Source organism: Typha angustifolia, chromosome 1 (assembly GCF_048772165.1).
Source record: "Typha angustifolia cultivar Huaian chromosome 1, ASM4877216v1, whole genome shotgun sequence".
Taxonomy (NCBI): domain Eukaryota; kingdom Viridiplantae; phylum Streptophyta; class Magnoliopsida; order Poales; family Typhaceae; genus Typha; species Typha angustifolia.
Window position 1 is genome coordinate 11,113,876 of NC_133239.1, and position 108,627 is coordinate 11,222,502.

The 108,627-nt window shown below is 37.6% G+C and overlaps 16 protein-coding genes and 2 pseudogenes across 27 annotated transcripts; 4 read left to right on the forward strand and 14 right to left on the reverse strand.

Moving 5' to 3' along the window:
• Positions 1-1,480: 1,480 nt before the first annotated feature.
• On the forward strand, positions 1,481-9,929 carry LOC140769670 (glycine--tRNA ligase, mitochondrial 1-like). Its single transcript, XM_073110517.1, has 9 exons — positions 1,481-2,018; positions 2,813-3,195; positions 3,269-3,386; positions 7,058-7,252; positions 7,381-7,605; positions 8,240-8,299; positions 8,443-8,523; positions 8,605-9,010; positions 9,453-9,929. The coding sequence occupies exons 1-9, from the start codon at positions 1,494-1,496 to the stop codon at positions 9,686-9,688; spliced, it is 2,229 nt and encodes a 742-aa protein (XP_072966618.1). The 5' UTR covers positions 1,481-1,493; the 3' UTR covers positions 9,689-9,929.
• Positions 9,930-10,004: 75 nt separating this feature from the next.
• On the forward strand, positions 10,005-13,137 carry LOC140769742 (cytochrome b-c1 complex subunit Rieske, mitochondrial-like). 2 transcript variants are annotated; one of them, XM_073110711.1, is made up of 2 exons: positions 10,005-10,128; positions 12,241-13,137. In XM_073110711.1, exons 1-2 carry the CDS (start codon positions 10,071-10,073, stop codon positions 12,882-12,884), a joined length of 702 nt encoding a protein of 233 aa, XP_072966812.1. In that variant the 5' UTR covers positions 10,005-10,070; the 3' UTR covers positions 12,885-13,137. The 2 variants fall into 2 exon arrangements, with proteins under 2 accessions (XP_072966812.1, XP_072966737.1); XM_073110636.1 differs by lacking the exon at positions 10,005-10,128 and adding an exon at positions 11,272-11,509.
• Positions 13,138-13,279: 142 nt separating this feature from the next.
• On the reverse strand, positions 13,280-15,318 carry LOC140769895 (uncharacterized). Its single transcript, XM_073110812.1, has 6 exons — positions 15,117-15,318; positions 14,492-14,750; positions 14,351-14,387; positions 14,116-14,221; positions 13,708-13,818; positions 13,280-13,560 (listed from the first exon to the last, which is right to left on the reverse strand). Exons 1-6 carry the CDS (start codon positions 15,228-15,230, stop codon positions 13,432-13,434), a joined length of 756 nt encoding a protein of 251 aa, XP_072966913.1. The 5' UTR covers positions 15,231-15,318; the 3' UTR covers positions 13,280-13,431.
• Positions 15,319-17,014: 1,696 nt separating this feature from the next.
• LOC140763231 (uncharacterized) lies at positions 17,015-20,051 on the reverse strand. Of its 3 annotated transcripts, none has more exons than XM_073101332.1 (6): positions 19,688-20,048; positions 18,980-19,190; positions 18,851-18,887; positions 18,505-18,610; positions 17,594-17,704; positions 17,015-17,404 (listed from the first exon to the last, which is right to left on the reverse strand). In XM_073101332.1, exons 1-6 carry the CDS (start codon positions 19,799-19,801, stop codon positions 17,252-17,254), a joined length of 732 nt encoding a protein of 243 aa, XP_072957433.1. In that variant the 5' UTR covers positions 19,802-20,048; the 3' UTR covers positions 17,015-17,251. The 3 variants fall into 3 exon arrangements, with proteins under 3 accessions (XP_072957433.1, XP_072957426.1, XP_072957443.1); XM_073101325.1 differs by having other exon boundaries at positions 18,980-19,238; positions 19,688-20,046; XM_073101342.1 differs by lacking the exon at positions 17,594-17,704 and having other exon boundaries at positions 18,980-19,238; positions 19,688-20,051.
• Positions 20,052-24,151: 4,100 nt separating this feature from the next.
• Positions 24,152-27,502, forward strand: LOC140766904 (probable beta-1,4-xylosyltransferase IRX10). Its single transcript, XM_073106585.1, has 4 exons — positions 24,152-24,696; positions 25,924-26,312; positions 26,401-26,642; positions 26,739-27,502. The coding sequence occupies exons 1-4, from the start codon at positions 24,591-24,593 to the stop codon at positions 27,250-27,252; spliced, it is 1,251 nt and encodes a 416-aa protein (XP_072962686.1). The 5' UTR covers positions 24,152-24,590; the 3' UTR covers positions 27,253-27,502.
• Positions 27,503-27,779: 277 nt separating this feature from the next.
• Positions 27,780-28,535, reverse strand: LOC140766940 (pollen-specific protein C13-like). Its single transcript, XM_073106649.1, has 2 exons — positions 28,280-28,535; positions 27,780-28,158 (listed from the first exon to the last, which is right to left on the reverse strand). The coding sequence occupies exons 1-2, from the start codon at positions 28,482-28,484 to the stop codon at positions 27,830-27,832; spliced, it is 534 nt and encodes a 177-aa protein (XP_072962750.1). The 5' UTR covers positions 28,485-28,535; the 3' UTR covers positions 27,780-27,829.
• A 214-nt stretch (positions 28,536-28,749) lies between these two features.
• LOC140766932 (protein COFACTOR ASSEMBLY OF COMPLEX C SUBUNIT B CCB1, chloroplastic) lies at positions 28,750-31,107 on the reverse strand. The gene is made up of 4 exons (XM_073106637.1): positions 30,562-31,107; positions 30,314-30,438; positions 29,325-29,477; positions 28,750-29,094 (listed from the first exon to the last, which is right to left on the reverse strand). Exons 1-4 carry the CDS (start codon positions 30,880-30,882, stop codon positions 28,908-28,910), a joined length of 786 nt encoding a protein of 261 aa, XP_072962738.1. The 5' UTR covers positions 30,883-31,107; the 3' UTR covers positions 28,750-28,907.
• Positions 31,108-31,305: 198 nt separating this feature from the next.
• LOC140766948 (uncharacterized) lies at positions 31,306-32,589 on the forward strand. Its single transcript, XM_073106661.1, has 4 exons — positions 31,306-31,705; positions 31,821-31,879; positions 32,135-32,252; positions 32,344-32,589. Exons 1-4 carry the CDS (start codon positions 31,458-31,460, stop codon positions 32,420-32,422), a joined length of 504 nt encoding a protein of 167 aa, XP_072962762.1. The 5' UTR covers positions 31,306-31,457; the 3' UTR covers positions 32,423-32,589.
• LOC140766911 (mediator-associated protein 2-like) lies at positions 32,534-35,577 on the reverse strand. Of its 5 annotated transcripts, none has more exons than XM_073106598.1 (6): positions 35,361-35,576; positions 34,988-35,093; positions 34,808-34,892; positions 34,464-34,547; positions 33,464-33,568; positions 32,534-32,982 (listed from the first exon to the last, which is right to left on the reverse strand). In XM_073106598.1, the coding sequence occupies exons 1-6, from the start codon at positions 35,462-35,464 to the stop codon at positions 32,663-32,665; spliced, it is 804 nt and encodes a 267-aa protein (XP_072962699.1). In that variant the 5' UTR covers positions 35,465-35,576; the 3' UTR covers positions 32,534-32,662. The 5 variants fall into 5 exon arrangements, 3 of the variants coding, with proteins under 3 accessions (XP_072962699.1, XP_072962708.1, XP_072962720.1); XM_073106607.1 differs by having other exon boundaries at positions 32,813-32,972; positions 35,361-35,577; XR_012105506.1 differs by having other exon boundaries at positions 32,939-32,982; positions 33,464-34,249; positions 35,361-35,577.
• A 5,599-nt stretch (positions 35,578-41,176) lies between these two features.
• On the reverse strand, positions 41,177-69,194 carry LOC140780247 (uncharacterized). Of its 2 annotated transcripts, XM_073125667.1 has the most exons (29): positions 68,872-69,191; positions 68,024-68,198; positions 66,926-67,594; positions 66,511-66,654; positions 66,221-66,319; positions 65,992-66,117; positions 64,556-64,618; positions 62,509-62,601; positions 59,782-59,892; positions 58,639-58,802; positions 56,869-56,947; positions 56,636-56,734; positions 55,873-55,929; positions 53,751-53,795; positions 53,203-53,293; positions 51,505-51,587; positions 47,938-48,012; positions 47,735-47,822; positions 47,455-47,527; positions 46,909-46,968; positions 46,483-46,576; positions 44,919-45,017; positions 44,428-44,538; positions 43,318-43,395; positions 43,075-43,239; positions 42,492-42,572; positions 42,264-42,326; positions 42,050-42,139; positions 41,177-41,697 (listed from the first exon to the last, which is right to left on the reverse strand). In XM_073125667.1, exons 1-29 carry the CDS (start codon positions 69,051-69,053, stop codon positions 41,587-41,589), a joined length of 3,468 nt encoding a protein of 1,155 aa, XP_072981768.1. In that variant the 5' UTR covers positions 69,054-69,191; the 3' UTR covers positions 41,177-41,586. The 2 variants fall into 2 exon arrangements, 1 of the variants encoding a protein (XP_072981768.1); XR_012107474.1 differs by lacking the exons at positions 41,177-41,697; positions 42,050-42,139; positions 42,264-42,326; positions 42,492-42,572 and having other exon boundaries at positions 43,099-43,239; positions 43,318-43,406; positions 68,872-69,194.
• Positions 69,195-70,144: 950 nt separating this feature from the next.
• Positions 70,145-75,215, reverse strand: LOC140762400 (LRR receptor-like serine/threonine-protein kinase RPK2). Of its 3 annotated transcripts, none has more exons than XM_073100197.1 (3): positions 71,693-75,215; positions 70,609-70,954; positions 70,145-70,491 (listed from the first exon to the last, which is right to left on the reverse strand). In XM_073100197.1, exon 1 carries the CDS (start codon positions 74,965-74,967, stop codon positions 71,803-71,805), a length of 3,165 nt encoding a protein of 1,054 aa, XP_072956298.1. In that variant the 5' UTR covers positions 74,968-75,215; the 3' UTR covers positions 70,145-70,491; positions 70,609-70,954; positions 71,693-71,802. The 3 variants fall into 3 exon arrangements, with proteins under 3 accessions (XP_072956298.1, XP_072956289.1, XP_072956280.1); XM_073100188.1 differs by having other exon boundaries at positions 70,145-70,346; positions 70,466-70,954; XM_073100179.1 differs by having other exon boundaries at positions 70,146-70,954.
• A 4,793-nt stretch (positions 75,216-80,008) lies between these two features.
• LOC140762663 (chalcone synthase 3-like) lies at positions 80,009-81,373 on the reverse strand (annotated as a pseudogene).
• Positions 81,374-84,007: 2,634 nt separating this feature from the next.
• Positions 84,008-85,606, reverse strand: LOC140759962 (chalcone synthase-like). 2 transcript variants are annotated; one of them, XM_073096805.1, is made up of 3 exons: positions 85,417-85,606; positions 84,719-85,320; positions 84,008-84,560 (listed from the first exon to the last, which is right to left on the reverse strand). In XM_073096805.1, exons 1-3 carry the CDS (start codon positions 85,568-85,570, stop codon positions 84,192-84,194), a joined length of 1,125 nt encoding a protein of 374 aa, XP_072952906.1. In that variant the 5' UTR covers positions 85,571-85,606; the 3' UTR covers positions 84,008-84,191. The 2 variants fall into 2 exon arrangements, with proteins under 2 accessions (XP_072952906.1, XP_072952836.1); XM_073096735.1 differs by having other exon boundaries at positions 84,008-84,587.
• A 2,813-nt stretch (positions 85,607-88,419) lies between these two features.
• LOC140759889 (chalcone synthase 1-like) lies at positions 88,420-90,018 on the reverse strand (annotated as a pseudogene).
• Positions 90,019-91,747: 1,729 nt separating this feature from the next.
• Positions 91,748-93,282, reverse strand: LOC140761882 (chalcone synthase 1-like). The gene is made up of 3 exons (XM_073099405.1): positions 93,014-93,282; positions 92,302-92,903; positions 91,748-92,161 (listed from the first exon to the last, which is right to left on the reverse strand). The coding sequence occupies exons 1-3, from the start codon at positions 93,201-93,203 to the stop codon at positions 91,763-91,765; spliced, it is 1,191 nt and encodes a 396-aa protein (XP_072955506.1). The 5' UTR covers positions 93,204-93,282; the 3' UTR covers positions 91,748-91,762.
• Positions 93,283-98,029: 4,747 nt separating this feature from the next.
• Positions 98,030-99,715, reverse strand: LOC140766637 (chalcone synthase 1-like). Its single transcript, XM_073106136.1, has 3 exons — positions 99,478-99,715; positions 98,750-99,351; positions 98,030-98,610 (listed from the first exon to the last, which is right to left on the reverse strand). The coding sequence occupies exons 1-3, from the start codon at positions 99,653-99,655 to the stop codon at positions 98,215-98,217; spliced, it is 1,176 nt and encodes a 391-aa protein (XP_072962237.1). The 5' UTR covers positions 99,656-99,715; the 3' UTR covers positions 98,030-98,214.
• An 840-nt stretch (positions 99,716-100,555) lies between these two features.
• On the reverse strand, positions 100,556-102,434 carry LOC140766629 (chalcone synthase 1-like). The gene is made up of 3 exons (XM_073106123.1): positions 102,152-102,434; positions 101,401-102,002; positions 100,556-101,283 (listed from the first exon to the last, which is right to left on the reverse strand). The coding sequence occupies exons 1-3, from the start codon at positions 102,327-102,329 to the stop codon at positions 100,888-100,890; spliced, it is 1,176 nt and encodes a 391-aa protein (XP_072962224.1). The 5' UTR covers positions 102,330-102,434; the 3' UTR covers positions 100,556-100,887.
• Positions 102,435-104,043: 1,609 nt separating this feature from the next.
• LOC140761617 (chalcone synthase 1-like) lies at positions 104,044-105,690 on the reverse strand. The gene is made up of 3 exons (XM_073099038.1): positions 105,440-105,690; positions 104,724-105,325; positions 104,044-104,584 (listed from the first exon to the last, which is right to left on the reverse strand). Exons 1-3 carry the CDS (start codon positions 105,627-105,629, stop codon positions 104,189-104,191), a joined length of 1,188 nt encoding a protein of 395 aa, XP_072955139.1. The 5' UTR covers positions 105,630-105,690; the 3' UTR covers positions 104,044-104,188.
• Positions 105,691-108,627: the final 2,937 nt, after the last annotated feature.

A 108,627-nucleotide genomic window follows, 5' to 3' on the forward strand; every position in this document is an offset into this window, starting at 1 on the left:
GCACTTGAATTAACCTTTGAGTACTTAAGCTAGAAAGTAATAATAGAAAACTATTTTATATTCATGTCACCAACTAATCTAGCTTCCTTTACGAGAGGAAGAATGTTAAATTATGAAACATATTAATGGCTCACTACCTAACAATTATTATTATTATTATTATTATTTTATTATTTATCACAAGCCCATGATGTCTACTTAAAAAATTGTATTCACAATGGCGAGGAATAAATAAAAAAAACGATTCAATAAAAATTATTAACTTTTTCTTTTCTAATTCAACGGTCGAAATTGAATAAAATTAACTACCGATCACTTTCTCAAATTATAAAGTTAAATTAGTTGCGGTAGAAGTCGACGCTCCCATTATTAAGTAAATATGGTCGCATATGTAAAATGTCTTATATACCCCCTTAATTTATAAACAGGTAAAAATTATTTTTAATAATTAATTAGTTAGTATTGAATCATTTCTCTGGTTACATAGGCCAGCCCATCCCAGTATATTATCTTTATTAGGCCTTTCTATTTGATACTTTAGCCCATCCAATCTATAATCCATTTGAGCCCAATTATTGCTAGATATATAGATAAGCCCAAACACCATGTTGGATATGATTTCTTTTTTATCATTCAAGAGCAGGCTAGATATCTGGCAAATGACTAATCTTTCACTTAGGCCTTTAAGCTCTATCAAACTATCAAACTATTAAATCATTAAATATTTTTTATATAATAATTATTTAGGATTGGAGTCAATTCTACGCTCTGCATAGTTATAGGATAAGGAAGGAAGAGTACCAACTTAAAGGTTTTTAAAAAGAAAAATAAAGACCTGTATTAGTTGTTGGTATTTATCGTATAGGAAGTGTTAAAGAAAGAAAATGTAACACAAAATAGGGGATAGAATCCTCACGCCCTAACACAACACAAGATGATGCATTTTATCCTAGTTAACCCTCCTTGGATATAAAGGCACTAAGACCTTAGCCTAGTTAACCCTCCCTAAGTCGGGCCAAACTATTATCCTGAACTAAATGCTGTTGAGACATTATTTAAAGTCATTGCGCTGTCGAGCTAAATTTTGAAATTAATCTCACCGCCAAGCCAAATCATTAAACTAAGCCACTATCAACCACCAAATAATTTTCTACCAAGGCACCTATATCCTATCATGCTTTTAACTAATATAGTAAGTTGTCTAGTTTAGACTTCAAGCCATGTGTATCACTGAATAATTACTCTTTCAAGCTAATAGCATTGTCGAGTCATTGAGCAAAACCATCAAATAATTTTCTTCGTAATATTATTTAGAGTTGGAGTCGAACTAATAATATCTTTTGCCATGGGAAAGGTTGTATTATTTTTATTTATTTAATAGTCATTGGCCGTAGGAAGCTTGGATTTTATTGGGATCCGGAATGAGAAGCTTCAAATAAAATACACGACCTATACATCACGCAAGCACGCCACGTACCCTCTACCCCCCTCTCATGCGACTCGTCAAGCTCCTATGCTCCATTTCCAATCCCCGATCGAAATCTAAAACCCTGTTCTCTCTCCCCTCCCTTCGCGGCGGCGCCATCTCCTTCTTCTCCTCCTTCTCATCCTCCACAGCCATGGACGCCTCCGGCGAATCCCTCCGCCGTGATCTTGCCGGGAAGCAGGCGGCCGTCGACGCGCAGGCCGACGCCGTCCGCTCCCTCAAGGCTCGCCCCGGGGTCTCGCCGTCGGAGATCGAGGCCGCTGTCGAGGCACTCAAGAAGCTCAAGATGGAGTCCGCTGACATCGCGCGCCAGATCCAGTCCTCCACCGTTGCCGCCGATGAGAGTTCGTCGTCCTCCGGCGCCGCCGCTGCCGTTGGGAGAGAGGCATTTCGCCAGGCTGTGGTGAACACGCTCGAGAGGAGGCTGTTCTACATTCCATCGTTTAAGATCTACCGTGGAGTGGCTGGACTCTATGACTACGGGCCTCCTGGATGTGCTGTTAAGGCCAATGTCCTTGCATTCTGGCGCCAGGTATAGAATCGTGGGTTCTAACGAATGGAAATCGACTTAATTGCTCTTCTAAGTTGTATTGGTTTTTTATTTTCGTAATTTAGTTACAATTAGATAGTGTTTTGTCGGGTTTTGAATAGAGTAGTGATAGATTCGGAATTGTTCGTAAAAACGTGAACTTTCTGTTTTTTCTTCATTCTGCCAACATACTCTATTTCTATATTTTATTTAAATACAATGATTAAATATTTATTTTGCACCCTTCTTATTATTCCTAAATCAAGTCCCTAGAAATGCTCAAGCAGCATGCTGCCATTACTCATTAGTCGTGTCGTTGGTTAATTTAACTATGCCTATCAAATTACTAAAATGTAACTTGTTTAATACGACGGGAACTAACTAGCATAAGCCTGATTTAAATTCAGTGATGATTAAATGCATCTATTCTAACCTACCCAGAGGTGAGGGCAATTTGGGATTACAGACATTTATATCTTCTTTTTCAATTTTCATTACCTTTCCTTTGGGAGTTATTCTTAATTAGTTTATTTGTATATTTTCAGGGAAATGCAGGATTTGGTGTAGAAATAATGAAAGCTAGGTTTACAATCAGGATAAATCCATAATGTGGTGTTCAAGCTGAAATTTTCTGTTCTTCGTATGTTCCCATTTCCTAGTTTGGGATATTTAGCAAGAGGAAATATAATTAACCTTTAACTGTAGTTAAAAGCAGCCAATGAGCTTAATTGAGCTATATAATGTCTTCTTAATCAGATAGTGTCTCAATCTCAATGGTGTTTTCTTTTGGTCCTTAGCATTTTGTCTTGGAGGAGGGAATGCTGGAGGTTGACTGCCCTTGTGTGACCCCGGAGATTGTGTTGAAGGCCTCTGGCCATGTCGATAAGTTCACTGATCTTATGGTTAAAGATGAGAAGACCGGCACATGCTATAGGGCTGATCACTTGCTCAAGGACTTTTGCAAGGAGAAGCTTGAGAAGGATGCCACTTTGTTGCCAGAGAAAGTGGCGGAACTCAAGCATGTTATTGCGGTGTTGGATGATCTCTCCCCTGAGCAACTTGGTGCGAAGATTAAGGAATATGGGATTACTGCTCCTGATACCAAGAACCATCTATCTGATCCATACCCATTTAACCTTATGTTCCAGACTTCAATCGGACCATCAGGTTTAAGTTCAGGGTGAGTGATTAATTGTCTGACATGTTGATGCCTTATTAACTAGATTGGCTGATCATCTTTTGTTGATTTATAGCTACATGAGGCCAGAGACAGCACAGGGTATCTTTGTAAACTTTAAGGATTTGTATTACTACAACGGGAACAAACTCCCATTTGCAGCAGCCCAGATTGGCCAGGCATTTAGAAATGAGGTTTTAATCTTGCAACCTTGTTATCTTTTCTCCTGCATACTTAAGTGTTACTACATTTGCATAGTAAAACATTCTGTTGCGTGTACATTGCTATTCACTGTATCTGCATTTTCTTGGTTTGAATTTCCAAGAGGTTTATTCTAGAATGTTAGTGCAATTAATCACTTAATTGTTCATAATGGCTGAAATATGTTTGAAAAAATCAACTCATTTGAGTTACATTAAACATTCTCATTGTACAAAAGTTGTTCCATATTGTGAACTTGTGAGATTGAGACTAGGATGTTACCTTTTCTCTTGAAAGTTTTCATGTAAGTGCAAAAGGGTAATCTCCGGTCAAATCTTCATATTAAAGAGTTCTTTGTGAAGTCTGGTTGACCAAATTTTATTGTAGGAACATGTGTCAACTATCAAAGTGTGGAAGTTGAGGTTTATTAACATTTAGAAGGGAAAGTTGTTGAAACCATCATTTCTGTAATTTTCAAGTATTATTTAAGTACAACAATTGGTTTCTACATATTCTTATGCTCACTACAAGGGTTGCCTCCTGAAGATCGTTTGTTCATCCACGGCAAGGATTGCCTTATCTAGATCCTTATACTCACAATGGTCTTCTGTGAAATTGTTCATTGCTTTCAAGTTTCAACATCATAGTTTTGAACCATATTCTCTCTAGACCTTTTATGTAGATTCGTACATAGTATTACGCACTAGATTTGAACATAAAAAAATTATGAAAATTTAGGTAATAGTAGCCTCACGAGATAGGGTTCTAAGAGCTCTCTCTGATTTTACCTAAATCGGAGATTTAGATGAAAAGACATAAATAAAATAGTGAAGCAAAGTTAGAACGGCAAATGTCCGATGTTGTGGCAGTTGTCGGAGGGTGGCGAACAATTAAGAGTGGTGGACTGTCGTAAAGTAGGGTGGCTGCTGGTGGAGGAAGGTGGTTAGAGTTTGGAAGATTAGAATGCTCTTATAGCTTTGATCTACTATTAGAAAGATAAATGCGATTTAACGATTATGGTAAAAAATAAAGACGAAAAGAATAATTTGGCTAAATTCAGATTCATTCCATAATAATTATCAACACATGTCCCCTCCTATTTATAGGAATAAAAATGATCGAATTCACATGTGGATTATCCAATTTATTTGAAATTTAAAACAATAAGATAAAACTAACTAACTAATTAACTTAAGTTGACTGTACTTGATTCAATCGACTTGATTAACCTAACCCATGTGGTTGGATTGTAACACGCAACTGTATTTTTGGTCCTTGTGTAATTTATTTAATAGCTTATATTCTTAGATATTTTGGAGTATGGCATTGAGATAGAATTATAGTTGTGCAACCTTACTAGTTACTACCCGATGTTTGGCGCCTCTTCTTTGTGAAAGCAAGTTTTGGTCAACTATACTTTTCTAGATAGCTTTGAAATGGTTGTCTTATGCCACCATATATTCTTTGGATGATTTCCTTCAACAATCGCCTTTTCTTGATATTGGAGGAGTGCTACCTATGCTATTAAATGGTTATATTTTAGGTGCTTTCAATTTACACTATTGGGCACAAAAAGTTTTGAGAACATAAATATGAGGTTCATGGACAATCACGAGGGAAAAAAAGCGTAATCTTTTATAGATTAACTTGTATTGCTAACTTGGAACTCGTCTTTCTTACCAGAAATATTCTACATATCAGTTTGGTCTTCTCTCCTTAAACCTTCTATCCGAATAAAACCATTTCTATGCACTGATGGGCTATGTGATCTTTGTATCCATGTTTAGACCATACTAAACAATCCTCGTTCAACTTATCCTTTGTAGGTACTACCAATAACTTGTATTTTATACAATAATTTCTTATTGTACCTTTTGTAGACGGCCATTCATCCACCTTGCAATCCTTGTATTCATGTAACTTGTTTAACAAAACATACTACTTTTAGTTGCCTGATATTTTAATAAATAAAGTGTCGTAGCTTTTATGGCTATTATGTAATTAATTTTCTTTCAGCTTAAAAGGGGCCTCTTATGATCACATAGTACACATATGCGACAATTCTCCATCTAAGGCACCTTGTTCTAGTTATATGTCCTTGTTAATCTCCTATGCTTGGGGAAATATGCATCTGGGAGTTAAATATACTCTCTTAGTCAAGGATGCTTGTGGCAAAGGCAAATGCCACTTCGATATCTAGCTAGCACTCCCCTACGTGTCAGGGATATGTCTCCGATATATTTTTAGGGTCTTTATACAATTTTATTTTGAATATATGTAGTAAAGGCTACATTAGAGTATTTTATCCTTAGATAATATTGTAGATGATCTATTTTACTAAAGATATAGTAATAGTCGAATAAAAACATAATTCAACACATAATATGATTTTATACATTCATTAATTGAATAGTTCAATAATTAAACTCAAAACCTAGTTGAATGTAGTTAATCTAATATGTTCCTATATCAATTTTGACCTAATTTAAATGAATTTGATATATATTAATTTTGAATTTTTTAAAATTTAAGGAAATTTGAGGGGAAATCTAATTTTCCCTTTGATTCCTACATTTTAAAGAGTATTTTTTATACATCTAGGTAGTTAGCACCTAAAAATGCTAGATCTATGTAAAAAACTCTTATAAATAATGGATTTAATAAAATTGAGCTAGATCTATCATTTTTACACCTCAAAATAGCTTTTAAAGTGAAATAAAACAAGAAAACAAACGAAAAAATTTCTTGCTAATTGGCATGGGGGTCAACATAAGTTCATGCTTGCTCACGCACCTGTGCTAATCGACGCACCTCCACACACATTGGTATGGCATGTGTCGACCGACACACCTCCGCACACACTGGTACATGTATGGACTGACACACCTTCGCACACACTGGTATGGCATGTGTCGATCGACACAACCATCCTTTCTCTCAAATACTTTGTGTCCATCAAGAATGATTCATTCTCTATTTTGATGCCCTAATTTACTAAAATTGCATTTCATAAATAATTGGCCTTAATATAGTTACTATAAAATCTTTGGTTGTGTAATCAGTGGACTAGTCATTAAACTTATGTTGAAGGATCCTAAATGTGAGCAGGGCACCAATTTGGATGGATAAGACTAACTATCACTGAAAAGCATGTGATGACCATTTTGCTAATGAGGACCATTATCCTAAATCATGTTACGTGGGGAAAAGCTTTCGTGTAGTTAGTGCCCATTGATTGAAATTTAAGACTTTGACATAGGATATTGTTAAATTGTTGACAACAACATCTTGTGAGAGGAATTGTAGTCTTTGTGTGCGTAACCAATGCAATTTTTCCCCAATTTGTTGTTGTTTGATTAAGAAATATGAGGTCTGAAACTATTTTGTGTGGGCTGAAGGTGTTGACTAGTAAAGCTATGTGCTTGCAAGAGAGTTGGATATACTTCATGGAGGATTGAGGAACTTTGTATTGTGAACTTTGGCCTTGGTTTAAAAGTTACCCAATTTTCTGTCACATTTCCCACTTTTTGCAAATTCTATCTGTTAAACTGATTAATTGTGTTAAACATGTTTATCACATGTGAGTTATTCAAAGATCTACGATTTTCATGCCCTTGGTAGGAGTGTATCCGCTCTGAATGGACTCTTTCTGTTGTATTATCAGATTTCACCTCGTCAAGGTCTTTTAAGAGTCCGTGAGTTTACTTTAGCAGAAATTGAGCATTTTGTGGATCCCGAGGACAAATCTCACCCAAAGTTTGGTGATGTTACTAACTTGGAGTTTTTGATGTTCCCAAGAGAGGAGCAACTGTCAGCAAAATCGGCAAAGAAAATCAATCTTGGAGAAGCGGTAGCAAAGGTATGCTTGTAAGATCTTTTGTTTTCGTCCTAGTTACTGCATATGATATCAAACTCTTCCTTCTGTGTGTTTGTATCTTGCACTTCTATGTTGTTATTGACTTCCTAACTTTTAATTGGTATTAACAGGGAACTATCAACAATGAGACCCTTGGTTACTTTATTGGGAGGGTTTACCTTTTCTTGACACAACTTGGAATTGACAAAGATCGTTTACGCTTCCGGCAACATCTGCCAAATGAGATGGCTCATTATGCTGCAGATTGCTGGGATGCTGAAATTGAATGCTCTTATGGCTGGATTGAGTGTGTTGGAATTGCTGATAGGTCTGCTTATGATTTACGTGCTCACTCGGTATGAGTTGCTATGAAATTGCTTAAAACAATGATGCAATTTTAAATATAAAGCAATATTATTTATTGCAACAGTTCTGTTGCTTGTTACTTATTTGTTGCTCCAAACGAACCTTTTGCATGATAATAAAGAAAAGATAGTAATAGAGGCCTCAAATACTTATCTTGGTACTACTGCTAGATATAATTTCTTTTTCTCACACCTATTAATTCTAATACCATAGAGTGACTTTCTTTATCACTTGTGTCTTTGTTACATGTCCATTATAAGCATCCATATATGCATGTATGAAATGCAGCATTCTTAATCTGGGTTTGTCACAGTGTCTAAATTTTATTGAAAGACTTTATAGAAGAATTGTATGTATTTTACAGCTGCTTGTCAACGTGAATATCCATCCTTTAGTCTAGCAATTAATGTGTAATCCTGTTTGTGGGCAAAGCAAAATCACTTGAGAGAATTGGGTATATTCTACTTCATCTCCATGTATTTTCTTGTTGCAAGCCTTGTATAGTTATCCTGTCATCCCTGTTTGTATTTGCAAAATTATTTGTTATTAAATAATACTTTTGCCGAGTTTGAAGGAGAGGACGAAAGCCGTATGCTCACATAATTCTATTATGCTCTGCAACAGGAGAAAAGTGGTGTCCCTCTTGTTGCACATGAGAAGTTTTCAGAACCTAGAGAGGTGGAGGTGAGGTTCTTTCTATGTATTTGTTTTGAATTTTCTATCATTATCACTTCCTTTTACTTTGAGAAATTCTATTAAAAAAGAATTATATATCCTACTTGAAAATGCTGCAATATGCTGAATCACATTTGCATGTATGATTTTAGAAACTGATCATAACCCCGTCAAAGAAGGAACTGGGTCTTGCTTTCAAAGGTAGCCAGAAGATGGTGGTTGAAGCATTGGAGGTAATGAGAATTTTCTGCATTGGCTGCATTGATCTTTAGCTGACTGTTTTTATCTCATTTGATTTCTTATATTGTTCACAGGCCATGAGTGAAAGTGAAGCATTGGAAATGAAAGCAGCCTTGGAGTCCAAAGGGGAGGTAGAATTCCATGTCTGCACTCTCAATAAAGTTGTCATCATAAAGAAAAACATGGTTTCAATTAGTATGGAGAAGAAAAAGGAACATCAAAGGGTATTTACACCTTCTGTAATTGAACCATCTTTTGGTATTGGGCGAATAATCTATTGCCTATTTGAGCACTGCTACTATCAAAGGCCAAGCAAAACCGAGGATGAACAGTTGAATGTGTTTGGCTTCCCCCCTCTTGTTGCTCCTATCAAGTGCACAGTCTTCCCACTGGTGAAAATTGAGAAGTTTGACATTGTTGCAAAAAGAATCTCAAAAGCACTGACAACAGCTGGAATTTCACATATAATTGATATTACAGGTACGTGTGAGAAAACAATATATGCTTCTTTACATTATCCATTAATAAAAGTTGATACATAGGGCATTTTATGTGATCCATATGCCCTCTGTCAACTTTACTCCATTTTACAAGAATTGGCATTTTATTTTTGCTCATGTCCATATTGCATCTCTTGTCTTCTGGAAGAAGAATATAGGGTGCTTTTTGGAGACTAATTAAGACTAGATTTGTTCTGTCAATCATTCTTTGAGGATTATATCTGATCAGTGATTTAAAATAACTCTGGAGTTGTGTCCTCTAAGGATTCTATGTAGGAAGATTTGAAGAAAGTAACTCTTCTTTTAAATATTTGAAAGAGGGAAGAAGTACTGGTTGAGACTATCAAAATTAGATACTTTTTTTTAACCTAATACTACACACAGGGGATAACTCACTTTTTTCACATATTCTTTTGTTGCAGGTACTTCGATAGGTAAGCGTTACGCAAGAACAGATGAAATTGGTGTTCCCCTGGCTATTACTGTTGACTCCACTACTTCTGTGACAATCCGTGATCGAGACAGCAAGCAACAGATTCGTGTAGATGTCGATGAAGTGGCTTCAGTGGTGAAAGAAGTCACAGATGGGCAGAGCACATGGGCTGATGTTATGTGGAAGTACCCAACCCATGCTGTTACACCTGCTGATGAGGCATGAAAATGCGATTTATTATCAGGTGAGTAATTTCGCACGGAGGCGACATTCAAGTAGCAGGTGTAACCAGTAATTATATTTCGGTTCTCACACAGGAGGAATGAACAATAGACGATAGGAAGTATTGAAGCAGTATTGTGAGTGGTTATCTTCTGTAGTGTACGAGATTTATCATTTTGTTGTCGGTTCTTGTACAATTTTGTATTTCTATATGGATTTCATCTAGACGTGTTCTTTTCCTGTGTATTTCTGCAGTGGCACTTATAAGAACCTTCAGCATTTCTTGTGATTTAAATCGATTTGTAGAACGAGTCTAGAACCGTTTCATGCTTGTTTGATTCCCCTTACAAGTTACAAGTTTATTTTTTGCAGTGTTATCACTGTTATGAGTTATGACATGATGGCTACTACTGGTTGCAGCTCGATGGTTCTCAACCTCTCAGGTCAGTGTAGTGCCTCTGGCAATATAATTTGAGATGCTATTGAAGTAGTGAAATAAGAGTAGAACATGCCGAGTCCTGTTCAACAGGCAAGAAAGTGCTTCAGACTATCCAGATTCTCAAATCTGAAATATTTATTATGGTTTCTTTTTTATGAATCTTTTTTTATTATCGTTAAAATACCTTAGACTTGGATTTTATTTTGAAATTTTGACATAATTATCACTGCATTCTTCAAACTATTATAGTTGGCCATCGAAATTATTGAGCATGTTTGCAAATGCCATTGCATCACTCAAATGTAAGTAATTACAGTTAAAACTAACATTAGATTAGAAAATAATTAATTTTCTGTTATGTAAATTATTTAAAATGGTTCGAAAGTTATCTATGTGTTTTGTTAGCATTAACAATCATCAATTAGAAATATTTTATGCATATTGAGTTACAAATCTAATCACAATGGCAATTCTAAAATAGTCAAAAGTTTCAATGGCAATTATACTATTTAAGATATTTTTAGTGGCAATTGTGTAAAAACTTCTTAATCTTAATGTCTCAAAAACACTATTTAACAATAAAAATAAAATAAAAATACTAAAAATATCTCTCATTTGATCTTATAAATTTGATCCTTTTTTTTTTATTTTTGATCTAAAGCTTAAAAAAAAGTACTCCAAGGTATTTTATATATATAAGAGAATGAATGTCAAGAGTAATTATAGAGTTTTTGACCAAATTAGCTCTAAGTAAAGATCTTTCTATGCAGAGTGATATGAAGTATTATATAAAACATTTTAATAAAAACACTGATAAAATTAGCATTTTAAGTACAATACTTTAACACTTAAGTGTTTTACTTAGTGCTATAGTAAAATAGACCTAATTTAATATGTAAGTATATATATTATCTATTTGGTAAGTAAATTAAAAAATAGATATATTTTTGCCAACGACTCTACTTTTGGGGCATTAAAAGTGCAAAATATAAGGGTCTAATGATAAAATAGCCATCGTGATAGATAGGGTGTGAGTTATAATAAAGACACCTTATAGGGTGTTATGAATAAATATTCCTAAAACTTTGTGTGAGAGACTAACTTATTGGGCTTGGCCTAAATGGGCCTATATATTCTTTCATTAAAGCGGCGACATCTAAGGAAGAGACGCCGACGCTCGAGGGAAGAGACGTCGACGACGACGACGACGATGCTAAGAGTCGCAGGAAGAAGGCTCGCGTCCCTCCCATGGCGGACGAGCCCGTGCTCCTCCGCCCTCCTCGCCAATAACCCCATCCGCGCCGATCCCTCCTTCTCCAGAGACGATCCCGGATCGCATGATTTCTCGATCCTCTCTCGATCGAGCCTTTTTGGTGCCACCAGGGGTTAGGATTCGCGTCTCCGTCGTCGTTTTGATCCTTGAAAGATTTCTCTTTGTGTTTGCATGTGAAGTTCTATTGATCGGTGAATAGAGTTAAGAGATAAACCAAGTGGGATCTCGTTCTCTATATCATAATCACAAGTATCCTTTTTAATCCTTACTTCACAATATTAGAACTTAGAGATCCGCCCTGTAAACAAGTTCAAAATTAGACCTTTGAAATTATAGGCTCAATATCCTACTAGTTTTCATACTTGTCTGTGATCTTGGGTTGGTTCTTTGTTGATTTCTTTGTCTTTCAGAACTTTATGCATCCATAGCGCCAGAATTAGAAATTCAGGTAAATCACGGGAAGTATCTGAATTTCGTGAATCAAATTTCAGCGCATGGACTCGAGCGAGTGACGAATTTTTTAGGCTCTCATTAGTCATGTTGCTTGTCATATGTTAGAATGTGCTTCTAGCTCTCTTGCTTTTCTCTGTATGACTGTTCATTAAAGGAATTCTTTCTGAGACTTGATCACTTCACATTTCTTGCTGTTGACTGATCAATATGTAAAAAAAAAAATTCAATTTGTAATTACGTCCATCTGCATTTATTCATACATATGTTATTTCATCATGCTTACTTCCCCAATTAGTAGCAATTGTACCTCTCAATGCTCTAAGGATAATAATTCATTCTTTCACCTGCAATTACTAGAGTTGTTCATGTCAAACTTGCTACCTCGTGCAGGCTTTGCCACGGAATCTCTTGTTCCAGGACACCATGATGTTGGGTTGGCTGATCTTCCGGCCACTGTAGCTGCCATGAAGAACCCGACCTCAAAAATCGTCTATGATGAGCATAACCATGAGCGTTATCCACCAGGAGATCCCAGTAAACGAGCTTTTGCCTACTTTGTTTTGACTGGAGGAAGATTCGTTTATGCCTCCTTGCTCCGTCTCTTAATACTGAAGTTTGTGTTGAGTATGTCTGCCACTAAGGATGTCCTTGCTCTAGCTTCCCTGGAGGTTGATCTCTCTGGCATTGAGCCTGGAACCACGGTGACGGTGAAGTGGCGTGGGAAGCCGGTTTTTATCAGGCGCCGGACAGAGGATGATATTAAGCTGGCAAACAGTGTGGATGTGTCGTCTCTTCGTGATCCCCAGGAGGACGCAGAAAGGGTAAAGAACCCGGAGTGGCTTGTGGTCGTTGGTGTCTGCACTCACCTTGGCTGTATTCCTTTGCCCAATGCCGGTGACTTTGGAGGTTGGTTTTGTCCTTGCCATGGCTCTCACTACGACATCTCTGGCAGGATTCGCAAAGGCCCTGCACCTTTCAATTTGGAGGTTCCAACTTACTCCTTCTTGGAGGAGAACAAACTACTCGTTGGATGAGTTCTGTTTGTGCCATGAGTTAGGTGATATGGTTCTATAAGATCAATGTAAATCCTCGTTGTTTTGTACGCACTAGTGCGACTCTGTCTATGAACACCATGTTGGACCTATGGTCATTAGTTGTAAGGTTCTCAAATTTTCATTTTGGATAGTATATAGTGGTATTTTGAACCTCTTTATAGATCTCCTCTCATGTAGTTAGCCTGATGTAATGCACTGTCTATGTTTCTGAAAGTTCATGAACTTCCATCTATCTGGAAAGATAGGAGTTGTATGAAGTAGACCTGTTAAATTTCACTTCTTTTCAGTTCATGAATGGCATTTTAAGATTGTAAACTAGATGATTGATGCTTGGATTTTTAGAAGAGATCAGCAGAGATCACATTATCCGAACTGATTGAACAAGAGGTGTTACAAGATTACTTCCAAATCCCTAAGTATGGCATGAACCATACAAACTCAAAGTATGTACCTTAAGTTCTGCATTACAAGAGAAATTCTTTATTTAGTGTTATCACTACTATCTTATAATAATTTCCTTTGTATCTTAGATCATGCCAGAGGACTCCTCTATGGGAACCAGTGGTAGCTTTCCTCCAAATATTTCTGGGAGCTGGCTTTCGTCGATGTACTCCAGAAGATTTTCTGTCATATCCTCATCCTTAAGAAAGACAAACTGCATCAAAATTTAGCAAAAGAATTCAATTAAATCGACAAGAAATCCTATGTTTCTGAGTTATTTATATGCAATGTACCTTCACTCACACACACACACACAGACACCCAATTGTTATACTTAGAGATCAAAGCTTCCAAAAGGTACCTTCTCCCTGGTGTTTTTATCAATAAGAGGGTATATTATCTTCCACGTCTTCAAGAACAAATACGGCACATGGACGATAATCGCCTTCCCTAGCCTTTCAGGGTAGTTGTTCTGCAATTGTTTACTCAAGTCAGCAAAAGTTTGTGGAACTAAGTAAACCGCAAGAAACAAGATTAGTAACTCTAACTACATTGTATTCAAGCAAAGAAGGAAGACAACGAAAAACGATTAACGAGTAAAATGTGCATGCGAAAATGCTCTTCTTTTTGCTAGCTTTCGGTGTATCTTGTTGTTCAGATCAGAATTAGTAATTCCAGGCATCATAATAGTTCGAAAACGTATATGCTTAGGCTTTAGCTATACAGCATCATAATCTCTTCCTCCTTTTTGTATTTTGATAAGTAATACCTGGAAGATATCCAGAGCTGCAAGATAAGAACGTATGTCCAAGTTTGAGAATCCCCAGTCTTTAAAATCTCCTATGACAGTGAACTTATCCTGACCTTCTCCTGCTCTGCAATGTTAAGTGAATCAAATGAACATATTAACACTGAGTACAGCTATTTAAAGATGCTATCTATATTAGTTTCTGGAGTGAATCTTTAGTTAGAATTCAAGTCATAAGCTTCATTTTTTTTTCTACCTTGCACATAGTGTGTCAATGATGTACACAACAAAACCTGTAAAAAAGCAAGATGAATACATCAACAAGGACTTATTTTGATGCTATGTAGTTCAGTTAATTTCGCCATAAAAATAGCGAAGGCGACATCGAACAACTCACGCTTAAACTCAGCTAAATTTCTTCTGGATGGATCATGCCTTGCATTTAGAACAACTCCAATCGGGCGCCCGATTTTGTCGAATCCCTGAACAAATACCTTCCTCTGAGAGAGCTCATTCTTGATTTCAGCTTCAGAGATGAATCCATTTGGGACCGCCGAACGCCTCCATTCGAGATGCTTTGAAAGAAATTGAGACGCCTTCTTGACGTCTTGATCACGAGCACGCAGGAATCTCCTCAATGTCGCATTATCTACCTCCTGCATGTAGTTTTGGGCAGTGCAGACTGATTTAAACTCAAAAAGTTCACTGAGACAAAACCTTTTTGCAAGAAATAAGAACATAAAGCCTTGGCAGTACTAAAGTGGTTTCCATGAACAATACTGACCATAATTCTAATATCTAAACTTTGTTAAGATTCTTGCTTCAAAAGCCAAGTTTGTGTGAAGTTAACAGAAGGAATACTTCAACCCAAAACAATAAAATTACTCTACAAACACATCTATAATCCATCAAAAAAGAAAAAGAAAAAGAAACTAAACAGAACTAGGCAACCTTTAAAGATCTGTAACCAATCTACTACAAAGAGAACAAAAGAAATCTACTACAAAGAGAGCAAAGTGGACCTTTGCAGCAGGATTATGTCTCTCTACTAACTCCCTCAGCTCAACCACCTTCCTCCTCTCATTCTCATCACTTCCAAGCAAGTCATCTGCTAATGATCGGTCATCTTGCTCCATGATTTTGGTGCCCAGAAAATTTGGAGGATGGAGAAGACGTTGGGTGTGCTAGATCTCTCTAACTTTTATATAGCGGACAATACAACGATATTACTGTAGCATAATGATTGAGTCCTATTAAATACAACGAGCATAACTTTAATTCCCATTAATATTGGATATTTTCTTTTTATAATTTGAAGGCGAAAACTAACTCATTGGATATAATTAGCCTACGAACTTATCATCTCTATAGAAAAAAAAGAGTAGACAATTGAAACAATTGAAACAAAAAAAGTGTGTACAAGGACAGCTGGATTAGACGACCGGTTTAAATGCAGTGGTTGGAGGATTTATGATGGAGTCTTCTACTTTTGTTTGAGCCGTCACAAGGAATAGTAGAACTGCACTTTTTCTCTTCTGCAAGATGGACATACTTTTCAAGGCAACAACCGAATGAAAAGAAAACGTTAATCAACTTTGATAGCAATTTCCTTTTGCCAAAATGACTTTGACTTAGTCTTGGAAAAAGTTTTGAAATTCACAAAGTTTGTAGAAATTTTTTGATGAGGATTTCAGAATACTACATTGCTATTGGAAAATTCTCAAATGTAAAAATTATTGGGCTCCTTCCAAAACTTTTATTATAATTAGTTTTGTTAGAATATAAAATATAAATACATTGTTTTCTATGCGTTCTCTTATAGATAGCTATTATTATTTGTTATACTCGCATAAGAGAGGCTATACCGGTATAAGATAGTTTGATATTTAGTTATAACATTAAATTTAAAGTAAATGAGAATAGTGACTAAAATACATCCTAGTTTTTCTTATTAATTTGATGATATAAAGTGAGAGTTGAGGGAAAAATAAATGCTAGTAAACTAGTATTGAGATAAGAGGCTTGTACTAGAATAAGTTTATTCATATTCTACGAGTGAACAAAGCTAACAACTTAACATTTTTAGAGTAACTACTGAGTTAGTATGAAATCAAAATAGATGACATGAGTTTGAATTCCACCAAACATTCACCCATTCAAGTCCAATAACATTTGGTTTTAAATGCAGTAGTTTGGAATTCAACAATATGGGTGAAAAGTGTAGAGATTTCATAAAGCAGTCACAGGAAAAATAACACTAATATTTCCTGCAAAATAGACTTATTTCCCGAGATTACTGGACGAATGCTTGAGTTTTCGAATTCATTTAGTGATGCGGACATCACTGATAGGACGCGATGGCATGTGTACTAGCACAGGAGGCACCGACAGTTGATGATCCCTCCTATAGGGATCTGGTTCTGATTTTTATTTATTTAGAGTGTCTTTTGTTTATTTCCTATGTAGGGTGTTTTTTGCTTAATTCTATTGTAGGTTTATATATAGACCCGTTATATTTTATTTGGAATTGAATAAAAGTTTATGTGATTTATTCTCTAGAGGATTTTTGTGTGAAACCATTTTTTAGGGTGGAGGTGTGAAACCCCATTCCTTCCCTTCTTATTTCCCTATTTCATCTTTCTTCACCACGTTTTGTATCATTTAGAGGATTAAGTTGAACTGCTTTTAATGAAAGCAAGTAGTTGTCAAGATTAATGGTTTCTTTGCACATATTGTACAACAAGATAGCGATTTGTACAACAGAACATGTCTGTATACATATTGTAATATGTTAATATTCTAGGAATTTTTTTTTTCCACCTGGTGGTTGTTAAGGTTAATAAAGATGTCTAATACTCAAATATACACTTCTTTTGGATTAGTTTGGGGAAGAAAGAAGGCGAAGATTTTAATGTAACAATATGCCACTAGTAATTTGATTGTGAAATAGAAATGACATTGATAACAAATTTCACCATGACTGAACTGCTTAATTTCAATCTAACAAGCCTATGGACTTTCTAAATCTCATATGTGGAGATCTCCTTCATATCATTACCTTGGCATATCCATACAAAATAAATTTTCAACTCAATTCCTATGTCACAAAAAGATAATTTTCATTTACTGGTAAAAATCCATTAACCAGAAAGGAAGATTAAGCAGAAAATTCATTTGTTGCTTCTGATTTGGAGATGGATTCCTCTATAGGAACTAGTGGCAGCTTTCCACCGTATATTTCCGGGAGCTGGCTTTCGTCGATGTCTTCCAGAAGTTTGTCTGTCATATTCTCATTCTCCAGAAATACAAACTGCATCAAAATGGCCAAAAAGGATTCAAAGATTTGATGATTGATTTTAATTGAGAAAAATACAATGTCAAGGAATCTAAGTTTCAGGTTTTCTATATGCACACAATCTGTATATTACTGTTTTTGATCAAAAGTAACATTGCATCAGTTGACCTTTCCAAAGATCAAGGTTTCAGTTTCAGAGAGCACCTTTTTCTTGGTGTTTTGATCAATAAGAGGGTATATAATCTTCCATGCCTTCATGAAGAAATATGGCACATTGACAAAGAAGGCCTTCCCTAGTCTTTCAGGGTAGTTGTTCTGCCATTATTGATTCAGAGGGTTAACAAATGTTTGATGCTACTAAGTAACTTTTATCAAGCAATCAAAAATACAATCACAACTGCATGTACTTTGGCAAAGAAGATAATTAAACAAGGCCATCACAATGACATCAAACTTACTTTAAAAACTGCAAGATGTTAATAGCCAGGCATATCGCAAAATAAAAAATCAAGTAAATTTTATCTCATCAATCATAGAAATATGAGACATGGATACAGCGAAAATGTGCAATTTTTTTATATTATCTGTTCTTTTCCAATCACAATTTCTAGTTGTTATTAAATTTCTCATTTGACTTTTTTCAGTAAGTTCTCTAATGTTTTCAGGCAACAGCTTTCCTGGCACAAGAAATTTATGTTAACTAGTCAGGAATTCAAGATCCTGAAAGAAAAATGTATTCATTCTAGTTTTCGTTATTTTTATTGTTCCTCCTGTACAACAGACTTTCGAAGTTAGTCAGTATGACAACTTACTAGATAGATGCATATTCCTAGTAAGACTTAAGGCTTTTGTGCCTCGATGATTTTGGGATGTCAATCTTAGTTCTCTTAAAATAGTGGTGATCTTATTTAATGGTTTCCTTAGTTTCAGATTTCTGAATTTTTCTGAAGAAGTAGCCCAATTTCATCTCAACTACACTGTTTCTGCTACAGCAGTGTGGTCTAATGCAGATAAATTTTTTTTTTCGGCAATTCATGTTTGCAATAATAATCATAAACCGTGACATTATAATAGCTGAAGGACTAAAAATTAAATTTTATTTTGGTAAGTAGTACCTGTAAAATATCCAGGGCTGCAAGGTAAGCACGAAGATCGCAGTTCGAGAATCCCCAGTCTTTAAAATCACCAATAATAGTGAACTTCTCCTGATCTCCTCCTGTTCTGTAATGTGAAATCAATCAAATGAACATGCAAACATGCCACTACTTTTCACCTTTTTTCTCTTGTATACTTCATTAAATTCTTGATGCAATCTAGATTTGTAGTTTCTGGAGTTAATGTTTGACTAGATTTTCAGATCATAAACTTCTCTCAGTTCAACAGCCAAGTTCATTAAATATAATTGCATCAAGAAAAATCATCAAAATGTAATGTCAAGTAATCCTTATGAGAATTAGATACCTGGCACATAGCTTGTCAATTAAGTAAACAACAGAACCTGTAGAAATGCAAGATGGATGTATCAATAAAAAGGGATTGCAGACTCCCCTTAATAGGAAATAATACTCCAATGTGTGTGGAAGAACTCACGCTTAAACTCCGCTAAATCTCTTTTGGCTGGATCATGCTTAGCATTAAGCACAATCGCAATCGGGCGCCCCACTTTGTCGAATCCCTGAGCAAATACCTTCCTCTGCAAAAGCTCATTCTTGATTTCAGCTTCAGATATAAAGCCATTTGGGACAGCTGAACGCCTCCAATTGAGGTGTTTCAGGAGATATCGAGATGCCTTCTTGACGTCCTGATCACGAGATCGCAAGAATCTCCTCAGTGTCACATTGTCTACTTCCTGAATGATAAAGTTTGGAGATCTATTTATAGTTCAGTGTAGACTCTTTTAGAGCAGTAAAATGCATTTCATCTCACAAGAATAGTGAATCAAACCAAACTTTCACAAGAAATAAGAACCTGAATCTTGCTAGTAAAGGGCCACAATTAATGCTAATAACTGATCACCTTTTTAATTTTTTTTACAACGACATGTCTGTATACATCTTTGCTGTAAAGTTTAATAGAAAAATAATTTCTAACAGCAGTCAAATTTAGAATAGAAACAATGGGAAGCAACATAGTTAGAACCAACAATTCAACAGAAGACTATAAATTTACTGAAAAAGAACAAAGCAAAACAAAAAGAGTCATCAAAAACCATAAAGATCTCCAGTTTACAATCTATAACCTATCAGAGGAGTATAAAGAGAAAAACAAAATCAAAAACTACTAAGAGATCATACAAACCTTTGCAGCTGGATCTTTCTCCTCCACTAACTCCCTCAGCTCAGCCACCTTCCTCCTTTCATTCTCATCACTTCCAGGCAAGCCATCTGCTAATGGTTGCTCATGTTTCTCCATGATTAGTTCCCCACAAAACTCAATTCATAGAAGAAGAAGAAGAAGAAGAAGAAGAAGAAGACTAATTGGTATTTGGTCTTCTTCTATATATTTATATGTATTAGATTAAACAACACAAAGAGTATGACTTCGAGTATGTATGTGGGCAGCTGGATGATAAATCTGCTTTAAATGCAACGGTTTTATTCCGGAATTAGTATAAAACATCATGTAAGGCTAACTTTATGATTCAATCTTTTTTATAAGGGATATGAAAAGGATATCAATAGGAAACAATATAATAAACATTTGCATGGATAATTTATCTTATCAAACCAATGGTGCATGTAGAAGTCTGCGTGCTTCAGTTAATGGTTAGAAAAAGAGAATATTTATGAAAAGCACCTTCCAGCTAAAAAAAGGGGAAAAAATGCTTTGTCTTAATTAATATCCACACCTACTACCTAAATATTTATTATTAGCCTCTTTTCTTAAAGGACAGTTACAGCATAGATGCAAACTGATTTTAATGCCATTAGGTAGTTTTTTGGTAGTTTCAATAAAAGTAAAAGGTGTAAGTTTTTAGTGTTGACAAATATGTACAAAATATTCTAAATGCTTTTATACAAATAAATGAGTATATCTATAAATTTTGATAGGATTTTGTTTGAAATTTTTAAGATTTAAAGTATTTAAGTTTGGTAGCGCATTCTCAGTGTGTTCAAACGGATTTCAGAAAGTTCGCACCGTATTCACATATACAGAAATGCAACTTTGGTGTTCGAATACGATCGCGAAACTTTAAAAAATTTAAAATTTTATGAGACATAATTTGAGATAAGTTTTTATAGGCTCTTGGAGATCACTCAGTTTTAGATCAGATGTATGGAATCATTCTAATATCAACACATCTACATCAGATCTACAAGAACTTTGTCTTGAGGGTTACCATAGATGCAAACTGATTTTATAGGCTATTGGACATTTTAATATCCACACCTACTACCTAAATATTTATTATTAGCCTTTTTTCTTAAAGGACAGTTACAGCATAGATGCAACCTGATTTTAATGTCTTTAGGTAAATTTTTTGGTAGTTTCGATAAAAGTAAAAAGTGTAAGATTTTTAGTGTTGGCAAATGTGTACAAAATATTCTAAGTGTTTTTATACATATAAATGAGTATATTTATAAATTTTGATAGGATTTTGTTTGAAATTTTTTAAGATTTAAAGCATTTAAGTTTGGTAGCACATTCTCAGCGCGTTCAAATGGACTCTAGGAAGTTTTAAGATTTAAAGCATTTTAGTTTGGCACCGCATTCACATATACAGAAATGTAGCTTTGGTGTAAGAACGCGATCACGAAACTTTACAAAATTTGAAATTTTATGAGACATAATTTCACTTGGATTTGACCTTATCTTTATAAGGTATATAAGGATTGGAATGCCCTACCTAGAGGAGGTTAAAATTGATTAATAAAAATATTTACTTTATCTCTAAGAATAGAGATTATATTTTGAGATAAGTTTTTGTAGGCTATTGGAGATTACTCCTTAGCTTTAGATGAAATATATGGAATCGTTCTAATATCAACACATCTACATCAGATTTAGAAGAATTTTATTTTAAGGGTCACTAAAATAGAAGGATCAATATGTAGGATCATTGAGGTTTTAAAACTTATCATGGGAAACAGTGTGTCGCGAGGGTTTAACGAGCAAGGCTGGTACATATTGAGTTATGGGATTGACGAGTGATCTGTAAATTTTCTTATTAACTACTACAAATTATAGTGATTAATTTTGATCCAACTTTGAATCTATCGTTTTTTTATCTGGTTTGGAGTTTTTCCACGTAAATTTTGGTATAAATCTTTCCTTTATTCGTTAATTATTATTTTGTATATTTTACTTAAGCAAATAATTAGAAGCTGTGCCTAGGGTTTTCGTAGATATATTCGTGTATCTATAAATTCTTCAAAAGGAAACCAAATTAAGGAATTTTTTAGGTATTTTAATTTTTTAAAATAACTAAATAATCTCTGTCTTGTTCACTGCTATCAGACAGAATCTAACAAAACGTATTTTTGAGACATTAAAAGTGAGAGTCGAAGAATAATAGATACATACATAGTAGATTATGAACTTGAAGTTTTGACCAAGTTTTTCTGAAGAGAAGTTTTGACCAAGTTTTTTTATTTTATTTTATTTTATTTTATTTTTTAATATGTAAGACAACGTCACAAAGAAGAAGACGTGATGTGAAGCTGTGAACCAACTTAGAGAAATGGAAGTCAAACTGAAGATAAAGCAAGGCATGCAGAATCTTCTTGTTGAAATTTGATCAGAGAGCAGTCTAGGAATCACCAAAGATTTCAGTACAAAAAGCTGCACATCCAACATCAATCAATTAAGACTATGTTTTCTAGTCCTTAATGAGACAAAGACTTCCACCTATATCTACATAAATCTCTTAAAATTTTCTCAGTTAAAAATACTTTATGTGATAAAGATAGTTAAAGAGGGTTAAGTATAATTAACCCTATTTTAATAATTAAGTTAGAGACTTAGTCTAGTCAATGGGAAAGTCTTTTATTTTTCTTTTGTTGTGAAAATAATGGGACGGATTTTTTTATTAGTACTGACAAGATCTTGAGACTTTTAAATCTGTTCAGATTTTTGTTAATCGAGAGGATATTGCAATGAAAGACATATAACTCACAAAGAGCTCAATATCTAAACATGTTACAGGTACTAAGATGAAGATGCAGCGGAGTCTAGGGCTGAAAACGGATTGAATAATGTTCAATCTATATTCGAATCCATATTTTTAGTCCGGATACGGATATTGGACAGATAGCAAAATTTAAAACTATATCTTAATTAAATGGATACGGATAATTTTTGGACAGAGGATCGAATCTTAAACGGATATTGATTGAATTTAAACAAAATATAATATTTTATTTAGATATAATTAATACAAAAATAGTAAGAGCTTTACAACAAATAAATTTTTTGTATGTCAAATATATAAAATTAGAGAAATTAATCTTTATAAATAATATATAACATATTATTAGTAACAATATTAATATTTATTATTTAAATAAGTAAACTAAAATTGTAAATCATTCAAAAAAAATATGCGGGTAAACAGATATCCGATATCCGTATCCAAATCTGAAAACAAAAATTCTATCCGTATCTGAATCCGTATCCGGATTAGCTAAAATTTTTTTTTCCGAATCCGATCCGAATCAGATTGGATCGGAGTTAATCCAACCTGTTTTCACCCTCATCACCGTGGACATAACTTAGAAGATAGAGTGGCAAGCTAGAAAATGAAAAATAACCATTATTTCTGGATGGGCTTCAAAAGCCTCCATTGGTGAAGGGGTTGAGACGAGATCCCTAGGAAAGACAACATCACATCGAGCATCAGCGTTGAGGTGCAGCCGAGGTGTGGGAAAGAGAGAGAAGAGAGAGTGAAAAGATAGAAGGAAGAGACCATGCCATGACCGAGGACTAGAAAAGGGAAGAGAAGAGAGTAAAGAGAGGAGGATGGAGAGAAGTTGGGCTCAGCTGGAGTTTCTTTGTATCAAAATGATAGAAAGTGAAAGCAAATGTTATATTGTTATTGCACGTACTCTTCAAAGTTTTTTTTATTTATTTTTTTCTTTTAAGAGATAGTCAATGGGCCCACATGCCTAAGAACTCACTTAATTTTAATCCGACTAAGTTTGACCCGAGCTCGAGAAGAGATTGGTTGGCATGGGTTATGCTAGGCCTTTGTCCGCTCAGCCTCGATCCGAAAGCTTGATTTGCTTTGCTCGCCCATGGCCTGACCTATTATTTATGTCTATTCTTAAGATCTTTTAGTTCCACGTCGAATATTTAATAAATCAGATATCAATATATAAATGTCATCGGGCCCGTTATTTCTAGCCCATTATCTTAGGCTTGTTATGTCTAGACCAAACTTGATATCCCATGGGCCGGTGGTGGTAACACGTTAAATATTCTAGCTAAGTCTGAATTCAGCTTGGCCTAAATAACTAGTAAGTTGAGTCGTGAATAAATATTCGAATAGAATTTCTTAAGACAGATGGAAGCCATAATGCTTCTCTCGGACTGCTCTTAGATTCTGAGAATGGATAGAAAATCTCTAGCAAAATTTGTCCTTTTTCCTCTAGATTTTTTTCCCTCCCTCTAGATTTTGAAGTAGACATGTGAGAAGGGAGGAATATTTCCACCAAATATAGGCAATAATTAAAGTGTGTCATAAAAATGTAAAACCTATAAAAGAAATATTGAAATAAAAATAATAAAAAAATTGCACCCATTATTCTGGCACTGTACTTGGAGGAAGGTGGGAGGAGGGAATGGAGGAAGAAGACGATAACGAAATAAAACCAAGAAAGATAAAAAAAAAAAAGAACCTTTTGCTTGTGAAGTAGACTTGCCATCTATTCGTACGTTGCTTTTTTACCCCAAAAGCTTGAGCTTTCCACTCCCTTCCTCCTCCTCTTGAAGCAACTCCAATGGCAGACCAACCCTTCCCTTGTTGTCCCTTTCCCATGAGCTTCTAATCTCTCTTCTTCGATCCCTTGTCTTCCAAGGCTCCAATTCGAAGAAAACCCTCTCCCAACCACTCTTCTCCTGCTTACATACTGACTCCCCACCTATCTTGGCCATCTTATCGAGGAGTCCTTCCATTCCTCTCATTACCCAATTCCATTTTCTGGAAAGAAGGATCGATTTTTTTTTTCTGGGTGGGGTGTTAGGAGGAAGAGAGGAAGGAGAGATGGGAAATGGGATGTGGGTTCTTGGTCTTTTGGTCCTTTATGCACTTGTTGTAGGGATTTGCGCCGGAGATCTGGAAACGAACCACCGCACGGAGAGGATTGAAGGTGGAATTTTATTTGCTTCTCTCAATTCTTTTTCTGTTACTGTTATGTGCTTTTCTTCTATCTTGGCGTTGATCTGGATTTGAATTTGGTTAGTGCAATTAATTAAAGTGTTTAATAGTCTTTATTGGTTTTGTCTATCTTCAGAGTTACAGAAAAAGATTTGAGTTTTGGGTGCAGTAGATAGCTTTGCTTTTCTCAAGTATGATGGAATTAGACTAAGGACATGGGATTAATTACTTGTAAAGAGTTTGACCATAAAAGAAGATTCAGTCAGGATGTTGTGTTTTTTAATTTGGTTGAGTTCTTCGATTTTATACCTTACTGTAGAGAGACTGATTGTAATCTAATATTGCTTACATAGTCTTTGGAGTCCTTTAACGTTGACATTGTCACATTCTTATATATTGCATTTAGTAGCCTGTGGCATATGAAATATGAGCATAGAGTTATAGATTTTTGTGGCTTTGTTGCACGGAACCATGCTCAGGGGAGGATTTCTGAAGGGTACATGGGGATCTCCAAGATCTTTAAGTGATTTCACTTATTTATCTTTTCTTCTCTTCCTTCATCCTCATAATTATCCCATTATGCTGATCTAAAGTAAATTGGAAAGTGATAGAGTGGCAAATTTCAAAACAGAAAACCACAGAGCAACAAAGAAGAAGAATACGATGAGTTGATGACTGTAATCTACAATTTATCCAATCCAACCATGATTGCAATCTTTTCTTTTCCTTTTCTTCTGTTAGATCCCTTTCTTCTTAATCCTATCCCACTTTTTGATGAAATCTTGATGCTCCTTCTTTCCTTTATTCTCTGCTTCAGACTTCTTCTCTTTTCCTCTTTTAACGTTTGCCTTACTGTCTTATTGTCCTTATTTTATTTGTCCATTTGCTTCCTATTTACATCTGCTGCTTCATTCCTTGCACACCATTAGTCAAATTTTGGTCTTTCAAATAATTCAATCCAACTGCATTCCAGTATGAATATTCTCTCCTTTTTGTGAACACCCCATGTCTACCAGCAAAGGTGGCCGATTTGAACCGTTTCTTGTTTTTAAGCCTTATAAATTAGAATTATTCATTTAATGCTGTGGAAAACGAAGCTCTATCTGAATGAGCCATGACTTGTTTCTCGTGTTCATTTGTCATTGATCATGTGGTTCTTTTTTGAAGTCATCAGAGTGTTTATGTGATTATTTTAATGTTGTGAACTTACTAATTGCAGGGAGCGCTGGTGATGTCCTGGAAGACGATCCTGTTGGAAGATTGAAAGTTTTTGTCTATGAACTTCCTAGCAAGTACAATAGAAAGATCCTTCAAAAGGATTCTAGATGCCTCACACACATGTTTGCTGCTGAAATCTTCATGCATCGGTTCTTGCTGTCTAGTCCAGTGCGGACTCTTAATCCTGAAGAGGCCGATTGGTTTTATACACCTGTTTACACCACTTGTGACCTAACTCCCAACGGACTTCCCTTGCCATTCAAGTCGCCGCGGATGATGAGAAGTGCAATACAGCTTATCTCAACAAACTGGCCTTACTGGAATAGAACTGACGGAGCGGACCACTTTTTCGTTGTGCCACATGATTTTGCCGCATGTTTTCACTATCAGGTGACAGAATCTTGGTTTGCATGTCCCTATTTTCTTTTTTTCTCTCTGCTGTTCGTTGCCTACATAATTATTTCTTCTGGTTTGACAGGAAGAGAAAGCTATTGAACGAGGAATTCTTCCCTTACTTCAGCGTGCCACTCTAGTTCAAACATTTGGGCAAATAAATCACGTTTGCTTGAAGGAGGGCTCTATCACTATACCTCCTTATGCTCCTCCACAAAAGATGCAGGCTCACCTGATTCCTCCTGACACTCCCCGTTCCATCTTTGTTTACTTTCGGGGTTTATTTTATGATGTTGGCAACGATCCCGAGGGTGGGTACTACGCAAGGTAAAGCTTCTAAATATTGTGGACATCTTAATCACTGTCTTTCCTATATCCAAACATCCTGATACTCAATTTCGGTGCACAATTTTGCTATTTCAGAGGTGCGCGAGCATCAGTATGGGAGAACTTTAAGAATAACCCTCTCTTTGACATTTCGACTGAGCACCCAACTACTTACTACGAAGATATGCAGCGTGCAGTTTTCTGCTTATGTCCCTTGGGTTGGGCTCCATGGAGTCCTAGACTAGTGGAAGGAGTGATTTTTGGTTGCATTCCGGTCATCATCGCTGATGACATTGTGCTACCATTTGCAGATGCAATTCCCTGGGAGGAAATTGGGGTATTTGTAGCTGAGAAGGATGTCCCGAATTTGGACACAATCCTGACATCAATACCGACAGAGGTCATACTAAGGAAGCAAAGATTACTTGCCAACCCATCAATGAAGCAGGCCATGTTGTTCCCACAGCCTGCCCAACCAGGAGATGCTTTCCATCAGATACTGAATGGTCTTGCTCGCAAGCTGCCACATGACAAGAGTGTATACCTGCAACCAGGTGAAAAGATACTCAACTGGACTGCAGGTCCAGTTGGTGATTTGAAACCTTGGTAGGGGAAAAGCTTCAACATACTTCCTCCTTCCACTTGCCTAAGCTGAACCATTTGGAATACAGTAATTTTTCGCTTTGTTGACAAATCTTTTGTAGCATTAAATACTTCAGCAGAGATTATCTCCCCTCTCTTGATTTTGTAAGTTGAAACAAAAATGTAAAGGTCGGTGCCATTTTTTCACCTGATCCCTCCATGATCATGAATATTGTACTTCTACTTGTTAGCAGTCATGGTGATACTGGCTTCTGTTATACTTTATATGTTGCTTGTTTGAAAAACCTAATGGCATATGTCTCTGGTGAGGAGAAAAATGAGCATAGCCTTGTGGAATCTTTTGGCAAATTGTATCAAAGTTTACTGTAGGCTCCTGTTGATCTTATATGGCAATACATGGCGCTATGAACACAAGGATCAAAAGAAAAATATATGACAGGTAATTCACCAAGCTTTCATGGATGCAATTACATTGGATTCATGGTGCATATCTCTCATCTCAGTTTTGAAATTGTTGGCATACTTATATGAAAGCTTGGTGACAGAGCAATGGTGGTGCGGGTTCTCTGCTGCAGTCGCTGCGGTTACTCGTCATCGCCCAAGGCGTACTGCCGGAGCAGGAATCCACAGAGGGGCAGCGGCTCGTCCTTGAGGAAGCCGAGAGCATTTGCATACCGGACATTGGAGGACAAGCCGCTGTTTCCGGCGACAAGAACGCGTGCACGCTCCCTGCCGCCAGTGATCTCAGAGCAGCCAGCGACTGGGCTCTCCACCAGCACCACCTCGCAGGTCTGCTCCTCATGATCATCCGCTAGCTCAATCCTGTAAGTGCCGGATGCGTCGGTGAGCCCCTCGGCCGTGTGCTCGACTGCATCGGAGAGGAAGTGCTTGCATTCTACCCTGACCTTGGCCCCTGCAATCAAACAGTAAAATTCTCCATGTTGGTCACAAAGTTCTTCCGATCCGGGAACTGATACAGGTGTGCTGATCTTTTGAGAACTTTAGCATAACTTATAACCTGTTTGAGATTTTACCTGCAATGTACACCGTTGCGGGGGTCTCGAAGCCGGCGCGGCATGTGTCACAGTAGACACGGCCTTCGACAAAGAAAGTTGGAGGCGGTGCGGCGAGGGTGACCACACCGGTGGCAAGAGAAAAGCAAAGAGCAGCAAGGACATGGAGAAGTTGAATTCCGGCCATATTTTTTTGACCTCCCTCAATGAGCAGTAGGGGTTGCATTATTTTGTGGCTTGGATTCTTAACGAGTTGGTGCTTACTAATTTTAGAAGAGGGTTTGTATCATTGTATGTGGTGGAGCATAGATATAGAGAGGGATTGGTCGAGCATAGTTAACGGAGCATAGATATAGAGAGAACCAAATGCTATCCTTATTTCTCACTATTTTCTTTCTTCTACATTAGTTTTGTTGAAAGAATGGAAAGAAATCATAAGAAACTTTTATATTACAAAGCTTCAAAAAGTCAAACCGACTTCATTCGGAGCAGTCTCTTCAAAATATAGTTTCACGCTCTGTAATTAATTCAACAGCTTTATAGGTCTACAGCAGATCATTGCTCTCCAGGTCTTTAGTAAGAATCATGTAACAAAATTGTAAAGGAAACTAAACTTCTGCGGCTCTTCACAGGTGGAAGTTGGCGTTGGTTATCTCTCAAAGATACCTTTAACGTAGATCATTCCCTTTTCACTAAGCTTGAGCTCCTTCCTCATCTGCTCCACTTGTTGATCATCTCCACGTACAAGGATCTCTGACAGGCTCCCATTGTCGCCCAGCATCATCTTGACCTTGATCTCTTCCTTTCTCGACGCCCGTTTCCAATAGTATACTCCCCTGAACCGTCACAAAGTAAAGATTACTTCGTCATTCACATTCATTAGAGTAGCAAAGATCAGTAAATTTTTTTCCTAGTAAATTTCTTCACCAACTAATGTATTGATCTACTATATAGTGAAATAGTTATGCAGAAGAAGAATTGGGCGGTCTGTCACTGGTTATGAAGCCCGTAGACAAGACGAGCGATGCTTTGATTGAAGACAAGAGAGTGAAAAGGCTATACTTACGCCAATGGACTTAACGTCATCAGCCAAAACCAGTTGTTCCCCCCTTCAGGAACTGCGATTGAGAGGACGAGGGCTACGCTGCCAAGGCTTATACAAGTGCAGAAAGTTAGCAGTGCTGCTTGGCCTCTGCTTGGAATCATCATGCCTTCAAACCTTCACAAATGCCAGCAAGCATAATACATCAAATAAAAGGCTGCTTCAAATGGAAAGTTATGCACACAAATATTTCATTCAATGAAAGATGCAAATCCATAGCTAAGAGAAATAATGCGAATAAGTAGATAGACTAATAGAGGAAAAGAATGTAAAGTTAGGATTGATGACTGAAATTCTTCGAGATCGACTTATATATTCTTATGAAGATCCCCAACAAACTTTTCCCCAATAATTCTTCATGCAGATAACTTTCTTATTATCAGCAAATGGAACAACCATAATTCATGACTTTCCTATGTAATTCATCAGATTCACCCATAGAAGTAAGTGAAATGGAACTCACAGCTAATTTAACTGTGTTATTAGCACACTCAGTAAGGCCCTTATTTATGTATATTGAAGCATATTCCATAGAAAATCTAAGCTGGTTTATCCATAATTTTTTTCCCAAGTTAGGCTTATAGTTTTCACGTCAGATGAAAAATATAGCAAACTTTTCAATCGAATAAAAGATCGTCAAAAAATTAAATTAAAGAATCACAAGGCTTCCTTAAATCATCTTATGGTCCATAAGCATGCAATTTAAAATTCCAAGTTACAACATAAAGCGTTAAGATCCTCTCCAATATAAGCATGCAGTCGTTAATAATTTATCAATTACAACATTACTATCCTCCAACTTTATTAAGGAATATACATATATTACCAAATTATTTACAAATTTAAATGGTTAATATGTCATGTGATAATTATCCATGAAACCAAAGGAATAAAGACAAACATTTGGGGAAAAAACATATCCATGAATAAATGGATTTAGAAGGGCGCATTACGTGACGGTCTCACCGCGGTCGGAGACGGAGAAGTTATTCCGGGTGAAGAAGGATAGAATCTCCCCGGCCACTTGGTTCGGCGCCATCGCGGTCCCATCTTCTTTGACAAACGTCTTCTGCACTACCTATGGAAGCCAAAAGATCCTAACTTTATCTCAAACCCCACCAAATAGATCGAAAACAGAAAAATCTCACCGAAATGCAATAATTTACCGAAGAAATAGGGAGCATTAGGAAAAAGGTGCGACCTTGGACTTCACGGAGCGCTTGATAAGAGACCAGAGGCCAGGAACCGAGATAACGAAGAGCCCCAGTGAAGTGTAGTAGCTCGCCGGCGAGTATCCGACATCCACCGCCGGATTTGAGACATCGAGGAGGAAGAATGGGTCGGGGAGGGGAGAGAGGCGAACCAAAGGCGAGGTTCTCTTCCTCCTCGTCGAGTCGGCTCGACTCGGGTGGCCGAGCCACGGGCATACCCCGCCGAGTTGGACCCGACTCGTTTCAACTCGATGGGAGAAGGCATTGAGCTGAAGCGGCGGAGAGAGAGGCGTCGGTGCCGCAAACGCCATTAGTGACGAGAGAAGAAGATAAGAAGATTACAGAGAAGAGGGAAAGAGCTCTTTGAGGGAATTATTATAAAACCCCTCGGCTAAAATTTTATTTTTCGAGGAGACCCTTTTGGCTACGTTTCCCTGCAAAAGGGGAGGCCTTACAAGCGTAGGGAGGAGAAAATAACACGTGGAAAACCCATGTCCTTGAGGAGAGATCCCCAAGGCAGGGTGTGAAATGAAAAAAAAAATCTAAAGAAAATATGTAAAATTGTGAAGCAATTAAGGGCCATTATGATAAAAAGGAAAAGAAGAAGAAGAAATTATTATGTAAAAATTAGAGCACTATGGAGGGGCCAAATGTAAAAAAGCCAAGAGGAGAAGAATGGATAAAGAGTGGAAGGTAGCATGGGGATCCACCATTCCACAATTTGCTACTCACTCATCTATCTATACACAAAGGAATCCATAGGCTTATCATCCCCCATCTCTTCTACTCTCTTCTCTTATCCCTTCTTTCTCTCTTATATGAGATACTAAAAGAAAGGAGAGGAAGAGAGAAAAGAGAGAGAGAGAGAAAGAGAGAGAAGAGAGCAATGGCCCTTCAGACACCAGCAGGGCTCATGACAACCAAGAGAACAATTCCATCCACCCTATCGCCGCCGCCCGGTGGCCATGCCGGGCTTCGGAGACCCTCCGATCGCCATGCGCTACGTTCAGCCTTCTACTCTCCGTCAATCCAGCTACTGCTGCCGCCCCCTCGCCGTGCTCCGGCCACCGCCACCGCCGCGAGATTCTCCATGCGTGTCACCTCGAAGCAGGCTTACATCTGCAGAGATTGCGGGTCATATAACTTCTCCTTGATATATTTATCACTTCGATACTCGCGCAGTGTTCTACTTTGTAACCACTTAATTCATCAGTGGATTCTCTGTTTGTCTCTCTCTATATATATGCAGGTATATTTACAATGACAGGACGCCATTTGAGAAGCTCCCTGATAAGTACTTCTGTCCTGGTGAGCAACAACTTCTCTTCTCTGAAATCCTTTCTCATATGTTGCAACTCAAAGATTCAATCCGAGTTCAAAATTATTCTCCATTAGATGTAGTAGTAGCAGCTCAGTAGATCAGAAGCCTTGCTATTTCGGTTCAGCTTTTCATATCTTAATTCCCTCTTAAAAAAATAAAAAAAATCCAGTAATCTGGATAGTGCCAAGACTAATTTCAAACTCACCTGGCAATGAAGAACTCCTCCATTTTCATGCATGCAGTCTGTGGCGCCCCAAAGCGGAGATTCAGACAATATGAACCTAAAGTATCCAAGAACGACAATGATACAGAACTCCGTAAGGCGAGAAAAGCAGAGCTTAAAAGAGATGAGGCCATTGGGTAACAATCTCACATGTTCTAACCTTTGCATTCTATCAATTCTTCTCAATATTTAAGAATCAATCTTCCTGGCATTGGTAACTGCATGCAGGCGAGCATTGCCGATCGCAGTGGTGCTTGGAATTGCTGGTCTGGCAGGTCTCTATTTCTATCTGAACAATGCCTACTAGTCCAAGAATGGACACTACTTTAAGAGATTTTTGCAAACTTTTCTTCATTCTGAAGATGGATCCAGCTTGCCCCTGGAGAATTCTTATGTTTTGTTACTTTAAGCAGGAGACTCAACAAAATTATGTAGTTCTACTTTGATTTCAGAAATGCAAGTTCATTACACAAAGTGAAGCATGTACATGTTAAAAGATGTCTACTAATATATACAACCTATGCAGAAGAGAACCTACACCTACTCCTCAACCCTGATCCTCTTTCTTCTTCTTCTTCTTCTTCTTCATCTTCTTTTTCTTCTTCTTCTTCAGTTTCTCTGAGTGAGATGGTTCAGTTTCTGATTGGGTATATATGATCTGTGTATCCATATCAGAGGCGTGATAAAATTGATCAGAAGACTTCCCAGATAGCTCAGAACGGCTTGTGTTGGCCTCACATTTCTTTTGCCTGCTAGAAGATCCTTGGCTTCTTTGTCCAATACTATCATGAAATATTCCATCTGTTTCCAGCAAGCTTCTATTCTTCGATGGGGTTAGTGAACGATACATGCTCTTTCTAGAAGAACCTTAGAACATGATTAAAAAAAATAGTTACATTACCGCCGCCACGCAAAACTGACAAAGCAAACATGCACGACTGTGCGTGTGTGTGCGTGTGAACTTTATGTTAAAAAGCGTCAAACTTTTGAGAAAAATTTAGCACTTCTCGCAATTTTGTTGCGCCTCGAAATGTAAGAGACTTATTCATAGGTGAGATAAAGCACTTCCACTTGGGATGACTTCTTTTAAGTCCTGAGGCATGTTAAATAGCAGCAAAAGTACTGAATATTTTCTAAAAGATGTAACATTAAATTTTGTAGGCTACCCCATATATATTATTGGAAAATTAGAGGTTCTAGGAGAATAACTATGTTTGTACACTTGGCAACAAAATGCACCAATGCTGATGATTGCTGATCCAAGACCTTTAAGAATTGATATATATATATATATATATTTACAACATGAACGAGAATCTTAAAAATTATTGACCAAGAAAAGAATTACCTTCAGATCTCTGAGTGCTCAAATTAAGACTGGCAAAACCAGCTTTCTCCAATTCTTTAGGTTCTGGATAATGGACTAAACAGATACGTCGGGAAATCTTACCTACTGGAATATATTAAAAAAAAACAAGGCTTATCAGTATTGAGTTGCATCAGCATACAAGTGACTTGCAGATTAACAGTGTAGAATATACACAATGAGAACATTAAGAAAAAATAAACTAAGCACAATATAGCAAGAAAGCAGGTATGATACATGAAATTTGAAATGAAAACATGATATAAACTCCCTCTCTTTCTTGTCAATAAGGTCCTCTAGATATTTATCAATGTCGATCGGCATTAAATACTAAAATGAAAGAATATTCTCAGAAGCCAAAAGGTCTAAAACTAACTTGTAATATGAGGAATGGATAATTGCAAAGGAGAATAAATCAAGAAAGGAACTAAAGAACGAAAAACCTGTAAACAAGGCGTTCTGCAAGTTGAGTCAGTTTGGTTACTATGAAATGTTCTTATGTGGTAAACCATGAATTTCTTTAAACAACAGTACAACTTGGTGGCCTGTGACAAAGTCAAATATGATGCAATACTAAAGGAGTATAACACAAATTAAAAGAAGAAGAGAAGATGGAATATGAGCTGTCTAAAGTGATGAGAATATTCTTTGCTTCATTCCTCATCGTCTTTTTCTAATATGAGTTACTGATAATGGTTCTAATATGAGTCTCGAAAGCATCCTCATAAGAAGTTCAAACCGCAGACTCGGTCGAAATACGCCATAGACCTGTGCACATAAGTAAATGAATATAATATACGTCCAAGCATGCTACGCCTACATTCATATGCATGACCAAGCAGAGTAGTAAAACTCATACAGATATGCTCATGCACACACACATATTACAAATATATAATCAATTGCATTCTGAAAGAATATGACAAATTATTGATCACAATGAATATGAAAAAAGATGCCAAAAATATCCATCTGCTCATACCAACTTTTGATTCTGACTCCGAGGACACGAAGACCGTCGCATTTGGTTCCTGAGCTGCAAAGCTAACAACTTCGTATGATTTCCCTGTTATCATCAGAGGGATTAATAACAGCAGAACCATATAATATTTACTACTCTAACAGTAGTAACTACAGATTTGGCATTGCATATCTGCCCATGAAACAATGCAAGTAATAGTACTTCTATCAATTCTATCAGTGAAGTGGAGGATTTGCCAGTAAAAAACAAAAAGTATATATATCCATGAGAAATAAAAATAATATACGTTTCAGAATTCATCCTCACTTTAGAATCCAAACTATAGAGCATGCCTTACATCTCACCAGTTGAACTATCGAAGCTGCCCAACTGCCCATCACCATGTAGCTTGAGAGAAAGTTCTTTTCCATGGAAATCAGCAGCTTGTAGCTGCAGTACCATAAATAAACATCAAAATACTGTCAATTTACGTCTCAAATTTGGAAGCCATCAGAAGACAAACACATCCAGAACAAAAGTACTACTTGGTTGAATGGCCACTGGATGAGCCAAAGCTCCTTCAACTCCGTCAAGGAGATATCGAGGAGCGGTGCCTTTGCATCCTCTTCAAAATATGGCCCAGGCTTGTAACTGCAAATCCAGAAAAATAATAAAATCTCATGAGCGTGATCCATTTATTTGAAACATCAAAATATTTAGCATAAAAAGATTTAAATTTTGTTCTTATAAAAAATAAGCTTCTTGATATCAAAATCTATAATGATTCCGCCCAAAACTTGATATCAGCGTTTTACAACATCAAGGATCCCAAATTCTGTTTCAAAATTTTAATTTCTTCTCAATCATGATTTGAACTTTTTCCTAGCAAAGAGTTAGAGAAGGCTTCGAAATCCATACCGCTTTTCAGAAATATCCATCGAAGTGTAGCTGGAAAAGCGATACCAAATCTTCTGCAATATAATGATATCGAAAAAGGCTATACAACAGAGAAATTGGGGCATAAAAGATCCAGACAGGAGAAAAGAAATCCTAGGGATTATAGAGAAAAGGGTTTAAGCCTCCCATTGAGTTGAGCAATCCAGCCGGACAAATGTCACAATTGAGCCGGTTCAAGATTTTCTTTTTGGGCGTGTTTAGGTATAAATATAAAGCCAAAGTTTTTTTTTTTTTTAGTCCGACTAAATATGAGCTAGACAAATAGCTAACTTTCTAAGCTATGACTACAAACTAAACACTGCTATGATATATTGCTCTAAGCTATCACACTGCCAAATTGCTCGGTTTAGCCAACTGTTCCATCGAGCCATTAACCGAGCTAAGTCATTGAGCCAAACCATCATCGACCACTAAACAATTTTTTATAATAATTATTTAGAGTTAAAGTTGACTGCATAATCTCTTTGGTTACGAGAAAGATATCTACCAACTTTAATAACATTGGCTATAAAATTAGTTACCGACTTTTTTTAACAATATTAATTCTTAAATAGAAATTTATTTTTATTATTTTTAAAATAAGATTTTATTTCAGAAATAATAAGAAAATCTATTTATAAATCCTTCTATCATATAAAAGTTTATTTATCTGGAGCGCGTTTTTATTAATTGCTTTCTAGGAAAGCTATTTACACATAACACCATATTCAATTTCAAAGTCGGAAGCAATCAAAATATAAGAGCCATACTGTCACGACCCTGATAGTACCTTAGCAATGAGTGTCTTACACATCATCTCTTGAAAGTGTCAGGCATTAGAAAGAAAAATCATATCCTTAATGGTTGGCTGCAATTAGACATGATCATCGGATGGGTCAGACCGGGTTCGGACCCATCCCGGGTTTGGATTGTAACACCCATAAAAGAAAGACAAAAAAAACACAAAATAGCACACGCACGCTGAATTGTTCTTCTTCTTTCCCCCACCTCTTGCAGTTAGTTGCGAGAGGTGGGAGAGAAATACGCCGGAGTAGAGTTGAACTCCAATCCACTCCTCTCTTCGCCTCGTCCCTATTTAAACCCCTTCCCCTCTAGCTTTTCTACGTTTCACAATCTCTCTCTCACTCTTCCACCTCTTTCTCTCTTTTCTCCTCCGAGCTGCCGAAGACTTCGTCGCGGACAGCGGGTCACTGGAGCGCCAACGGCCAACCAAAACCCCCTCACCTCAATCCTCGGGTTAGCCTCCATCTTCCCTTTAATTTAATTTGAATATTGCTTAGTAAATCATGATTAATTATAGTTTATCCATTTCTATCCTCATCGGAGAAATTCGCCGGTTGGTGACTTGGGGTCGACTACTCACCAGTCCGGGAAGTTTCCCCGCATCAGCCCTTTGCCGTGGGTACCCAATTTGGGTACCCGCGGGGTGTGTGGGAGGCGATGCCATGTCACCTCCCACTGCCTGGTTACTTGGACACTAGCGGCGATCACCGACGATGGTGGCCTCGCTTGTCAACCTCGATTGACTCACCTCTTCACATGGAAGAGGTGGATACTCGAGATGAGGGCTTCGAGCCCATTCTTCACTGAATTAGGAAGCTCCATGGTCGCCGGCCATGGAGTTCCTCATTCCTCACCATCAGCCACGCTGGCTGACGGTTCAAACTGAAGTCGACCTCGTCGACTTTGGGGAGCCGGTGGAGCTTGGCTGCCGATGACGGGATCGCCGGCAGCAGCAACTCCATCTCTCTTTATCCCTTAGAGAAGAAGAAGACTGAGCTTGGTAGGGGTTGATCAAACCCCCACCAGCTTGTGTTGGCTACGGGAGTGGGTTGCAGCCCACACCCGTAGCCATCGGTGGACTAGGCTCGTGAGCCCAGTCCACCCGACCCCTATGGACTATGAGGTGGGCTGCAGCCCACGCCCGTAGCCCTTAGTGGACTGGGCTCGTGAACCCAGTCTACCCGACCCCTGTGGATTACGGGGTGGGCTGCAGCCCACGCCCATAGCCAGCAGTGGATTGGGAGCCCAGTCCACCCGACCTTTGTGGGCTACGGTGCGGGCTACAGCTCACACTTGTAGCTAGAGGTGGATTGGGCCCATTTGTCTAGTGGTTGTTGTGGTGGACTGGGCTCTTAAGCCCAGCCCACCCAATATCTAGGCAGCTACAGTGTGGGTCGAGGCCCACACTTGTAGCTAGCCCATCTTTCGCCCTAGTGGGCTGTGGGCCTTGAGCCCAGCCTAGCCTGTGAATCCTTGAGCCCAGCCCAACATGTGGACCATATGCTAGTCACTATTAATCTATTATTTTTGTTTAACTTTTGTTAGCTACATTTTTTTTTTTGATTTTTCTCAACCATGTTATTAATATAATTAAGAATAATACATAATTAAAATAGGCATTTAAATTTATTAGTCTTTTTAATTATCTTTGACACTTGCAAATGTGGATGACTCTATTTTTACCATAAATGACTATTTTTAATTAATATAAAATAATATATTAATAGGAAAGGATAAATGTAAAACCAAGTCACCTACCTGGATCTAGAAAATCAAATTTAATTTATACAACAAGGTAGTTAGTTCATCATTCTTATGTTTATTTTATCTTATAATTATTAGACCCATTATTGTGCTGGGAGGATCTCGAAATTCAGGAGGAGCCGACTAATTAGGAGAGCGAGACAAATTTTAGAGATATTTCAAGTGAGTTAGATCCTATATTAGTCTACAAATAATGTTTACATATGTCATTTCTTACTTGCATTAATTACTACTTATTGCATATATATGATAGGCTCCATGCATTATTTATAATACATGTTACTTTGATGATTATGATATAATAAATAATAGAAGTCATGGCACCACATGCACGTATTATTGTTAGTCGAGTCCCAACTAGGCAGTGCCCCTCTCACCCACTCAACCCGGGGTTAAGGGTATAGTGTATTATATAGTATTATATTAGCGATATATACCTGAGGTCGTTAGCTGGTGGAGCATTTAGGTGATTACACTACCCTAGTTGGAGACTAGTCTAGTATAATATTAGTAAAGATGATTGAGCGGTAGGGTTATAGTTCTAGCGGTACCCGAGGACGCAAGGTTAGAGCGTCTATCAAGTCGTGAGCTCTTACCCGCCGTATGCGATAATTCTGCTCTATGTGATGATTCAGCTATAAGTAATGATTCTGCTCTGTGCGATGATTTACTAGAGCGGTGTTAATGAGCCTACGATTGGGGTCCTTAGTTTGATGGCCATAGACAACCGGTCATATGCAGCGTCGCTAAGCATGTATGGGTGATAGCACCACTAGATGACTAGTTCCCCCTCGATACTATGTTGCTTTATGAGATATGATATTAGTGACCTGGTTTCTGTGTGGATTTTTAAGTATATTGAGCTATGATGATGAAAGTTATTAAAAAAATTATACTGTATACATTTCCTTGATATGTTCATAATTATGAATTTGCATTTCTATTTATCATGTAATATAATATTCATAGATTACTATTGAATTATATTTGCTGCGCCCTATGCTCACCGCCATTTTGGTGAAAGTATTTCAGGCTAATTATGGAGGATGCAGATATCGAGGAGTAGTAGATTCGTTTCCCTATTAGTATTGTTTATTCTATTATTCCTAGTTGGATTTAGCCTCTGTGAGGGTTTTTATGCTGAAAATTTGTGTATGGACTTGTATTCCTAGAGGCTTGTTGAGGCCTGTGATAATTATAACTTTGGATTATTTGTTTGGATTATTATGGTATTTCTAGACTTATCCAAATGTTTTGTGAGATTATTTCACTGATAGGTCACGTGGAACTCTCTATATGAGGAACACGTGATTTTTGAAAGTGGGTGTTTCACAGGCCGGGCTAGAATAGTCTAGCCTATTACCGCTCGTCGGCCTGTGAAAGATCGGACCGGTCCGACCCACCAATCATTCGGCCCAACACACATTTTAGCTATTTTTAGATTTTTTTACTATTAACTTATTTTAAAAAAATATATTTATGTTCCACCATTTAAAAATAATAATAATAAATTAAAAAATTTAAATGTGTGCTTAAAAAAATTATAAAACGATACAGTATCACAATTTTAGTTGGTTTTTATTGTAACAGAACAGGTAAATACTGTAGCAGAATGGGCAGGCCTAGTTACGGGCTAAACGGGTGGGCTTCCGGGCCGGGCTGGGTAGGCAAAGGGCTAGCTTGTGTCGCCCATGGGTAGTTCAGGCTTGGGTCGGGCCGGGCTAAGCCTGGTCCAAATCAGGCGAGGCACGGGCGGGCTAGGCCATTTGATCAAGTCTAGCTGCAATCCTCTCTCCAAAAAAACTCCCTCTTTTCATCAATTGCTACATGTGGGACAAAGAGTAGCAACTTGGTAGAAAAAAATTTAATGCATAAAACTTGTCATGGTTCTTCTTCTTGAGAGTGGGTAGATAATAGCTCTCCTAGAATAATTTTAGGAAGTTGTTCCAAGTCAATTCTTCCTCTTTTCCTTTGTACTAGCACTTAATCATGTGCCATCAATGCTCTGCTCAATTGTCGAACACATAAATAGTTAGAGCAACCTTCAAGAATTTCTCGACTACACTATGCCTCTATATAAACTAAGTGGCTTAACTTGTGATGTAGTCTGGGGATGCGATGTCTGCTCACTAATAGAGACTAATAAAATTGAATTACTATGAAAACTAGATCTGTAACAAGGGCAATAGTGGTCATTGGCTTAGATGTATGAACTAGAGTAGGTGTAGGAGTCCTCTTGTCTCCTACTCGTATCAGGAGTCATTCTCTACACAGTGGCATCTCATCTATGTAAATACATATTGTCCTTCGCAATTTTAATTTAAGGCTAAGTAGGAAACTACTTAATATAAGAATGACCACTAATAATCTTTTCTCTAGCATCGACCTTAGTACTTTTTTAGGGCTTGGTAGCCATTTTTCTCCCCCATGTGTGAGGAGTGTCCTTGACGGCATTCCCTCCTCTCTCATCCTCTAGCCGGTGCTAGGGGAGAGGAGAGGCTCTTCTCCTGTAAAGGTTTCCTCTCCCTCTCTTTCTTTTCGAGCTCATGGTTGGGGGTGAGTGGGTGGTGAAACCAAGCCGCCTAGGCCAAACCCGCCACCTTTTCCTATCCAACCTCCTTGCTCATTCTACAACCCAACTCTATCGGTTTCTTACTGCTCTGCCCTCTTCTCGCTCTTTTCTTCATCAATATTCACTCTACCCGCTTTTCGCCTCGCCCCCTCCCGATGGAATCCCTTTTCTTCCTAGTGGTGCAACCTCCATCCCACTCTCCTCCTCTCTGACCACCATTTTTGGCACAGTTTTGGCCCATATTGTTTGCCTTCTCAATTGTTGCTTTTTCAGCCTCTCGCCCTATCGCCACCTCCTCCCCCTGCCACGGCGGCCGTGTTGGCTTCTCCAATCTATCAGAGTCCAAGTAGTGACCATTCTCAATATCCATCTATCGCTTTTATCCTCCCCTCCTACACTAACCTTTCCCTTTCGTCAAGCCTCCTTTGCTGCGATTGCTGACCAGTGGTGAATCTGCCAGAGCTGGTGGTGGTTAGCTGTCTTGCTGTGCTGTTATGGACTAGCCCCAGTTGTGTTGGTGTTGTCTAAGGATTGCTCATGATGGCTAGCCTGATTCGGTTATGGTGATTATTTGGTTGTCTCGTTGGGTTGGCAGGTTTCTATGCATGTTAGGTCTATGTAACGGCTCTTTCTTTATAGAATTGTCTAGGTAGGCTAAGAATGAGGCTTGTTCTAGAGCCGATGCCCTATCTCCTCCGATTATAATAATTTGACAAGAAAAACAAAAAAAATACTGCAGAATAGCAGATGTAGTAGGATTGTGACACATTGTTTATAGTATAGCAGCAGGTTCACTTTCATCCATATCAGCCTTGAACCTACAAGAAACTCTTTGCTGCTTGCTTTTGGGCTGTTTTCAATCAAGTTGCATTTGCTAGACCACCCTCAGTGGTACCTTCATGCAAACCCATAAGCAATACCATGCATTTTTCGTAGGCCAGAGTTCTCACAGTGGTACCTTCAGGTGGTCTCCTCAAATCATGACCCCATAAGAATGCAGACTAGCTGATTGATCAACAACATGCCCCTTCTTTGGGCTAATCCACTTAACAACTGGAATTTACAAATTCATGTTTGAAGAATAGCAACAAGAGAAGATGGTAAGCACGATTCTGATAAATCCTGTGGGACCTTCATGTATTTGCAGAAAAACATTGTCCAAAATGCTGCCTTCAATACCTGAGGAAAAGGCCAACAGAAGTTAGTTTACTTACAGTTGTATGAAGCAAATGAATTGCGTGACAACTATATATGCAAACCCTGATGCTCTCAATTCTCCATGTTGAGAATTTCAATCTTTCCTAGATTAATAATTTGACAAGAAAAACAAAAAAAAATGCTGCGGAATAGAGTTGTCAGTCCATGAATTTGAAGGGTTCAAAGGAATGAATAGAAGAAAAACAAACAGATGAAATTGCATGAAGGTCATTTCATATCCAATGAACACACGATCCAAAAGCAATCATGATTATTCAGGATTTTGATTGATAGACTACAAAGAAATGGTCAACCAAAAAGAGGAGGTAAAAACCTCGGATGTATAGTCAAGGAATCCTTTCTGAGGTTCGGAGATGGCCCCAAAAGCTGTTTCTGCTGCTGTACGTGTATACTGGCCCATGAACTGCATGGTATATAGATGCTCACGATCAAATGCAACGTTACATACATACATACATACATACATACATACATACATACATACATACATACAGAGAAGTAAATTTCTGGCATAATAATCAATGCACCTGGATGTATTGGGTCATGCAAAAAGGATGAAACTGCCTAAGGAAAGTCCCCAATCCCAGGACCTGGAAAAAAGAGCAGAACACAGAACTAAAAATAAGTTTTCAAGAGAATCTGTATTAGATGATGTTATTTGGATGCTTTGCACAAATTTGTAGTAGTAAAATTGGCTATAATTTCCGATGAAACTAAATGTACACAGCTAATAGAGCATACCAAGGGTTACTTACCATGGGAAAGAAATCAATTATTGACTTCTTTGATCGACTGGTCAAAGTGCCCAAGTGAACATCAAATACATATCGAGGTAGCTGCATGTAAAATCACAAATATAATTACCAAGCATAATTGATGCCAGACGAATTTCTCGATAAAAGATTAGTAGGAAAATTAATTAAATATGAGGAATCCACTAACCGGGGCGTCAGAATCCATCAACAAACACTTAATATGTGAAAATTCTCAAAATATTAATTAACCCATAAAAAGAAGATTATAAGCCTTTATATAGGCAAAGTAAAACAAAAGACAAAAATAGTTTAAGAAACAAAAAAGATGAAAATAGTCCTATAAGACTAGTCAAAACTCTCGTTAAGCTAGAAAGCTACGGGTGCAGTAGCCCTCTTGTCCCTACGAGTAAACATGATGAATAGTGATGTCCACACCAATAATGAATTGCTTTTTTCTTTCAATTTAAGAATCAAGATGTAACTATGCTAGGCCAAAGATAATATCAGCAAATATAATTAATAAAGCTGCATCCTATAAATTAGAGTTTAAATATTATAATTTCCAAGGAAATAAGAGAAAAACCTGAGATATGGAAAAAACACATGCAAATCTGCCCAAAAGAATAGGGGTTTTTTCTGAGATATAGACTGTTTGAAGAGGAGAAAGTAAACCACACAGTTTCCGTTGCTCATCCAATTCGTGAAGAAAATGTCCCAGTGAAAAATCCTCCTCTTTTGCTTGTATGCACTGCCAAATAGCAACTAGATAATATTGAACGAAAAGTAGAATCAGCTAAAATAAACAGAAGGTACAATTATTACAAACCGCAAGTATTTTTTCTCTCTGAGAATAAATGGAAGTGATCATGCCCTCAGCAGCAAAAGTTACAGCACCAGCTTTAATCTGTCAAACATCTAATGTCTTTTATATAGCTTAATGAACATGATTCTATGAAAAATGACTAGAGGTAACACAATAGCATCAGAAATTAAAGACAGTTAACATGAAACATCTATTAAACTAGTGGTTGAGTTTCCTTCAGACCCTAAAAATGATCCCTCCTATTATAGTTAGTAGTTAATTCATTAAGACTGCCTAAACTATCTTCTCCGCCATTCCAGCTGATAAGTCCTTGCATGAATTGATATGGCACTTTAATGTACTTTATCCACAGTTTATCAATCATTATATGCCTAGATATTCCTTTTCTTTCACTATTGTATTTCCACACAGTTACCATACTAAGCACCATCACATCAAACTAAAGTATTTTCCATAATCTGGACAAGAAAATAATTATCAGGAGATCTGTAACTAAGAATAAGCTCTTTGTAACTGAATCTGCAACTACAACTGCTAAATCAAGGCTATCCCAAATGGATGAACTGAAAAAGACACAAAATAAATCAACTATTATGTTTTCCAAGATCATTATATTGCCAAGTGTCTCAGCCTTCTAACCAATAAGCTTCCAATCAACTTGAGAGCCCTTCTCTTCCAATGTGATTTCAGTACTTCAAAGGCTAATTCAGATCTGTAATCCTTTCTAGAAATTCCTTCCTTTTCTCTTGAAGCAGGAGGTATTGAATGTAAAAGATAATGTTTGTATAGAGGGTACTGTATAATATAATCATATATTTGGCTATGGAACAGTTGAATGATTTATGATGGTATATTGAATCAGATGCTCTAGAACTCCCTCTTTTAGATACAGAAGCGAGTTCCAGTATAAGGTTGGAAAAGTAGAGTATTCATGTCACTCTGATAGGAAAAATTTTAGGACAGTCGAAGTATGATTGAATTCTGACCCAGTATCCAAGCTGTCTGATAACAAAGGTTTCTACAAAGAGACTAATTTGTTGAGATAAAACCTTGAATTTTGTTTATCAAAAACAGTTCCTGGATTACTGGACAAAGGATTACAAACATCATTACCTTGCATGTTGACTTTAATTTGAAGGAAATCAGGCAGCGCACTAACTGTAACTGTCCCACAGTTGCCAAGTACTCGACTAATGGCTCCCATGATTTATTGACCATCTTGACCTACGCGATTAACAAAGATAAAATTACATTTACATCAATTATCTACAAAAATGGTCATAGAAAAACTATTACAAAACATCAAATTTATGGATATATTCTATCTTAGATGGTAGTGAGTGATAACTGAAGAACTACATAGTAATACATGAATACTTTCCTAAAGACGGCAGAATCAATGATGTTATGCTACCATAATGCAACATTCAAGGACGATATTACTTGGGTAGCGGCACTCTCAGAGGTCAGAACAGGTTATGTAGCAGAAAAGAAAATATTTGGTTTTATATTACACTATGCAAGAAATAAAGAAATTTGTTCATCTGTTGAACAGAGAAAAATCATCAAAACAGGGACTGTAACCACAAAAATTTAACTATTACCAAATGATTATAGGATGACCAGCCCAGCAAAGGAATGGATGTAGAAGGCCCCAAAAGTTTGTCCAGTTTATGCAACTCCTCCAACCATTTAGCATCCAACTGAGACAAAAGCCATTTAATTTATTACAAGGTCATCTTGAAACAATCTTAGAAAGATTGCACATGAAAATTAAATTGGTATCCCAATATAAAATCATATGGTGTCTATGGATGGCTGTGCCATTAATGGCGTGGCACTTGGCATGAGGTGTGCCAATAGCACGCCCCTATGCCGAGCCATGCCGGTCGTGCCATATGTAGCCTTTTTTCTAATTTCTTATCAATCATTCTTAGATAAAATTGATGATGATACGACTAGAGATGATAATGATGATGATGATAGTAATAATGACGAGACTCAGTCTAGTGACGGTGATGATGGAGATAAAACATGCATCACTATTACACAATCTTTTCAGAGAAACATTGTTTTATAGAGGATTTGAGTTTATAAGTAGCATGCCATTATAAGAGGTGCACCCATAGGATGATATGAGTTTATTATCATTACTATCATATTAATCACATTCACAGAGCTACAACACTTTTATTATACTCTATATCAATAATTTGCATATGCTTATGGTGTATTTATGCCTATGCCAGTGCTGGTCGTTCCAGTGCATATTCAATATCCAAATTATATCATAAAAGAATTATAAAATTCTTTTTTATATGAAGACTATGTGAGACGTTACAACGAGCAATACTATCAGTGAATAATTTGTGAAGAATATCGACAGTATTTAATGCAACATTTTCGTATTATTTTTATGCTGACAAATAAAGTCTTTCATCCTATTAATCATTCTACGTTTAACTAGATATTAGTTTTAGTTATTAAACTATTATCAATTAATATTATGTGTTCAATTTTATTATAAAGTATATTAGTTTTAATGAATGTATTCAATCATATTATGTATTGAATAATATTTATATTTAACTATTACTTTATCTTTAATAAGATATATCATTAACAAAAATAATCTAAAAATAAAACACTATAATATAGGTTCTAATACATATATTTAGACAAAAAAAAAGTAAAGATTGATATACCAAAGATCTAAAACATATCTAAAAATATTTTAAAAAATTTATTAAAAATACTATAAATGCGTGCCAGTGACACGTAAAGGCGTGCAATTGGCATGTAGGGGCATGCCGCTCGGCATGCCCCGTGTCGATGGTGGCACAGCACATGCCACTGGCTTGACCATTATTGATGGTATCTACTATCTATCATCAGCTTTCAACAGTATTAGATTTGAACCTATGATCATAGTCTAGTATGACTTGTGTCATACAGTAGGTCAATAGATATTACACCAGAAGAGAACCCAAAATTTTCCCTTAATTATTCCCTTGTAATGCACTTCTTACAGTTACAGACCTTATATCTATGTATAGCATGTTATTACTGCTAACTGCTAAGTACTATCAAATATCAATCAACAAGAAACTACTAGAAGAATGGGCGAAAACACATTGTGCCATATGCTTGCTTCATTCACAAACTCACCAGGACATTAAGATACTTCCACATATGCTCTAAATTCTCCTTTATCAGCATCGCTAACAGAGAATCCAAACTGGCCAGTCCAACCTGTCCAATACTGCACATCATATCTGTTAACTTATTTCATTTATAAAAAAAATCACATCAAAATGGAAATATGAAAACTACTGATTTTTGGAAGGGTCTAATACATATGAGAATAACACTGCTCGAGAAGTTAAAATTGTAATGGCTTCATAAATTGCTAGACAAACCAAGTTATTACAAAATCATACATCCTTCTCCTTAAAATATGAATCATGACAAGACACTACGAGCGAATTTCCAGATCTATCTCAACAATATATCAACAGAAAAACGTAAAAAGAAGATAATTCTAGGCATTTAAATAATTAAATTGACTATGAATTTATGAAAGTATAGAAATACCATGACTCAAGTACACTAAAGAAGTGCAATCCAAGCAATTCATGCCCATCTGCATCAAACCTGAGATAAAACTAATATTGGTCACAAAACAGTAGAAAACTGCCTCATCAATATCTCACTTAGGCAACTAATGACAGTAAACACTTAGAAATTAGATCCTACTGAAAGAACTGAGCTTATGGACACTAAATTGACTTCAAGAAAAGGAACATAATAGGATTTCTTCACATATAAATTTCACAAAGTGCTTATTTGACATGGATATATATCAATAAAATGACTTCAAGAAAAGGAACATAATAGGATTTCTTCACATATAAATTTCACAAAGTGCTTATTTGACATGGATATATATCAATAAAAATCCAGTGCTTGCATGTTTTCCTCTACGCTCTATATGAAAGAGAATATTGCAAATCTATTTTTTCAGGGGTAGATTGCAAACAAGAACCTTTGAGAATGTTATATGCAATGCCGGTCCAATACAAAAATGACATGATAAAGATGAAGTGATCAATGAACCAGTCAAACATGAAGAAGCCTTACCAACCAATCATAGGCTCGATAAACATTGACCGTGATGGATCAGTCAGACGAATCATTTGATGCATTAGATGTCCTGGAAATTGTTAATAATAAGAGAGTACATGATAAATCCATAAAAAATAGCTAAAAAGCCTTTATGAATCCTCTCTGTAGATTAATAGTCCTCTGTCGAACCATCCAAGTCTCAGCTTTGATTTTACTTATTGCAATTCTCCAGCTTAATATATGCTCATTTTCACAAATATATTAATCCCTAATATAATTGATAAGTGGGAGTTACCAAAAAAAGTTTGTGACTTGGAGAGGTCGTTCAATTGTGCAACTAAGATTGTTGATTCTTGCTTTTTCCTTGTAAAGTTGGTTTGCTCCTGTCACAAAAATACACAAGTGGAAAGAGAAGAGTATGTGGCCACATATTATACTGGAATATGAACAAAGATGTAGATAGAAGATAGAGAACAAGAAAACCAGACTATGATATACTTTTAGAGCAGATCGCTGCAAAACATCAGTTAAAGTCTCTTCCCAGATACGAATCCCATTTATGTGGAGTACATCCTGAAATAATTAATTATCATTATTTCATCAAGAAGAAACATTCAGCTTTGAAAGCATAAGGTTCTGTATATCTCATGTTAAATGAATTTCGAATTCCTACACAAAGTAGTACATAAATATTAAATTTGGTCGTATCTGAATATGCTGATAAAGATGCATGGTGGCAGATATTTTGTAAAATGTAGTCATGTAGGAACTTAAATGATTTTGTCATCATTTCAAGGTTTTTACAGGTCGAGACACCAGTGGTTTAGCTGTGAGCTAATACAAATATGAGTTTCTATCTCAAATTAGTTCAAGGACCTGAGGCCAAGTAGGGGTGCTTATGAACTGGGTCAGGCTTGGCCTGGTCCAAAAAATTTTGGGCTCGAGTCTGGACAAGACCTGGCTCAGTTTAGTCTCAGACTAGTTTCGGACTTGATCCGAGCTTGAGCCGGGTTCAAGTTTTTTGGCCAGATTCAGTTGATGCGCATGCTGTTCGGTGAGCCACTTGCAGGCAGACAGACAAGCGGGCCTAATGGACAGGTTAAGCCACAACTAATTTAAAAATATTATTATAAATAAATAAAAAATTCTAGGGGGGCAAATTGTATAATTTGCCCCCAATAAAATTATTTTTTAGAAAAAAATTAATGGGCCACTTTCCAATGTTACCTATAACTGTAACAAATAGTCAAATTTTGATTTTTTTTTTCTTTTTGTGTGCTTTCTGTATTGAGTGCTTTCATTAAGGAAGGTGGTAAGGAATTTAAGGAACTGAAATGGGAATTAATTAATTAAATCTAATAGATATGGGCAAGCTAATTGCCAACAAATGAGCTAGGCCAGAATGGGCGGGTTATTATCTATGGACTCTAATAGATGGGTCAAATGATACAGACTTGGGCCAGATCGTGCTTAGACAAGGCTTGACCTAGTCCAATAGACTTCTGAGTCGTGCTTGTTCCCAGTTTCATGGATTGGAAATGAACGGGCTCCAAGCTCACAGGTTTCTAATTAGCACTCCTAGGACCAAGTTATTCTAATTTCCAACATCTTGGACAAGATAAAAAATCAAGATCTTAAAATATTAGACCTATAAAGCACGTATACTAATATGGATATAGAGGTACAAGGGTACAACGATACAGATATGGAGATACATCGAATTCTTAAAAGAAAGATACGGATATGGCATGATACGACGATAAATAAATAAATATATATTTTCAATCTATTGCCAACCAATATAACATACAGTAAAAAAGAATAACATCCTAGAAGTGATAACATGAAAAGAAAGAAAGCTATAATTTAATATCTACATACTTAAAACTAAGGTTTGTTGGATCGGTCGGTTTTGATTAAACCGAGCCAGATCCATTATGGATCTAACCCGGATCCAACCCGGGGTAATTGATGTCCCCAAGCTCTGTACTCTTTTCTTCTCTCTCTCTCTCCTTTCTCATTTTCTTCTCACTCTTACTTTCTAACGGAGATATCTAGCTCCAACGAACTATGACGATAGAGATTTCACTCCAACAAACTATAGTTCTTTAAGTATTCATTGTTTGGAACCATTACATGATCCATATACTAGTTATTATCATCCTTAATAGTATCAGTATCTTCAATATCCTCAAACACAAGATTTACATACTGAATATTATCATTCTTAGAGACAACAAGATCCATTTGATATGAATGATATGATGCAATCACTCTTTGGAGTACCAAACCCTAAACATTATTATTTTCAAACTTATGATAATTATGATGACGACAGCCATAAAATTTACGAGAGCTAGCTCGATATTCATCAAAATTTTGACTTTTGAGTAAGTTAATACTTTGGTTTAATCTTTAGAGCTCAATGTGAATAATTATTATTTTCTTATTTTTTGGTCATACTTTTTAAATTTTAAAAAAAAATTCTGTATTTTAAAATAATATTTAGAATTTTACATAATTAAAAAATGTCTGATCCAATTCAGGCAACTGATACGGCTGATCCAGCCGATCCAACCGATACATATCGTTTTTTTCGAAAAGCCAATCCCGATCCTGATTTTCTGAACCTTGCTTAAACTTCAAAATAGTATTGTAATAGAAACTAATAGGAAACTCAAAATATTAGTGAAATGTGTCGGAAACCCATTTTGTTAGGTTAAGACCTATTTTTGTTGGAGCCGTATTATGCCGTAACGAGGCTATACAGAGGGATAAATAAAGTATCATACTTCATAGTAATAAATTCAAAGTAACTTCGATCATTATTTTACCCATTTATTCTCATATTTATTACTTGAAAGATGAATATTATATTAAAAACAACTGTAGTTATTTGACATGTTGGCAATATCACGTTGGCCCATATGATCTCAAGTGTAGATTGTCAAAACAAATGAACAGCTCAAGTTTAGCTCAGGATCGACTCAGCTATTGCTCGACTTAGGCTCAGCTCCAATATAAATGAGCTGAACCTAAACAAACAGCCGGCTCAAAAAGCTCAAAATTATTAATTAATATTATATATAATTTATAGTCATTAGATTTTAATCTAATAGCTATCATTTCCCTTGGCTTTATTTAATACTTTGTCCTTATTTTTTTATTTTTGTTCCATCGCTCCTCTCTCTCCTCTATCATTTTTCCACCCACTCAAATTTTGATACTTATTTTATTAGTACTTCTTTTTCCTATGACCTATCCTATTTTCTCTCTTCCTATCTCATATAATCAATTCTAATTTGACTCACATTTTTTTCATTATTTTATTTATCCTTTTTCTTTCTTATGATAAACCTATTCCATCCTCTCTCTCTCCCTATCTTGTTTCCGCTCCTTCGTGCCAAAATCCAAAATACAGACCTACCATGGCAACATCGGTATCGGCCTTCTTCCTGGTGCTAGCAACCATCGCCACCCTCCTCTAGTCCCTCTCTCTCTCTTCCCCGGACAACTCTCTCCCCTTCTCTCAATTTCTTACCCTCTCTTCTCCCTTGCTCTCAAATAGGGTGATGACAACGCCTCGCTCTTGAATATGCCAGCGCTAACTTCTCTCCTCTCCTTCCTCTTTCCTCTATTCCTTCTCTTTTCTTGGCTCGTTTTCAGCTCAAACTTGGCTCGAGCTCAAATTGATTCGGCTCGAAATCAAGTGAGTTGAGCCTAAACATATGGTCTCAGCTTGAAATTAATTTTGAGCCGAGCCTAAGCAACTCCAAGCTCGCTCAGGTTCGGCTCATTTACACCCCAATGTCAAGTGCATCTACTGTTATGCTGTCTACAGAGATGAAAGTCTTAACCACAACATAAAGCTTCTCTACATTCAAATGAAACAACCTCATTTTCCTCATGACTCCACGCAGGCCCCTAACCCCATCTTTCTGTTCTCTCCTCTTCCATAGACAAGCATGCATTAATAAAAATAGACCTATTGCCATCGTTAAAATCCCTGTAGCTTCTGTCATTATTAAATATATGCATTGAGCAAGACATATAATTGACAACCACCTGAAAGGATTCCATCATTTGCAACTGCGCATGCAAAAATGTTGATAATGAACTTAGTTTGTCTTCTAATTCCCTGCATCCAGCTGTAGAAAGCCAAACAATCCTATTATTGCGACATAAGAACCGTTATTTGATTTGTGGAAAAACATGATGCAGATAAACAAGTAGCTAGGTATGTCTAAAGAAGTTATTAATAGATAATGTCATAAAGTGTCCTTTCCCATGAAGCTTTTCCAGCCAAGACATCAGTCAGACCAATTCCAGACAGTCTCAGCATGTGTTCTTTCTAATGCTAATTTCTTAGCATACTTTGACCTGTGGAGTGTGGACAGACCATATATCGGTTGAACACATGACTCCAAATCTCAGGATTTTAAATAAGTACTTGTTCCTTAACTTTACAAAAGTACCTTACTCTAAGTCTATTATTGCAAAGACAAAAAGATACAAAGAATTGATTTCATTTACAAGGGAAAGCTTAGAAACGCCCTGGGTAGAAAATTTCAATACAAAGTTAACTCTGTTTAATCTTGCCTGACTATTATTATCCTCAGCCTGCTCTAGATGATTCTTAGGACCAGATTCTCTGTAACCTCAAATGTGGACCGTGGAGCACATCATGCAGGGTGGTAGTTCTGCCAGATGATGCAGGATTGCAACACAACTAATACTTTACCAACAATTGCTTCCTTTTGAAGATTACATATTGTGACCTCCATATGTTCAAGTTTTTTATAGAAAAAAGGGATAATGACATGAACAGGCATGGTAGGTGGACCCATCAATGTTGTTAGTATGGTGAGAAACATCGATAACCATAATGCACATTTTGATATCGAAGTAGACTCGAAGAACAAAAAACGTCAGAATCTGAAAGTGGAGCAGAAAGTTTCCCTCAGATGGGACGATTGAGCTAACTTGAAAATGTAGAATGAAATCTAAAATAAACTTAAGGGAAGATAACCAGAGTGAAATTCTTGGACAGAAAATTGGTTAATGTTAATTTAAGTTAAGTGTAAAGCTATCTATCTAATCCACAAGCCACCTAGTTTTGTTGACCTTGAATGTTCATAAGGACCAAAGCGACTTATAAGCATTGCTTTATAAGCCCAGGGCATGATGAATTGGGTTAGTGAAAGTCACATAACCTGACAAAGTCAAACCGATGTCTGACAAGAAATTACATTTGGCATGATTCAACACCAACAAAAACAGACACTCAACCTAAAAAATAATTGACTTTGACATCATCAAATGTAAATCCATCGCAGTCACTTGACAAGTTGAACTAATTTGAACACATGCAAACCCAGCTAGACATAGCTCAAGTTGCAGAATTGTTTTCATATCTTGGAACCAAGAGGATAGGGCCTGTCAGAGCTCATAGCTACATTCAATTTTCCATCAACTATCATCTAAAGTCTAAGCAATATCTAAGGAACCATATGTTCCTTCAGCAATATGATCATATATCTGATTTGTCAATCCTTTCAACAAGTAGCATAAAGATGACATGAACTCTGACAAACTTGGGAAGAAAAATTGCCTTCAGAAAGGTTATGTAACTAAACAGTAACATCTACATGGTGAACAGTAATATAAATCAATATAATAAGGGTTTCAGGATGTAGAGAAAAGAAACTGTACATCGATAGCAATTGAAGAATCAGAATGTTGCTTCAAGCTATAATTTCATACCATGAGTTGATAAATGAAAAGATTCCAACTTGCTTTCTAGCCGCCTTGATAGTTCCTTTTGTACATTCCCCTCCAACCATTTCCTTGTGTCCTTTATTACATAAAATATGGTACTTAACTACTGAAGTTGCAAATAAAATTTTCAAAAGTGCTATAGAAGTGGATTAGAAGCTCATATAAATAGCGCAAAGGTCATAGAGTCGGTATTCACTTTTAAACATACATAAATTGGTATATCTAAATACTATTAAAATGTATTTGATGAAAACAAAAGATGGAAGTATACGAGGAATATTTGCATCATTTCATGGTACATTGAGACTCAAGGCCTAGCAGTTCAATAGGTCTAGGTGAGAGATTTACTGACAGACTACATTCGGAGAAACTTTCAGCAATGACACTATTAGTATGTTTGGTACTACCACAATAAAAGAGTTTACATAGTAACAAATTTATTACTTTCATTTCCTGTATACCATTGGAATTTTTGCTTAACCTAGATACAACAAAGACATTCTCCAGATATTTTGGTCCACAGAAGTACATACCAAGTTGATAAGGCAATTGAGGTTTGTCGCCATGATTTCTATTCCCTGCATTAACATTTATCACTATTTAATCCATGCCAACAGCAGCTAACCTAATAAAATCTTGATATGTAGTAGAAATTTAAATCAAGTCAAAAGAAGCACCACGAGTATTTCAGAACAGTCTAATGCATTGAGAACAACTTGTAGAACAATGATCAACTATGAGAAGAAATGGATGAACAAGTACTTAAAGTCTTAACTCTTAAGTAGTATTTCTCACTGAATGGATGAGCACAATTTACAACTTGAAAAGCATTCAATAATAAAGTGTACTGTGAGGCATGAGCATCATGTCAAATGGGTTCATCAAATAACATAGCAAGGGAAAAAAAGGATGCACTTTGCAAAGGTATCAAGAAAAAGAAAACAAATAATACTATGTATCTAGCTAACTTCTGAGAAGCCTTTAAGATGAGAAGTCAGTTAAAGCAAGAACCATGCTACTCACTAGTGCTCTCCCTCCCACAAACATACAGGCAAACCATGCTTATTTAACATCAAAGAGTATCATTAGGAAGAGAGGGTGCTTTGTATAACAACAGCTATGAAAACTACAACTCAAACAATACTTGCTTCTTAAACCATATATGGGTGTTTCACCAACTGGATTGACTGAATTCTATGCCATGTGGTAGGTTCAAATCATATTTCCTGCTTTTGTAAATTTACTGTTTCGTGTTTGTTTGAAATGACCAGGTAATCAAAAGTAAGAACCCCATCTGTCTATCAGGTAGTCCTTTCAAGTTTCAATAGCTCAGGATAAAGTTACTAGTAGTGAAAAGCAACTTCAAATATATGCAATAATCCCGGTATCTGGCTAAATATTGTAGTTTTTGAACTCACCAAAATAGTCATATTATGTTCTCATGCAACATGCTTCTTGAAACAGAATAAAGTTATTAATAGTAAACCATTTAAAGTTTGTGTTAGAGACAGTCAATTATCACATCATAATTTGAAGAAAACAACTTAACATGCTTGTAAAAGAGGACACATGGTTATCTTATAATGCATGGCAAGAAGAACCTGAGATTGATTTGACTCACCTGTTTTATAGAGCCTATCATACAGTCTCATAACCAACTATTGTTCAGTATAGCTGAGAAGTTGCCAGGTTATAGAACAACACTATCTTATTTGGCTTGATTATAACAAGTACCATTTTGAAAATAGCAATGTATGGAAAGAACTGGAGATGATTTCCCAGGTTATAGAATAGCACTATCTTATTTGACTTGACTATAACAAGTATCATTTTGAAAATAGCAATGTCTGGCAAGAATTGGAGATAATTTCCAATGAGACTGGAGATAATTTCCAATGAGTAGGGGTGTAATCGAGCAAAGCTTGATCAGAGCTAGAAAGCTTGATCGAGCCTAGCTCTGATCAAGCTTGAATTGAAAATAATTTTGAATCTAGATTTGTGATTAAGCTTAAACTGAAATCATTTCAATTTAAACGAATTTTAAGCTTGAGCTTAAATAAGCCGATCAATAAGCAATTTCAAGTCTTAATCAATTCAAGCCTAATTTTGAGCCCTATCAAACTTGACTTGAATCAAGCTTAAAATAAGACATAATTCAACTATAAAAATATAACATTACAAAATATAAACTAACAGAAATCTGTATGTATCTGAAAAAGATATGATATAGACATATAGTACATAGTAATTCACTTAAGCAAATTTTAAAACATAATAGAAATATAGTATAGTATAGAAAATATTACTCATATTATATATATAATTATTCTGAGCCTTATCGAGCCGACTCGTGATCAAGCTTGGCTTAAAATTATATTCAAGCCTATTTTGAAGATCAAGCTTGACTCAGCTCATTTTCTAGCCGAGCTTGATTGAGCCTTATTGAGCCAGCTCGATTATTGCCCCTAAGTGTCTGATAGGTAGTTGTTTCTTACTCTCACAATCTTCTTTTTTTTTGTTTTTGTTTTTTGTTTTTTTGTTTAGATCCACATGATGAGTTGATGGCATAGTGATGATAACAAAAAACTAGTTTCCTACATTCTTGAATGTTGTAAACTGATACAGAAAAGGAACTTAAGTATTACATGAAATTACCTCTGAAACAATGGCCAATCTTTTAGTTTGCCTTGCCAGATTGAGTTGCCGATCCAACTATAGCAACCAGAGTACAAATGAGCCATCATACAATAATACAGACCAAAGAACTTAAAAACATAAATCAGATATGAGGTTATTAATTATTAAATATCATTAATCAATACTAATGATGAAAAATACTATGTTTAATCCAAGATAATAAAGAAGCAACAATAACAACAACGACAATGATGATGACGACAAAAATGACGATGAACAACAACGACAACTAGAAGTTGCTAGTCCTAGCTATTTGAGATTAGCTATATAGACCTTCAGTTAAAGAAGCAGAAGAGTAATTCCATGTAATTTCAATAGTTCACTAAATATCTGAAGAATCCAAACTTTTGAAATTGTGTGCAGTCTGTTGTCAGCTGCAAGTTAGCATTGCAGCACTAATCTGGTTCAATTATATAGAATAGTTTTGCAATTATATTTTCTACTGGAGAATATTGACTTACTTGTTACTGCTGACATATCATTCAATAAGTTAGTCAGAGGCTTCCAAAGAACAACCCATAGGTATTACGAATGGTACTTTGCTTTGGACTTACTTTCTTAAAGAACATCACTACGAGTAAATAAAATCAGCAAAGGATAAAGGCTCCAGGGATCACATATGAACTCACTAACGGAAGTGTGTGAACAAATAGGGGTTCTGGAAATGACACAGTACCCAGTCAATAAGAGCGAGGAGGAAAGTATATATACCATGAAATACCTGAAAAAAATCTCCAAATTTTTCCTTATCAACACGATTCAAATGAAATGGCACATCAGCTCGTAAGTCATAATCATCAAATATATCCAGCAATATGACCTGCAGTGAGAAAAAAGAAATGGCAGAATGAAGTCTAAACTAATCCCAAGAAGTAGAGAATATCTGTAAGATGATTGTACAAGGAAATAAACATATATAAAGAAATGTTAGGTTTTGCAATGCAGAAAGCTCACAGGAATGATCTCCAAAACTGCAAATATCTTAGCAGCATATTTTGAGGAATAATAAGTTGAGATGCACAGGAGATCTGGGCTGCACAGCAAAAGTTCCAGTAGGATTTACATATGCCAACACCAAAAGTTACAAAAATAATTAACAGCTGATGGACAGAAGTAGAATCAGAGGAAAAGATTGAATAACAATTACGAGATTATAGAAGAAATGAAGAATAAAATAAATAACATGGGATATAGTGGAATACTAAGAATTTTAAAAGCCAAAAAAATGGAAAGACTTTCTTGTGCTATTACTATTCGTGATAAACTAAACTGGATTCTTTCATTTGTATGCAGTTGACCTTTAGAATCTCCATAGAACCATTAAGTAATCTGCTTCTAGATGTTGCTTCTTTGCATCTGTACCCACTCCGCAGATCAGAAGTTATTAGTATTTGCTCCTACCAAGCGCACCCTCAAAGGGAAAAACAAAGGAATAGGTTTCCCATTGCACAAGGCTCCCGCCAACAAGGGTCTAGGGAGCGAAAGATGTACCCAGCATTATCAATGTTACTATAAGACTATTCTCATGACTCAAACACATGACCACTTGGATGCAATGGGCAAGCCTTATAGTCAGACTAAGTGGCATCCTCTACTTCTATGAAATCAATCTTCCCTAAGAGTTCACTATGTTGTCTTTATTGGACATATCTAAATCAATTCATCCATCAACATTATTCTTCTCACTAACCGTCAGCTTTCACAAACATAGTTCCGTATTTGCTTAATATCTAATACAAAACTGTAAGGTTGATGTTATAGTCATCCTACAAACCTTCTTTTTAAGATAAAGGAGCATACTGTAATCATGTGACAAAAGAGGTAATACAAGAATTCCTCTTAGGTACTTCTTATACTTGTCCTCTATTTTGATGGTCATGATTTACTAAACCTACACTTCATATACTCAACTTTCTCCTCCTTACTCTGAAACCATTAAATTCCAAGTTTCATCTCCATACCTCCAACTAGGTCTTTGATCCAACTTAAATGAATCAACTGAAACAATATCATCAACAAATAAAAAAAACTGCCAAAATCAAATCTTGAATATTTCTAGTCAATTCATTTATCTAGCCAATATAAACAAGTAAGGATTTAGTGTTGAACGGTTGAACCTCATTGCAACCTATTGTTATAGGAAAATCATACATCTTTCTGCCGCTTATCCTCACACTGGCCAATGATTACATATCCTTGATGTATCATAAATTATACTTGGCAATCCTTTCTTTTCCATCAATTATTTTAGCAAATATATAGCTTTTGCAGTCAATCTACTAGGCATGATATCAACTTGATTTTCATGAAACCAATTTGTTTTGTCCACCTTTGATACTGAATTTGAATGGAGATTATCAAATGCCCTAAATTGAGGTTCACTTAAGTGCTTAACCTTCTTAGCTTCCTTTTTTTTTCACTTTACTTTTCTATCACTTTAATTTTTTTATCAAGGTTTTTACATTGTCCTCTTTATATGTTAATGCTCTTTTGGCACCTTGCTACATAATGAATAATCCATCTTATACGAGCTGGAGATATTTAATGGTATAAGAGGTTCTTTCAATTATCAAAAGATAAGTAATGAAAAAAATAAATAAACAGGAAAGGAAAAGCAGCTTCTTTCTCCGCAGCTAAATTCATTACCTCCAGCAGCATATTATGGCAACTAAAACTAGCTAAGAAACTTCAAATTGCCAAATTGGCAAATGGTTGGTGACACACCTTCTGCATTGCTTGATCCGTACTAATGGTACGTTCAGCAACAAATGAAATTTAAGAAATAAGGCATGCAAGATCAGCACTATCGACGAATCATGCCTAATCTTCTTCTTTATGAGCTCATCAAATCTCGAAATGTATCCCCAAGCATATACAGCATCAGTAATCTGAGAATAATAGAAAAGAATTTCATCAAAGCAAAATCTGGTCGAGTATTTCATTAAAGAAGACTCTAAAAGAAACAGAAATATATGCTCATAGTTATGGAAATAATTTAATTACAATTTACATTAATCAGTAAATTTGGAGTAGTTTTAACTAATCATGTGAAAAGCAAATTGCCAAGCATGTTGGGCAACACCAAGCTTACAGATGAGTATAATATCTCCAAAACATGGATCGCCAAATATAAGAACTCCGAAGATTCTGAAGATCGTAAAGTCATTACTTGATAATTCTCCTTTATAAACTAGCTATACTCAGCAAAATAGCACATAAAAAGTAGAACACTTGAGACGAAATAACTGAATAATGAGCAGACAAAAGAATTAGTATGGAAAATGGGCAGCTTCCATTGAAAGCTGCCTATATATTTACAATCACGTAATGTTATCATGCAATAAAGTTTTGCTGCTGGTCAATCATCTAGGATGAACTGTAGCAGATCCGCAGAGTACAGAAGAAAAAAAATAACAACTATTAGAATCACAACATATAGGTCTGGTAAATGTTGCTCTCTTTACATATAAATAGCCTAATCGGAGAGCTTATTGATGTGCCAAAATATTGGTTTAGTGTAGCATTTTTTTTCTTTCGGTCATGAAGTTTTATGCTACTTGATCTTGTCTTTTTGAGTTTTTGCCCTTATATCTGGTCTCTCATCTTTAAATCCCTGCATTTAGTAGGCTTTTAGAAGCAAAGCAGAACCTCCTGATTCCTTACCTCTTATACACAACTAAGCATATATTAGTAATGCAGTTTGTTAGTCATCAAAGAAAAATAAAAAGAACACTGTATATGTCAAGAAATGCTTAGCATTTGGTACTTGTCACTATCCTTATAACCATCATTCAGGTCTTATAAAAGTAAGTGTACCAAAGTATCAATTACTGAGATGAAAACCAAGAAAGAAGTTTCCACACTTACCACAGAGAGTACTGATGTAGCTTCAGTATCTAAATTGATAATTTTAATCATATCATGAAGGTGCTTCTGGACATTGGATAGGCCATGCTTAATTTGCAAACTTTCTTCAATCTAAAATATTTGACAAAAGAAATTTATAAGTGTATAGAAAAGAAAGAAAATTAAAAGAGTAAAGAATATTCTACTTGATATGGAAGAGCAAAGATATGTTAATAAATAATAACTAATGAATTACAAAACAATATGTTTAACTATGGCACTCCTAATACCTTCATCAGTAGTCACATGTCAGAAGCAGGAATATAGAAAACATAGGAAGAAGTAAAAAAAAGTTGCTGTCTTACACAAGGCTCCTGCTAAAACAAGGTAAATGAATGAATGGATATATAGCATTACCTTCATTGATGTGATATTGTTCTTGGCTCAAATCTACTTACACAATTTGCACGATGACAGGCCTGATTATCTAAGTAAGCAATGCTCTCTTGAACATAAAAATACTTACCAACTCTTGACATGAAATATCACAAAAAGGTCGCCTTGGATGCATAGACACTAGGGGTGTAATCAAGCAAAGCTCTATTCAAGCTTTGCTTAAATTAGTTTCAAGCCAAACCCAAAGCATCAACTTGAATTGATTAGATTCAATTCGAGCATATTTTGAGCTGCTTGATAAGTAGATTCAAGCCTATTGTAAATCAAGCCTAATTCAAGCTTGAATCAAGCTGGAATTAAGTCTTGGGTTGTCTACACTTTATAAAAACATATCAAACATGTAACCAAGTTGAATGTTATTTATTATGTGTGTCTATGTATATATAAAACCACAAGCCGAACCTTATATATAAAACTACAAATCCAATTTATCAAGCTTGACTCATTTCAAATACGAGCAAAGTTTGATCGAGCCTTATCGAGTTGAAGCTTGAACAGGCTTGACTATTTTGACAGCCCTAATAGGCACCCACCTCGGGTGAAGCCCACATAGTTTGTTTAACAGAGTATTTTCCATAGATTCCAGTTTTGACTTATCTTGATTCTAACCCAAAACCAATTTGGTGACTGGCTTCAGCCTAGGATTGGCCAGTTTTGATTGTATCGATTAATTCATCTTGGCCTTTTCAGAGGAACTCGATCAATACTGATTGAAATGGAATTTTTTTAAAGATTTAGATTGGATCGACCTCGGGGAACATCAATAATTCATGTCCTTAGCTATCTTTCTTATCAAGTTTTCAGCTTTTATTCTCTATTTCTCATGTACACTCTCCTCCCGCCCCTCATACTTCACTAAGCCAATCCAGCCATCCAACAACTGATCCGATTAGCTTTTCCAGCTATTCAACACTTTAATAAACTCCGATAAGTGTTTTTTTTTCTTTTTTTTTCTATTTTTCATTTCTCTTCTCTCTCTTTTCACGTACTCTTTAATTCCCCCTTTCTCATTATTATAGAATAACAGTAAAGAAAGATGAGATCTCTCTTTCTCTTCATTTCACTTCTACAACGATAATTTACAAGCATAGAAATTTATTGATCCAGCTCAAAACTCATCATGATTTTGAATGAGTACATTTTTTACTTTTTAGGCTTCATATGAGAATCATTTTTATTTTTTTATTTTTCTGTCAGTTTTTCTAAGTATTTAGAAATTTTTTTGAAATCATATTTTTGATGAAAACCCCTTGGTTCTATGGATTAGAGAAATGAAGAATAAATTCTTAAATGATAAAGATAACCTATGGTTAGATAAGGCATTAGGGGAGACCACGACTAGAGCAGAGGCTGATATGAGTCGTTCAGCAGCGAGAAAGAGTATAACTATCAATATCAGCAATCATTCAAATGATTTTGATGATACACCTAGTGGTGAGATCGTCCATTCCACATTTGCTGAGGAAAGTCAAGTAGGCGTAGAGATTGAAGATAGAAAAATTGAGAATGTACATACATATTAGTGAATTTGATATCAGGAAATTGCTTTTTATGACTATGATTCATTAAGTATTTATTGTTTGAAATCATCACATGATCCATATACTGGTTACTATCCTACTTAGTATCCTGAATATCCTTAGTATCCTTAAACACAAGATCCACATACTGATCATTATCCTCCTCAGAGACAAAAAGATCTATTTGATATGAATGATATGATGCAATCACTCTTTAGAGCACCAGACCCTAGACATCATTATTTACAAACTTATGATAATTATAATGACGATGACTATAGGAATTTACGAGAGCCAGCTTGGTATTTATCGAAGTTTTGACTTTTGAATAACTTAGTACTTTTTTTATTTTTAGGGTTCATATGTGAATAATTATTATTTTCTTGTTCTTTTATGTTTTCTAAATTTTTAGAAATTTAACTCCATTTATTTCGATCCAAGATGGACCACCGATATGACCGATGTGACTAATATGTATCGTTTTTTCGGAAGGCCAATCTCAATGCCGATTTTTTTAATCTTGTTTTTTTACTGTTAGCCAGCATAGGTAAAGATGGTAGAAAATTCTCTAGTATCTCATCAAATTAAGGACCAAAGCTACCTAAACAGGCACCCAGGCAGACTACCAAAAAAACATACATTTATATAAAAAAACTAATAACTTGCAAAAATATATAAAAAAAGAACAAGAAAAATTGTGTACAGAGAAAACAACTAAGCAGCAGTTGCTTTGTGAGTTATGCTAGTTAATTACTAGGATAAAAGTTCTCACTTGATGAAGTTGTTCAACATCCTTTAATGCAGATATTACACGATAGATTACCCTGCTTGAGCTTCCGCTTTCAGTATAATTTAATGTGTCAACCTGCCAAGTGTAGACCATAAATAAATAAGTTCATCACAAGATAATTATATAATAGAAAATTGGAAGCTCTCTAAGAAATAAGAGATTCAATGTCCTTCAAATATTACTTTTATATGTTTTCATTTACACATTCAATGTCAATAATAGCAGAGCTCTACATCAAGGTTGTACGGAATAGATTAATCTTTACACATTTGTCATCTGTTTTTGTAGGTCTCCTTTAATTGAAACACAAGTACAAATCCTAGAAGACTTTCAAATTAGAGAACTTGAGATCAACTTGATTTTTACAAAAACAATCAAACTAATGATGGTCATGCCGGTTAGCATGCCCCATGCCGATGGTGACATAGCACTTGGCACAAAGTGCGCTAGTGGCATTCTCTTGTGCCGACTGGCATAGATCGCATAAAGTTCGAAACAGATTTTTCATTTATCCAAAACAGATTTATTAAAATGGTAAATCAAAAATATTCTAAGGAACTTTTTTTTTATCATGTGACAAACTTAATTCATGTAAAGCCTTTTTTTTTAAAAAAAATTCTATTTCAATCATATTATAGAGTGTTCAATCATTAATATTAATTTTAATTAATATATTCAATAATATTATGTGTTAAATAATGTTTCTATTTGACTATTGCTATATCTTTAATAAAATATGTCATTTACAAAAATATCTAAAAATAAAAAACTCTAATGTAAGCTTTAATACATATATTCAAATAAAAAACTAAAGATTGACGTGTCAAAAACCCAAAAAGCAACTTTAAATATTCTAAAAATTATGTTAAAATGTGTCAAAGATGTGCCGAGAATGTGCTAGTGGCACGTAGGGGCGTGCCAATCAACATGTTTATTATTGAACAAAGCTAATATAACCACATAAATTAGAGAACAATATTCCAAATCATTCCATATGAATATATCTTTTCAAAATCCTTGTTGTTTCATTTTTACCTTGATAACGATCCTTGTGGTCCACATCTTTTCAACTTACTTGTTTTGTTTTCCTTTCTTATAGACTCTACTCTATATCGCTTGACTGATATGAAAAATTCTTAGAAAGTTGCAAACCACGAGGACTTATTTGAGACCATCTTAAAAGAAATGAATGTCTATGATAGAAATGAGACAACAAGGAGTAACCACATATTCCACAAAGTTGCGAACCACAGGGAAATCTTGCACTTTAGCATGCATCCTAGTTGGTTGAGGGGCTTTTCTTGTTCTAAAGCTGTCCCGGTTTGGAATTGGCTGGATCAATCCTGGAGGAAAAGAAACACGGTTCCCTAAGCATGGTAGTAAGAGGCCAAGCCCTACTAGGCACTATTTGCTTAATGGGCATATGTCCTCTTTTTAGAAGGAAGGCCTAGCCTCTTGTTCACCCCATAAGTTGGAGGGTGTTATCAAATCAAATGAAAAAAAAAAAAAAGACCCATGGGATGAAGTATTATGGCTAATTGTAGAAAGTTCCAGACCACCAGACTGATTTATAAGGATTTCCCTGATATGAAAAGATGCCTAATCTAGTAAATTTACTTGGTTGAAATTTCTCTACTTTCTGATCCCTTAAAGTTCCTGAAATACCATATTGCACTTAATGGGTTTATCAAGATTCAAAACAAGCAAAGGAACATCCAGAAGCCACTGAAACTTCTAAAACTAAATCTATACTTTATAGTGCATAGAAACTCCAACTATAATGGAGATGCAAAATTTCAATCCTCAAACTCAGCCTTCAATCGTATTGCTCCTTCTCAGTAGTGCATCAAGAGAGATATAAGACCAAACAGACTAACTTTCTATCTTAGAATGGTTCCTTCTTGAACCTCTGTATTTTTCAAGTAATTTATTCTCGTTTTTGTACCATTTTATGCGTATACTATGGAGAACATGCATATTAGATCTTCTTAACCAAAATTAGATGAGCAAATAAATAGGAATCGCTTACCTCCATTGACAACTTCTCAAACCAATCTTTCAGACTCGTGTTTTTGAATTTGCATGATGAAGCCTACATACACATAAAACACAGTTGATATAAAAATCAGTTAATACGAGAGCTTTTTCCATAGAAAAGAAAGTTCATTTTGTACAAACATTTCCTCAAATATAAGTTACAAAAGATTAAGCAAACATATTTTGCGTTCAGAAGAAGAACAAACTTGAACCAGCCTACTTGAGAAGATACCAAATGTGTATACATCTACAAAAGCAATGGCACATGCAAGTATTATATGATAGGACAGAAATTGCAGCTAACTCACCAGCTGGCAGATAACAATGGCACTTTAGTAGTACCTCCATTTGAATAAATTTAGTAAAAGTAAGAAACCACATAACCAATGGACAGACATTACGCAATAGTTTTGACTAAGAAAACAGATTCAAATAAATCTTTGGAATTGCTGTTGCTTATAGATGTGAATAACAAGTATTTATCTGGACAACAATTCAGAAATGTCATTAACGGATATCATTATACACAGAAAAAGATCTCGGCAGATAACATTTTAGCAAAGCTGATCAGAAAAATTATATTGCTGATTTCAGCCCTAATGGTAAAGAAATAGCGCACATGAGAGTATAAGTTCAAATATGAGCCTTCAAAAATCAGAACTAATGGAGTTAAAACATTTACAAGTAAATTTGGAGATTGACCGAATAATCTAATAATAATACTGTAAGACAATGGGGCACCTTTTTATGCCCTTTCCTTTTCTCTCCTTTTTTTTTCTTTTTCTTTTATTTCCTCAGAACGAACTGCATACCTTTTCTCATACCAAAGTATCCTTAAGCATGTGATGAATATAAATGGACATTTTTTAGCAATAAATTTTCAATTTTCAGCAAAGAGATGCACATTCACTACTTGCTGATGGAAACCTTAAAGTTTGGAAAGTTTTTGAAATCTATTGCTATAAAATAAACATTAAGAGAGGGAGGGAGGGGGCGAGAGAGAGAGAGAGAGAGAGAGAGAGAGGGCATGGACACCATTTTTTTTTTCTAATTGACTTGTTTGATGTGCAAGCATCTAGATAACGAATGGAGGCTGTAATCCATCTAGATTTGAGACAACTCTGTGACCGCAATTTACTATATACTAATCCTGAAAGGACTAGCAGTAGAGTAACAAGGCTGCCATTCTGCCATAGATCTACCTTGCTCCAAGTTTATGTAGTTTAAAATCAAGCAATTGCGATCCCACCCTCAAAGGTTAACCTAGACCAGATAGACATCAGCACAAAGAAGTGATGACTTTAACACAGAACTGAATCAATCTAAAAGGTGAATTTCAAATGTTAAGGCCATCCCCTGCAAAGAACAGTAGTAATATGGAAAATATCATCTCCAAACTATTGCCAAACAGAATATTCGAGAACGTACCCAAGTCCCAAAATGGTTATGGGATAAGTTCTTGATGCATTCAGAAGCACAGAGCTTCTTTTTATTCCATATAGCTTCTCTGCTCTTCAAAAGTTCATTATAGATTTTCTTCACCTCAAACTCAAGCTGTGATATACAAATTTATGAAAAGTCAATGTCAAACATCTGACAGAAGTTTTTGAAGGAAATTTCATTACTCAAACAAGTTTCTCAGAAAGGAGTTCATCACTTGGGAAGTCATCAGTAGAAGTTGTAATAAACTGTCCTCATCAACTTGCTGTGCCAGTGATACAGAAGTCACTAGGTCCCTTGATTTCTTCTCATAGCTCTACAAGCATTGCTGCATTATTAAGTCTAACAAAGGCAAGTATACGAAAGAGTTGCACAAAAATGAAAAGAAACTGTTTGGGCAGCATGACAACTCATACATGACAAGTTCTTAGAGTTGCCACTTTGCCAATATGGATATATGTTACATCTGTACCAAAAAGACAACTTGATAAACTGAAAAGGGCTCACAATTCTATGAAGTAAAAGCCAGCGCAGTGTAACATTGCAGTTCCTGATAAAGGAAACTAGATGCTGAGAGTTATCCAGCACATAATCTTTGTTTAGATCACCATCAGAGAGAGTGGAACCTAACTCAGATAGGAGATGTTTGACCTGCCAGATGAAATGATTAGTAGCCATAATACTGCAGGAATAAAGATAAAAGCAGCACAGAGTACAACTAGCACAAAAGAATCATCTATAAAAGCAGTGAAGCATCCAAGTGCAACTAATGTTGAGATGCTGCTTACTTGCTTAACATTTAGTCCTATGCAAATGGATAAATTAATATCGGGAAATGCATGAATCATGATAGATAAATCAATAAATTTACTGTCATTTGAAATGGTATGAAATTGGTAACGCAATGTTAAATAATACTGACCTTGGTACAATGATGCAGGCAGCAATCCCGTATAAAGGTGGGAGAAAGACAAGAATATAATGATGCTTTTGCTTCTCTGTATGCATCCCAGGACACAAATAAATCTACCGAAAAATGCAAAAATATGGGGATCACCCAATTATCTTTAAAGAACCGATCAATAATCTCTCGCATAATGAGACCATTATGCAGAAACTCTGGAGAATAAAATAGAAGTACATACAAACATCCACCCTGTAAGGATAATGCTGTAGTGCGGTGCTGTGGATCAGGATAGTGGCGAATATGATTGTACATGTCATTGCCCCGCAAACAACATATAATAGAATCTACTACCAGTTTGGAAATTGGAAATCTTGCAAAAAGATCTTCAGTCTTTTGTACAGAAAGAATATCCGAGCTTAATTGAGATGAACTAGCATGACTAAATGTGCCAGTTGTTGGCAAGTGTGCACGACAAAGCGAGCATATCTTCTCTAGCATTGGATAATTCAAACAGTGGTCAATCCGTAGGTGTGCCACAAGAAGCTTCTCACGCAAGAACCCACCCATCTTGTGCTCCATTAATAGCAGAAGACATCCAAATAATGTAATGGACTCTGTCAGCAGTTGGCACCCACAATAACTCTCCAGTACTCCTTCTAATGTATACTGCACATAAAGTCCTTCCTGTGCAATAGAATGCATTTCTTTAGTATCTCTGATAACCAAGCGTAAGTAGGAGGAAATAAATATAGAATATCTGGTGCTCTAATATATTCCTACATTATTAACTAACTTAATAATACTAGTGCTAATAACTGAACCAACACTCATGCACTTGGCAAAATGATGGCAACAGTAAAGTTTTCAACTATGTCTTCAGTTCCACCAAGCAATTATTCACATTGGCTAAGGATCCTTTTATTCTACTCAGCTTTGCCTCAGGTTCTCTATCAAAGTAGGTATCTTTGAAGATCTAGAAAATTCCTAGACAAGAGAACGATGACTTAAATGAGGTGATTACAAGAGCCTTCATAATGAAAAGATACAAAAGATGCAAAACTAATTGGCCAAAGGAGAAGTTAGCTATTCACAAGAGACAAATGTAGATCTGACCTGTAGATCATTCAGGTATTGAAGGAGCTCCATATGATAAACAACAATTCCATTCACCAAAATAAAGAACCTCTGCATATAAGCAGAACAAGATTCACGAAGGTGGTCTTCTAGAGCTTCTAGATCGGCATTCCCTTCAATCCTTGACTCAAAGTCACTAGGAGAGTCAAAATACCTGAACAGATAAAATATGAGGCTTAATGATTCATTTGATGTCAAATTAAAACTGTTGCGGGCAAGTATCGAAGCTATTTCCTAGATGAAAAAGAAAGTATGACTAACAATCTCATCTAAACCTATTTCTGAGCAAATAAAACAATGTGGAAATTAAGTCCCTATGGTTTGCATCTTTTAGAGATTACTTCCTATGATATAAGACATGGAGATTAATCTCTACAAAACCACATGGATAAGATCAAAAATATTGCATGGATTTCTCTTATAAAAATAAACCACATTGACAATCTCAACAAGTTGTCATTTCTCAGCAACCAATTCTAAAACTTTCTAGAACAACAAAAGTTCCAACCTTGTGGTAATTCAGGAATAAAATAACACAGCTTGAATATCGTCTCCAAAATTATCCGAAGTACTTCCTATAACAAAAACGTAAAATCACATTCATCTGAATTACTTCCTATGACATAAAAAGTAAAACGCACAGCTACTAATTCTAAGAAGTTGCCATATCACAAGGTTAATTCTAAAAAGTTCCAAACCACAGGGATTATTTCGAACTCGTTTTCCCTAAAACAACAAATCCCAACCAAGAAGGTCTTAAGATCTCCCTCAAAACTATCCAAGTTTGATGCAAGAATCCGACGAGGGGACGGGGCTTATCGACGCACTCGAGATCGAAGAGAACGGGTTCAAAGCGGCGATCGAGGAATTCGGAGGGGATGCGGTCGGAAAGGAGGAGGAGCTCCCCGATCAGGGTTTGGGCTCTGGCGCAGAAGTGGAGAAGCTCCGGGAAGGAGGCGGCGGGGTCCTCGTCCGCCTTCGAACCGGTCCGGTTCTTTGCGGTCTCCATTTCCCGAGCCGTTCTAGACCGGCCAGCTCAGACGGCGGTTCGGTTTTCCCCGGCCGGAGCAGGGGAGGACTGGAGAGGAGAGGCAGAGGAGGAGGACGGAGAAACAGTGACAAGAAAGGGAAGGAACGGTATCCCAGTGAAAGCGGATCGGGAAAGATATTTGTGATCCGACCCGCGTGGTCTTGGCTTCCGCGCAATCGGGTCGGGTTAGTCAATTTTAAGTACGAACGCAATCAGTTTATTAAATAGATGACACAAATTATTTAAATTTATATAAGTAATTAGGTTATAAATAGAGATTAATGTGATAAACGAATATTGTTTGTAAGATAGATAATTTGAGCTTTTTTTTTATGTTATAAATAGTCTACTCGAGTAATAAATTATTGGTTATTTGGATCATAATCGACTAAATTCAAACACCTTCACTGGAAACCGGTCAAATTTTGCCACCAAATGACCGGAAGATTTTTCATCTAGCCTACAATATTAATTATGTGTGTTTATTGCAGATTGCATCATGTATTCTGGCTATTTTTTTGTGAGGTCCTTACACAAATTTGTCATAGGATATTTTTTTAAAAAAAAAAAATAAAATGCACCTAGATGGAAAGGTGAAAATAAAGATAGTTAAAAAGAAAGGGTCTAAAGTGTAAATTAAATAAGCACATATAATTTAAGTGTGGAAAGATAAAATTCCCTATATATTTCAATGAACCGATGAAATTTGTGATTACATTCGTTTCATTTTAATAGGAAAATTCGACATAATTTTTATTTGCATGCATGTAGTCATATACACAATATAGATATTGCCAATTAATAGTAGTTGTCATCATCAAGAAAGTAAAATATATAGATGATTATTATATTAGATATTACCAAACTATATTGCTTTTCTATTTAATAATATGTAAAGGAAACACATTTGATGCTCTGGATCGTAGTATATTAGATGTAGCTAGAGCATACACGCATTGGAAGAATGTGATCTCCTCTTACTAATCTTTAGTTTTGACAGCTGAAAAAATTGACTAAAGTCTGGTGAATCAGAGGAGATCCAAGAAGCTAAACAGAAGCAGGTGAAAAGAGCAATTTAAACATGCAATAGATTGGTTAATGATGCAGACTTTGACTGTGTAGAATATGGTACAGAAATGTTCGATTGGAATGGGAAAAGCAACAAATCTCTCAATTCGTGTTTCTGTGCAGAGTAAAGGAAATCATACAGTTTCCTTATGTGCACAGTGCTTCAGAGTATCCTTTACACCGGCGACAAATATCGCAATTGGCCTACATATTACAAAGAAAGGAATTTATACATTGGCAGAATCTATATATATAAATGATACATCACAAGGTTTAATATTTCTTATTCTGTATAGGTTTTACGCCTGACTGCGAGACCTGACCTTCAAGGAAGATTAGCTTGAATTTCCTGTTGAATAACCAGCCATGTGCTTCAGGCATAAGAGAGGCAGGATGTGTCATCAAGTTCTTCTTGGCTAGATGCTGAACTCAGAGACGAAAAGGACATAGCATGAATAAGACAAACCTTAGACACAGGCAGGAAAACCAAGCATGGAGGATGAAATTGCAAATCTCCTTGCAGTAGCACCTAACGAGGAGGACGACTCACTCATCAGCATCTCTAGAATATGAAGTCCAAACTGGAGTCTTATAAGTATTGGAAGTGCATTACGTGAGTGCTATTCTAGTCATCTATGATGTAGACTTCCGATACTTGCGAGGTATATCAACTGAGAAAAATGTAGTAGAGGCAACACTTGAAGTGCAGCATTTTGTTGGCCCTGCACAGCAGCAACTAGCTGCATATTTCACAACATTCAGGAGTCTGCCACCTTAGTACATTTGCCAAGTTCCACATTCCCCATTTCCATCTGTAAAATGTCCAGTTTTCATTTTAGCATTTAATTGTAAATCTACAAGGACACCTATAAATTAATTTCAATGAGGGACTGATATCAAATACTTAGTAAGGGAATTAAGTATATCGACACCATATGATTTGACAGTAGAGACAAATGTATATATAGCTCAGAATGTTACTTTCTCAACAAAAAAAAGGCAAGTAAATTATTCCATTGTACAAGTCTGCATTGCCAGACAGAATAAAGGAAATAATGGTATGTCGTTTTGTTTTTTTGATATGCTTATATGTCTTGACACGTTTATTAACTTCTAAGTAAAAAAGGACAACAATTCCAAGATAGCAAAGTCAAAGTCCAATTTAAAATAGAAGAAACAATTGAAATGGGTTGGTCTTAAGAAAACTCAAGAGAACCTCTTCATAACTATCAAGATAGCAAAGTAAAAGTTTATAACATCAGATCAGGGACCCGGAATTGGTCTCATATGAGGCTAGTTTTATCATGCAATCGCATAACTATCAAGAGAACCTCTTCTGAGATGAGAAAATCCTTGAAGAGTTACGTACTTACACTACACAGTAGCAGCAGGATTAAATAACTATATACTATATTTCAGAGTTCATTACTATACTACAGAATGATTACTTATCAATCTTTGGAACAATGGAATCTTTCAAAATGTGAAGTATCAAGTTGACAATGAACATTGCAAGAATAAACTGCAGTTAAAGGAATTAAAATTCTAACCTGTACATATCAGATCTCTGACACTTAAAGCTTGATGGCCAAGATAATTTCAGGGAGCTCCACTTAGCTAAAGACACCACAGTGGTCGAAGAAGTTAGCTTGGAAAATTTCTAGTGATTCTTCAATTGCTTCAATTTTGCTACAACATGCTTCATCGATGGACGGACAGCAACAGATTCCACTGTGCATGAAAATGCAAGTCTTAACATTTCAACCAATTTGTCCTTTGGTCCAGACTCCCACAATCCTGAATAGAAAAGTTCACCAGCACGCTCTTCCTGGATCAACATTCCCGCCCAAGCAACAATGGTAAAACCATTACCATAGTTTGAGAATGATGGATCCAAGGACCTCTTCCCTGACATCAACTCCAATAGCACAACTCCAAAACTATAAACATCAGCCTTATCAGAAACCCTGCAGGTAGTTGCATATTCAGGTGCAACATATCCGAAGGTCCCAGCAACATCAGTCGTAGCATGTGTCTGTGAAACTTCTAAAAGTCTTGCTAAACCAAAGTCCGATAGATACGCATTAAGCTTTTCATCAAGCAAGATATTACTTGGTTTGATGTCCCTATGAACGATTCGAGGGACACAAGAATAGTGGAGATAAGACAATGCCTGTGCAACATCCAAAGCTATCTTATGAACCTCTAACCAGCAGACCTTTCTGCTTGACATATTTCTGATGAAGGTTTCAAGATTCCCACCAGAGAGGTAGTTGTAAATTAGGAATGTGTCAATGTCTCCCATGTGGTATCCGATAAGTGTGACGAGGTTCTTGTGCCTGATCCTTCCAAGTGTTCTGATCTCAGCATCAAACTGCTGGAGACCTTGGAATTTACCTATAGATAGCCTCTTAACAGCTACTAAATATCCGGGAAGAAGCTCTGCCTTGTAGGTGGCTCCAAACCCCCCTGTTCCAATCAAGTTCTGGATGCTGAAATTACCTGTAGCTCTGACAACATTATCATAAGTCAATTCAGTAGGAGTATCTGAAAAGGTCACAACTAGCTTCCTCCTTAAGCTTGTGATCTTAGCAAGTTTTCTTCTTCCACAGCATACGAAAAGAAACAGTACCATGAGAACACAGACTATGACACATACTGAAGCCACTGTAGCAACTAAGAAAGACTTCAATCTAGTCTTTTGACTGTCCAATTTTGGAACCTCATTCTGATAAAGGTCTCCAAAAGGTGATGATGCATTTGGATCCGGACAAGGCTGCAAAAATGAATTGCCCATGAAGAATTCACAGTTAATTGGATATTTAAGATGAGGAATACCCCCTGAGAGGTTGTTGAAGGAAAGATCTAGCATGGTAAGATGGCTGAGTGCAGAGAAAACCGTAGGGATGCTCCCTGAAAGCCGATTGTGATCAAGTAACAGCACTTCAAGGTTTTGAGCATTTGCCAATGTTGATGGGATATTGCCCGTAAGCCAATTCCTTGACAATTCTAAAACTCTAAGAGAAGTCAAATCACCCAGTTGAACTGGAATCTCCCCTGATAAGTTGTTCTTGCCAAGCAGAACCTCCTTCATAACCTTCAGTTCACCAATTTGATCTGGTATAGGGCCATTCAAGTAGTTTCCCCTTAAGTCAAGATGCTTGAGAAAATGCAAACTTCCAATAACCGAACTAATCAATCCACTGAACTGATTATTAGCTGCTTCAAAGCTCTCAATAAGAGAACAACTAGTAAGCATCTCGATACTTCCTGATATATAATTATCACTCAAATTAACAGCAAATCCTCTTCCACTCCGACAAAATCCAAAGAAGCCACTAAAAAGTGATCCATTAAATCCATTGTCATTCAGCAACAGACCATAGGAGAAATTGCTTTCAACAGTTAATGAGAAGGATGGCAAAGATCCAGTGAAGTCATTCCAACTAAAATCATGAAGAACAGCAAACCTATCATCTAAAACAGGTCCAAAGGGGTTACCTCTTTGAACACTCTGGATGAAATTTTCATAGTAAGATATCAAAAGATTTTCCTTCTCCAAAAGCCCATGACTTCTCCTATCAGATATTGGAAGATTGGAACATCCAGTGTCTGACATTTCGAGTAGTGAACCAGATAAGGAGTTCCTGCTGACATTGAAGTAGATCATGCATCCAACTCCTAGAGAGACCGGCAGCAAACCTTGCAGATAGTTTGAGCTCAAATCCAGAAAGACAAGACTTTTACACATTCCGAGCCATTGAGGCACCGCATTGGAAATGTAGTTCTCCGCAAGATTAAGAATCCTCAGACTGCAAGAACCATTCCTAAAGCTCGGCAATTGGCCATCAAGATTCGCCCTCGGAGCCCAAAGAATCTCAAGGCTTGGAATCGAGATAATCTCTGATGGGATCGCTCCAACAAAAGCATTAAATTCCTCATCATTGTACAGAACCATCGACGAGTTATATGCAGAACCGAAATAAATCAAATTAGTTAGAACAAGAACAGAGAGCTTGCTGCAATTCCTGAGTTCCCACGGTATCCTCCCAGTGAGGCTATTCCTCGAAACGTCAAGAATCCGGAGGCCAGGTATACTGCCGAGATCTGCCGGTATCCGACCTTCCAATATGTTGCGATCTAGCAACAAAGTGGATAAATTGGAGCATTTCCCAATCTGAGGTGGAATCCAACCAACCAAAAGATTGCTAGAAAGCTTCAAATGAGCAAGAAATCGACAAGGGGCAGAAGAACTAATATTGATTACTCCAGAGAGCTGGTTGAAGGACAAGTCCACGGATTCCACAGGCGAGAATCCGATCAGATTCGCCGGTATCGGACCAGAGAGAGAGTTATAAGCGAGATCAAGAACTCGGAGAGAAGGAAGAGAGCTTATCTCGTCCGGAATCTTGCCGGAGAAGTTATTACCTCGGAGTTCGAGCACTTCCAGATGGGATAAGCTTCCGAGAGCAGCGGCCGGGATCTCGGCGGAGAAGGCGTTGCAAGATAGGGAGAGGTAACGGAGCTCCGTCAAGTTGCCGAGGTCGGAAGGGAGGGTTCCGGCGAGGCCGCCGGCGGTGAGGTTGAGTGACGACACCCGCCGGCCGGAGCCAGCGCAGGCGACACCGCGCCACTCGCAGTGGTCGGCGGTGGCGGGATCCCAGTTTGAGAGGAGAGCATATGGATCAAGGGAGATGGAGCGCTTGATGGAGAGGAGGGCGATCTCGTCCATCGATGCAGGATCTGACGGCGACGACGACGACGACGCCGAGGGGAAGAAGAAGGAGAGCGAGAGGGTGACGAGGAAGTGGAGGAGACGCGCCATTACCGGCGAAGTGGTCGCGAGCTACGAAAATTGCGGCAGAGGCAGTGAGGTCAGGGTTGGATGCTAGAAAAGGCCATCGCCAGCGAGGTCTCGCTATGGTGAATGCAGGATAGCGTCGTACGATATTAGGGTTCCGGCAAGGGCTTCGCCCTGAGAGGAGATAGAGAGAGAGGTGGCGGAGTTGTGAGAAGACGAGACTGCTCTGCGAGAGATAGAGAGAGAGTGATTCACGACGAAGAAGAAGAGAGACGGAACAGCGTTATTTTAGTGGATTTTAAAAAAGAAAATTAACAGGAAAACATATTAAAAGAAATAAAATATTAGAGGTAATAGGTCGTAGCCTCGTAGGTGATTAATTGTTTGGATTTTCTTTTTCCTTTTTTTTTTATTCGGGTGTAAGATTGGATTCCTTCTGGTGCTTAAAATATTATAATTTTTATAAATCACCCCCTATATTTTATTATTTTATTATTTATATTTGTCTTTCAAAATTTTATAATTCAAATCCTCTTTTCTTATATATTTTTTCACCGTCTTTTTCACCTATCTTCTCCTTGTTACCGTTTTCTTTTTCTTTTACCTCTTTAAAAGAAAAAAAACAAATAAGAAATATATGAGTAATTTAGCTATTTATCTAGTACCGTCTAAATTAACTCAGGATATTAAATAAGAATTATAATAAAAAAAAGGAGATCGAGTTATAAAATAATATAAATTATAAAATAGATAAAATATAAAGTGTAATTTATTAAAATCCTAAAAATTAAATACAAATAATTATATAATTAAAATAATAAAATGCACATAATTAATCCATTGGAACACTCCTACGCACAAAATTTTAATCATGGTTCTTCCACACATTTAGTATATATACGTGTTTTAGATATTTTAAGATCTAAGTCGTAAAACTATCCACAAGTATTATAAGCTAAATGACGATGATTAATTATTGAGTATCTAACTCTATTATTGTTTAGTTGCTCACTAAAAGCATAGTTTTTGCCCTAGTTTTTTAAAACAAATATTAAACTAAAATATAATAGTTATTAAGGACATTCTCTATGAATTAATGGTAATGAAAATAACTTAGAAGTTTATCAAGTAAGTAGAAATATGATAAGTTTTGCACCTTCAATTTATAATATGGGTAGCCAAGTCACAAAATATTATTTATTTATTACACAAAAAAAGACTCTTTAATTTTCAATGTTAGTAAATGTTTATATCTCTTATGCGTTCCATTATGTTTATTATGTTTATATCTCTTACACACATAATCGATCCATTCGAACACTCTAATTAAAAATTAATAATATAAAAAAATCTTATGCATTTCATTATAAAAATATATGCGTCTAGTATAAAAAATTGAATTCATTATAATCTTCCTATTACTACAATCTAAGATTTCCTTTTCTTTCCTTTTTATTTTTTATTTTTATGCAATAGCTCTAATGTGATAAAGATATAGTTGAGCCATTAGGGTATATATGTGAATAGAATAACTAAGAAGCAAGCAAGATGCATGTTAGGCTTGTGGAGACATCAAGAAGGGGTATGAAATGACCATTAGAAGGGAAGTTAGATAGATGTTAGGCCTCCTAAGACTTCAAAAAGAGTTACAAAGATAACTACTAAAGATTTTTGTATTTGAACTTGTTATATAATTGCTTACCTTAATACCATGCTACAATAATCTTATTCTCTAAATACTTGTGCTAGTAAAAAGAATAGTGGATTTGTGGTTGGAGCATCTATTATTGCATTAGTTAGCATGTCAATAATTGTTGTCTCTCAATAAAGATTGCTTGACCAACACATCAACAGATGAAAGAGACAAAGATGAGGAAAAAAAAAAAAAGAGGGCCATTTTGGAGGAGAGCATTTGGTGGTTAATGTTATACCCAAGGTGATCACTTGATGGTTAATGTGGGTTTCAAAATTGTAACCCTATGTTTTTAATAAAAAAAACCCTAGTATTTACAAGTGAAAAGAAGATCACAAAAGGTCTACCATTGCTTTTAATTTATCCTATTGTTAGTTTGTTTCTCAATAGGTTAAGCTTTTAAGTAACATTTTGATTCTTTCTATAAATTTTAGTTTGTCATCTTAAATATATGATATGCATTATTCATTCATTATCTAATAGTTTAATCTTTTAATTAACTAATTATCTACACATCTTAAATATAATTAGGGGTATATATATATATATATAAATTTATGTTTAATTATTAAAATGTGAAAAAGTATGTTAACTATAACAGAAATCTTACATAAAAATTATAAATAATTTTATCTTTTATTTATTTGTGATAAGATTTTATATATAACTTATTATTTGGCGTATCTTATATAAGTATTTAGTTGTAAGATATATTTAAAAAAATCTAAGTCATTAGTAAATATTTTAACAAGAAAACAAATGCCACCATAAGGTTGCACATCTGAGCTTGCTTTTTTGAAATAATATACCTACTTTAATTAGCAAGGTTAGCAGTATATAGTCCTCTTAATAAAACAAAGGAATTAGCCAGTTTATTTATTTGTTTTTTATGGGGAACACAAGATGTTATTATATTTTATCAGTAATGGTATCATATTATGGTTGGGCCAATGGTTTTGTTGTTTGAAAAAAAACTTCCCATGAGCAGAATAACAACACACACACTCATCCATATAGAAAGTGGCTCAGAGTAGAGTGCAAAGGACTTCTTGAGTAATGGATTAAAAAGGCTCTTCACTTTTCTTGAAACCATGCCATGATGGGGTCCTCCATGCTACTAAACCTATTCCCCAGCAACATTCTCTCTCTCTCTCTTTCTCTCTCTCTCTCTCTCTCATGTCAAAGCAGATGGGCCTTTTCTCTAAAAGGTTGAGAAAGTTTTCCAAAGTCCATAAAGTTATTAATTAAACATCATGTTGTCTGTAGATGTTTAAATAATGATAAATAGTAGATCATTTGAGTAAAAAAGTTAGTGATACCATCAAAAGATATATTTGCTAATTAATATGATACTGCTTGTTATGATTCTTTTTCTTTCTAATTAACTACTGTGTTCTAACATATATATATACTCTATTGTGGTTTAGCTTGACCTGCCACTGATTTTTTTTAAATATCATAATTACTATTAAATCATCTGAACTCTTACAGAAAACATAAAAAAGACTATTTTGTCTTTGCATAAATTATTTAAAATGTTTAGAAACTATATAATATTTTATGCAATATTATAGTATAATAAAAAATATTATAATATATTATACTTAAAATTTTAAGAAGAAAAGGTATTTTAGTTGTTTTTCATGTTTATTAATTTTAATAATAATTGTTATAAATATTCCATTAAAAACTAATCATGGGGAGTTAAATACTTAAGTTTCTCACAAATAGAGATAAATTAAAATCATGACAAACTATAAAACTATAATATATCTATATAACTACTTGCTATTCCCATGATAGTCACAATGTATTAGTTATGTAAACAAAAGAGATTAAATGATGAGATGTGGAGGCCATCACTTACATTGTAGATTGAGATTTTTGGTATAGTTGTATGCTTATCATTATATTTACTGAAACCAAAGCCTCATTTCCTGGGCCAATCCACAACCCTATGGACATGAGACCTTGCATCAAGCTGAATGTCTGTCATCTTGCCTCTCTCTCTCTCTCTCTCTCTCCCTGTGTGTATATATATATATATCATTACACTAATAACAAGGAAAAGATTCCATCCCTAGGTTCAAACAAAAGTACCTCAAATCCACTAGAATATGTCACCCACTACAGTTACAATATATCATACAAGCTGGATCACTTCAACTTGATGGTCCTACATTGGATATTTAAATTCCTTTTAGAGAGAGAAGATATTTTAAATAGAGTCCTGGTCCATTTCCCTGGCGTTCTTGTTTGTTTCAAGGATTAAAAAACACTACTTGGTGGGATGCATGAATGAGCAAGAAGACATGGCTACAACTACAAGCTTCTATATTAAAATTCCTGAGATTAACTTGATTAATTTGGGTCTTATGTGATTTATTATGTGATGTCACATATGACCATTTGGGATATATATATATATGAGAATGAGAGATGCCTAACTCTCATCAACACAGGGAAGTTTCCTAGAAAGACCTTTGTCTTCCAGATTTATCAATGTAGCCAAGCCACCAAAAAAGAGAAGTATTTCAATAATATTATTTCACTCTTTCTTTTTTAAAAAGCAGATGGGGATGTTAGGGAACTTGTTTAGCTGCTAAAGGAAATGGAAATCCTACTTCACTACCTATCCTTGTTTCTCATTCAAGCCAATAAATGACTTGTGATCAACTAACTGAAGGATAGTTATATAGAATAGAGCAAATTAAAGATAAATGAGCTAAGTAAGTACCTTTATAATAGCTTAAGCTATTGTGTTCTAATACTAAAATATGCTATAATAACAAAATATACATGCAATTAGACAGTACTATATAAACACAATTGGTTGACCAGTAAGCACTGCAAAGCAATCAATTAAATGGTATAAATTAGTGCGTGTATTAAACAGTGTAGACCATTTATAGAATCCACAGTACTAATGCTCAACCTGATTAGCCTCCTATAAGTTACAATCCACGATCTCTCCCAGATTTTTAACTATAATATCCATTGAGTTTTCTAAGTCACTCTCATCCTATGCAATTTTCACTCTTTCTCTTATCCATTTTGGAGGCCTTCCTACCTTTAAATTCAACTCCATTTCCTGTAGTTAAATTGGGCCAATATTGGGCCTTCATCAAATTCGGCCCAATATTTACCTTCTCTTTAGAAATTATACTATTTCTACAAAATATATATAAGTTCGATTTCTTATACAGGATGAGGATGTCAAAGGATGATCCAAGATGGCCGCACCGGCCACCGGTCATGACATGAATTTAAGACGCGGTATGATAATGTTATAGAGTTTTTTTTTTATCGAAATATACAATTTTTTTAATTTATTATTAAATAAGATCTAATTTATTATAGTCATAACAAAAATGTTGAATTAAATAGTATTTTCTTTACATAAAAATGCTGAACTGATCAGCGTTTTATCCGATCTCCGCCGCATCCCGTCTATTATGAATAGCATACCGCCAACTTGTCCTTGTGCAGCCCTAGCTTGGTTTCCACCTGGCCCAGGATCATCGCCCTGGCCAGATGCGCCTGCCAGAAGAGCGAGTTCCAGTCCTCGACGCCGAGTTGTGAGAAGGTGTCAGCGAGGCTCGTCTCAATGTTGTTCCAGACGTGGCTGGGTAAGTCCTTCAGGAGGTGGAAGGTGAGACCCACCTATAGTACAAATGATTTGAAATTAATTATAAACCTCAAGTGTGAACATGAACTCTTAGTAGTATAATATATTGTTAATGATAATGGTTTTCTATAAAGTTTCTTTAGATTTCCTCTCGAAGGTGGCCATCAATAGCGCCCTTGGAGTCGGGGGCAATGGTCTAGCTGGCGTAGACGAGCTCATAGATCGGGTGCTTGACGACTAGATCCGGTTCAAATTCGATGATGTCGGCATTAGCGCCGTCCCCAAACAATGCCTGGCCAACGAGGGAGTCAAGGTGGTCCTCCGACGACCCACGTGATGATGGTTGACTCGGAGCAGACTGCAAGAACCCGGGCCTTGCGGTTGTTCTCGACCAAGTCCTTGGCTAGGCAGAGCACGATGTTGCTGGCGAAGCATCCTTGCTGGTACAACATGAAGCGGTTGACGTTGGAGCGCAGGCCCGAGTAGCTTGGTGATCTGGTAGTCGGCGCCGGGCATGTCGACGCCAGAGGTAGTGCAGAAGATGACGTGAGTGATGTTGGACTTGGGCTGCCCCCACTCCTTGATGGCTTTCACCGCCGCCTCGGCCCCTAGCCTTGGGATCTCTTCCACGACGATGTCTTGCCGAGCGTTGAGGGATGTTCCCATGAATTCGCACATGTTGGGGTTCGCATTTAATATCTCCTCAGTTAAATGAAGGTGACGCTTCCTGATCATCGTCTTGTCGCCTGGAAAAAGAATAAAATAGAACCATGCATGCGTGCATGCACGTACACATTCATTTCACATTCCTTGTGTGAAAAAATTGGTATATATATAACACCAAAAACTTACATATTTTCTTAAACTTCTTCTTGAGGTCGGTGAGATATTCACTGTTGGTCATGCGAAAGTAGTAGTCAGCGTAGTCGCTCTGGTACACGACATTGTCCGGTGTGGCAGTGCCGATGGCGAGCACGGTGGCGGGGCCGTTCGCTCTCTGTGCCTTCCTGATCTCCTCCACTCTCGCCATTGCCATTGCCATTGACATTGCCGTTGCTCTCTATCCCGGTCCTACTGGGAAATAGGATAGAAGAAGAAGGAGAAGTGGGAGGAAAAGGAGGGATATTCGATATTGTTGGAGTTACGAGATGGGGTATTTTTATAGCAGCGGCTGGGAAATGGGGATCAGCGGGGCCTACTAGGAGTGGTGACCGTTCGCTCCGAGACGAGGTTAGATGGGTCGTCACGTTGGACTATTTTTGTGATGGAGCCGCAAAAGTTATGGAATTTCTGACTTTGTGCGTTGGGTGCTCGCGTGGGGTGGAAAAATCTATAGAATGTAGCTGGGCAGTCCTCAGATTAAACGTTATGGATTCCAAATTAATGGCAGCTTTGACTAGTTTGCTCAACGCATTAATTAGACCGTTATTTGTCCTTACATGAAAAATAATATATCTAACTTTACTAATCTACTTGATTTTCTCCGAAAGAGCGGTAATGTAAAATCTCATATGACAATTCTCACAACAATTATATTATCACTTACTACTTTTATAATCAATGTGTTTTATAGCCCTTAATTTATATTCGACAAATTTATATAAAATAAAAACAAATGCCACCATAAGGTTGCACATCTGAGCTTGCCTTTTTGAAATAATATACCTAGTTTAATTAGCAAGGTTAGCAGTATATAGTCCTCTTAATAAAGCAAAAGAATTAGCCAGTTTATTTATTTGTTTTTAATGGGGAACACAAGATGTTATTATATTTTATCAGTAATGGTATCATATTATGGTTGGGCCAATGGTTTTGTTGTTTGAGAAAAACTTCGCATGAGCAGAATAACAACACACACTCATCCACATAGAAAGTGGCTCAGAGTAGAGTGCAAAGGACTTCTTGAGTAATGGATTAAAAAGGCTCTTCACTTTTCTTGAAACCATGCCATGATGGGGTCCTCCATGCTAAACCTATTCCCAGCAACATTCTCTCTCTCTCTCTCTCTCTCTCTCTCTCTCGCATGTCAGAGCAGAAGGGCCTTTTCTCTAAAAGGTTGAGAAAGTTTTCCAAAGTCCATAAAGTTATTAATTAAACATCACGTTGTCTCTTAAAGGTGATGTTCATCCGACCCGAATTTAAGTTAGACCTCTGAACTTTATTGCCACCTCTATAGTTAGGTGCTCACGCGGTGGGTGGAAAAATCGAGAAAAAAGAATCCAGAGAAGCTAATATCAAATTCATAAGAGTTGATGCAACTTAGTGAAACAATCTACCAAGTACACTCGCATGGATCAACTCATCCCCTGCAGCAGCACAGGGAGAATCCTAATCTCCTGCCTAATCTTCCCCCACAATCTTCCCCTCTTTCTCGAGCACGCAACCCACTGACTACCCGGCGCAAGAAGATGGCATACTACCGGCCCCTTTACCTCCTCCTCCTCCACCCCAAGAATTCGCTCAAAAACCCTGAGCAGGACGCCTACCCTCTTGGTGTGGATGGAATTTGGCCGTGATGACGACGTACGGCGCGGTCGTTGGAGCCGGGGATGGGGTCGTCGGCGTGTATCTTAGCTGTGAGCTAGGGGATGATGGGGAAGATAGAGTTGAGGACTCGGAAGAGGGTCTTTGATGTTAGGTGATTATTCTCTTGATAATTAAAAGCAAGATAAAGTAGATAAAAAATTTTAAAATTTTCTTACTACGCTTGATTCACTTGTACAAGATATATATATATATATATATATATATATATATATTAGTTTAAATAACTCATGACTCTCAGTTATCCAAAAAATTACTATAATTTAAAGGCATAAGAAAAACTAAGAATCATTTCAAAATCAAAATATTATTTTTAAATTCTACACTAATCAATTAATCTAATTTACTAGTCAAATGAGCTAAATAAATATTCTAACATTTGAGGAGGATTTTAAGGAGCATGAATTGAGATGGAGGAGCTGCACTATATCTTAATATTTAAGCTCCAGTTCAATCCGGCTCGGCTAAACTTGAGCTGAGTTGAGCTTGAATTCAAAACTAGGCTTGAAATTAATTTAGCTTATTTTTGACTCTCGCTTGCACTCCCAGATAAGCTAAGCTAAAAGTTGTACTAGGTCGATTATCAATGGGAAGCTCTCTAGATTTTTGAACTTTAGTGATTATTTTAAGAGAAAATTATATTTTATCCCTAAATAAGCCGAAATTCATTTCACTCTGATATAATTTTATTTATATCATTTTACACTGTCATATTTATATATTTAAATTGAATAAACATCTTAATAGTCTACTAGTCTATTAAAGAAGAGAACGTTACAACTAACACTCTATATTTTGATTATATTATAAGTAAAGTTATCTCCTTTTATTATCCTAATATTAGAATCTTATTTGCTAAAAAAGAAAATATCAAACCACACCGTACCTTTTCATAGAGAATATAATTTAACCAATTCACTGGGTTAAGTGACCATAGAACAAAATGGGACATTAAATCAAAACATCGATTTCTAATAAGATAAAACCAAAGTAAGATTCTAAAAAACTAAAATTATATATATATATATATAAATATCGTAGTTCACAAAAGCAACAAATCTAAAACCATTATTTTTTAACCTCAAATTTTTATATTAAAGAGAAATAATAATAATAAATATAACAATAATTTCGGAAATATAAAATTCACGTTTTATTTCATCTTGGTGAATACCGCATTAGAATATTACGTACTGATTCACTTTACTATCCGGAGTTTATTCATTAATAATACTGCCAAATTGGTACGACGACATTGGGTTTGACTTGTAGTGCCAAATTAATCTGAACAGCAAGAATTGAGCATAAGCTAATCCTTTGCTATTAGTTACTCCCACGTCAGCATGCATGCATGCATGCTACCAACTAGTACGTACGTAAACCTCATGCAGCAATTGGGAGGCCATGCAAGACCACGGTCTCCATCGTGAGCCCTGGCCCGAATCCGAACAGCACTCCCCATTCCAACCCTTCTCCGGTGGTGGCCTTCCCTCCCTCCACCGACCTTCTCCGCATCTCATCCATCACGAACAGCACGCAGGCGCTCGACATGTTGCCGTACTCGCTGAGCACGTGTCTCGTCACCGCCATCTTCTCCTTGTGCAGCCCTAGCTTGGTCTCCACCTGGTCCAGGATCGCCCGCCCGCCTGGGTGCACCACCCAGAAGATCGAGTTCCAGTCGTTGATGCCAAGTGGCGTGAAGGCGTCGATCAGGCTCTTCTCTATGTTCTTGGATATGAGGTCGGGTACGCTCTTGAGGAGGCGGAAGGTGAGCCCGACCTGTTTGTACCAATTAGTTCGAAATCTTACTAACTTAGGAAGATAAGCACAAGCAGTTTGAAAAAAGTTGTATATATACACTAACAGTTTCAACGCAATCTATAAGAAGTAATAAATTGTAGAAAGGTGACCTCACGGAGCTGGCCGCCAATGGCGCCCTCAGAATCGGGGAGGATGGTCTGGCTAGCGTAGATGAGTTCGTAGAGGGGGCGCTCGACGGCTAGGTCGGGGTCAGCTCCGACGACGACGGCGCTGGCGCCGTCCCCAAACAACACCTGGCCGACGAGGGTGTCAAGGTTGGTCTCTGATGGACCCCGGAAAAGGGAAACAGTCATCTCAGAGCAAACAACAAGAACACGTGCCCCGCGGTTGTTCTCCGCGAGATCCTTCGCGAGGCGGAGCACAGTGCCGCCGGCGAAGCAGCCCTGCTGGTACAACATGAAGCGGTTGACGTTGGAGCGTAGGCCGAGGAGTTTGGTAAGCTTGTAGTCGGCGCCGGGCAGGTCGACGCCGGTGGTGGTGCAGAAGATGAGGTGTGTGATCTTGGACTTGGGCTGCCCCCACTCCTCGATGGCCTTCGTGGCAGCTTCTTTGCCTAGCTTCGGGACTTCTTCCGAGAGGATGTCTTGCCGTGCGTCAAGGGATGGAGCCATGAATGCACAAATGTTGGGGTTCTCCTTTAATATCTCCTCACTCAACTGGAAGTGACGTTTCTTGATCATCGACATGTCGCCTGAAAAATTAATTAATTAATCATGCATGCATGCACGCAATTAATAATGTCAACTGTGAAATGAGAAAATCCCTAAAAAAAAAAAATCCAACTTACATATTCTCTTAAACTTCTTCTTGAGCTCGGTGAGATGCTCACTCTTGGTCATGCGAAAGTAGTAGTCTGGGTAGTCGCTTTGGTACACGCAGTTCACAGGCGTGGCGGTGCCGATGGCGAGCACGGTGGCTGCGTCCTTTGCTCCCTGCGCCATTTCTCTCTAACTCGATCGGTCCGAGTGGCAAGTACGATATCTTCAGAGTGCAGTGGAGGAGTTAGGGTGTGTTTGGGTTTTTATAGCCATCGGCTGGAGGGGGGTGTATAGGGGTGGTGAGCATGAAACGGTCGACTAGGAATGGGGGCCGTCACGTTGGACATTTGTGATCGATCGAGGCCATAAATTTTACTTTAGACTTTCTTTCCGGCGTGACACTGATGGCAAGGTGCACCCGTAGAAAAAACCAATGGTACGAAGGGTTAGATGGGGTATACTAAATTCCTTTGTACGTACTAAGCCGGTATATATCTGTACGTACGTAACTCAGTACTCTAATATTTGTTGGGCGTTATTACAATTTGCATGGCTGATCCCGAACTTCAATTTTGACTAGATTTATTGCTGAACAAGATAGCAGCTCAAATGTCTAGATCGTTGTTATTTGGACAGGAAAATGATATATATATATATATATAATTTGACTAGATTTGCGAACTGGAGACCTATAATTTCTTCCAAAAAAGAGTCGTGAAATCTCACGACTGTTGTCACAAAAAGTCATATTATCACGTGCTATCTTAGAAATCTGGACCTATTTTGTATAAGATCTAGAAGACAACATGCGATTAGGTAGGTCTTCCTCTTCTTTTCCTTTTCCTGTTCAATCGATGGCTTTCTATTTGGCCAGCAAATTAAGATTTTTATACACCGTAACAAACTGTTTAAACGTCGAGTAAAACTTATATCAGCGTAAATACAAACGCTCTGAATGTCCTAGTTGGTAAAGGTTGTGTTGGTGTTTAATTATTAACGGCGGGCAAAAGCTCTTTTCCAACCGCTTATACATGTTGACAGTAACTCATGTTCCGATAGTTTAAGTGCCATATATCTTTACCTCTTTGTTCACTTTTCGATTGACTTTAGACATGTCATCATAGTAATAGTAGAAAGGTTGCGACAGTCTTCTCAAAGGCGGGCTCTCCCATCTCCTTACCCTTCCTTTGCCTCTAAACTGGCTTTCCTTATGAACGGATAGCCCTAGAGGAATGAGCCCACAGGTCGGAAGGAAAGCAAACTGAAAGCTCTACTTACGAGCGTCCGTAACTTGACTTGCTCGAAAGTATTTTCACCGTCGATTAATTAAATCGGTTTAAGTTGGATGGCCAACATTTATAAATACCAGAAAAATTACATGTGTCAGCGTTTAGATACAAGCCAAGCAAAATATATGTGCCAGCATTTACGAAATGTCGGAAGATAACTTTAGCCGACAGATTTATATGCTGCAAAATATTTATATTTCGACATATATAAATGTCAGTATATGTTGTTTGTTTAGCATATAAATACACCCGAAAAATATTTTAAATTTTTTTAAAATTATAAAAATAAAGATATCAAAACTAATACTTTAAATAACTTACTAGATCAACATAGCGTCAGCGTCATTATTGAATGAACTTCCATCCCAAAATATCTAAAAGAATGGCAAAATAACTGATCAATCTCTTCCTTATAATTTCGACAATCCAATAAAGCATAACAAAGTTTTGGGAGGCCTTCCAACCTTTTGAATTCAACTCCATTTCCTGTTATTAAATTGGAACACTACTGGACCTTCATCAACTTCAACCCAATATTTAATTATTTACCTTATGTCTTATATATATATATATTTGATACTTGAAATATTGGAAGATTGTCAATGAATTTTCATTATGGAAATGAAAATTGTAATTGTCCTTTCTAGTCAATGGACATGTTTACCAAGTAAGAGGCCAATGCTGTCGTTGGATGGAATTATTAAGCAATCTTTTAGTGCTCCTCATTGAGCTCCTACATAAAAATAGAAAAAGAGATTATATTAGAATTAGAAAATAAGCTGGACGTGATAAGAATGTCATCATATACTGTATCAATAACAAATTGCACACAAAAACAACTTTATGTAAGGGAGCATTTGATTTGATTGCGACTTACAACTAAAAGTCTTTAACTACTAAATATACTCATTTCCACATTTTCAACTACAAAATTTTAACTAAAATGACGGGATATCACATAACCCCATAAACGATGGGTGTGTTTGGGTATTTATAGCTTCGGCCAGGGATGAACGGGTCCACCTGTACTTGGGAACGTATTTATAGCTTCGTTAGGTGCTCGCGTGGGCATGCAAAAAATCGGAAACGTCAACAGATGACAGTGTTAGATAGGGTATGCTAAAAGTCCTTCGTCTAAGCCGACAATCTGTTGTTCGGTAGTCTATGTCCTCTGTGTGGATCGTTGAGGTTAAAATCATATACTGTATGTATATGATTTTCAGCTAATTTCTTAGAGGTAAGGAGACAAATGATCTCCGTCTTAGACCCTTCTTAATTTAAAATAATTCTTCAACTCACAATTTAAAGTAACAGCAGAAATCCAATTTTCACATAATACATCACCCAATTAATTCACTTCACTTGTTTCTAAATCCCCTCCATTTAAAAATATCAGTCAAAAAGTTCCATCAAACTTTATCATAGGCTTTTTCAAAGTCTAATTTTAGTTTAATACCTTCTTTTTTATGCGTATTGATTTCAAAAACAATTTCATGAGTACTAATCATACTATATAGAATATACCTGTAATTTATAAAAGCACTTTGACTTAGTAATTACCCTATCGGTTAGGACTTTGGTGCTTATATTATAATTACGATTCAACTGGCTTATTGGCCTAAAGTCCTCAAATCTGTCAGCCCCACATGCCCAACATTCTTTGGTATTAAACAGATCATAACATAATTCAATCTAGATAAGTCTCTCCGTGATATAATAAAAAATATATATTTCACTTTTTATTTCATCTTATCATGTGCATACTGCATTATTGGCATTGGCATATATTGCCTAATACTTTAGTATTAATTATTCCCAAATCACCATGCATGCATGCATGCTAACAACTACTACGTACGTAAACTTCATGCAGCAATTGGGAGGGCATGCAAGACCACGGTCTCCACCGTGAGCCCTGGCCCGAACCCAAACAGCACTCCCCATTCAAGACCATCTCCGGTGGTGGTCTTCCCTCCCTCCACCGACCTCCGCCGCATCTCATCCATCACGAATAGCACGCACGCACTCGACATGTTGCCGTATTCGCTGAGCACGTGCCGCGACACCGTCAGCTTGTCCTTGTGCAGCCCTAGCTTGGCTTCCACCAGGTCCAGGATCGCCCGCCCGCCTGGGTGCACCTGCCAAAAGATCGAGTTCCAGTCGTCGATGCCGAGCTGTGCGAAGGCGTCGGTGAGGCTCGCCTCGATGTTGTTCGAGACGAGGCTGGGGACGTCCTTCCGGAGGCGGAAGGTGAGACCCGCCTATAGTACAAGTAATTTGAAATTAATTATAAACCTCAAGTGTGCACAAGAACTCCAAGTACGTAGTATAGTATATTGTAAATGATAATTGTTTTCTATAAAGTTTCTTTAGATTACCTCCAGAAGGTGGCCCTCAATGGCGCCCTCGGAGTTCGTGGCGATGGCCTGGCTGGCATGGACGAGTTCGTAGATCGGGCGCTCCACGGCTAGTTCGGGGTCAGAACCGACGATGACGGCGCTCGCGCCGTCTCCAAAAATTGCCGCGCCGACGAGGGAGTCAATGTGGCCCTCGGACGGCCCCCGGAAAGTCATGACAGTCGACTCGGAGCACACCCCAAGAACCCGCGCCCCGCGGTTGTTCTCGGCCAAGTCCTTCGCGAGGCGGAGCATGGTGCCGCCGCCGGAGCATCCCTGCTAGTACAACATGAAGCGGTTGACGTTGGAGCGCAGGCCGAGTTGCTTGGTGATCTGGTAATCGGCGCCGGGCATGTCGACGCCTGAGGTGGTGCAGAAGATGACGTGGGTGATTTTGGACTTGGGCTGCCCCCACTCCTTGATGGCCTTCACTGCCGCCTCTGCCCCTAGCCTTGGGATGTCTTCCACGACCATGTCTTGCCGAGCGTTGAGGGATGTTCCCATGAACTCGGAGATGTTCGGGTTCGCCTTTAATATCTCCTCAGTTAAATGTTGGTGACGCTTCCTGATCATTGTGTTATCGCCTGGAAAGAAATTAAGAAAGAAAAAAATTAATAAATATAAACCATGCATCCATGGGTAGTTCCACATACACGTTCATTTTCATTAGCACCATTTTTGCTATTTGGCCCCTCCTTGTCTGCAAAATTGATATGTAACACAAAAACGTACATATTTTCTTAAACTTCTTCTTGAGCTCTGTGAGATGTTCACTGTTGGTCGTGCGAAAGTAGTAGTCGGCGTAGTTGCTCTGGTACACGACGTTGTCCGGCGTGGCAGTGCCGATGGCGAGCACCGTGGCGGGGCCGTTCGCTCTCTGCGCCTTCCTGAGCTCCTCTACTGTCGCCATTGCTCTCTAACTCGGTCCGAGTCGGAAGTACAACTCCGAAGGTAGCAGGATATAAGAGGAAGGAGAAGAAGATGCAGGATACAGAGTAAGAGGGGTATTCGATGTTGTTGGAATTAAAATAATGGGTGTGTTTGGGCATTTATAGCAGCGGCTGGGATATATGATATCCAAATTTCGTCGGACTTTGTCACCGTGGTTAGGTAGCTCGCGTGGGGGCGAAGAAAAATATGAAAAGTAAACAGATAGAGCGCAGTGTTAGATAAAGGTTTAAAAAATAGTTATTAAATTTCGTCGGACTAATATTAAATACTTTCATAATCATTATTAAATTTCCAAATTTTAATTAAAAAATGAATTTTTTAAAATAAAATGTTAGGAGAGAAATGATACACAAAAACATTATTAACAAGAAAAATCGAGTATATTATATAAGAAGATATTTTATAGATAAGAATAAGAAATTATATTACACGAAATAAGTATATAATAGTTTAATGAATATTAATTCTGTACCCGCCTCCTACTCCTTAATTGATATTACACTAAATGAGCTAAAATTATAATAGAGTAAGTGTAACTATTTCCTCAGCGGATGTTGGAGGTTAAAGTTTTAGTTATTTTAATTTACTAGAGCATATTATATGTATATAATTTGAGCTTATGTTTTTAAAATGTTCGCTACGTTGTCTGAAGTATGGCTGCTAAGAATGGATTGAAATATTTTTTTCTTAGCTTTAAATTATAATTATCCCATGTGATATTTGTCGGGGTCGTTGCGTTACCTATGCGTTTGACAGTTATTGTGGCCATATATGAAATATTTAAGTTGAGCAATCTACTTAATTGCACTTCGTGTAAGATAAGAAGTCAGATTTGAGTGCTGAGTAAGAAATTAGTTTAAAATTTTGAATTGCTGGAAAGTAGCACATTTTCTATAAAGTATTATTTATGAGATATTTATATGAAGTCAGAATAATATAAAACCATATGTATTACATGGATGATATCATAATCTATGACTATCCTATTTGGATGTTTTTCATATTCGGACTGCTGCTCGGTGTAATAGAATTATGATCCAGGTAAGAGTTGGATGATACTATATACTTAATTATTTATTTCTTGTGGAATTTATGAGTTACTATAGTCAATTTTGTCATCTTATAGTATATTATGTTATTTCTTATTTATTCACTCTCTCAACTTATATAATAAATAAATTAAATTTAATACACTCATAACGTGTTTATATTTATCAGTGAGCATTACATCACGAAATATTTTTTTCTTAGATAGCTTACTATTGATTTTGATTTACATAGTTTGATCTTATACTTAGTCATCAGTAATGATCAATAAAAAGGGCTATAATGAGTTAGCGTCAAAGCCATCTTGTTTAGAGTCCAGTTTAACTCAATACATTGCTTGAGAATTTTTCACAAAAAAAAAAAGATATATACAAATATTTGTTTACACATTGTTCAATATGTACTACAAGAAAAGAGCTACTTACTTATGTATGAAAGTCATAATTGTACCTATATAGTTTCAGCGATAAAAAATACAAAAAAAATTCATGTCAAGTTCTGAATAATAAATCGAAAAGTGCATAATTATATACTAAGTCGATTTAAATACTGTGTTGCATCATTGTTTAAATAAAAAGTTGGTTTAAGAAGATTATTTCATGTTATCTATACTCAACTTGCACATACATATTATTACGATCAATCATGATTAATTTATACTTTGAGTGATGCATTAGAATTTATTATATATTTCATACAGAATTGATACGGACGCTATGTAAAACCACGGTCTCCACCGTGAGACCTGGCCCGAACCCAAACAGCACTCCCCACTCCAACCCTTCTCCGGTGGTAGACTTCCCATCCTTCGCCGACCTCCGCCGCATCTCGTCCATTATGAACAGCACGCAGGCGCTGGACAAGTTGCCGTACTCGCTCAGCACGTGCCGCGACACCGTCAGCTTGTCCTTGTGCAGCCCTAGCTTGGCTTCCACCTGATCCAGGATCGCGGGCCCGCCTGGGTGCGCCTGCCAGAAGATCGAGTTCCAATCGTCGATGCCGAGCTGCGCGAAGGCATCGGTGAGGCTCGTCTCGATGTTGTTCGAGACGAGGCTGGGTAAGTCCTTCAGGAGGTGGAAGGTGAGACCCACCTATAGTACATGCGATTTGAAATTAATTATAAACCTCAAGCGTTCACACGAACTCCAAGTAGTATACTATATTGTTAATGACAATAAAACAAAAAAAAAAAAATGTAAATGTTGTTTTCTATAAATTTTCTTTAGATTACCTCTCGAAGGTGGCCGTCAATGGCGCCCTTGGAATCCGGAGCGATGGTCTGGCTGGCGTAGACGACCTCGTAGATCGGGCTCTCGACCGCTAGGTCCGGGTCAGATCCGACGATGACGGCGCTGGCGCCGTCGCCAAACAATGCCTGGCCGACGAGGGAGTCAAGGTGGTCCTCCGACGGCCCTCGGAAAGTGATGACCGTCGACTCGGAGCAGACCGCAAGAACCCGCGCCCCGCGGTTGTTCTCGGCCAAGTCCTTGGCGAGGCGGAGCACGGTGCCGCCGGCGAAGCATCCTTGCTGGTACAACATGAAGCGGTTGACGTTGGAGCGCAGGCCGAGTAGCTTGGTGATCTGGTAGTCGGCGCCGGGCATGTCGACGCCGGAGGTAGTGCAGAAGATGACGTGAGTGATGTTGGACTTGGGCTGCCCCCACTCGTTGATGGCTTTCACCGCCGCCTCTGCCCCTAGCCTTGGGATCTCTTCCACGACGATGTCTTGCCGAGCGTTGAGGGATGTTCCCATGAATTCGCACATGTTGGGGTTCGCATTTAATATCTCCTCAGTTAAATGAAGGTGACGCTTCCTGATCATCGTCTTGTCGCCTGGAAAAAGAATAAAATAGAACCATGCATGCGTGCATGCACGTACACATTCATTTCACATTCCTTGTGTGAAAAAATTGGTATATATATATGTAACACCAAAAACTTACATATTTTCTTAAACTTCTTCTTGAGGTCGGTGAGATGTTCACTGTTGGTCATGCGAAAGTAGTAGTCGGCGTAGTCGCTCTGGTACACGACATTGTCCGGTGTGGCAGTGCCGATGGCGAGCACGGTGGCGGGGCCGTTCGCTCTCTGCGCCTTCCTGAGCTCCTCCACTCTCGCCATTGCCATTGCCATTGCTCTCTAACCCGGTCCGACTGGGAAGTAGGATAGAAGAGGAAGGAGAAGTGGGAGGAAAAGGAGGGATATTCGATATTGTTGGAGTTACGAGATGGGGTATTTTTATAGCAGCGGCTGGGAAATGGGGATCAGCGGGGCCTACTAGGAGTGGTGACCCTTCGCTCCGGGACGACGTTAGATGGGTCGTCACGTTGGACTATTTTTGTGATGGAGCCGCAAAAGTTATGGAATTTCTGACTTTGTGCGTTGGGTGCTCGCGTGGGGTGGAAAAATCTATAGAATGTAGCTGGGCAGTCCTCAGGTTAAACGTTATGGATTCCAAATTAATGACAGCTTTGACTAGTTTGCTAAACGCATTAATTAGACCGTTATTAGTCCTTACATGGAAAATAATATATCTAACTTTCTAATCTACTTTGATTTGTGAATCATAATTTGACCTGCGTCCTCCTCATTGCTACCTAAATTTCTCCGAAAGAGCGGTAGAGTAGAATCTCATATGACAATTCTCACAACAGTTATATTATCACCTGCTACCTCTATAACCAAAGTGTTTTATAGCCCTTAATTTTTATTCGACAAATTTATATAAAATAAAACATCCAAAATTTTATTTTTATTATAACTAACACTATACAACATATAACTAATTATTATTCTACGATTTAGTATTTAAATATACAAATAGTATTTAAATATACATATAGTATTTAAATCTGTCTATAATAATGTACATATAGTATTTAAATATACAAATATCTAGAATCATACTAAATTAATCACTATAATAATTACACTTAACTACTGTTAATAGTTATACTATATATTTCACTCTATAAGGTATACATTATTAACAAATTATCTAATTATGGAAAACTCTGAGTTGAATTTGCCACAAAAATTAAATAACTAATTAACAAAAAAGAAAATTAAAAATAAAATAAAATAATAAACATCAGCCTAGTACTGTTTTAACAAACAGTGCTGGGTGAGCCCAACATCCCTACACCACCCTATACTTGGACATGATATTATAATTTATCTATTATTCTTATTTTTAAAATTGAGAATTCTACATATTTCACCTTATTATTATTTTGGATTTTTTTTTTTTTAACAAACCAAGCTGCAGCATTTGTTTTATTAGAAACTTAAAAAAAGTAACATACAATACAAATTACCGCAGCAAAGTTCAAAAGTAACAAAGTTAGAAGACGACAACAAAGGATTGCCAAAAAATAGACAATATGAAATCATTCTTGTTTGCACTCCGCACCAGTACTACTAGCAAGAACACAACATCCAAATTGTAAAGTAGCATAACCACATCACAAAAGCAAGTATTTAGCCAACAATAGAAGTCAACAACCAAAACAGCATTAGCTCCTAAACACTCCTCATCCAAGTCTATGATCACATTAGCCCCTTGTGTGATATGCCGAGCTTTCTTCATTGCTTCCTCTCCCTAAATCCCCGCCTAGAAAAGGAATAAGGTGGTCACTTTATGGGTAAATGCTTCATAAGTTCAAAAGCAACTATAGAAAATTCTTTAATTTTTTTTCCAACCATAAACTCCACAAAAATGCACTGAGCCAAATATTTCTCCAGATGAAGATTTAACCAAAATCAATTCTTAACAATTTATCTTTATCTTTATATCGAAAATCCTCTTTACACGCCTCAACATCTTTACACCAAAACTACACATTAAAAAGAGAAGGCAAAGAGAGCTCGAGAGAGAGAGAGAGAGAGAGAGAGAGGTGATTGAAAGAGGGAGAGGAGGGTAAGAGAGAGAGAGAGAACGAGAGAGTTAGAGAGAGAGAGAGAGCACTAAAGAGAGACAAGGTGGTGAGGGGTGCGGCGGCGACGACGGACGGGGAGAAGTCGTCGACGAGAAGGAGAGAAAGAGAGAGGTGATAGAGAGAGAGAGAGAGAGAAAGAGAGGAGGGTACGAGAGAAAGAAGGAGAGAGTTAGAAAGAGAGCAGTAAAGAGAGAGAAGGCGGTGAGGGGTGCGGCAGCGACGACGGCGATGGCGAGAAGCCGTCAGCGAGGAGAGAAAGAGAGAGGTGATAGAGAGAGAGAGAGAGAGAGAAATAGAGGAGGGTAAGAGAGAGAGTGAGAGAGGGAACGAGCGAGTTAGAGAGAGAACGAGCGAGTTAGAGAGAAAGAAAGCTATAGAGAGAGGCGGTGAGGGGCGATTGCGGCAGCGCCGACGGCGGTAGGTCGGCGTTGGCAAGGGAAGGAGAGAAAGAGAGAGCTCGAGAGAAAGAGGAGGGTAGGAGAGAGAGTGAGAGAGAGTTGGTGAGAGACCTATAAAAAGGGAGAGAGAGAGAGGCGGTGAAGGGGGGTGAGGTGGTGGTGGCAGCAACGGCAGCGGTAGGTTGGCGTTGAAGAGAGAGAGAGAGAGAATAAGTGAGAGCGAGAGACCAAAAGAGAGGGAGAGAAATTTAGGCGGAGAGACAGAGGCGGCGAAGGAATGGAAAGGCGGTAGCTGCGGCGGCGGGGCCGCCGTAGCCAGCTGGCTAGGCCGGGTTGGCCGAGCTGGCTGTTGTGGCGCGTGGCGCTCTCCCCTCCTGCCACTGCATGGCACGAGGCCGACCACACGTCGTGCCATACAATTATTTATTAATTTAAATATATATATATTTTTTAAGGTAGGGTTGTTACAAATCCGACCATCCAAGATAGTAATTTGCCCTTTCCAACTAGCAAGTCTTTTCTTAATTTTTTCAATCATCGGTGTCCGGTCCTTCTTCCTCAGTTTATTGTTACGAAGAGGTAAACCAAGATATTTTATAGTTAATTCCTCTACTGTACAATTAAATAGGTCAACCAATTCATTGTCTTTCTCTTTGTTTTTACAAGATACACCAAATAACTTTTTTCAAATTTTATTTTCATATAGAAATTAGCTTTTAAAAATAATAGCATATCATCTGCATACTGTAGGTTGATGACACCCTTATCACACACATCAGTCCCCAAACTAGTTAGCAAACCATGCTTTTTAGCATTATTCAATATTCTGTTAAGACCATCAGCAGCAAAAACAAAGACGTAAGGAGACAAATTGTAACACTCGCGTAAAAAAATAAAAATTTAGCGCACGCGCCACGCGCGTGCACAAGCGCGTGTGCTAACTTCTTCTTCCTCCCCCCACCACACCTCTTGCAATTGGTTGCGAGAGGTGGGAGAGAAGTGCGTCGGAGTGGAGCTAATTCCACTCTGCATACCTCTCCTCCACATCTATATTTAAACCCTTTTCCCCTCAAGCTTTTCCACTTTTTGCAACATCTCTCTCTCTCGCTCTTCCACTTCCTTTCTCTCTTCTCCTCCTAGCCACCGAAGCCTTCGTCGCGGGCAGCGAGTCACCGGAGCGTCGATAGCCAACCAAAACCCCTCATCTCAATCTTCGGGTCAGCCTCCATCCCCTCTTTAGTTTAATTTGAATATTGCCTAGTTAATCATGTTTAATTATGAGTTTATTTATTTCTACCTTCACCGGAGAAATTCGCCAGTCGACGACCTCGGGTCGACTACCCACCGGTCTGGAGAGTTTCCCCGCTTCAGCCCCTTACCGTGGGTACCCAATTTGGGTACCCACAGGGCGTAGGGGAGGCGATGCCATGTCGCCTCCCACCGTTGGGTCACCACCGGCGGACTTAGGCGGCCACCACCAACGGTGGTGGCCTCGCTTGTCAGCCTCGACTGACTCACCTCTTCACATGGAAGAGATGGGTACTCGAGATGAGGGCTTCGAGCCCATCTTTCATTGCACTTGGAAGCTCCATGGCCACCGGCCATGGAATTCCTCAACTCTTATCATCGACCACACTGGCTGATGGTTCAAGCTCACTTGCAATCCCAGTCGACCTCATCGACTTGGGGAGCCGATGGTGCTAGGCTGCCGGCGACGGGGATCACCGGCATCAGCACTACTTTTCTTCTCAAACTTTTTCTTCTACTCTATTTTCTTCTCTAAGTAGGAGACGAGGAGAAGGGGTGGGGTTTGGGCCAACTCCCACCGCATTCTCATCTGGGCTGTGAGGTGGGCTGCAGCCCACGCCCATGCCCACGAGCCTTTTTTAAGGCCTCGGTGGACTGGAGCCCAGTCCACCACCTTAGAGTCTGGTAGGCTACGGTAGGCTCGCAACCCACCTCCTCACCTCATTGGACTGAGCTCTGGAGCCTAGTCCACCATCTTAGGGTCTTGTGGGCTGCAGTAGGCCCGCAACCCACCATCTCAACTTGCTGGACTGGGCCCTTGAGTCTAGTCCAGCACACCTTAGAACCTGGTGGGCTGCCCGCAGCCCACCTCCTCACCTTGCTGGATTGGACCATTGAGTCCAGTCCAGCACCTCTTAGAATCTGGTGGGCTACGGTAGGCCCGCACCGCAGCCCACCTCCTCACCCTGATGGACTGGGCTCTTGAGCGCAGTCCACTACCTCTAGTCTAGTGGGCTACAGATAGGTTAGCAGCCCACTCTCTCACCTAAGTATGCTGGGCCTTGAGCCCAGCCTAACTTTTTGACCATAGACTAATTATTATTAGTCTTTTATTTTCTTAATTTTGTTAGCTACATATATTATATTTATTTTATTTTTTTCAACCATGTTATTAATAAAATTTGGATTAATATATAATTAAAATAGGTATTTGAGTTTATTAGTCCTTTCAATTATCTTCGACACTTGCAAATGTGAACGACTCTAAATTTACCATAAATGATCATTTTTTTTCAAATTAACATAAAATAATATATTTGGATCTAGAGAACCAAACTTAATTTATACTACAAGTTAGTTAGTCCTATAAGTTCTTCTCTCTTATGTTTATTTTATATATAAGTCCCTCCTTGATATAATAAAATATATATATTACTTTTTATTTCATCTTATCAGGTGCATACGGCATTACTGGCTTTGGCATATAGTGTTTAATCCTTTAGTATTAATTACTCCCAGATCACCACGCATGCATGCTACCAACTAATACGTACGTAAGCTTCACTTAGCAATTGGGACGGCATGCAAGACCACGGTCTCCACCGTGAGCCCTGGCCCGAACCCAAACAGCACTCCCCACTCCAACCCATCTCCGGTGGTGGACTTCCCCTCCTTCGCCGACCTCTGCCGCATCTCATCCATCACGAACATGACGCACGCGCTCGACATGTTGCCGTACTCGCTGAGGACGTGTCTCGTCGCCGCCATCTTCTCCTTGTGTAGCCCTAGCTTGGCTTCCACCTGGTCCAGGATCGCCGGCCCGCCCGGGTGCACCAGCCAAAAGATCGAGTTCCAGTCGTCGATGCCAAGCTGCGCGAAGGCGTCGGTGAGGCTCGTCTCGATGTTGTTCGAGATGACGCTGGGTACGTCCTTGAGGAGGTGGAAGGTGAGACCCCTCTATAGTACAAGCAATTTGAAATTAATTATAAACCTCAAGTGTGCACATGAACTGGAAGTAGTATTCTATATTGTTAATGATAATAAAATACAAAAAAAAGAAGAAGAAGTAATGCTTTATAAATTTTCTTTAGATGACCTCTCGAAGATGGCCGTCAATGGCGCCCTTGGAGTCCGGGGCGATGGTCTGGCTGGCGTAGACGAGTTCGTAGATCGGGCGCTCCACGGCTAGGTCGGGGTCGGATCCGACGATGACAGCGCTGGCGCCATCCCCAAACAATGCCTGACCGATGAGGGAGTCAAGGTGGTCCTCCGACGGCCCCCGGAAAGTCATGACGGTCGACTCAGAGCACACCGCAAGAACCCGCGCCCCGCGGTTGTTCTCGGCCAAGTCCTTGGCGAGGCGGAGCACGGTGCCGCCGGCGAAGCATCCCTGCTGGTACAACATGAAGCGGTTGACGTTGGAGCGCAGGCCGAGCAGCTTGGTGATCTGGTAGTCGGCGCCGGGCATGTCGACGCCTGAGGTGGTGCAGAAGATGACGTGGGTGATGTTGGACTTGGGCAGCCCCCACTCGTTGATGGCATTCACCGCCGCCTCTGCCCCTAGCCTTGGGACCTCTTCCACGACGATGTCTTGCCGAGCGTTGAGGGATGTTCCCCTAAACTCGCACATGTTCGGGTTTGCCTTTAATATGTCGTCAGTTAAATGCATGTGACGCTTCCTAATCATCGACTTCTCGCCTGAAAAGAAAAATTAATCCCATGCATCCATGCGTAGTTGCACGTACGCATTGATTTTTATGAGCGCCATTTTTGCTATTTGGCCCCTCCTTGTCTCTAAAATTGGTTTGTAACACAGAAACTTACATAGGTTCTTAAATTTATTCTTGAGGTCGGTGAGGTGTTCGCTGTTGGTCATGCGAAAGTAGTAGTCGGCGTAGTCGCTCTGGTACACGACGTTGTCCGGCGAGGCAGTGCCGATGGCGAGCACCGTGGCGGGGCCGTTCGCTCTCTGCGCCTTCCTGAGGTCCTCCAATGTCGCCATTACTCTCTAACTCAGTCCGAGTCGGGAAGTACGACTCCGAAGTTAGCGGGATAGTAGAGGAAGGAGAAGAAGATGAAGGAGGGATATTCGATGTTGTTGGAGTTAAACCATGGGTGTGTATGGGTATTTATAGCTTCGGCCGGGGATGAACGGGTCCACTTGGACTTGGGAACGTTCACTCCGGTGCGGTGTTAGATGGGCCATCGCCTTGGACTTTTAAGAATTGCCGACGTCACACCGTGGTTAGGTGCTCACGTGGGTGTGCAAATAATCCGAAAATTCAACAGATGGCAGTGGTGGATAGGCTAAGCAAAAAGTCCTTCATACTATGCCGGTATCTGTAGGTCTCCGGTCTATATGTTCTCTGTTTGAATTGTTAGGCTAAAATTTATCCTTTTTTCTTCAGTAGTGCGTACTACATGTGTGTGCATGTGTGTGTGTGTGTATATATATATATATGATTTTGAGCTAATTTCTTATGAGGAAAGCTCTATATTTTTCAAACAAATCCAATGTAATCGTATTTTATTTATAATTTTTAGTTTTTAAATAACATTAAAATTATATAGTAATATCGTTGTATTAAAATTTATGAATAAATATTAGTAATATTACTATGTTTTTAATAAAACAATATGGCCAGAAAGCTTTCGTTGAGATCTTACTAATATTAAATAGTTTCAAAATTATTTAAATTTAGTTAGTAGGTTTATTTAAATAAATGAGTAAAATATTAGAAAAGAATATTCATCTTATTAGGTGCGAACTGCATTAGATTATTCTTTATTGACTAATTAGATAGATTTCGGATTATGGGAATATTGGACACCCAAAAATAATTTGAGAATAAATAGAAACACCAATTTCTAATAAGCTAGAATCAAAATAAGCTTCGAAAATACTAAATTAATATCTAAATATCGAATTTGACAAAATCAACAAATTTAAAACTATTATTTTTAAATCTCAAATATTTTATTAATGAACAATAATTTATTTCCTTCTTCACGTCATCTTATCATTTGCATACTGCACTAGATTAGATTGCGTACTGACTCATTTTACTATCCGGATATTATTCATTAATATATTCTACTGCCAAATTGATACGACGACGTTGGCTTGACTTAGCGTGCCTGTGCCAAGTCTGAACAGCCAGATCAATTGAGCAGTAGCTAATCCTTTATTAGTATTAATTATTCCCACACTACCAACTTGTACATACGTAAACTTCACGCAGCAATTGGGAGGGCATGCAAGACCACGGTCTCCACCGTGAGCCCTGGCCCGAACCCAAACAGCACTCCCCATTCAAGACCATCTCCGGTGGTGGTCTTCCCTCCCTCCGCCGACCTCCGCCGCATCTCATCCATCACGAATAGCACGCACGCGCTCGACATGTTGCCGTATTCGCTGAGCACGTGCCGCGACACCGTCAGCTTGTCCTTGTGCAGCCCTAGCTTGGCTTCCACCAGGTCCAGGATCGCCCGCCCGCCCGGGTGCACCTGCCAAAAGATCGAGTTCCAGTCGTCGATGCCGAGCTGTGTGAAGGCGTCGGTGAGGCTCGTCCCGATGTTGTTCGAGACGAGGCTGGGGACGTCCTTCCGGAGGCGGAAGGTGAGACCCGCCTATAGTACAAGTAATTTGAAATTAATTATAAACCTCAAGTGTGCACAAGAACTCCAAGTACGTAGTATACTATATTGTAAATGATAATTGTTTTCTATAAAGTTTCTTTAGATTACCTCCAGAAGGTGGCCCTCAATGGCGCCCTCGGAGTTCGTGGCGATGGTCTGGCTGGCATAGACGAGTTCGTAGATCGGACGCTCCACGGCTAGGTCGGGGTCAGATCCGACGATGACGGCGCTGGCGCCGTCTCCAAAAATAGCTGCGCCGACGAGGGAGTCAATGTGACCCTCGGACGGCCCCCGGAAAGTCATGACGGTCGACTCGGAGCACACACCTAGAACCCGCGCCCCGCGGTTGTTCTCAGCCAAATCCTTCGCGAGGCGGAGCATTGTGCCGCCGCCGGAGCATCCCTGCTGGTACAACATGAAGCGGTTAACGTTGGAGCGCAGGCCGAGTTGCTTGGTGATCTGGTAGTCGGCGCCGGGCATGTCGACGCCTGAGGTGGTGCAGAAGATGACGTGGGTGATTTTGGACTTGGGCTGCCCCCACTCCTTGATGGCCTTCACTGCCGCCTCTGCCCCTAGCCTTGGGATGTCTTCCACGACCATGTCTTGCCGAGCGTTGAGGGATGTTCCCATGAACTCGGAGATGTTCGGGTTCGCCTTTAATATCTCCTCAGTTAAATGTTGGTGACGCTTCCTGATCATTGTGTTATCGCCTGGAAAGAAATTAAGAAAGAAAAAAATTAATAAATATAAAACCATGCATCCATGGGTAGTTCCACATACACGTTCATTTTCATTAGCACCATTTTTGCTATTTGGCCCCTCCTTGTCTGTAAAATTGATCTGTAACACAAAAACGTACATATTTTCTTAAACTTCTTCTTGAGCTCTGTGAGATGTTCACTGTTGGTCGTGCGAAAGTAGTAGTCGGCGTAGTTGCTCTGGTACACGACGTTGTCCGGCGTGGCAGTGCCGATGGCGAGCACCGTGGCGGGGCCGTTCGCTCTCTGCGCCTTCCTGAGCTCCTCCACTGTCGCCATTGCTCTCTAACTCGGTCCGAGTCGGAAGTACAACTCCGAAGGTAGCAGGATAGAAGAGGAAGGAGAAGAAGATGCAGGATACAGAGTAGGAGGGATATTCGATGTTGTTGGAATTAAAACAATGGGTGTGTTTGGGTATTTATAGCAGCGGCTGGGATATATAATATCCAAATTTCGTCGGACTTTTGTCACCGTGGTTAGGTAGCTCGCGTGGGGGCGAAGAAAAATATGAAAAGTAAACAGATAGAGCGCAGTGTTAGATAAAGGTTTAAAAAATAGTTATTAAATTTCGTCGGACTAATATTAAATACTTTCATAATCATTACTAAGTAAAACCGAGCATATTATTTAAGAAGATATTGTATGGATAAAAATAAAAAATTATATTACACGAAATAAGTATATAATAGTCTAGTGAATATTAATTATGTACCCACCTCCTACTCCTTAATTGATATTACACTAAATGAGCTGAAATTATAATAGTAATGGTAACTATTTCCTCAGCGGATGTTAGAGGTTAAAGTTTTAGTTATTTTAATTTACTAGAGCATATTATATGTATATAATTTGAGCTTATGATTTTATAAAGTTTGCTAGGTTGTTTGACGTATGGCTGCGAAGAAAGGATTGAAATATTATTTTTCTTAGCTTTAAATTATAATTAATCCCATGTGATATTTTCGGGGTCGTTACGTTACCTATGTTGGTGTTTTATTATTACTATTTTGCCTCCTAATTCTTTACAAGACAATATGCGTTTGACCGTTATTTTGGTCATATATGAAATATTTAAGGAGCAAAATTAGTTTGAAATTTTGAAAGGATAATTTTCTTTTCACCCATAAACTATTACCCATCTCTATAATTACCTCGTGAACTATTAGAAATATCTCATCCTCCCGACAACTTTAATAAAATTAGTAAATTAACTAAATTACTCCTCCATTTATAATGGCAAGATAACTAAGTGGCTTAGCTAATATTAAATATTTTATTTAAAAAAAAAATTCTTTAGTGCCCTCTGCTATTTTCTCCCAAATTTAACATTGATCCCACAATGTAAAATCTGTTGCATCCCATTCTCCTAAAGATTGTTGGAGAACCTCATCCTTGATGCCACCGGGAAGATTATCGACTTCAGGCTCTCTGCCCTTGTAGGCTATGTGCGCACAAACGACCTCCTCCATACCACGTGTGGCACCCTGGCCTACATGGCGCCAGAGGTCATCGACAAGAAGGGCTACGATGGGGCCAAGTTCGACCTCTGGTCCTTCAACATCATCCTCTTCATCCTCCTCGCCAATAATGTATATGGCTAAGTTGCTTATTATGTTAGCCATTATATTCCTTACCATTTTGTTCACTTAATTGCCAATAAAATTAAGTGAATTTTCACCTACATTAATTCAATTCGTAATTTATTTACCATCTACCATATATAATAATAGGCAAATTTTCTATCTAGAGTTGATTTAATTGTGATCCACAATTGGGTCGTAATAAATTACTACATATATTTTCATAATAGGTATATAATATATATACTCTTAGAATATTGTCAAGATATTATTTTGAAAATATCCTTCTTTCCTAGTACAATATGGTAATATCTCTTATTTCATACCATATTTACCATCTCATATCTCGTAAAAATCTGTTAATGCTAATTAGAGTTGATTCTTGTCGTATCTTTTCATTCAAAAAAATGTGATCTGAGCCAAAAAAAATATCCATCTCATTGGGAAACACGAAGATAACGATTACTGACTTGTTAATCATAAATATTATGCCACATATTGCTTCGTTAACATTTGTATATATTTCATGCATGCCACCAACTACTACGTACGTAAACTTCATGCAGCAATTGGGAGAGCATGCAAGACCACGGTCTCCACCGTGAGCCCTGGCCCGAACCCAAACAGCACTCCCCACTCCAACCCTTCTCCGGTGGTAGACTTCCCATCCTTCGCCGACCTCCGCCGCATCTCGTCCATTATGAACAGCACGCAGGCGCTGGACAAGTTGCCGTACTCGCTCAGCACGTGCCGCGACACCGTCAGCTTTTCCTTGTGCAGCCCTAGCTTGGCTTCCACCTGGTCCAGGATCGCCGGCCCGCCCGGGTGCGCCTGCCAGAAGATCGAGTTCCAATCGTCGATGCCGAGCTGCGCGAAGGCGTCGGTGAGGCTCGTCTCGATGTTGTTCGAGACGAGGCTGGGTAAGTCCTTCAGGAGGTGGAAGGTGAGACCCACCTATAGTACATGCGATTTGAAATTAATTATAAACCTCAAGCGTTCACACGAACTCCAAGTAGTATACTATATTGTTAATGACAATAAAACAAAAAAAAAAAATGTAAATGTTGTTTTCTATAAATTTTCTTTAGATTACCTCTCGAAGGTGGCCGTCAATGGCGCCCTTGGAATCCGGAGCGATGGTCTGGCTGGCGTAGACGACCTCGTAGATCGGGCTCTCGACCGCTAGGTCCGGGTCAGATCCGACGATGACGGCGCTGGCGCCGTCGCCAAACAATGCCTGGCCGACGAGGGAGTCAAGGTGGTCCTCCGACGGCCCTCGGAAAGTGATGACCGTCGACTCGGAGCAGACCGCAAGAACCCGCGCCCCGCGGTTGTTCTCGGCCAAGTCCTTGGCGAGGCGGAGCACGGTGCCGCCGGCGAAGCATCCTTGCTGGTACAACATGAAGCGGTTGACGTTGGAGCGCAGGCCGAGTAGCTTGGTGATCTGGTAGTCGGCGCCGGGCATGTCGACGCCGGAGGTAGTGCAGAAGATGACGTGAGTGATGTTGGACTTGGGCTGCCCCCACTCGTTGATGGCTTTCACCGCCGCCTCTGCCCCTAGCCTTGGGATCTCTTCCACGACGATGTCTTGCCGAGCGTTGAGGGATGTTCCCATGAATTCGCACATGTTGGGGTTCGCATTTAATATCTCCTCAGTTAAATGAAGGTGACGCTTCCTGATCATCGTCTTGTCGCCTGGAAAAAGAATAAAATAGAACCATGCATGCGTGCATGCACGTACACATTCATTTCACATTCCTTGTGTGAAAAAATTGGTATATATATATATATGTAACACCAAAAACTTACATATTTTCTTAAACTTCTTCTTGAGGTCGGTGAGATGTTCACTGTTGGTCATGCGAAAGTAGTAGTCGGCGTAGTCGCTCTGGTACACGACATTGTCCGGTGTGGCAGTGCCGATGGCGAGCACGGTGGCGGGGCCGTTCGCTCTCTGCGCCTTCCTGAGCTCCTCCACTCTCGCCATTGCCATTGCCATTGCTCTCTAACCCGGTCCGACTGGGAAGTAGGATAGAAGAGGAAGGAGAAGTGGGAGGAAAAGGAGGGATATTCGATATTGTTGGAGTTACGAGATGGGGTATTTTTATAGCAGCGGCTGGGAAATGGGGATCAGCGGGGCCTACTAGGAGTGGTGACCATTCGCTCCGGGACGAAGTTAGATGGGTCGTCACGTTGGACTATTTTTGTGATGGAGCCGCAGAAGTTATGGAATTTCTGACTTTGTGCGTTGGGTGCTCGCGTGGGGTGGAAAAATCTATAGAATGTAGCTGGGCAGTCCTCAGGTTAAACGTTATGGATTCCAAATTAATGACAGCTTTGACTAGTTTGCTAAACGCATTAATTAGACCGTTATTAGTCCTTACATGGAAAATAATATATCTAACTTTCTAATCTACTTTGATTTGTGAATCATAATTTGACATGCGTCCTCCTCATTGCTACCTAAATTTCTCCGAAAGAGCGGTAGAGTAGAATCTCATATGACAATTCTCACAACAGTTATATTATCACCTGCTACCTCTATAACCAAAGTGTTTTATAGCCCTTAATTTTTATTCGACAAATTTATATAAAATAAAACATCCAAAATTTTATTTTTATTATAACTAACACTATACAACATATAACTAATTATTATTCTACGATTTAGTATTTAAATATACAAATAGTATTTAAATATACATATAGTATTTAAATCTGTCTATAATAATGTACATATAGTATTTAAATATACAAATATCTAGAATCATCTTTAGATAAATTCATATAATCATGTTGGAAGCCAAAACATGTATGTACATAATATATAATATAACCTAATTTGAAAAAGGCATATAAGGGATAAGACTACTCACACTGATCAAAAGACGCAAACCACGTAACTCTTACATCCGCCAATCAACCGAGTGATACTCATCGCTAGCAAGGTCCACGAGGTCTTAAATAAGAGGATTGAAATTTAAAAATGTTTAAATAATACAAAATTAGTTATTTATCCAATTGGAACCCATTTGTGTAACATATGATGATTTTTTAGGTTTAAAATTTCTTCTTTTATTTTTATTAAATAATTTGATCTATATGATAGATCTAATTATAATAATATTAATATGTTATTATTCTAATTGTAGATTTATTTATAAAACCATATATTTTAGATAGATGATATCATAATCTATGACTATTCTATTTGGATGAACTTCATATCCGGACTTTATCTCAGTGTAATGGAGTTATAATCCATGTAAGAGTTGGATGATTTTATATGCCTAATTATTATTTCTAATGGAATTTATGACTTTTTTTATTTTTATTCTTTATAGATAATATCTTATGGCTTGTATTTACGCATCTTTATCCTCTCAATCATTTAGAAAGTCCTTATCTTTCTTTGCACTCTCTTCTCTTAGCATTTTTCACATTGATTGCGAACGTTATTCTTTCTCACAGTATGCAACCTTACCAGAGAAATTATACCCATGTTATACCATGAAAAAAAAATTATGAATGTATTTGAATATTTAAGTATGCTCTTATACCAATTGAAAAATGTACTATAGATAGGTATGCTCTTATACCACTACTTGATGCCCTAAGAAATAGATATCTATCACACGATATCGACAATAACATACGAAAAACTTTTTATGTGGAAAAATCTTAAATTGAATAAAATATCATAGATCCAAACTCGAATCAAAACTAATTACTAAAATTTGTATCAATTGTCAAAAAGCTTATAGATCACTCGCCGATTCTCATGACTCAATTTTACTCGCTATACTTTACTCGTTGGACCCCGTGACAAACTCTTCTCCATAATAGGTTTTCAAACCTTAGTGATTCTTGAAATTAATCGTTTTATCTCAATGACCCTCAAGAGGTAGTTTTTTTAGATTTGATGTAAATGCATTTAGATTAGAACAATTCAACACGTTCTGTCTAAAGCATAGAAGTACTCTCCAATCGCCTCCAAAAGATGATCTCCTAATATGTTTATCGGCAACTTTCTAAAAGATGATCATTAATTTAATATTTAACATCTTAGATATAGGATAAATATTTCTTAGAAATAAAGTAAATATCTCTTAGAGATAAAATAAGTAGAGATTGACACAAATCTACGTTAAATCAGCCAAGGTCATTCGAACGCTCGCAACGACGGTTCAAACGCTTATTAATTTTTTGTCTTAGGAAGATGAATTCGAACGCATCTAGGGACGTTCAATTAGAAAAATGCGTTCGAACGCATCAGGGGTCATTCGAATGCTTGTTAAAGATCACTGCTCTGAAAATACACTTGAATGCATCGAATAACCATTTGAACACTGGAATAAAGTATTAGACTCGTAGGTACATTCGAATACCTCCAAATGTCGTTCGAATGCCTAAATACCAGAATAATGTATTAGTGACTTTATACTTTTCTATTATATCAGGCTCTTTACAAAATCTATCTAGCAAATAAAATAGGATTTTGTTCACTTAATTGGAGTAAAATAAAGTTAATCTTCACCGAAATTAATCCACATATAAACTCTAGATTTGGTGTGCACCACTTCTAAAAAGACAACAATAGGCAAATTTTCTGTCTAGAGTTGATTTAATTGTGATCCACAATTGGGTCGTAACAAATTACGATATACATTATCATATATATATATATATATATATATATTCTTATAATATTGTCAAGATATTATTTTGAAAATATTCTTCTTTCCTAGTACAATATGGTAATATCTCTTATTTCATATCATATTTACCATCTCATATCTCGTAAAAATCTGTCAATGCTAATTAGAGTTGATTCTTGTCATATATATTCATTCATTGTTGTAGTGGCCTCATTCAACTATAAATAGGTCACCGCTTGGTACATCTCCATCATGCACAAAAATATAATCAATCTCTCCACTATTACTATTCTACTATTCTCTTTCCTATTTAATTTTCTACAATTTCTACGGCATAGA

Excerpts from the sequence above, each read along its gene's own strand:
- LOC140769670 (XM_073110517.1), top strand. The coding sequence starts at position 1,494 with ATGCGACTCGTCAAGCTCCTATGCTCCATTTCCAATCCCCGATCGAAA. Across the intron at positions 3,387-7,057 it reads GCCAGGCATTTAGAAATGAG|ATTTCACCTCGTCAAGGTCT; the intron begins GTTTTAATCTTG and ends TTGTATTATCAG. Across the intron at positions 7,253-7,380 it reads TTGGAGAAGCGGTAGCAAAG|GGAACTATCAACAATGAGAC; the intron begins GTATGCTTGTAA and ends TGGTATTAACAG.
- LOC140769742 (XM_073110636.1), top strand. The coding sequence starts at position 11,335 with ATGCTAAGAGTCGCAGGAAGAAGGCTCGCGTCCCTCCCATGGCGGACG. Across the intron at positions 11,510-12,240 it reads CCTTTTTGGTGCCACCAGGG|GCTTTGCCACGGAATCTCTT; the intron begins GTTAGGATTCGC and ends TACCTCGTGCAG.
- LOC140769895 (XM_073110812.1), bottom strand. The coding sequence starts at position 15,230 with ATGGAGCAAGATGACCGATCATTAGCAGATGACTTGCTTGGAAGTGAT. Across the intron at positions 14,751-15,116 it reads GACATAATCCTGCTGCAAAG|GAGGTAGATAATGCGACATT; the intron begins GTCCACTTTGCT and ends AACTACATGCAG. Across the intron at positions 14,222-14,350 it reads ATTGACACACTATGTGCAAG|AGCAGGAGAAGGTCAGGATA; the intron begins GTAGAAAAAAAA and ends TTAACATTGCAG.
- LOC140763231 (XM_073101325.1), bottom strand. The coding sequence starts at position 19,801 with ATGGAGAAACATGAGCAACCATTAGCAGATGGCTTGCCTGGAAGTGAT. Across the intron at positions 18,611-18,850 it reads ATTGACAAGCTATGTGCCAG|AACAGGAGGAGATCAGGAGA; the intron begins GTATCTAATTCT and ends TTCACATTACAG. Across the intron at positions 17,405-17,593 it reads ATCAAAACACCAAGAAAAAG|TTTGTATTTCTGGAGAATGA; the intron begins GTGCTCTCTGAA and ends ATTTTGATGCAG.
- LOC140766904 (XM_073106585.1), top strand. The coding sequence starts at position 24,591 with ATGGGAAATGGGATGTGGGTTCTTGGTCTTTTGGTCCTTTATGCACTT. Across the intron at positions 24,697-25,923 it reads CCGCACGGAGAGGATTGAAG|GGAGCGCTGGTGATGTCCTG; the intron begins GTGGAATTTTAT and ends TACTAATTGCAG. Across the intron at positions 26,313-26,400 it reads CCGCATGTTTTCACTATCAG|GAAGAGAAAGCTATTGAACG; the intron begins GTGACAGAATCT and ends CTGGTTTGACAG.
- LOC140766940 (XM_073106649.1), bottom strand. The coding sequence starts at position 28,484 with ATGCAACCCCTACTGCTCATTGAGGGAGGTCAAAAAAATATGGCCGGA. Across the intron at positions 28,159-28,279 it reads CGCAACGGTGTACATTGCAG|GGGCCAAGGTCAGGGTAGAA; the intron begins GTAAAATCTCAA and ends GTTTGATTGCAG.
- LOC140766932 (XM_073106637.1), bottom strand. The coding sequence starts at position 30,882 with ATGGCGTTTGCGGCACCGACGCCTCTCTCTCCGCCGCTTCAGCTCAAT. Across the intron at positions 29,478-30,313 it reads GACCGCGGTGAGACCGTCAC|GTTTGAAGGCATGATGATTC; the intron begins GTAATGCGCCCT and ends GCATTTGTGAAG. Across the intron at positions 29,095-29,324 it reads ATGACGTTAAGTCCATTGGC|GGGAGTATACTATTGGAAAC; the intron begins GTAAGTATAGCC and ends GTGACGGTTCAG.
- LOC140766948 (XM_073106661.1), top strand. The coding sequence starts at position 31,458 with ATGGCCCTTCAGACACCAGCAGGGCTCATGACAACCAAGAGAACAATT. Across the intron at positions 31,706-31,820 it reads TACATCTGCAGAGATTGCGG|GTATATTTACAATGACAGGA; the intron begins GTCATATAACTT and ends ATATATATGCAG. Across the intron at positions 31,880-32,134 it reads TGATAAGTACTTCTGTCCTG|TCTGTGGCGCCCCAAAGCGG; the intron begins GTGAGCAACAAC and ends TCATGCATGCAG.
- LOC140766911 (XM_073106598.1), bottom strand. The coding sequence starts at position 35,464 with ATGCCCCAATTTCTCTGTTGTATAGCCTTTTTCGATATCATTATATTG. Across the intron at positions 35,094-35,360 it reads ATGGATATTTCTGAAAAGCG|TTACAAGCCTGGGCCATATT; the intron begins GTATGGATTTCG and ends CTGGATTTGCAG. Across the intron at positions 34,548-34,807 it reads CAGCTTCGATAGTTCAACTG|GGAAATCATACGAAGTTGTT; the intron begins GTGAGATGTAAG and ends TGATGATAACAG.
- LOC140780247 (XM_073125667.1), bottom strand. The coding sequence starts at position 69,053 with ATGGAGACCGCAAAGAACCGGACCGGTTCGAAGGCGGACGAGGACCCC. Across the intron at positions 46,969-47,454 it reads ATCGAGCCTATGATTGGTTG|GTTTGATGCAGATGGGCATG; the intron begins GTAAGGCTTCTT and ends GTTTTATCTCAG. Across the intron at positions 45,018-46,482 it reads GGAAGTATCTTAATGTCCTG|TTGGATGCTAAATGGTTGGA; the intron begins GTGAGTTTGTGA and ends CTTTTGTCTCAG.
- LOC140762400 (XM_073100197.1), bottom strand. The coding sequence starts at position 74,967 with ATGGCGCGTCTCCTCCACTTCCTCGTCACCCTCTCGCTCTCCTTCTTC.
- LOC140759962 (XM_073096735.1), bottom strand. The coding sequence starts at position 85,570 with ATGGCGCAGGGAGCAAAGGACGCAGCCACCGTGCTCGCCATCGGCACC. Across the intron at positions 85,321-85,416 it reads GAAGAAGTTTAAGAGAATAT|GCGACATGTCGATGATCAAG; the intron begins GTAAGTTGGATT and ends TTAATTTTTCAG. Across the intron at positions 84,588-84,718 it reads TTGGCGGCCAGCTCCGTGAG|GTCGGGCTCACCTTCCGCCT; the intron begins GTCACCTTTCTA and ends TGGTACAAACAG.
- LOC140761882 (XM_073099405.1), bottom strand. The coding sequence starts at position 93,203 with ATGGCAATGGCAATGGCGAGAGTGGAGGAGCTCAGGAAGGCGCAGAGA. Across the intron at positions 92,904-93,013 it reads GAAGAAGTTTAAGAAAATAT|GCGACAAGACGATGATCAGG; the intron begins GTAAGTTTTTGG and ends TTCTTTTTCCAG. Across the intron at positions 92,162-92,301 it reads TTGACGGCCACCTTCGAGAG|GTGGGTCTCACCTTCCACCT; the intron begins GTAATCTAAAGA and ends CATGTACTATAG.
- LOC140766637 (XM_073106136.1), bottom strand. The coding sequence starts at position 99,655 with ATGGCGACATTGGAGGACCTCAGGAAGGCGCAGAGAGCGAACGGCCCC. Across the intron at positions 99,352-99,477 it reads GAATAAATTTAAGAACCTAT|GCGAGAAGTCGATGATTAGG; the intron begins GTAAGTTTCTGT and ends TTTTCTTTTCAG. Across the intron at positions 98,611-98,749 it reads TTGACGGCCATCTTCGAGAG|AGGGGTCTCACCTTCCACCT; the intron begins GTCATCTAAAGA and ends CTTGTACTATAG.
- LOC140766629 (XM_073106123.1), bottom strand. The coding sequence starts at position 102,329 with ATGGCGACAGTGGAGGAGCTCAGGAAGGCGCAGAGAGCGAACGGCCCC. Across the intron at positions 102,003-102,151 it reads GAAGAAGTTTAAGAAAATAT|GCGATAACACAATGATCAGG; the intron begins GTACGTTTTTGT and ends ATTTCTTTCCAG. Across the intron at positions 101,284-101,400 it reads TTGAGGGCCACCTTCTGGAG|GCGGGTCTCACCTTCCGCCT; the intron begins GTAATCTAAAGA and ends CTTGTACTATAG.
- LOC140761617 (XM_073099038.1), bottom strand. The coding sequence starts at position 105,629 with ATGGCAATGGCAATGGCGAGAGTGGAGGAGCTCAGGAAGGCGCAGAGA. Across the intron at positions 105,326-105,439 it reads GAAGAAGTTTAAGAAAATAT|GCGACAAGACGATGATCAGG; the intron begins GTAAGTTTTTGG and ends TTCTTTTTCCAG. Across the intron at positions 104,585-104,723 it reads TTGACGGCCACCTTCGAGAG|GTGGGTCTCACCTTCCACCT; the intron begins GTAATCTAAAGA and ends CATGTACTATAG.